At 41.8% G+C, this 143,812-nt stretch overlaps 7 protein-coding genes and 1 long non-coding RNA gene across 13 annotated transcripts in view; 7 read left to right on the top strand and 1 right to left on the bottom strand.

Annotated features, from left to right (window-relative positions):
- LOC132708953 (uncharacterized) overlaps nt 1–4,041 on the top strand; it is a 4,509-nt gene extending 468 nt beyond the window's left edge. The window contains exons 1-2 of one of the 2 annotated variants that reach the window (XM_060693366.2): nt 167–433; nt 935–4,041. In XM_060693366.2, coding sequence (XP_060549349.2) covers nt 1,488–2,531 — 1,044 coding nt within the window. In that variant the 5' untranslated portion in view covers nt 167–433; nt 935–1,487 and the 3' untranslated portion in view covers nt 2,532–4,041. Of the gene's footprint in view, nt 1–166; nt 434–934 lie in introns of those variants that run through there. The other variant, XM_087884102.1, reaches the window with a different exon arrangement.
- Nucleotides 4,042–7,941: 3,900 nt separating this feature from the next.
- On the top strand, nt 7,942–15,816 carry LOC148115727 (uncharacterized). 2 transcript variants are annotated; one of them, XM_087884058.1, is made up of 3 exons: nt 7,988–8,168; nt 8,475–8,583; nt 11,790–15,816. In XM_087884058.1, exon 3 carries the CDS (start codon nt 12,378–12,380, stop codon nt 13,839–13,841), a length of 1,464 nt encoding a protein of 487 aa, XP_087740184.1. In that variant the 5' UTR covers nt 7,988–8,168; nt 8,475–8,583; nt 11,790–12,377; the 3' UTR covers nt 13,842–15,816. The 2 variants fall into 2 exon arrangements, with proteins under 2 accessions (XP_087740185.1, XP_087740184.1); XM_087884059.1 differs by lacking the exon at nt 8,475–8,583 and having other exon boundaries at nt 7,942–8,168.
- A 3,882-nt stretch (nt 15,817–19,698) lies between these two features.
- Nucleotides 19,699–37,050, top strand: LOC132712317 (uncharacterized). Its single transcript, XM_087885230.1, has 4 exons — nt 19,699–20,007; nt 25,373–26,701; nt 33,945–33,963; nt 35,277–37,050. The coding sequence occupies exons 2-4, from the start codon at nt 25,927–25,929 to the stop codon at nt 36,553–36,555; spliced, it is 2,073 nt and encodes a 690-aa protein (XP_087741356.1). The 5' UTR covers nt 19,699–20,007; nt 25,373–25,926; the 3' UTR covers nt 36,556–37,050.
- A 6,087-nt stretch (nt 37,051–43,137) lies between these two features.
- On the top strand, nt 43,138–49,851 carry LOC117667830 (uncharacterized). The gene is made up of 3 exons (XM_034421441.3): nt 43,138–43,298; nt 47,653–47,754; nt 48,260–49,851. The coding sequence occupies exons 1-3, from the start codon at nt 43,265–43,267 to the stop codon at nt 49,117–49,119; spliced, it is 996 nt and encodes a 331-aa protein (XP_034277332.2). The 5' UTR covers nt 43,138–43,264; the 3' UTR covers nt 49,120–49,851.
- A 4,551-nt stretch (nt 49,852–54,402) lies between these two features.
- On the top strand, nt 54,403–62,171 carry LOC117667833 (uncharacterized). Of its 2 annotated transcripts, XM_087884112.1 has the most exons (3): nt 54,403–54,475; nt 56,773–56,856; nt 59,630–62,171. In XM_087884112.1, the coding sequence occupies exons 2-3, from the start codon at nt 56,823–56,825 to the stop codon at nt 60,421–60,423; spliced, it is 828 nt and encodes a 275-aa protein (XP_087740238.1). In that variant the 5' UTR covers nt 54,403–54,475; nt 56,773–56,822; the 3' UTR covers nt 60,424–62,171. The 2 variants fall into 2 exon arrangements, with proteins under 2 accessions (XP_087740238.1, XP_087740237.1); XM_087884111.1 differs by lacking the exon at nt 54,403–54,475 and having other exon boundaries at nt 56,766–56,856.
- Nucleotides 62,172–69,030: 6,859 nt separating this feature from the next.
- LOC148115726 (uncharacterized) lies at nt 69,031–80,054 on the top strand. 3 transcript variants are annotated; one of them, XM_087884107.1, is made up of 3 exons: nt 69,031–69,176; nt 76,604–76,730; nt 78,890–80,054. In XM_087884107.1, exons 2-3 carry the CDS (start codon nt 76,688–76,690, stop codon nt 79,816–79,818), a joined length of 972 nt encoding a protein of 323 aa, XP_087740233.1. In that variant the 5' UTR covers nt 69,031–69,176; nt 76,604–76,687; the 3' UTR covers nt 79,819–80,054. The 3 variants fall into 3 exon arrangements, with proteins under 3 accessions (XP_087740233.1, XP_087740232.1, XP_087740234.1); XM_087884106.1 differs by having other exon boundaries at nt 69,035–69,255; XM_087884108.1 differs by lacking the exons at nt 69,031–69,176; nt 76,604–76,730 and adding an exon at nt 78,415–78,556.
- Nucleotides 80,055–89,900: 9,846 nt separating this feature from the next.
- On the bottom strand, nt 89,901–95,535 carry LOC148115725 (uncharacterized). The gene is made up of 2 exons (XR_015731724.1): nt 95,453–95,535; nt 89,901–91,623 (listed from the first exon to the last, which is right to left on the bottom strand). It is a non-coding gene; the product is annotated as an uncharacterized LOC148115725 (long non-coding RNA).
- On the top strand, nt 94,534–117,142 carry LOC117667836 (zinc finger protein RFP-like). Its single transcript, XM_034421446.3, has 7 exons — nt 94,534–95,423; nt 97,412–97,507; nt 102,438–102,665; nt 108,334–108,356; nt 111,317–111,426; nt 111,989–112,021; nt 114,722–117,142. Exons 1-7 carry the CDS (start codon nt 95,004–95,006, stop codon nt 115,231–115,233), a joined length of 1,422 nt encoding a protein of 473 aa, XP_034277337.2. The 5' UTR covers nt 94,534–95,003; the 3' UTR covers nt 115,234–117,142.
- Nucleotides 117,143–143,812: the final 26,670 nt, after the last annotated feature.

The following is a 143,812-nucleotide window of genomic DNA, read 5'->3' as shown; positions in this document are numbered from 1 at the left end:
CACCTCTAATATACACTACAGAAACATGACAAAGAAAGGAAAGAAAGAGAAAGAAAGAAAAGAAAGAAAGAAAAAGAAAGATAGCTAGCTAGAGAGAAAGAAAGAAAGAAAGAAAGAAAGAAAGAAAGAAAGAAAGAAAGAAAGAAAGAAAGAAAGAAAGAAAGAAAGAAAGAAAGAAAGAAAGAAAGAAAGAAAGAAAGAAAGAAAGATAGATAGATAGATGCAGGTACCCACATATATTATATGACACAGAGAACCAACACAGTTACTGTTAGTTTGGATGCATACATGTCCATGGGGAGAAAAACGAATCCTGCGAGTTTACCACATGGATGGCATAGGGAGCAAAGCTGTTACAGAATCTGGTAGTCCTGCTAGAAATACTTTGAAACCTCATCCTGGAGGGGAGCAACATAAACAGACTGTAAAGTGGGTATGTGCGGTCTCTAACAATGCTTTGAGCTCTAAGCATATAGCGCTTATAAGCAATATCCTGAATAACAGGAAGCGAGCTTCCTATAATCTCTGCTGTCCTTACCACTCTCTGTATGGACTTTCTATCTGAAGCACTGCTGCCACCAAACCAAATGGTGATGCAGTTTGTTAAAACAATCCCAATTGTGCCTCTATAAAAAGTGGCTATGGCAAATCTGTATATTTGAAACTGTTATTTGAAATAACAGTTTGCAATGCTAAAAGTTTGTGATTTACTGAAATCCAGAAGGAAATTTAATGTTTGTGTGGATATTTGAGCTTGGATCTCGCTAATCTTCTATGTGTCAAGTGAACCATACTTAATGTTAGAGGTTAAAGTAGCATTTTGACATGTTCGCTTTTTCATTATAGTGCATGCTTCTCTCTCTCTCTGTTTTCACATGTTGTGCAATGATTTTATAAACAACCATTAAACTGAGGGTTTATGTCCATTTTATAGACAAAGAGGATGCCAGGAAGAGAATTCCAGACAAGTGAAATTCCAAACCATTAAAAAAGAAAGCAAATGAAGCCAACAATTAAAGTCTTTTCAGCCTCCTCCAGAAAACTAAAAAAATTCTTCCTCAGGAAGGTGACAGACAAAAAAGAGAATAACAGGAAGAGAATTTTGAGCTGGAGAAACCTGTCTATGTAAAACTCAAGGAAACACTGCAAAAAAAGGTCAAGGGGGATAATTTGCAAATTCAGAAAAATGGAAATAATCTGGAAATCAATGGGGAGGAAGAGGTCACTTGTACAATCACATCGGACAGGCAGTCATGCAAACCTTGCCCTGTGAAGAAAGCATAGCTTGAATGAAAGCAACATCCAAGAAGGGATCCAAAATCTTTTTGACCTTAAGAATCCAAAAATACCAATTTATGAGAAATGCAGAGATTGCAGATCACCCCTGATTATACACGAGGGGAACTGAAGAAAAACTCACCCTCTGTCCTCTATGTGGCACAAGCTTTAGGAAACATGCTACCCTAGTGATACAAAAAAGGCCTGAAATGGGGGAGAAGTCATTTGTGTGTTCTGATTGTGGGAAAACTTTCAGTCGGAATTCTCACCTGGTGACACACCAGAGGACACACACAGGAGAGAAACCCTTTGAGTGTCCAGATTGTGGGAAAGGCTTCAGTCAAAATTCGCACTTGGTGACACACCAGAGGACTCACACAAGGGAGAAAGTGTATGAGTGTCCAGATTGTGGGAAAGATTTCAGTCACAATTCCAACCTGGTGATTCACCAGAGGACTCACACAGGGGAGAAACCTTATGAGTGTCCATATTGTGGGAAAGCTTTCAGTCATAATTCAAACCTTGTGAAACACCAGAGGACTCATACAGGGGAGAAACCGTATGAGTGCCCAGATTGTGGGAAAGGTTTCAGTCAGAATTCCCATCTTATTAAACACCTTAGGACTCACACACGGGAGAAAAGGTACAAGTGTCCAGATTGTGGGAAATGTTTCTTCTGTAATTCCAACCTGATGATGCACCAGAGGACTCATGCAGGGGAAAAGCCATATGAGTGTCCAGATTGTGGGAAAGGGTTCAGTCAGAATTCCAGTCTTGTTAAACACCTGAGGATTCACACACGGGAGAAACGATACAAGTGTCCAGATTGTGCGAAAAGTTTCAGTCATAATTGTGACTTTGTGAAACACCTGAAGACTCACAGAGGAGAGAAACCCTTTGAATGTCCTGATTGTGGGAAAAGTTTCAGTCATAATTCCAAGCTTGTGAAACACCAGAGGACTCACACAGGAGAGAAGCCGTATAAATGTCTGGACTGTGGCAAATGTTTCAGTTGGTATTCTGGCCTAGTGATACACCAGAGGACTCATACAGGAGAAAAACCCTTTGAATGTCCTGACTGTGGAAAAGGTTTCAGTACCAGAACTAACCTTATAAATCATGTAGGTTTACACACAGGGGAGAAACCTTTCAAGTGCCCAGAGTGCGGACGGTGCTTCACACATTATTCCTCTCTTACTGCACACAAGAAAATCCATACGAAGGAGAAGGTGATGACTGTAGGGAAGGCTTGAATTCTGTTTCTGTGTTGCCTTTAGAAGCATGGCTGGGAAATTAATATTTAATTTCTGGCCTGATTGTGTTTAGCCAAGCACGTCCCAGTATTAGGCATGAGGGAGGAGAGAAAAAAAATGAAATGTTAGTTTGATCAAGGTTAACTGCTTATGTGTGGCTATCAGGAAAAGGCAGTGGATATTCCATTTTGCAAAAATAGCGTAAAGGTAAAGGTTCCCTTGCACATGCGCGCTAGTCGTTTCTGGCTCTAGGGGGCAGTGCTCATCTCCGTTTCAAAGCCGAAGAGCCAGTACTGTCCAAAGACGTCTCTGTGGTCATGTGGCCAGCATGACTAAAGGCTGAAGGCGCACGGAGCGCTGTTGCCTTCCCACCAAAGGTGGTCCCTATTTTTCTATTTCCATTTTTTACAGGCTTTTGAACTGCTAGGTTGGCAGAAGCTGGGAGAAGTAACAGGAGCTCACTCCGTTATGTGGTATTAGGGATTTGAACCTCTTCGGATCGATAGGCTCAGCGTCTTAGCCACTGAACCACCACGTCCCATGTTAAAAATAGCATATTTGCTGCCAAAAGGCTTTTCAGAATGTTTTTTGCATATTGAACAAGTGAGATCATAGAAAAGCAACATACAGATTTTAAGAATCTGCAGATGCTTAAATATATATATTAGAAGATAGGAGCGCACTGATTTACTTAGTGATTGTAGCTTACCAAATATGAGATGATGCAAGCAGAGAGTTCATCTTTTCCTAACATTTTCAGAAATTCAGAGCAAGATGAATCCCTGTTCAGACTGGAGAGTCAAGCAACAACAGTGACCCACAGAATGGAGAATATATGAGGGAATTTTGGGGCAGTGACAAGAGCACAAAAATCTCACATGTAAAGGTTGTTGACCATGGTATGCAAATGCTGTTGAAATATTGTAGAGAAAAATGGAATGTGGTTTTTGCGTGTAGGATCTTCAGGTTTTCTACCAACTTCTGCTGTGATCTCCTTTGCTTGGAGGTGCCTTTTGTTATCCTTTGAATCGGGGTGAAATGTAAAATTTGTTACTACCGCTTCTTTGGGTGTGGCTTGGTGAGGGGGGTAATGGTGGAGGGGCAGACCATCTGCGGCCAGCAACAGCTCTCCATCGCCTGGTGCGTTCCCACAAGGAGGGCCTCGGGGTGCCGTCGGCCAGACAATGTCGGCTGGCGACCCCTAGGGAGCGGGCCTTCTCTGTGGGTGCACCTACCCTGTGGAATCAGCTCCCCCTGGAGCTCCGGGTGGCCCCTAACCTTCGCTCTTTCCGCCGTGACTTTAAAACATGGTTTCACCTGGCTGATTTGGACTGAAGGGGTTTTAAAAGGGATTTTAATGGTCTTTTAATAATTTTATTGGGTATTTTAACATTGATTTTGCTTTTTATTGTTGTGAGCCACCCTGAGTCCCTTCGGAGATAGGGCGGCATACAAATTCAAATAAATAAATAAATAAATAAATAAATAAATAAATAAATAAATAAATAAAGTAAGTGACTGGGTGGGTGTGGGCAACTTTTTTTTTTTTAACTTTTCAAAGCATTTTTTCTGCAAATGCAAAAAAATGCTTTGAAAAGCCTCTGCCGATCAGGCAACACAGCTGGGATCGTCAGAGGTTTTTCAAAGCACTTTTTAAAAAGCTGCTCTGACGATCCCAGCTGAGTTGCCTGATTGTCAGATAGGCTTTTTAAAAAATGCTTTTAAAAGCCTCTCTGACAATCAGGCAACTCAGCTGGGATCGTCAGAGAGGCTTTTAAAGCATTAAAGCATTCAGCGGAAGAGGTTGCAGAAAAAAATGCTTTGAAAAGCCTCTGACGATCCTAGCTGAGCCGCACGATCATCAGAGGCTTTTTTTTACTTTTAAAAGCAGTTTTTCGGCGGAAGAGGTTGTAGAAAAAAATGCTTTTAAAAGTAAAAAAAAAAGCTTCTGATGATCGTGTGGCTCAGCTGGGCATGGTGGCGGGGGGGGGCTGCAGGGATTTTTGCTACCGGTTCTCCGAACCACCCGCCACCATCGCTACCGGATTGGGCGATCCGGTCCGAATCGGGAGGATTTCACCCCTGCTTTGAATGCTGGTGGGTGATAGCAATGGAAGTTGCCAAATTTTTCCCTGAATTTAGAAGACACCAAAGAATTCAAGGGTTCTCCGTGTCAGTAACACAGCTCAGGTTATAATACAATGTGCCTGTGAACCTGAACCCACAGAAAAAAACAAAGCACATGCTTCTCCAGGAGCTTTATTAGACAGACATTAGTATCGGGTTCGTCTCTCTAATACTGCATAAATACTCAGGCTGCACAGGACAATTCTATATTTCCCTGCTGCTTTCAGAGAGTCACTCTGGTACAAAATACAGTGTAATATTGCCAGGTTCTGCAGAGCAGCACTTAAAAATTGGGCAGATGATGGATGACCTGTGCCATAAAGTAGTCTTAAGAATCATCATACTGTGTGCACTGTGGAGTGATAGATTTAATCTGCCACATGCTAAACTTTATGCACTCTACAGGAATTTTATCTCTCCGTGCTCCATTTAAGCCTCTGTTTTTATATATATTCTTTCATTTATGTCTATTGTTTTTTTTGTATAATTACTATTTTTACCCTATGGTTACTTTCTCTACTTTTTAACTGAATATACCTCACATTCATTATGTTAGTCTTTCACTGTAATAAATGTTTTAAACTTTAAAATAATCCAGTTATATTTAATTTTTGTCATATTTAATTCTCTACTGTTATTTTTGGGCACATCTGTTGTCACATTTTTATGGTTCAGGCACTAAAAATGTTTGAAATTGCTCCAAAGCATCTGGCTCTTTGAGAGGACTATTCCATAATATGGACTGTTAGCGGCTACAACATTCTGAGGTCTTTGTAGAACAAAATGGGACATTAGCACAGAGAGAATGGAAGATTGGAAGAGTTTCATGGCTGACTGGCCACTATAAGAATTCATTGCAAAGAGTATGTTTCTTTTTATTCATTCTGCGAAAATAGTCATTGGATGTCATTATGCAAAGATTCCGACTAGACAAACTGAAAGAGATATAAACGGAATTATTGAATTCCAAACAAGTAACACCCATATAGTACAACAAGTAGCTTAATGAAATCCCGGAAAATCTACGAACACTATATATAACCCTAACTCATAAAATCAAGCAAAATTCAGCAACAGCTGTCTGTCATAGCCAGAGTTGCTGGTGCCCTAGGGCCAGGCCAGAAGCCAGCAGTCTACAATCGGATAAAGACTCCCATTAATTCAGAATAAAAGTTTGAAGCTCAGATTTAAAGGCAAGAAAAGATCCATTATCTGGAGAATAATGGGGAGCCAGTTACAACGATTGCAAAGATCCAGTTTGGCTTAGTAGTCAAAGTTCCAGGGTACAGACTGGGAGGTGCTCAGTTCAAGTCCCGCATTAGGCACAGAGCCATCTGGGCATCTTTGGCCATTGCCTCTCTCAGGCCTAGGAAGCAGGAAAGGAAGAAACCACTTCTGAAAATCCTTGCCAAGGAAATTGCAGAGAAAGCAATCCAGCCAGTCCCCAGGTGTCAAGTCTGACTTGACGGCACCTAAAAGAAACATTGGGTGTAAGGGTCAAAGACGGGATTAAAACAGTGGTGAAATTCAAAAAATTTTATTACTGGCTCTGTGGGCATGACTTGGTGGGCATGGTGTGGTGTGGCTTGATGGGCATGGCAGGGGAAGGATACTGCAAAATCTCAATTCCCACCCCACTCTGGGGCCAGCCAGAGGTTATATTTGCTGGTATAAAGACTGCAAAGAAGTTCCAGTTCAGTGTTAAATCAGGCCAGGCATGAAGGTAGCTTCCAGGAGCAGCTGTTATTACAGTAAACATTTCTAAACAACAAAGGCAGGTGTGTCAAATGGAGAATATGGTAACTTTTTATGCAGTTTTGGGTGCACCTATTTTATACCATCCTTTTTGCAACTGAAATGTTTCTTTGGAAGGTTTATCACTTCCTTTAACCAAATATAGACAGTCACCTCTTCCTTCTAAGCCCCATTTTTCTAGGCCCTGTCGTGTATGCAACTCTTTGCTTTGATCTAATGGTGACCCTTTGCAAGGGATTTGATGGAATCACATGGCATTTAGAAGATTTAAAATCTCCTCCTTCAAGATCAAAGCTGGCTTGCAACCCCAGTTAGGATTCCTCCCATGTAGATGTGGTTCAGATGCAATCCTAGCGGATGCTTTCTGGTTTATCCCAGGTTTCGCTATTCTATTACTGGTAATAGGATGAAGCTGGCAATCATTTAGGTCTCAAGAATTTCATGAACCAATAGTAACAGGAACAGAGTTGGAAGGGACCTTGGAGGTCCTCTAGTCCAGGGGTCTCCAACCATGGCAACTTTAAGACTTGTGGACTTCAACTCCCAGAATTCCTCAGTTAGCTGGCTGAGGAATTCTGGGAGTTGAAGTCCACAAGTCTTAAAGTTGCCAAGGTTGGAAATCCCTGGACTAGTCCAACCCCCTGCTCAAGCAAGAGACTTATACTAGGGTCGTGATGGCAAACCTATGGCACGCGTGCCACATATGGCACACGGAGCCATATCTGTGGGCATGCGAGCATTGCCCTAGCTCAGCTCCAGCAAGCACACATGTGCAGGCCAGCTGATTTTCGGCCTTTTGGGCCCACGGGAAGTCAGGAAATGAGCTGTTTCCGGCCTCTGGAGGGCCTCTGGGAGGGTGGGGTAGGCTGTTTTCACCCTCTTGGAGCCTGGGAAGGCCAATAATGGGCCTACCAGGCCCACCGGTAACCTTTTTGCCGTCGCGTGCCAAAAGTGGGAGTGTGGAGGGGTCGCGTGCACATGTGTGGGGCATGGGGGTATTGAATTATGGGTGTGGGCACGCTCGCATGCAACCCTCCTGTGTTCCCCCCACTTTTAGGGTTAGCCATCACTGTACTAGGGATTCGAACCGTTGAACTGCTGACCTTTCTGATCAACTTTGAGGGCCCAGCAACCGGCTTAATCTTGCAAAGCTAAGTAGACTCAACCTTCACTCTTCAAGTTTCCCTCAATTTGCAAAAGCAGGTTTTGAGGAGTTATCCTTGCTTCCTCCAGACGAATAACTGGTTGGAAGAGAATTCACGATCCACAAATGATGTGTAATCGTTGCTGTTGCTATGCACATTGTTTCTCACACCCACCTACCCTTCCCAAAAACAAAGCTGCTGGGTCAGTTATAGTAGCTATGAGTGCATCCCTGAAGAACAGGTTAGCGATCGATCGACCCAAAGTGAAGCTATCTAGGTGCTGAAAACCACTTAGTGGCGCCTACAGTAATCGATCAAGAATCTTGCAAACAACGTGCGATTTTCAGCCTTACGTCGCTAGAGGGCGCTCCATGCAATGAGTAAAACCCGGTGACTAGAAAGCCGTCAATACAGTGGCGGCATCGATGGTTGATGAATACTGACATCCAACGAGAGGGGAAGCGACGGAGCCGAATGGTGTTGAAGCATAGAGTACTGGATTTCTAGAGAGGAGAAGAACAGAGGGATCTCCTTTTCCGGCTGACCCGTGGGAGGACTGAGGCGTGCAGGGCGGCTCTCCTGCTCTTCCCAGGACAGCAGTAGCTGGAAGGTGAATTGAGGACAGGTGGAGGAGAGGCGGGGAGCAACGAGGGTTGTTTGGTTTCCTCCCCATTGTAGAAATAGAGAAGAAACCAGACTGAATCATGTCAGTTGTTGCAGCATGTTCCTTCCCTCCCCAAATTTTGTTCCAGTAGTGCTGGTCGCTTTAAAAGTAGTGCCTGCAATTTTCTGTTGGTTGGGAGATTTTAAAAAGTCTCCTTCGATTTAAGGTTGACTCTTTGTGATTTTTATGATCTTGTTGTTTTCTTGGAAACTGGGAAATTGCATGCACAAAACTGGGGATTATATCTTGCAGATGCTTTGATCACGTTTTTTATTGGTTGAAGCCCCTCATCTATTGAAGCCCTCTCTTCCTCTAAAATGAGACTGAAAATTACACGTGGACTTTTAACATGCTTACATTGGTAGGTGTGCCTATATTTGTCTCTTTGTGCATATCTGCATAGCTAGCCTCTGTATGTCCTGCTATATTTGAAAATAACAGTTTGTAATTCTAAGAATTTGTCATTTGCTGAAGTCCAGAAGAGAATTTAATGCTTATGTGAATATTTAAACTTGAATCTTGCTGGTAAGTATATTTGTTTGTGTGCATAACTGTATGGGGGTGCAGTGGCTGAATGGTTAAAAATGCTGAGCTTTCCAGCTAAACCTGACAGCTGGGATTTGAGAGCAGAGCTCCATGCAACAGAGTGAACTCCCATTACTTGCCCCAGCTTCTAGCAACCTAGTAGTTTGAAAGCATGCAAATACAAATTGATTAATAGGTATCACTCTGATGAGAAGGTAATAGAGTTCTATGTGCCTTTGGTGTAAGGTAAAGGTTCTCCTCGCACATATGTGCTAGTCGTTCCTGATTCTAGGGGGCGGTGCTCATCTCCGTTTCAAAGCTGAAGAGCCAGCACTGTCCGAAGTAGTCTCCGTGGTCATGTGGCTGCAATGACTAAATGCCAAAGGCGCACGGAACGCTGTTACCTTCCCACCACAAGTGGTCACTATTTTTCTACTTGCATTTTATACGTGCTTTCGAACTGCTAGGTTGGCAGAAGCTGGGACAAGTAAAGGGAGCTCACCCCATTACGCGGCACTAGGGATTCGAACCGCTGAACTGCCGACCTTTTGTTCGACAGGCTCAGCGTCTTAGCCACTGAGCCACAGCGTCCCTTATTTTGGTGTAGAGACATTTGGCCTTGGGTGTAGAGACATGCTAACCACGTGACCACTGAAATTGTCTTTGGACAATGCTACCTTCCTGGGCCAAGAAACAAAATAACAGAATAGTAGAGTTGGAAGGAACCTTGAAGGTCTTCTAGTCCAACCCCCTGTTCAAGCAGGAGACCCTATGCCATTCCAGACAAGTGGCTGTCCAGTTTCTTAAAAACCTCTAGTGATGGAGCATTCACAACTTCTGAAGGCAAGCTGTTCCACTGTTTGATTGTTCTCACTGTTAGGAAATTTCTCCTTAGTTCTAGGTTGGTTCTCTCCTTGATTAGTTTCCATCCATTGCTTCCTGTCTTGCCTTCTGGTGCTTTGGAGAATAGGTTGACCCCCTTTTCTTTGTGGCAGCCCCTCAAATACTGGACTACTGCTATTATGTCACCCCTAGTCCTTCTTTTCTCTAGATTACACAAACCCAATTACTACAATCATTCCTCATGCGTTTTAGCCTCCCAATAATCTTCGTTGCTGTTTTCTGCACTCTTTCCAGAGTCTCTACATGGTTTTTCTAATATGGCGACCAAAGCTGGATCCAGTATTTGAAGTGTGGTCTTACTAAGGATTTATAAAGCGGTATTAATACTTTACGTGATCTTGATTCTCTCCTATTCTCTCCTCTGCTAATGCAACCTAGGATTGAATTGGCTTTTTGTCTGTTGCCACGTACTGCTGGCCCATATTTAAGTGATTGTCCACTTCAAGATCCCTGTCATGGTTACTGCTATTGAGTCAGGTTTCATTTTATCTTTACCTGTACTATTGGTTTTTATTGCCTAAGTTTAAAACCTTACTTTTCTCTACATTGAATTTCATTTTGTTATATAGGGCACAGTGTTCAAGTCTGTTGAGATCTATCTGGGGTGTTGGCTATTCCTGTCAGTTTAGTGTCATCTGCAAATTTGATGAGTTCCCCTTCTATTCCCTCATCTAAATCATTTATGAAGATGTTGATGAATACTGGGCCTAAAATGGAAACTTGAGGTACCCCACTTCCTTCCTTCCTTCCATGAAGATGTAGTTTCTTTAAGGACTACACATTGAGTGCAATCTGTCAGCCAGTTACAAATACATCTGGTGGTGATGCTGTCTATCCCACATTTTTTAAGCTTATCAATAAGGGACTGGCTTGGATAAAACTCAGCAGCATTTTACAGCTGTTGATAAAAATAGGATTGCCAATGTCCAATGATGGATATGGCAGAAGAACAAGAAGAAGCTCTGCTTTCTCTCTACTGCCCATTAATTTTTTGCCATCTTCACTCATTAGTGGACCAATTGTTTCCTTGACTTTCTCTTATTTTTTTATATGTTGAAAGAAACTTTTAAAATAATTTTTGTCATTTGCTGCAAGGCTTATTTCATTCTGAGCCTTAGCTTTTCTGACTTCATCTTTGCAAGTTCGGGCTATTTGTTTGCATTCTGCCCTAGTTATATATCCCTCTTTCCATTTTTTGTACTTTTGTTTTTCAATTTATCAGAGAGTTCATTGTGTCACCATGCTGGTTTCTTCTTGGATTTCTTGTTTTTCTTTTTCAGTGGTATTGAGGTGGACTGGGCTTTTATAATCATATTTCTCAGAGTTTCACAAACTTGTTGTTTTCTCCTTTAAGATTTTCATCCATGGAATCCTTCCCAAGCTCTCTACGTTTGTTAAAATCAGCCCCTTTGAAATTTAAGACACTGGTTTGATTATGTTCTATTGTTTGTGTTTGCATTTTATTGAATTCCAATATGACGTGGTCACTCTCCCCCAAAGTTGCGACAACTTCAACTCCCTCTATTATTCTATGTTAGTAGGAATTAAGTCCAGTATAGCTGTCCCTCTAGTTTCCTCCTCTACCTTTTGGATGACAAAGTTGTCAGCCAGATTGGTCAGGAACCTGTTCAATCTCCCACATGATGCAGAGATTGTCACCCAGTTGATGTCAGGCTAGTTGAAGTTCCCCATTATTGCTGTGGTATGTTTCCAACATACATTTGTTAACTGATTAGCAAAAAGTTCATCTATTTCTTTTGGTTGGGTGGCCTGTATTATACACCTAAGACAATGGAGATGAGCAGTGTGCACTAGAGTCAGAAATGACTGACAGGAAAATATTTAGCTATCGCTAATCTGTATAATCTGTCCTCAGCATTTTCTCATATATTTGAAAATAACAGTTTATAATGCTAGGAGTTTGTGATTTACTGAAGTCCAGAAGGGAATTTAATGTTTGTGTGAATATTTGAATTTGGATCTCGCTAGTCTTCTATGGGTCAAATGAATAATACTTAATGTTAGAGGTTAAAGTAGCATTTTGGTATGTTGCTTTTTCATTATAATGCATGCTTTTCACATGTTGTGCAATGATTTTATAAACAACCATTAAACTGAGGGTTTATGTCCATTTTATAGACAAAGAGGATACCAGAAAGAGAATTCCAGACAAGTGAGAATCCAAACCAGCATTAAAAAAGAAAGCAAATGAAGCCAACAATTAAAGTCTTTTCAGCCTCCTCCAGAAATGCACAAAATTCTTCCTCAGGAAGGTGACAGACAAAAAAAAGAATAACAGGAAGAGAATTTTGAGCTGGAAAAAACTTGAGTATGTGGAACTCAAGGAAACATTGCAGAAAAAGATGAAATGGGATAATTTGCAAATTCAGAAAAATGGAAATAATCTGGAAATCAGTGGGGAGGAAGAGGTCACTTGTATAATCACATCGGACAAGCAGTCATGCAAACCTTGCCCTGTGAAGAAAACATAGCTTGAATGAAAGCAACATCCAAGAAGGGATCCAAAATATTTTTGATCTTCACAATCCAAAAATATGATTAGTGGAAAAGCTCCATAGATGTGCATACTGTGGGAAATGCAGAGATTGCAGATCAACCCTGATTGTACATGAGAGGAACCGCACTGAAGAAAAGCCCATCCTCTGTCCTCAATGTGACACAAACTTTAGGAAACATGCTACCCTAGTGATACAAAAAAGGCTTGAAATGGGGGAGAAGTCATTTGCTTGTTCTGATTGTGGGAAAACTTTCAGTCGAAATTCTCAGTTGGTGACACACCAGAGGACACACACAGGAGAGAAACCCTATGAGTGTCCAGATTGTGGGAAAGGCTTCAGTCAGAATTCCCACCTGGTGACACACCAGAGGATTCATACAGGGGAGAAACCATATGAGTGTTGGGATTGTGGGAAATGTTTCAGTCGGAATTTCCACCTGGTGATACACCAGAAGACTCACACAAGGCAGAAAGTGTATGAGTGTTCAGATTGTGGGAAAGGTTTCAGTCACAATTCCAATTTGGTGATACACCAGAGGACTCATACAGGAGAGAAACCATATGAGTGCCCCAATTGTGGGAAAACTTTCGGTCGTAATACCAACCTTGTGAATCACTTGAGGACTCACATAGGGGAGAAAGTTTATGAGTGTCCAGACTGTGGAAAAAGTTTCAGTCATAATTCCATCCTGATAATACACCGGAGGACTCACAGAGGGGAGAAAGTGTATGAATGTCCAGACTGTGGGAAAGGTTTCAGTCATAATTCCATCTTGATAATACATCAGAGGACTCACACAGGAGATAAACCATATGAGTGTCCAGATTGTGGGAAAAGTTTCAGTCAGAATTCCGCCCTTGCAATACACCAGAGGATTCACACAGGAGAAAAACCCTATGAATGTCCAGATTGTGGGAAAGGTTTCAGTCATAATTCCAATCTTGTGAAACACCACAGGACTCACAGAGGGGAGAAACCATATGAGTGTCCAGATTGTGGGAAAGGTTTCAGTCATAATTCCAACCTGATGATACACCAGAGGACTCACACAGGAGAAAAACCGTATGAGTGTTCTGATTGTGGTAAAGGTTTCAGTCAGAATTCCAACCTTGTTAAACACCTGAGGACTCATAATCGGGAGAAACGGTATGAGTGTCCAGATTGTGGGAAATATTTCTTTCGTAATTCCAACCTGATGATACACCAGAGGGATCACACAGGAGAGAAACCTTTTGAATGTCCTGATTGTGGGAAAAGTTTCAGTAATAATTCCAATCTTGTGAAACACCAGAGGACTCACACTGGGGAGAAACCCTATGAATGTCCTGATTGTGGGAAAAGTTTCAATCAGAATTCCAACCTGATGGTACACCAGAGGACTCACACAGGAGAGAAACCGTATGAGTGTCTGGACTGTGGAAAACGTTTCAGTTGGTATTCTGGATTGGTGATACACCAGAGGACTCACACAGGGGAAAAGCCATATGAGTGTCCAGATTGTGGGAAAGGTTTCAGTACTAGGACTAACCTTATAAATCATGTAGGTTTACACACAGGTGAGAAACCTTTCAAGTGCCCAGAGTGTGGAAAGTGCTTCTCACAAACTTCCTCCCTTATTAAACACAAGAAAATCCACATGACCCAGAAGATGATGAATAAAGAGAAGGCTTGAATTTCTTTTCTGATCTGCCTTTGCAAGTTCACCTTAGAAATTATTTAATTTCTGGCCTGATTCTGTTTAGCCAAATATGTCTCAGTATTAGGCATGAGGGAGAAGAGAAAAGAAATGAAAATGGAAAATGTTAGCTTGGTCAAAGTTAACTACTTGTGTGTTGCTATCAGGAAAATGTAGTGGATATTCCCTTTAGCAAAAATAGAATAATTGCTGCCAAAAGGCTTTGGGGAATGTTTTTTGCATGTTGACAACAGAGATAATAGAAAAGCAACACACAATTTTTTAAAGAAATGTGCTTCAGATCCTGAAATAAAATATATTGTAGCTCTTCAAATATGAAGTGACAGGAGAAGAGAAGTAAAGAGGATTCAGTTTATGTTTCCTAACATTTTCAGAAATTCAGGTCAAGAAGAATCCCTGTTCAAATTGTGAACAGTGAAGCACAGAATCGAGAACATTTGACGGAGGGTTGGGGCAGTGAGGAGAGCACAAAAATATTCATATGTAAAGATTGTTGAACTTGACATTGAAATATTGTTTTAATATTATAGAGGAAAAGAGTTATGGCTTTTTGAGTGTAGGCTCTTCAAGTTTATGAACAACTTCTGTGATCTCTTTTGCTTGGACGTGCCTCTTGTTACCTTTTGAAAGCTGATAGCACTGCCAAGATGCTAAACATTTTGCTGAATTTGAAAGATACCAAAGAATTTAAAGTTTCTTCATTTCAGTAATTCAATTCAGGTTATAACACAATATCCCCATGACTCTGGAAACGAGAGCACATGTTTCTCCAGTGGCTGTATTACAGAGACGTTTGTACCAGGCTTGTCTCTCCAGTACTGCATAGATAGTCAGGGCACACAGGACAGTTCTACAGTTCCTTGCTGCTTTCAAATAGTAGCCCTGTTACTACATACTGTTCAGGTAGTCCTCAATTTACGACCACAATCGAGCCCAAAGTTTATGTTGCCAAGTGAGAAATTTGTTAAACGAACAACATTGCCCCATTTTACGAATTTTCTTGCCATATTTGTTACGTGAACACTGCAGTTGTTAAATTAGTGACCCGGTTGTTAAGTGAAACTGGTTTCTCCATTGACTTTGCTTGTCAGAAGGTTGCAGAAGGTGATGATCACATGACCCCAGGACACTGCAACCATCATAAATGTGAGACAAGTTGTCAAGCATCTGAATATAAATTACGTGACCATGTGGACACACTGAAAAACAGCCATAAGTCACTTATGTGGTTGTAACTTTGAATGTTCACTAAGTGTTGTACGCCGAGGATTGCCTGTGTAATGTTGCCACATTTCTGCAGACCATTATTTAGGATTAATCAGATGATGGATGACCTATGCCATAAAGTAGTCTTCAGGAGCCTCCAGCTCATCTCACAATTTGCTCTGTAGAGTGATAGATTCAGTTTGCCACATACTAAACTTCATGCAGCCTCCAGGCATCTTATGCCTTTCTGCCCTCTAAGTTCCTATCGGGACTGCGCAGCAGGTGTCCAAATGAAGTCAGAGATATTGACATGAACTTGTAGTTCTATATATAAACATATTTTACAACTGTATATATGGCAAACTAGATAGTCAAGCAAACAGGAGCATCATGAGGTAAATCACAGAACAGCATACAAAGCCCACTGAAGAAAAAGGCGGGAAAACAAGGAAACTCCCCCTCCACCCCCACAGCAACCAATCACAGCACAGATCGCCTCATGCTGAGCCACCAATCAACCATAACTGTGTTCTGGCTCGCTGTACAACCCCACTCCTTCAGTATTACATTTAAATACTTGTAACAGTTTCATTTAGACTCCTGTTTTTAAATTTACTGTCTTTTATGCCTTTACTTTTTAGTATACCATAATTATATTATTACACTTTGATGTCCGTACTTTTTAGCTGAATACACTCCATGTTAATTATGCTGGTCTTTGTAATAAAGATTTCAAACCTTAAAATAATCAAATTCTATTTAATTCATGTAGGAGTGTATTTAATGCTCACACAGTGAAACTGATAGAAAGAAATAGTGGAATTCCCAACAAATAACTGCTTTTCAGCAGAACAAATAGATTAATTAAACCCCATAAAACCTATAAACACTATCATCTGTCCATCCAACATCTCTCTCTCTCTCTCTCTCTCTCCCTCCCTCCCTCCCTCCCTCTCTCTTTCTCTCTCTACCTACCTACCTACCTACCTATCATAAAACCAAGTAAAAGTTGGCAATAGGCAATCCAAAGGAGCTGGTTCCCAGGGCCAGGCCAGAAGCCACCATTTCATTTGGAGAGACACTCCATTTCCTCAGAATAAAAAATTGAAGCTCAGATTTGAGACAAACAAGGTCCTTTTTCTGGAAAATAATGGGAACTCAATTGCAAAGATGTTGGACTAGATCTTGAAAGGCTGCAGTGCAGCCATCGGAACAGATGAGTGGGTAGATTTTGTGAGGAGTAAAAAGAGCCAGTTTGGTGCATGGTGAAAGCTACAAGTTACAGACTGGGAGGTGCTCATTTCCAGTCTTGCCATACACATGGAACCATTTGGGCATCCCTGGCCAGTCCCTCTCTCTCTCAGCCTATAAAGCAGGAAAGGGGAGGCCAATTGGAAAATCCTTGCCAAGGAAACTGCAGAGAAACCAGTCCAGGCAATTGCCAGGTGTGAAGTCTATCTTGAAGGTGCCTAAAACAAACATTGGGTGTAAGAATTAAGGACAGGAGATTAAGACTGCAAAGCAGTTCCAGTTCAGTGTCATGTCAGGCATGAAGGTAACTTCCAGGAGCTGTGGAATATTGAGATGCCAATTTGAGAGGGAAATAATATGTCTGTGAACAGAGATAGGCGGTAGGAGAGATTAAAATGAACCTCTCTGTCTGCCCAGGATGCTACTGTTAGAAGAAATAACTTTCTGGGTTCAGCTCCAAGCGGGGAAAAAAACACTGGAAGCATGCAGACTGCTTGGAAAGATGGTTTAATGGTGGACAAGATCACATGGTTCGAGTTTCTGAACAGAAAAGGGCCAAGATGCTGAGCATGCCTTGGTTTTATGCCCTCTCTGACTTTGAACTTCCTGGAGCCCAGAAAAAGTATCCTGATTGGTTGTCAGACTCCCAGGGGGTAGGGGTTTTAGCTAGCCTTGCTGGCTGATGTAATCTTCCCAGGTGCCATGTGGTGAGATGGGTCCTATCATGTTGCAGATGATGGTCCATTGACAAAGGGTGGGGGGGCAGGAAGATGGGAGCTGCTTTGTCTTTAAAACATGTTTCTCCATTTCTCAACCAGGGAGATATAATATTCTGCCTTTTTAATATTTCCTAAAATATTTCATTCTTCTAGGAAAGGGGTTGGTGCTAACTTCCTACACTACCTAGGAAGTGCTTACTATGCCACCTTGAGTTCCCAAAAGAAAAAATAATCAAGTCAATATATGTTGTGGTTGTTTTCATTCAGATTCCTCCATGCAACAGAGATTAGAGTAAGGTGACCAGACGTCCCGCTTTTGGCGGGACAGTCCCGATTTTTAGCAATTTGTCCCGCGTCCCGCGGCGTTTCAAAAAAGTCCCGATTTTTCATTCTGCCTCCTGAGTCCCGCTGCCTCTTGAGCTCCAGCTGATGGCTAGAAGAAAAAAAAACTGTTTAAACTCTTGCCCGGGGCTTCAAAGGGCCGCCCTACAGGCAATCAGTGTAAAGAGTTCCTGAAGCAGTTTTTTTCCCCCCTAGCTAAGCTGCAGAAACGAAACCGAAACCAGGATCTTTGGTGCAACGTGACAAAATGAGGCAGAGAGAGATTTATTTTTATTTTTATTTTTCCTCCCCAAAAAAGGTAGGTGAAAAACTGCAAACAATGGGAAATTTAGGAGGAGAGTTCAAGATTTTAAAACACAAAAGAAAAAAAAGCTGTATTTAACTAGGGAATTGTAATAATTGAGATACTATTAATTGTATATTGTATTGAAAGCAGAAATGGTTAAGTTGTGGTTCTGAGGAATATATGGGGGAAATTATTTGGTTTATTATTATTGGTAAATATAATTAATTGATTTGTAAGAAATTGGATTGCATGGAAATAATTGGAATATTCATGTTCATATTGATTAATATACAAAAAAGATAGTTTTATAACTAATTGATTTATATTAAAATGTTGAATTTGTATTAAACAACTGTATTACATAATTAAACAATGTGAGGATGGATATAAAAATAGATGACAATGGGAAGAGGTATAATATAGAATAGAAGGGAAAAATTGAATTTGATTAAGATTAGAGATGAGGATGAAGGGTAATATTGGTTTTTTTAAAAAAATAGATGAGGAATAAATATGGCAAAAAGGAAATATAGAAATTGTAAATTTAATTGAAGTGACTAAACACTGTTTAAATTTGTGAACCGGCCAAATACTCTGTTCAAAGAAAATAAATTGTATGTTTGTATGTGTGTTTCTAATTACTGCTATTTATTCATATTTGTTCTCTTTTATTCTTTAAAGTTTAACCATTCATTCTTTATCTTAATATCTTTATATTTGTTTGGGGTTGGCTTTCTTCCCTTTCATCTTTTTTATTGTACAGCAATCTTTCTCCTCAAACCTACCACCTCTCTTTTTTCTTTCCTTCTTACTTTCTCTTCCCCCCCTCTTCTTCTCCTCCCTACTTCCTCTTCCTTTCTCCTTCTCCTCCTCTCTTCCTCCCACTCTTACCCTCACTCCTACTCTAATTTCCCTTCCCTTCCTTCATCCCTCTCTATTGCTGTATCCTTTTATGCATATGGACTACTCAGAGGGCTGAAAAAGTTATTTTTGACTGGTCCTCACACTTTTGACCAGTCCTCGAATTTACGACTGTCCTCACATTTTACGTTTTTGCCCTATCTTGTCATCATGGTGAAGAGAAGCAGTTGTGAAATGAGTGACATGGTTGTTAAGAATGCTGCACGGGCATAAATATGAGGATGGTCATAAGTGTGAGGACCAGTCAAAAGTGCGAGGACCTGTCAGAAATGACTTTTTTCAGCCCTCTGGTTAGTCCTTTTGTGCATATGGATTACTCAGAGGGCTGAAAAAGTTATTTTTGACTGGTCCTCACACTTTTGACCAGTCCTCGAATTTACGACTGTCCTCACATTTTACGTTTTTGCCCTATCTTGTCACCATGGTGAAGAGAAGCAGTTGTGAAATGAGTGACATGGTTGTTAAGAATACTGCACGGGCATAAATGTGAGGATGGTCATAAGTGTGAGGACCAGTCAAAAGTGTGAGGACCTGTCAGAAATGACTTTTCAGCCCTCTGAGTAGTCCCTATACACATAGCCATGGCCACCCGGTCACATGACCAGCTAGCCACGCCCACCCAGTCACATGGCCTCCAAGCCACGCCCACACAATAAGTCACGCCCACAATGGTGTCCTTCTTACCAATGTTAAAATCTGTTCACCTTACCCTATACACATAGCCATGGCCACCCGGTCACATGACCAGCTAGTCACGCCCACCCAGTCACATGACCAGCTAGCCACGCCCACAAAATAAGCCACGCCCACAATGTCCCTCTTTACCAATGTTAAAATCTGGTCACCTTAGATTAGAGCCAACATCTGAACTGTGATTTTCGGACTCTAGTTGGGCCAGCAACTCCAGGATCGTATACCTCCCTGTCTCTCCCACTCCCGACAAGTAATGCTTTTCCTTGGTTTAGTTCTTGCTTCAGTTGAAGTAGCTATGAGTGCATTGTCGCGTAATCAATCAAAAACCTTGCAAACGACAGGAGCTTTGTAATTCAACTTTATGTCGCTAGGTGGCGAGCGCTCTATTAAACACCCGGCGACTAGAAAGCGGGTTAATACCGTAGAGCGGCATCGATGGTGGCTGAGTACCCACATCCAACGGGAGGGGGAGCGACGGAGCCTAAAGAGGTTGAAACAATAGAGTACTGGATTTCTAGAGAGGAGAAGGACAGAGGAATCTCCTCTTCCGGCTGACCCGTGGGAGGACTGTGGCGTGCAGGACGCCTCTCCTGCTCTTCCCAGGACTTTTAGCAGCTGGAAGGTGAGTCGAGGACAGGTCGGAGGAGAAGCCGGGTGCAAGGAGGGCTGTTTGGTTTCCTCCAGGCTGCAGAAGCAGAGAAGAAACCAGGCTGAAACATGTCAGGTGCTGCTGCATGTTCCTTCCCTCCCCAAATTTTGTTCCAGTGGTGCTGGTCGTTATGAAAGTGGTGCATGCAATTTTCCGCTGGTCGGGAGATTTAAAAAAGTCTCCTTCAGTTTAAGAATGTGTTCTTTTCTTGGAAACGGGGGAGTTTCATGCACAAAAGTGGGGATTATATCTTGCAGATGCTTTGGGTACCATGCATCAATTAAAGCCCCTCATCTGTTGAAGCCATCCCATCTTCTAAAATTAGACCCAAACGTTTGAATGTACCCTCTTCTAGGACATTTTTGAGGCTGAAATACACATGGACTTTTAACAGACATATATTCGTAGGCCAATCTTTATGTCCACATCTGTATAATCTAACCTCAACATTTCTTTTTTTTAAAAAAAAACCAAACGTTTTTTATTAAATTATTAAGCATTATAAAATACAAAATATAAAAGAATAGAGGAACATGAAGGGAGGAAGGGAAAGGGAAAGAAAAGTGGGAAAGGGTAGGAAAAAGAAAAGAAAAAGAAGCATCAACTTCCTACTCTCTCTGTTGCAGTAAAATAAGGCATTAGCTTCAAGTCACAACTTTTTGTTTTTCCATAACAATATGAACAAGTCATTTCTATAAAGATCTATCAATCTAATCTATAAAAGTTAAAGTTACATTTTTTTCCAATCAAGCACTAAATTTGGAAACGGTTTCCATATGGAAACAAAAGTAAAAAAAGGTAAAGGTTCCCCTTGCACATATGTGCTAGTCGTTCCTGACTCTAGGGGGTGGTGCTCATCTCCGTTTCAAAGCCGAAGAGCCAGCACTGTCCGAAGTAGTCTCCGTGGTCATGTGGCCGCAATGACTAAATGCCAAAGGCACATGGAACGTTGTTACCTTCCTACCAAAGGTGGTCCTTATTTTTCTACTTGCATTTTTTACGTGCTTTCAAACTGCTAGGTTGGCAGAAGCTGAGACAAGTAACGGGAGCTCACCCTGTTACGCGGCACTAGTGATTCGAACCACTGAACTGCCGACCTTTCGATTGACAAGCTCAGTGTCTTAGCCACTGAGCCACCCCATCCCTTGTGAGCCACCGCGTCCCTTGGGAAACAAAAGTACTTATGTTCTTTTCTTTAATCAGTGTAGTCAGTTTTGCCATTTCAGCCAATTCCCATCAACTTCTGCAGCCCTTCCTCCGTGGTAGGTGTCAAAGTGTCTTTCCATTTTTGTGCATATAGCAGTCTTGCTTCTGTCAACATGTATAGTAACAAAGTTCCATTTTTTTTCTCCAGTTCTTTTTCCATTAGTCCCAAAAGGAAAAGTTCTGGTTTCATTTCTATCTCCATTTTCAGGATTTTCTGTATTAAGAGTGTGAATCATACTGCAAATTTTTTTTATTTTATCGCATGTCCACCATACATGGTAAAAAGTCCCTTCTTTATTCTTCCATTTCCAACATTCATTTGACATACCTTTATACGTCTTAGATAGCTTATCTGGTGTTAGATACAAGCAATAGAACATCTCTCTTAAATTATAATTTAATGTAAATTTTAAACCTTTCATCCATATACTTTTCCATTGTTCAAGCATCACATTATATCCAAAATTCCTTGCCCACTGAATCATACAATGTTTTATATGTTCATTTTCTAAGTTCAGTTTCAATAACATTTTATAAATCTTAGCAATAATATGTTCATCGTCACCACATAATGAAAGTATCGAGCACCCTCGACAACTTACCGAATAAGAGGGGCACTCCGTGTGGAAAACCAGCTGGCCGAACATATTAATGCCAGAATAATAAACACGGGTGTTGGTAATGGTGGCGAGAATCGGGCGATAGCGGTAGCAATGTTGGTGGTGGGATTAATAGGGTTCAGTACAGCTGTTTGTGGGATATTGGGAGGTAGGAATCCTGTGCCGGAGAGTTGGAACAGCCCGACCTGAAGCTGTAAACACAGACCGATGATGTCATATGCCAGCAACCGGGGAAAGCTCCAGCTTTATTTCTTGTATAGAGAGCCGGCATTTGCTTATCGTCTGTCGAGTAGCTGTCATTAAATGAGTTAAATCATAGTTTGAGTTGTGTGTTTAACTCGGCCAGCACAGGCAGGAAAGAAAAGCCGAGAGAAAGTCATTTTTAACAAAATCAAAACCATAGCATTTTTATCCAATTTAAACATTTCTTTCAGTTGCTGATAAGTAATCCAATGGCAAATATAACCTTCTGATTCAAATTCTTCCCTCGGCTTTAGTACTCGGCTTTAGTACCTCCGCTTTAGCCAAACAATGCCGACTGGCGGCCCCCAGGGGGAGAGCCTTCTCTGTGGGGCACCTACTATCTGGAACGAGCTCCCCCCAGAGATACGGAGGATCCCGGATCTGCGCACCTTCCGCCGCGCTTTAAAGACCTTACTATTTCACCAGGCGGGCCTGGCCTAATTTTCTCCCTCTTTTATAAAAGATTTTTAATTTTTAAATATCTTTTAGTATTTTATACATTCAATTTTAAATTGGTTTTAAAAGTTTGGGGTTTTAAATTTGTCGGGGCCAAAATTATTTAATTTGATTTTATTCTACTTTTAAATTTTGTATGTATGTGTTTTATTGTTTGGCTGTGCACCGCCCTGAGTCCTTTGGGAGTAGGGCGGTATAGAAATCAAATCAAATCAAATAAATAAATAAAATAAAATAAATAAATAGTATTGGGTCACCAGAATTGAAAGATAAAATTTTACCATACATCAACCAATCTGGCTTTGCCACCATTTATTTTCTAAAAAAGGCTTCCTGCGGTGAAACCCAGAGAGGCAACTTCGTAGAGAGCCTTGTTTTATATTTATTCCAAACTCTTAATATGGCACGTCTTAACAAAATGGTTATTAAAATCAACATTAACTTTACTTTTGTCATACCATAAGTAGCCATGCCATCCAAACCTTAATTCATGTCCCTCTAATTCGAGTAACCTCTTGTTTTGTAAACTCACCCATTCTTTTGCCCAGGTCATGCAGCACGCATCAAAATACAATTTCATATCTGGTAGCCCAACCCCCCCTCTTTCCTTAGCATCTTGCAATAGCTTATATCTAAGCTATTTTTGGTTTTTTCCCTTGCCATTGTTTAAATGGGTTATCAGTTGTAAGTATTGGTAATGTCTGAAATAAAAAAAAAATCTTTGGTAAAATATTCATCTTAATTACTGAGATTCTTCCCAGTAATGATAAATGCAATTTATTCCATGTTTGTAAATCTTGTTTAATGTCCCTCCAAAAGGGACATAATTATTTTCAAACAATTTTATATTTGTATTTGTCAACTTAACCCCTAAGTATTTCACCTCTTTCTCAACCCTAAAGCCTGATTTTTAAATGAATACATCATTATCCTGAGACGGCATATTCTTAATCAGCATAGTTTTTCAATTTCCTGTACAGTTAACATAGATAATTGTTGCCATAGCAGTTTAATATGGTGTAACATTTTAGTATCTATGTTTTTTGCAACAGTATTTATTTCTGTCTAATTTCATCCATTATCCTTTGTGGCTTTTACTGGGATTTTTTTCTTCTCTATCCGATTGTACTGTATAAAATAGCCCCTCATGACTGCTTTACTAGCATCCCATACAATCGTTAAGCTTGTCTCTTTTCCCAAATGATTCTCTAAGTATTCCTGCAATTTCTTTTTACATTCTTTTACAATCCTATCCTTATGCAAAATAGCTTCGTTTAGTCTCCATCTGAAACTCGAACTCTTGCCTCTTAAAACCAAAAGCACTGGATTATAGTCTGAGAAAGATTTCGGCAGAATGTCCACTTTCAAAATTTTATTTGCATAGTTTTTAGATATCCATATCATATCAATCCTTGAAAAAAGTTTTATGTCTTTCAGAAAAGAAGGTATATTCTCTGGCATCTCCATTTTTATATCTCCAAGAGTCCACTAAGAGCCTTGGTAGTACAGTGGTCTAAGGCACCCTGTTATTAAGCTGGTTATTAAGACCAGCTGCCTGCAATTACTGCAGGTTCGAATCTCGCCAAGGCTCAAAGTTGATTCAGCCTTCCATCCTTTCTAAGGTAGGTAAATTGAGGACCCAGTTGTGGGGGCAATAAGCTGACTTTGTATAAATATACAAAAGGATGAAGGCTATTGCTGAGCACATTGTAAGCCGCCCTGAGTCTCCGGAGAAGGGCGGCATATAAATCAAATCAAATCAAATCAAATCAAATCAAATCAAATCAAATCAAATCAAATCAAATCAAATCAAATTAAATTAATAATTAAATTAAATTAAATTAAATTAAATTAAATTAAATTAAATTAAATTAAATTAAATTAAATTAAATTAAATTAAATTATTAAATTAAATTAAATTAAATTAAATTAAATTAAATTAAATTAAATTAAATTAAATTAAATTAAATTAAATTAATACTAAGTTGTCCGTCATCTCAAAAAAAGTCTTAGGTAGTTTACCCTGTGAGGGTTTAACCCGGGGGTGAAATCGTCCGCAGATCACCACCGGTTCACTGCCCTCGCATGTGCGGAGTGCACGAAAAGCATCCTGCACGCGTGCATGCACAGCACATACCAAAAGCACACTCCATGCGCATGCACAGTACACACCAAATGAGCACTTCGCTAGGTAATTGAACAGTGAGGGGGTGGGGAACAGCTGTGCCTGATCCCTTGTTATTTTTCTTGCAAAGTGAACTAGAACATCTCTTGGTAGCTTTTTCATGGCAGCAAATCTGGAGTTTATTCTATATGTCTTATCCAGGTCAAGATTCATTTCTCCTTCCCCTTTATTAGTTAACTGAGCCAAGGCCTTTACCATCATTACTCTGATTTCTTCTCCTGGTTGTTCAGGTATTCCACAAAATCTTAATTGAGCTTCCTTTAATCTGAGCTTCCAAGTCTGTAATCTCAACTAGCTCCAGTCATAGCATTAGTTTTCTCCAGTCCATGCTCCACACAGTCTACTCTGGCTTTCACCTCTTTCATATCTCCTTTCAAATCCTTAATTTCTTCCCGGAGTTCCCTTTACAAGTTCATCAAATTTGGATTCCAACTTTGACACACCATTTTGAATCTGTTTGTGCGATTTTAATAATCTAGCCTCAACATTTCCTGATATATTTGAAAATAACAAATTCGTTATTGAAGAATTTTGATTTACCAAAGTCCAGAAGAGAATTTAATGTTTGTGTGGATGTTTGAACTCACTAGTCTTCTATATGTCAAATGAATCATAGTTAATGTTAGATGTTAATTTAGTATTTTAATTTATTGTAATGCATATTTTTTTCTTCTTGCTATTTTCACATCTTCTGCACCCATTTTATCAATCTTTTATGTCAATCTTGTAGACCGAAAAGATGCTAGGAAGAGAATTCTGGACAAGTGAGAATCCCAAGCAGCATTAAAAAGAAACCAAATCCAGCCAGCAATGAAAGTGCACTACAAAAGTCTTCTTCAGGCAAGTGACAGACAAAAGAGAGAATATGAAGAGAGTTTTGAGTTGAAAAAAACTTAATATGTAGAACTCAAACAAACACTCCAAAAAAAGGTCAAGGGGGATTATTTTCAAATTCAGAAAAAGGAGAAGTAATCTGGAATCAGTGCAGGAGGAAGTGGTCATGATAATCATATAAGATAAGCAGGCATTCAAACTTCACCCTGTGAAGCAAGTAAGAGTATTCTGAATGAAAGCACTATCCAAGAAGGGATCCAAAACATTTTTGATCTTGAGAATCCAAAAATATCCTTGGTGGAAAAATTCCACAATATGCATATTGTAGGTAAAACACAGATTGCAGAGCACAGCTGATTATGCACAAGAGGACACACACTGAGGAAAAGCCCACCCACTGCCCTCAATGTGGCAAATAGCTTTAGGAAATGTGATACACAAGAGGATTCAATGGAAGAGAAACCATATGGGTGTCTAGATTGTGGGCAAACTTTCAGTCAGAATTCTCACCTGGTGATACACCAGAGGACTCACACAAGGGAGAAACAATATGAGTGTCCGGATTGTGGAAAAGGTTTCAGTCATAATTCCAACCTGACCATACACCAGAGGACTCACACGGGTGAGAAACCATATAAGTGTCCAGACTGTGGCAAAAGTTTCAGTCAGAATTCCAATCTGGTAATACACCAGAGGATACACACAGGACAGAAACAGTATGAGTGTCCAGATTGTGGGACACGTTTCAGTCATAATTTCACCCTTGCAATGCACCAGAGGATTCACACAGGAGAAAAACCCTATGAATGTCCAGATTGTGGGAAAGGTTTCAGTAATAATTCCAATCTTGTGAAACACCAAAGGACTCACAGAGGAGAGAAACCATATGAGTGTCCAGATTGTGGGAAAGGTTTCAGTCATAATTCCAACCTGATGATACACCAGAGGATTCACACAGGAGAAAAACCCTATGAATGTCCAGATTGTGGGAAAGGTTTCAGTCATAATTCCAATCTTGTGATACACCAGAGGACTCACACAGGGGAGAAGCCATATGAGTGTCCTGATTGTGGGAAAAGTTTCAGTACTAGGACTAACCTTATAAATCATGTAGGTTTGCACACAGGGGAGAAACCTTTCAAGTGTCCAGAGTGTGGAAAGTGCTTTTCACAAACTTCCTCCCTTATTAAACATAAGAAAATCCACATGACCCGGAAGCTGAAGAGTAAAGCTTGACTTCCAGTTTGGCGTCACAGCGATGCAGTCGGGGAAATGGTGGGGCTCTAATGAGCCCTGCCAAAACCCTGACTGGCTAACTGCCGCTGACAGGTCTGCGGACCTACCCTGTCCTGAAGGGACAGGGGAACAGAGAGGGACCCCTTGGGCGGCCCAGAGGAACAGGCAAGTTCCTCGGAGGCCAGAGGCAACCCTCTAAGTCAGCAGCGGGGGACAACAGCCATGGCGGCTGCCTCGAGATTGCGACAAATTGGGACAAGCAATGCGCAGGAGGAAGGAAGGAAGGACAATGTGCTTCAGAGCCGTGTGAGTGACACCAACCCAGGCGAGAAACAACGTGTTAATAAGGTTATTTACAAATAGGACCCCCAACCTTACCTAGCAGCTAATGATCTGAGGGGCTTGAAGTTTTTCTAAAATAAGGAAAGAAGTTAAAGAACCTTTAAGAACTTTACTTCACCACTGATTGATTGGAATGAACTGCTCATTAAGTAAATAGAGCTGGCTATTTGAACTTTCTTGTTAAAACCGAAATGAATTTGAAAAGCGATAATTAAGGATTCACCATCTCTAAAAGCCAGACAAAGAGATCAAACGGATTGCTACATAAATGTTTCAAAATGGCGATTGAAGCTGTGACTAAGTGCAAGTGTTGATTGCGGAAACTTGTTTTTTCCTGAAAAGAACCTATTTGACTTGTTACATATTGTGGATTACTTTGAAAAGAACTATGGTTTGTTGAATTTTGGAGATTCCTATTCTGTTGTTTAATGGCTTTACAAAGAAAGAAGAAATACAATGACTAATAAACTTTTAACTAACTGGCGCAGCAACAAAAGGCTTGGCACAGGAACAGAAGTGGAGAAGCTGATGTTTTACTGGAAACAGACTTTATAATAGAATTAAAAAGGATATGCAGAGTTTTAAGCATGAAGTATTGACTTTGAATTGAAATGCTCATGGACAGATAAGGAAACGAGGAACCAAAATAGATAAATCAGATAGCAATGTTTGAATGTTTAATTGTTTAAATGGTTCAAAGTTTAAGTGAGCTTTAAATAAAAACAAGTCTTTATGGTAAACAAAGATAGAAAGATAATTAAAATAGAAGTGGGAAGTTAAGGTGACTAAAAGTGATGTTTTCATAAAAGCATAACTTGTAACATGTTTTAGTTTTAATTTGATAACAAAGTGGTGGCTGATAATTATGATCAATTGTTAATGATTATAGATGATATACTAAGGTACACAGATGGAAGTCATAATTGTATTGCATTTAACACATGTTGGAAATGATTAATATTAAGAAATAAATGAGGACACACCCTGGAAGAGTATAGTTGGAAACAGTGGATTAATAAGACAACATATTGAAAAAGAAAATTTTAAAATAAGTTAGCAGAATAGTAGTTGGAGTTAATGGAGGAGAATATGCTGAAAACTCAGCCAAAATAATGTAATGCTGGAAATCAGCCAAATAATAGGTGGAATTATGGAGGAGAATGCTGTTAATCAGCCAAAACAAAGTATGTTGGAAATCAGCCAAAACAGTGGAAAATGCTGGTAATCAGCCAAATAACAGGTGGAGTTATGGAGGAAAATATGCTGAAAACTCAGCCAAAATATGTTATGCTGTAAATCAGCCAAATAATAGGTGGAGGGATGGAGGAGAATGAGGAGAATACATTGAAGAATAATTATTAATAAGGGGTGAAAATGTTGGGTGATAATTAAAATGAAATAGTAAATTTTGAGATGTCTGTGTAAAAGTTTAAGAACATGATAGGATGAATTGGGTCTAGAAAATGAGAAAAATAGAAATTTTGATTAATAAATTGAAATAAAAATTGAGTTGTATACATTTGGAAATTAAGATTTGTGGTGATAAAATTGTAAGGTAAATATATAGATTAATAGATTAGATTGTTTTTGTGTTTAAAGATGATGTTAAAAGGAGCAAGAGAAAAAAAAATTAGAGAGGTATTGAATTTTGATTTATAATTGAATATAAAAATGAGCTTTGCTTTAGTAGGAGATTAAGATGTATGATGAGATAATAGAAAGATTTATTAAGATGTTGGAATTTATGTTAAAATTGTTTGTTCTCATTTGTTAAACTAGTATACCCATTTGTGACCGGACCAAGACTTCATTCTAGAAAAAAATTTCTTGTTTATGTTTATGTTGGAAACAATAAAAAATTTCTACAAAAAAAAAAAAGAAAAAAGAGTAAAGCTTGAATTTCTTTTTTGATCTGCCTTTGCAAGTTCACCTGAGAAGTTAAGGATTTAATTATTGACCTGATTCTGTTTAGCCAAACATCTCTCAGTATTAGGCATGAAAGGAGAGAGAAAAGAAATAAAAATGGATAAAGTTAACTACTTGTGTGTTGCTATCAGGAAAATGTAGTGGATATTTCCTTTGGCAAAAATAGAATAATTGCTGCCAAAAGGTTTTTTGGAATGTTTTTTGCACATTGAACAAGAGAGATAATAGAAAAGCAACACCAAGGTTTTTTTTAGAAACCTTCACATCCTGAAAAAAATATATTGGAAGATAGGAACACTATGATTTACTTACCAATTGTAGCTCCACAAATATGAAGTGATGGCAGAAGAGAAATAAAAAGGATTCAGAGTTTCTTTCCTAACTTTCAGAAAATCAGGGCAAGAAGAATCCCTGTTCAAATTGTGAGCTATGAAGCACGGAATGGAGAATGTTTGAGGGAGGTTTGGGGCAATGAGAAGAGCACAAAAAATTCACAGTAAAGGTTGTTGAACTTGATATGCAAATGCTGTTGCAATATTATAGAGAAAGAGGTTGTGGTTTTTGAGCGTAGGATCTTCAAGTTTATGAGCAACTCCTGTGATCCCCTTTGCTTGAACATGCCTCATTATCTTTTGAAGGTTGAAGTTGTGATAGTGCTGTCAAGATGCTAAACATTTTGCTGAGTTTGGAAGACACCAATTTTATTTTTAGATTAGATTAGATTGAGTTGGAAGGGACCTTGTAGGTCATCTAGTCCAACTCACCGCCCAAGCCGGAAACCCTACACCATTTCTGACAAATGGCAATCCAATCTCTTCTTGAAAGCTTCCAGTGATGAAGCTCCCACAACTTCCGAAGGCAAACCAAGTTCCATTGGTTGATTACTCTCACTGTCAGAAAATGTCTCATTTCCAGATTGAATCTCTCCTTGTTCAGTTTCCATCCATTATTCCTTGTCTGGCCTTCAGGAGCTTTGGAAAATAGCTTGATCCCCTCCTCTCTGTGGCAGCCCCTCAAATATTGGAAGACTGCTATCATGTCTCCCCTGGTCCTTCTCTTCACTAGACTAGCCATGCCCAGTTTCTGCAACCGTTCTTCATATGTTTTAGTCTCCGGTCCCCTAATCCTGGTTGCTCTCCTCTGCACTTTGAGTTTCAACATCTTTTTTATAGTGTGATGACCGAAACTGGATGCAGTATTCTAGGTGTGTTCATTTCAGTAATTCAATTCAGGTTATAACACAATGTCCCCATGGCTCTGGACACAGAAATAACAGAGCACATGTTTCTCCAGTGGCTGTATTACAGAGACGTTTGTACAAGGCTTATTTTTCCAGTACTACATAGATACTCAGGGCACACAGGACAGTTCTACAGTTCCCTACTACTTTCAGATAGTAACCCTGTTATTACATACTATGCAGGTAGTCCTCAACTTACGACCACAATTGAGCCCAAAATTTATGTTACTAAGTGAGAAACTTGTTAAGTGAGTTCTGCACCATTTTATGACTTTTCTTGCCACATTTGTTAAGTGAATCACTGCATCTCAGGAATGCCGTGCGAGACGCAATCAAAACACAGCTACAGCCTTATTCAGCTCTTTTGGCACGCTGGTTTATTCGCATCCGCATCCGGCTACACACTGTGATTCATAAACACGATTGAAATCGGCGCTACATTACACCAAGAATGGGGCGTTTATATAGCCCATCTTTCCATTAACCCATTAGGACCGCGCCCTTGTTTGTTACCACGCCCCTCTTTTAGTGGCGTAGATCGCGCCCTTGTTTATTACCACGCCCCTCTTCTAGGGGCGTAATTGGTCTTCAGCATGTTCTGGAAGGTGCTGCCGCTGTGTCCTCCGGAATGGCCCTAATCCCGTCGCACCCGATACCACCACCCCACACCCCGCATACGGCCGCCTTCACCCAGTGCCACCACCACCAAGTATGTATATGTCCCTCGATGCTTTCAGCACGCGTTAGCGATGTCGAGCAGGTTGCTAGGCTCGACACTGCACTTGTTAAATTAGTGACCCAGTTGTTAAATGAATCTGGTTTCTCCATTGACTTTGGTTGTCAGAAATTTGCAAAAGAAATTTGACCCCAGGACACTGCAACTGTCATAAATGTGAGATGGTTGTCAAGCATCTAATGTAAATCACATGACCATGGGGATGCTGCAATGGTCATAACTGTGAAAAATGGTCATAAGTCACTTTTTACAGTGTTTACTGTTGTAACTTTGAATGGTCATATATACGGCAAACTAGATTGTCAAGCAAGCAGGAGCATCATGAGGTAAATCACAAAACAGCACACAAAGCCCACAGAAGAAAGAGGCGGGAAAACAGGGAAACTCCCCCTCCACACTCAGAGCAACCAATCACAGAGCAGATTGCCTCACACAGGATCCACCAATCAACCACAACTGTGTGTTCTGGCTCACTGCACAGCCCCACTCCTCCAGCTACTACATTTAAATACTCCTGTTTTTATATGTGCTCGTCTTTCATGTCTTTGGTTTTATAGTATAATTACTATTATTATTAGACTTTGATGTCTGTACCTTTTAGCTAAATACACCCCACGTTCATTATGCTGGTCTTTGACTGTAATGAAGATTTTAAATCTTAAAATAATCAAATTCTATTTAATTCATGTCAGAGTGTATTTAATTCTCTCTCTTTTTAGTAACACTATTGGACAGATCTGTTGTCACATTTTATCATGCTGAGGCTCTGAAAGTACCTGAAATAGCTCAAAAGCCTCTGGATATTTGAGAGGATGACTCCATGATACAAACTCTACAATATTCTGATGTCTTTGGGAAACAAAATGGGACATGAGCACAGAGGCAATGGAGGTGAAAAAGTTGGAAGACTTTGTGGCTTAATGGCTACTGCATGAATTCCTTGTGAAGAGTGTTGTTTGTTTCGATTCTGTAAAGGATCCAATTTCTTTTTCTTTTGCGACGTATCTTATACAGACAACCAAAATACCAGGTGGCAAGAAAGAGAAGCAATGGGTATGAGCGTAGGGAGAGGAATAACAATTTATGCCATGCTTAAGAATTAAGTGTAGAGAAAGAAGAAGAAGAAGAAAAGAACAGTAATTGAATCCCATTAGACAAACATTCAATAGAGACACCATGAAACTGATACATGGGAAATAGTGGAAATCCCTACAAATAACTCCTTTACAGCAGAACAAATAGATTACTTAAACCCCATAAAACCTACAAACACTGTATATCTTCTGTCCATCCCTAATCTATCTATCTATCTATCTATCTATCTATCTATCTATCTATCTATCTATCTATCTATCTATCTATCTATCTATCTATCTATCCGTCCATCCATTCATCTATCCATCTCATCTATCTACCATAAAATGAAATAAAATGCAGCAATGGGCAATCCAGAGAAGCTGGTTCCCAGGCCCAGACTTGAAACCACCACTCCATTTGGAGAAACACTCCATTTCCTCAGAAGAAAAGTTTGAAGCTCAGATTTAAGGCAAAAAAGGTCCATTTTCTGAAGAATAATGGGAACTTAACTGCAAAGATGTTGGACTAGATCTTGAAAGGTTGGAGCCACCGGAACAGATGAGAGGGTTATAAAATGTGGGGAATAAGAAGAGCCAGTTTGGTGCAGTGGTGAAAGCTACAAGTTGCAGACAGGGAGGTGCTCAGTTCCAGTCCTGCCATAGGCATAAAACCAACTGGGCACACCTGGCCAGTCCCTCTCTCAGGTCTAGGAAACGGGAAATGAGGAGACCACTTAGAAACTCCTTGCCACGGAAACTGCAGAGAAATCAGTCCAGGCAATTGCCAGGCGTGAAGTCTATCTTGAAGGCACCTAAAGTAAATATTGGGTGTAAGAATTAAGAACAGGAGATTAAAACTGCAAAGAAGTTCCAGGTCAGTTTTAGGTCAGGCGTGAAGGTAGCTTCCAGGAGCTATGGAATACTGGGATGCCAATTAAGAGGCCAAAATTATGTCCCTGAAGGAAGATAGGTGGGTAGGGGAGATTTAAATGAAACTACTTCTTGGTCCAGGATGTGACCTAAGAAGTGCTTTATGCTATTTATTTATTTATTTATTTATTAATCAAATGCTACCTTGAGTTCCCAAAGGGAAAAATCAAGATAAATTGGGGTTGTTTCATTCATATTCCTGCATGAAATAGAGATTAGAGCAGGGGTGAAATCCAGCAGGTTCTGACAGGTTCTGGAGAACCGGTAGCGGAAATTTTGAGCAGTTCGGAGAACCAGTAGCGGAAATTTTGAGTAGTTCGGAGAACCAGCAAATACCACCTCTGGCTGGCCCCAGAGTGGGGTGGGAATGGAGATTTTGCAATAACCTTCCCCTGGAGTGGGGTGGGAATGGGGATTTTGCAGTGGGGTGGGAATGGAGATTTTGCAGTATCCTTCTCCTGCCACACCCACCAAGCCACGCACACCAAGCCACACCCACAGAACCGGTAGTAAAAAAAAATGGATTTCACCGCTGGATTCGAGCCAAAAGTTTAACTGGCGTTTTCTGAATCTAGTTAGGCCAGCAACTCCATCGTCTCCCCCTCCCCCATCGCTCCCAAGAATGCTTTCCCTTGGTTTAGTTCTTGCTAAAGGAGTAGGTAGGACTGCATCGATGTTGCGCATAGTAATCAAACAAAAAACCTTGCAAACGACAGAAGCCTGTAATTCAGCTTTATGTCGCTAGATGGCGGGCGCTCTATTAAATGAGTAACACCCGGCGACTAGAAAGCATCAATACATTAGAGCGGCATCGATGGTGGCTGAGTACCCACATCCAACGGGAGGGGGAGCGACGGAGCCTAAAGGGGTTGAAACAATAGAGTACTGGATTTCTAGAGAGGAGAAGAACAGAGGAATCTCCTCTTCCGGCTGACCCGTGGGAGGACTGTGGCGTGCAGGACGCCTCTCCTGCTCTTCCCAGGACTTTTAACAGCTGGAAGGTGAGTCGAGGACAGGTCGGAGGAGAAGCCGGGTGCAAGGAGGGCTGTTTGGTTTCCTCCACGCTGCAGAAACAGAGAAGAAACCAGGCTGAAACATGTCAGGTGCTGCTGCATGTTCCTTCCTTCCCCAAATTTTGTTCCAGTAGTGCTGGTCGTTATGAAAGTGGTGCATGCAATTTTCTGCTGGTGGTGCATGCAATTTTTAAAGCTGAGACTTTAAAAAAGTCTCCTTCAGTTTAAGAATGTGTTCTTTTCTTGGAAACTGGGGAGTTTCATGCACAAAAGGGGGGATTATATCTTGCAGATGCTTTGGGTACCATGCATCAATTGAAGCCATTCATCTGTTGAAGCTGTCCCATCCTCTAAAATTAGACCCAAACGTTTAAGTGTACCCACCTCTTGGGCATTTTTGAGACTGAAATACACATGGATTTTTAACAGACATATATTCATAGGGGTATCTCTATTTGTATCTATGTACGTATCTGTATAATCTAGCCTCGACATTTCCTGGTATATTTGAAAATAACCAATTTGTTATTGAAGAATTTTGATTTAACTGAAGTCCAGAAGATAATTTAATGTTTGTGTGGAGATTTGAACTTGGCTCTTGCTAATCTTTTACGGTATATGTCAAATGAATCACAATTAAGGTTAGAAGTTAATTTAGCATTTTGGCATATATATTTTTTCCATTATAATGCATGTTTTTACTTTCTTGTTGTTTTCACATCTCCTGCTGCCATTTTATAAATCTTATATGTCAATCTAACCTTTTAAACTAACCTCTTACGTTAATCTTGTAGACCGAAAAGATGCTAGGAAGAGAAATCCGGACAAATGAGAATCCCAAGCAGCATTAAAAGGAAACCAAATCCAGCCAGCAATGAAAGTGTTTTTCGTTGCCTCCAGAAAACTACAAAAGACTTCTACTTCTCCAAGCAGATAATGGACAAAAGAGATGAAGAGAGTTTTGAGTTGGAAAAAAATGAATATGTAGAACTCAAGGAAACACTCCAAAAAAAGATCAAGGGGGATTATTTTCCAATTCAGAAAAAGCAGACATAATGTGGAAATCAGTGCAGGAGGAAGTGGTCATTTAATAGTCACGTAGGATAGGCATTCAAGCTTCACCCTGTGAAGCAAGTAAGAATAGCTTGAACGAAAGCACTATCTAAGAAGGGATCCAAAATATTTTTGATCTTGAGAATCCAAAAATATCCTTGGTGGAAAAATCCCACAATATGCATATTGTAGGTAAAACACAGATTGCAGAGCACAGCCGATAATGCATGAGAGGACACACATTGAAGCAAAGCCCACCCACTGCCCTCAATGTGGCAAATAGCTTTAGGAAATGTGATACACAAGAGGATTCACATGGGGGAGAAACCATATGGGTGTCTAGATTGTGGGAAAACTTTCAGTCGGAATTCTCATCTGGTGATACACCAGAGGACTCACACAGGGGAGAAACCTTATAAGTGTCCAGATTGTGGAAAAGGTTTTAGTCGGAATACCAACCTAACGATACACCAGAGGACTCACACAGGAGAGAAACCATACAAGTGTCCAGACTGTGGTAAATGTTTCAGTCAGAATTCCAATCTGGTGATACACCAGAGGATGCACACAGGACAGAAACCGTATGAGTGTCCGGATTGTGGGAAAAGTTTCAGTCAGAATTCTGACCTGGTAATACATCAGAGAACACACACGGGAGAAAGACCATATGAATGTCCAGATTGTGGAAAAAGTTTCATTCAGAATTCTGACCTAGTGATACATAAGAGGACTCACACAGGGGAGAAGCCGTATGAGTGTCCTGATTGTGGGAAAGGTTTCAGTCGGAATTATGCGCTGGTATTACACCAGAGGACTCATACTGGGGAGAAACCATATGAGTGTCCAGGTTGTGGGAAATGTTTCAGTCGGAATTCTGACCTCATGACACACCAAAGGACTCATACTGGGGAGAAACCTTATGATTGTCTGGATTGTGGGAAAAGTTTCAGTCGGAATTCCCACCTTGTCCTACACCAGAGGAGTCACACAGGAGAGAAACCATATGAGTGTCCTGATTGTGGAAAAAGTTTCAGTCGGAATTCTGGGCTGGTGATACACCAGAGAACTCACACTGGGGAAAAACCTTATGAGTGTCCAGATTGTGGAAAAAATTTCAATCGTAGTTCCCACCTGGTGATCCACCAGAGGACTCACACAGGAGAAAAACCGTTTGAGTGTCCCGAATGTGGGAAAACTTTCAGTCGAAATTGTGAGCTGGTGATACATCAGAGGACTCACACAGGGGAGAAACCGTATGAGTGTCCTGATTGTGGGAAATGTTTCAGTCAGAATTCCCACCTGGTAGTACACCATAGGACTCACACAGGAGAAAAACCATATGAGTGCCCAGAATGTGGGAAAGGTTTCAGTACTAGATCTAAACTTATAAATCATTTAGGTTTACATACAGGGGAGAAACCTTTCAGATGCCCAGAGTGTGGACGGTGTTTCACACATTATTCCTCCCTTAAGGCACACAAGAAAATCCACATGAGGCAGACAGTGCTGAGTGTAGAAAAGCCCTGATTTTCATTTCTGATTTCCCATTGGTAATGCAAATTAACAATTTAATTTTTATTCTCTTTAGTGAATCATGTCTCAGTATTGGACATAAGGGAGGAGAGAAAAATGAGCAGCAGTGGCACAGTGGTTAGAGTGCAGTACTGCAGGCTACTTCGGCTGACTGCCAGCTGACTGCAATTTGGCAGTTTGAATCTCACCAGGCTCAAGGTTGACTCAGCCTTCCATCCTTCCAAGGTCGGTAAAATGAGGACCCAGATTTTTGGGGCCAAGAGGCTGACTCTGTAAAACCGCTTAGAGAAGGCTGTAAAGCACTATATAAGACTAAGCGCTATTGCTATTTAAACTTCTGTTTTTATATATACTTCCTTTTTTATATCTTTTAGCTGTTTATAATAATCATTATTCTTATTCCTCAATTGTTTTCTTCTTTAAAAAAACAAAATGTATCCCATGAACTTTGTGCTGGTCTTTCACCATAATAAAGATTTGATAATGTTATATATATATATCAGTTCTTTTCCTAGTAGTTCATATTTCATATGATACCTTTGCAGAACAACATCCAACAACCAGGAACAGGCCAGGTGTGCAGAGGAACCAAGAGGTTCGTTTGTCCTGAGCCTCAAGCACTAGGTGGCTTCAAATTTAAACATGTGGAGTTTTAAAACTTTAATCAAATTATATTTAATTCTCCTTTTCTTTTTTTTCTTTTTTTTTATAATTCTCCTTTTCTTTCTTTTCTTTTCTTTCTCTTTTTCTGGTGCCACTTTTTGGTTGCACCCATTATGAAGTCACATATTATTCTTAGGAGCTGAAAATGCTTGAAATAGTTCAACAGCTTCTGGATTTTTGAAAAGATCCATTTCATTAATTAGACTCTTAATGGCTACGGTATTCTGCTGTCTTTGGGAAATAAAATAGGATTTTGGTGCAGAAGGAATAGAAGAAGTTGGAAGTGTTCGTGACTGGCTGACTACTGCCAAGAAATTATTGCACAAAGAGTGTTTATTGTGATTATTGTGAAGGTTACAGATGTAACCTTCCGTTAAGGTTTTTGTTTGTTTGTTTCTGTAGATGGTTCATACATAACAACCAAAATGCCAGAAGACAAGGAAGAAGGGCAACTGGTATGAATAGACCAATAAGAAGCCCAAAGCCATTGGCTAAAATGGACGGCCATAGAAACCAAATAAGTAAATAAAAGAACAATAATTTATGTTTAAGAATTAACTGCAGAGCGCAAAAAGGAATAGAGATTGAATTCCCTTCTGCAAAGATTCAGAGTAAGACACATTGAACCTGACATGAAGGGAATAATGGCAAACACAGCATGTAGCCCCTATACCAGTGAAGGCTAACCTTTTACGTCACCGCTTGCTGGCCTGCGTCCGGAAATGGTACACGAAACCATCCGCCTGGATGGCACGGGAGTGCCGATACCCAGAAGAGCGGCGGTCCATCTCGAGGCTGCGCATTCCTCATGGGATGGTTCTACATGCCGCTTCCGGCACGCATTCGCCAACACGGCAATACAATAAAAAAAGTAGATTAATTAGACCCCACAAAACCTACTAACCATATATAACAATAAAATCAAACAAATTAAGCAAGGCATTTTGGGGGAATAAAAGCAGTCCTGAAGACTCTTTGAGTCATCGTTGGATCTCAACTTGGTGTCTTCTGTGCCACTGGCCAGTGCCTGTCAGCCTTCTTGAAAAGGAGGTGGTTAAGTGTGTGTGAGAAAGAGAGAGAGAGAGGAGGGAGGGGGGAAATAGAGAAAGGGAGAGAAGAGCAAAACCACTATGTTACTAATAACATTTTGCTGTTCCTTTAAATCCATTGGGTTTCCATCTCTTCTAAAGAACTGGTTGTGTCTCATTGTTTGATTGAGAATGATTTGAGAGAGTGGACTGTTGATCAGGGCTGTGAGTATGTGAATGAGTTAACTATAAGCCAAAAACCTGGGAGCACATGTAACTTTTTATAGTGGGATACATGGATGTGACCCTTTCAATTTATTATTTGAGTGATTAGGTAAGCCCTTGTGGAAACCTGGAAACGCCTGGCCAAATGGTGCTTTGTCATTGCCTCCTTCCGAGCAACAGCTTCACCGGAGATTCCTGAGGAGAACGAGGAAATGGATTTGGTACATTGTGAAATGGCGGAAAAACTTGATATCAAGTTGAAATTGCTTAGTGGAGACTTGTAGGAGCAGATGAAGTCAACGTATTCAGGGAGGGATGTTAAGAGTTTGGGAAGCTTCATTAAGAGGAGGAAAGAAACGGAAAGATGCACCTGGAATATTGACAATAGTATTTGGAATTTGGAAGAATAGAAATACAAGTAGTCCTCAACTTACAACAGTTCATTTAGTGACCATTCAAAGTTACATTCAAAGGAGTGTGAAGTAAAACATTTTATGAAAGTACCTTAACAAAGTGTATGAATATTGGAATTATATAATTTGGATAATTGTTGATATGTGGTGTAAGATAAAAAATATTTTTGAATATACGCTAGGAATGTAGCAATGTAATGAATATAAGAAATGAAGGACTGGAGACAATATTATATACATTAAAAATGTGATTATTAACAAAGTTAGAGAAAGAGTATGATTGATATATTGGAATATTGAATATTGAATAATGGAAAAAGGAAATATCACATCTTTGATTATTAGAATGATAGGGGAAGGGGGGAAAAAGAGGGCTAAAATGAAAGTAGAAATATGAGGGGAAAAATAGTAAAAAACATATCAAGATGATACTAAGTATGATAGAATTATGAGAAGGTTTAGAGTTGAAAGATGACAGTAGAAACTATATGTTAGTAAATTCAAAAATGAAAATGGATTGCAATTATTAAGAATAATATTGTTATGATTATTTATGTTGGAATGTATGAAACCGGATAATCAAACTATTCACGAAATGAGATGTATAAAAATAAAAAATACTAATAAAAAATTATTCAAAGTTACAACCACATTGAAAAAAGTGACACGACCGCTTTTCACACTTACAGCATTTCCATCATCCCCATGATCAGGTGATCAAAATTCAGATGCTTGGCAACGGATTCATATTTATGACAGTTAGAGTATCCCGGGGTCATGTGATCATCTTTTGTGACTTTCTGACAAGCAAAGTCAGTGGGGAATCCAGATTCATTTTACAACTGTGTTACTAACTTAACAACTGCGCTGATTCACTTAACAAACGCAGCAAGAAAGGTCATAAAATGGGGCAGTGGTGGAATTCAAATTTTTTTTTACTACCGTTCTGTGGCTTGGTGGGTGTGGTGTGGCTTGGTGGGTGTGGCTTGGTGGGCATGGGAGGGGAAGGATACTGCAAAATATGATCTGGAACGAGCTCCCCCCGGAGATACGGAGGATCCCGGATCTGCGCACCTTCCGTCGCGCACTTAAGACTTTCCTATTCCATCAAGCTGGCCTGGCCTAAATCTCCCCTTTTTAAATGTAAATTTTTAAATGTAAATTTTAATTTGTTTTAAATTATGGGGTATTTTAAATTCAGCCAAATTATTTAATTCGTTTTTAATTCATTTTAAATTTTTTGTATTTATGTGTTTTATCTCGTGGCTGTTCACCGCCCTGAGTCCTTCGGGAGAAGGGCGGTATAAAAATTTAATAAAATAAATAAATAAATAAATAAAATCCCCATTCCCACCCCACTCCTGGGGGAAGGATATTGCAAAATCTCCATTCCCACCTCACTCTGGGGCCAGCCAGAGGTGGTATTTGCCGGTTCTCTGAACTACTCAAAATTTCCGCTACTGGTTCTCCAGAACCTGTCAGAACCTGCTGGATTTCACCCCTGAAATGGGGCAAAATTCACTTAATGAATGTCTCACTTAGCAACATGACTTTTGAGCTCAAGTATGATCATAAATCAAGGATTACCTATAGTTAGGTTGAAATAGATCAGCATTTGCATTTGAACTCAGCTTCCCTTACAATTTGTGTGACCAAGAGATTTGGCCGGGTCATTTTATACAATTAAAACAAACTGACATAAGAAAGAATGTGGGAATGCCAAAATGGCCACAGCCACACTGTGGTTAAAACCCCTCCCCATTTCTATGCACCACAGTACATAAAAAGAGTGACATCTGGATCGCACAGGTGTGGCTGCTCTCTTGATTGGTTTTTTTTTAACCCCTTCCCTGCAAACAGCGATGGAAAGCAACCTGCTTCCCATATTGCAAGCCTTCTCTTCACAGACCCTGAAGAAGCTATGAGCACTCAGCCAAATCCTTCCATTTTTAATTAAAATAAATTCTAAAGAAAATGTCAGGAGAGGTAAGAAATTTGGTGGGGGAAGCCTTGGCAGCTGCATCAGCAACCCTGTGCATAATTTATTCTATTTTTGCTTTTTTAAAAATGACATTTTGTTAGGTTTTAAAAAGTTTTAATGCTGGAAGCCACTCAGAATGTTTGCTATGAGATGGGTGGTAAATATATATATTTTTAAAATAGGATTGGTAAATGTTATCGTGGTGAGCTAAATTTAGAGGCTGGAATCGCTTACCCTGGTTTATTTACATCTTTCACAGGATGTAAAGGGGAAGGGGTGCCGAGGAATCCAAACAAATGGGCATATTAATTAGAAAGCCTGTTCCTAAATGGAGCAAACTGATAAGTGAAATGGACTAGAATCATCTTTTTTTCGGGATAATTTAGATGTAAAAGAATTGCCTAGCTGGTCTTTAAACTGGAAGAATTTCTCAAGTTCAGACAGGCATTTGATACCCTTTTCAGTGACTGTATCCTCATGCTTTTGAGGGGGGAAAAAAAACCTTTTAATATTATTCTTTAAGGGATTTCAGATTTTATTCCTCCATGTCTTAATTTCTATGGATTGAATGATCACTTGTTCAGCAACCAAAGTTATAACAGCCCCGAATCATGAGAGGGATTTACGATGGCTCCTCGTAATTGTGGCCATCGTAGTTTCCCCATGGTAACGTGATCACGATTCAGGTATTTGGCAACCAGTACACAATTACTGGGTCCCACACAATGGTGAAATCCACATTTTTTTACTACAGGTTCTGTGGGCGTGGCTTGGTGGGCGTGGCAGGGGAAGGATACAGCAAAATCTCCATTTCCACCCAACTCCAGGGGAAGGATATTGCAGCAAGAAAGGTCATAAAATGGGGCAGTGGTGGAATTCAAATTTTTTTACTACCATTCTGTGGATTTGTGGGCGTGGTGTGGCTTGGTAGGTGTGGCTTGGTGGGCATGGCAGAAAAAGGATACTGCAAAAGCCCCATTCCCTCCCCACTCCTGGGGGAAGGATATTGCAAAATCTCCATTCCCACCACACTCTGGGGCCAGCCAGAGGTGGTATTTGCCAGTTCTCCAAACTACTCAAAATTTCCGCTACCAGTTCTCCAAACGGCTCAAAGTTTTCGCTACCGGTTCTCCAGAACCTGTCAGAACCTGCTGGATTTCACCCCTGGTCCCACAGTCACATAAACACCATTTGTAACTTTCACTGCTGGTTTGCAAAAAGCAAAGTCAATGGGGAAGCCAGCAGGAAGTAACAAGGGAGATCATGTGACACCCCCCCCCCCCGATGCTGCATCGCACAGGGTTTGCCTAACAACAGCAACTGAGACAGCAGCAGCTGCTATTGTAAGTTGGCTCAGTCTTCTAACGTTGTGCTTTATGACCGTGTCGTTTAGTGACAGACTTGCCAGTCCCAATTATCATTATTAGGTGAGGGCTACATGTGTTTGTTTTATTCCCATAAGAAGCAGTGGGTTACATACAGGTAGTCAGCAACAGTAACAGAGTTGGAAGGGACTTTGGAGGTCATCTAGTCCAACCCCCTGCTCATGCAGGAGACCTGTATTAGGGATTCGAACCGCCAAACTGCCAACCTTTCTGATCGACCAGCTCAGTGTCTTAGCCACTGAGCCACCTGCTCAAGGAACAGTCTTTGACTTACGACCACAATTCAGCCTCAAATTTCTGTTATTAAGCAAGACAGTTGTTAAATGAACTTAGCCCCACTTTATGACTTTTCTTGCCACAGTTGTTAAGTAAAATTGTTAAGTTAGTAACACAGTTGTTAAGTGAATCTATCTTCCCTACTGACTTTGCTTGTCAGAAGGTCATAAATACATAAGAGCCATGGTGGCGCAGTGGTTAGAATGCAGTAGTGCAGGCTACTTCTGCTGATTCCCGGCTGCCTGCAATTTGGCAGTTCGAATCTCACCAAGCTCAAGGTTGACTCAGCTTCCCATCTTTCTGAGATTGGTAAAATGAGGACCCAGATAGTTGGGGGAAATAGGCTGACTCTGTAAACTGCTTAGAGAGGGCTGTAAAGTATTGTGAAGCGGTAGATAAGTCTAAATGCTATTGCTATTGCTACATGCCAATTGCCAAAGGTCTGATTTTTGATCACGTGTCCATGAAGGACGCTGGTGGTAAGTGTGAAAAATGGTCATAAGTCACTTTTTTTCCATTGCTGTTGAAACTCTGAATGGTCACTAAATGAATGGTTGTCAGTCAAGGACTACCTGTAGTGGAAAATTTTAAAAGGTCAAAAGTCGGAATGATAAAACATAAGATGCAATTTGCTTCCTTATTCAGGTGAGCTTTGAGGAGGTAGCTGTCCATTTCACAAAAACAGAATGGACTCTGTTAGGCCCGAAAGAAAGAGAGCTGTACAGGGACGTCATGTTGAAGACCTACGAGAATATAGCGTTCGTGGGTAAGTACCACTTTCTCTGTTTCTCCCTCAAGTGCTAGAAAGGGCTTAACCACTGAGATTAATCCAAGGAGATTCTGGATTGGTAAAAGGAAATATTGCTTAAAGTGATACAGGATATACCAGGGGTGAGTTCCAAAACCAGTCGCTACCGGTTTGGTCATGGGCGCTTGCACGCTTGTCTGACATTTCTGCACATGTGCAGAAGTGTCCGGGCAGGTGGGCGGAGCTTCCTGCTGCTGCCGCTACCCATTTGCCCAATCCAGGGTGAACTGGTAGCAACTCACCACTAGCAGGAGTGAAATCTAAAAATTTTTGCTACCGGTTCTGTGGGCGTGGCTTAATTAGTGGGCATGGCTTGGTGGTAAGGTGACTGGGTGGGCGTGGCTTGTTGGTCAGGTGGGAGTGGCCAGGTCGATGTCACTTCTTTGCCCTTTTTTAACCTACTAAACACAACACAACGCAACTGGCTCACCCACAATGTAAAAGCAGCTGTGCTAGATCCAAAATGGCTCCTGGAACAAGCAGGAACCTCTCACAGCCCCAAAAAGCCCCAAAAATCAACTTTCACACTTTACACACACACAACACAACACAAGACAACTGGCTCACACAATGTAAAAGCAGCTGTGCTAGACCCAAAATGGTCCCTGCAACAAGCAGGAACCTCACACAGCCACAAAAAGCCCCAAAAACCAATGTTCACGCTTTACACACACACAACACACAACACAACACAACTGGCTCACCCACAATGTAAAAGCAGCTGTGCTAGACTCAAAATGCCCCCTGCAACAAGCAGGAACTTCACACAGTCACAAAAAGTCCAAAAAACCAACTTTCACACTTTACACACACAAAATTCCACATACAGCTTTGTGAGATTTTGTATGTTTGTGTAGTTAGGGTGAAACCCTACAGAAACACACAAAATCTCAGAAACCTGCACAAATATTATTTTATTTTATTTTTATATAAAAGCAGCTAAATTTAAAACTTCCTAAACTAGGTCTAAAAAAAGAACAACTAAAAAAACCCCAATTAACCATTTTTTTTAAAGCCCCTTTTTTTAAAGGGGAAAAAAACTTACTGGGACAAGGCAAGCAGGCAGGCAGGCAGATAGAGCTGCTCACCGATGAGCTTGATTGCAGGCAGGAAGATTCAGTTGCTTGCTGATGCAATGGATTGCAGGGATTACAGCAAGTGAAGCAAAGCAGGCGTTGCGACCAGCAGCTAAGGTAAGCAAGCTGGAGGCTGGGGGGGGGGGAAGGAATTTTTGCTACCGGTTCTCCGAACTGCCCGCCGCTATCACTACCTACTCGCTCGAGCTGGTCCAAACCGGGAGCATTTCACCCCTGACCACTAGTATATACAATACTTCCATCAAATGTGTTAATGGTGGCCAATTGATATTATTTCCTATTGGTGAGAACAATCAGTGGAACGGCTTGCCTTCAGAAGGTGTGGGTGCTCCAACAATGGAAGTTTTTAAGAAGAGATTGGATAGCCATTTGTATCGAGCGGTATAGGGTCTCCTATGTCAGGATTCCAAGTAAGAAACCTATTGCAAGCAAAACTCCAAGGCAGGTAGATTCCTCAAAGAATAGCTTTATTGGATATATCATATTAGCACAGATCTGGTGAAAACCGACTCTGAAGGTTCCTGCGGTTTTCACCTAACGAAAAGTAAACGTTTGTCACTTTCTCAAAACAATGTCACATGGTCCAATCATGGCGCTGTCTGGTGGTTGCCTGGTGACATCACTCCGCCTTCCTCTGCCCAGGTGTGAGAATGTCCTTGGTTCCCAAGAGAAAGTATTTTGTTTTTGCTACAAAATCCCAGCTATCTAAAATCCCCCCTCCCTATCTCAGCTCCAGTGTGGCAACACTTAAGCGTCCAAGATGCCCTCCGTCAGGTCAGCTTCAGAGTTGACATCAGGGGTGAAATCCAGCAGGTTTTCGAGAACTGGTAGCAGAAATTTTGAGCAGTTTGGAGAACTGGTAGCGGAAATTTTGAGTAGTTTGGAGAACTGGCAAATACCACCTCTGGCTGGCCCTAAAATGGGGTGGGAATGGAGATTTTGCAATATCCTTCCCCCAGGAGTGGGGAGGGAATGGGGATTTGGCAATATCCTTCCACTGGAGTGAGGTGGGAATGGAGATTTTGCGGTATTGTTCCCCTGCCACGCCCACCAAGCCACGCCCACCAAGCCAAACCATGCCCACAGAACCGGTAGTAAAACAAATTGGATTTCACCACTGGTTCCGCAGCATCCCATCCTGGACTCAACCCACTGTAGGTTGAGAAGAGAGACCTTGGGGTCTTTTTCCTAGTCAGGAAATTAGAGTTCTGATTGGTTGAGTCCAGCTTCCCAGGACTTGGGATCTGTGCTTTGCAGCTGGGATGGGACCAGTGGTGGGATTCAAATTTTTTTACTACCGGTTCTGTGGGCGTGGCTTGGTGGGCGTGGCATGGCATGGCATGGCTTGGTGGGCATGGCAGGGGAAGGATACTGTAAAATCTCCCTTCCCACCCCACTCCAGGGGAAGGATACTGCAAAATTCCCATTTCCTCCCGATCAGTTGGGGCTCGGGAGGCAGACAATAGATGGGTATAGGGCCAGTCAGAGGTGGTATTTACCAGTTCTCTGAACTACTCAAAATTTCCGCTACCGGTTCTCCAGAACTGGTCAGAACCTGCTAAAACCCACCTCTGGATGGGACCTCCCCATTCCCCTCCACCCCACACAGAAAACAAGATCTGACTTGTACAATTTTGAGAAGAATGACAGATCTCTGCAGTGCTGTGCCTTAGGGATGTGGAAGAAGGCCTCTAACTGAGCGGACTGGAACTTTCTATATTGTACTCTTTGTAAAATGGATTACGTATATGCTGAGCTATAAGGCACGAGAATTATGGTGGGGCATGCAGAAGATCTGGTTGTTACCCTAACACGGTGGTTGGAATTAATAATCTAGATGAAAGATATTACAGAAGAAATTATATGGAATATAAATATAAAGTCACTCGGGTGGTTTTTTATATACGACAACATTTATTACTGATGGGGGCAGATATCGAAGATACTGAATATACTGTTGGAAACAGAACTTGTTGTTACCCTAATATGGGCGATGGATTTAACAATCTAGCTGAAAGACATTACAGAAGATAATATATGGATTACAAACTTAAAGTCATCTGAGGATTCTGTTTATATATGGAAATATTTTTTAGTGGTGTGGTGTGGGCAGAAGAACGAAGATTAAAATATCATGTATGGTAGACCTGTAGCAAATTGGGTGGAGATAGGTCAGGTTACTGATTGTTTAGCTTAGTAAAAGGGATGTTATGTTTAGATATAAATATATGTCAAAGATTTGAATTAAGAGATATATGTATGGGGGTGGAGGAAATGGGTAGATTATGAGGTGAATAAATGCCAAATTAGGAATTATTATAAAATTTTATAGTTGAAGATTGCTTTGAAATGTACAACATAAGGGGGATATAATAATAATGTTAGAAAGAAATGGTTAGTATGTGGGGGTGGTGTAAAAGGATGGTAAAGTATTATTTAACTTGATATTAATTATTTTGTTTTGAAGAAGCCATGGGAGGAGGGGAGGGGGAGGGGGGGTTAGGGAGGAGGGGGAGGAGGGGGGGGAAAGGGGGAAAAACTTGTATTTGAAAAAACTTTTTCAATAAAAAAAAAAAGAAAACAAGATCTGCTTTTCACAGTTGCATTAATATTACAGATAGTCCTTCTCTGCACTCTTTCTAGAGTCTCAACATCTTTTTTATATCGTGCCAACCAAAACTGGAGGCAGTATTCCCAGTCTGGTCTTGGCAAGGCATTACAGGCAGTTCTCGACTTACAACAGTTCATTTAGTGACTGTTCAAAGTTACAACAGCACTGAAAAGAGTTGACCTATGACCATTTTTCACACGTATGACCGTTGCAGCATCCAAATGATTATTTGATTTACATTCAGATGCTTGACAACTGACTCACATTTATGACGGTTGCAGTGTCCCGGAGTCATTGTGGTCCCCTTTGTTGACCTTCTGATAAAGCAAAATCAATGGGGAAGCCAGATTCACTTAACAACCATGTGACTAATGTAAGAACTGTAGCGAGTCACTTAACAAATGTGGTGAGAAAAGTTGTAAAAATGGGGCAAAGCTCACTTAACAGATTTCTCACTTAGCAACATAAATTTTGGGCTCAATTGTGGTCGTAAGTTGAACACTACTTGTACCATGTTTTTCTTGTGAAGGAAACAGGAGGAGAAGCATGTTTCTTCTCATCCTCTTTCCTTCCTTCTTCTGAACTTCCCTCCTTTTTCACACAGGACTTTCTTCTTCAAAGCCAGATCTAATCTCCTGTTTACAGCAAGGGAAAATCTTATTGGAATCCGATCAACAAAGAGAGTTCCCTTTTCCATCCTGCACAGGTGAGACAATTTGATCCAATAGTTTGACAGGTTTTTTTTTTTTTCACAACTGATACATTCTTTGGCTTTTAGTGAAGAGCGACAATCTGATGAACACATAAACACTTTTGCAAAGCCTCTTTGCGATAAAATTATCAAGTTATAATTTATTTTTTCATAAGAGGTGGGTTTCAGCAGGTTCTGACCAGTTCTGGAGAACCAGTAGCGGAAATTTTGATTAGTTCAGAAAACCGGTAGTAAAAATTCTGACTGGCCCCGCTCCCATCTATTCTCTGCCTCCCAAGTCCCAGCTGATCGGGAGGAAATGGGGATTTTGCAGTAACCTTCCCCTGCTACACCCACCAAGCCACGTTTACCAAGCCATGCCATGCCCACCAAGCCACATCCACAGAACCGGTAGTAAAAAATCTGAAACCCACCACTGGCCTGCATGCTGCAAATCTTTATTAAATGTGACGAAATGGAGGTTATGCTGTTGTATCTTATTTCTGTTTTATTTCATTAGGACCTGAGCAAGTGAGTGAGAATGAAGAGACATCCATGCAGTCCATTCAGTTTTGGCCAGGAGACAGGAGGCAGCAAAGAAAACATAGGAGGAAGCAAAAGGAAGAAAAGTCAATTCCGAGCAAGAAAAGTCAAATCCAAGGGAATAAGAGTCTGAAGGACTCTTCTGCTTCCAACGTGTCTAACAAGAGATCCGACAAATGTTCAATCTGTGACAAAACCTTCTCCACTAATGCTTATCTTCCCATTCATATGCGCTGCCATACAGGAGAGAGGCCTTACAGATGCTCAGAGTGCGGGAAGAGTTTTGCTTGCTCTTCAAACCTATTTTCTCATAGGAAAAGCCACACTCAAGAGAAACCCTATACATGCTCAGTGTGTGGGAAATGTTTTATACGGAACTCAAACCTTCAAACGCACCAACGCACCCACACCGGGGAGAAACCCTATGCGTGTACTTACTGTGGGAAGAAGTTCAAGACCAGAAGACAAGTGAACAGACATGAAAGAATCCACCGAGATGAGAGACCCTTCACTTGCTCAGAATGTGGAAGCAGTTTTCGTACTGAAGGAAATCATCAGAGACACAAGAAAACTCATGGGGGAGAGAAATTACATCGATGTTCAGATTGTGGAAAAAATTTCCGCAGTGATTCATATCTGAAGCTGCACCAAAGGATCCATACTGGCGAGAGACCTTATCACTGTTCATTCTGCAGTAAAAAATTTACCTTCAGTTCAGTTCTTGTGATGCATAAGAAAATCCACACCGGAGAAAAACGTTATAAATGTCGAGAATGTGGCAAAGCTTTCAGGAGAAAATTCTCCCTTGATAAACATATGGAACGATATAAACATTAATGCTCAGATGGTGGGAAAAATGTTTGGCCAACTTGCACACCTACAGCTGCATAAAAGGAAAACATACTGGTGAAAAACCATTCGAATGCTTGCATTGTTTAAAAAGTTTTGATTGTAGATCTTTGCTAATGATTCACCAGAGAATTCATACAGGAGAAAGACCATATGCATGCTTTGTGTATGGGAAAAGCTTCATGAAAAATCCAAAATGGAAGATCATGAGGAAATCCACACGAGAGAGAAACCATTTTAATGTTGTGCTTGTGGGAAAAGTTTTCCCAACAGCAGTGCTCTTACATCACACAGAAAAGTTCACAAGCGAGAGAAACCATTCCCTTAAACACAAGAGGACCCACAAAGAAGGAAAACCGTTTAAATGTGTGGACTGTGAGAAGACCTTCATTCAAAAAAACACAGCTAGCTATAAACACTGCAAAACTCGCACAAGCAAGGCTGTCTAAGAGAAATGGCAATACTATACAGGAGCTTTTCCAGTTCTTCGGAAGCAAGTGGGTCTAACTAAACAAAAGGAAATTATTTGCATGTGGGGCCTGGTTGTTGTATTTATGCAGTTAATTTCACCTGGTAAACCCACTTTTATCATCTTCCTTTTCTGCTAAAGTGATGCTCAGCTGTTTCTGGAAGAGAACAAGTCTCCCCCCCTCATCCCCATACTGCTTTTCAGGAGAATGGAAATAAGCAATATATAATAAAGTTTTTTCTGTTTTAAAATATATGCAATAAAATAATTGCTGTTTATACAGCTTTGAAGTGTGTGACTAGAAGTAATAAGCTCTTCTTCCTTTGCAGAAGAAAAGTGCTAAAACCAAGTGCTACCTTGCAAAAGATAAAAAAAAAATATTAACCACTGTACATTTCAGCCATTTAATGCTGATGTCAGGGTTCCAAGTAATAGATCCATATCAGGCCATACTCCAAGGCAACTAGCTTCCTCAAAGAACAGCTTTATACAGGTATATATAAAAGTATGAAGGCTATTGCTTAACGCATTGTAAGCCGCCCTGAGTCTCCAGAAAAGGGCGGCATATAAATCAAACCAATAAATAAATAAATAAATAAATAAATATCATATTGGCACATATCTAGTGAAAACCGACTCAGTTTTTCACCTAATTAAAAGTAAAAGTTTTTCTCTCAACCCCAAACTATCAGTCACATGGTCCAATCAGGTGCTGTCTTTTTTTTAAATTAAAAAAAAATTAAATAAAATAATACAAGCAATACAACATAGTACATATACATCTAAATACAAAAAAGGGGAAAAAATTACAAATATTACAGTGCACCCCCACCCCCGGAGACCATTCCCCCCCCCTTATATTTTTTCTCCTAAAACAACTAAAAGATATACAATATATTTTAATTGTGCCCTTATCCCCTTCAAAACAACATATATACTTGAGAAGGTTTATTCCCTTTGCCTTCCACCAACACTGATGTTATAAAATCCCCCCATATTTCATTATAATTGTTTGCTTTGACAATCCCTTTTTAAAATTTAATTTCTGTTGTTAATTTATCATTTGTTGCCATACTCCAAATTTCATTATACCACTACTTTCTTTGAATATCCCAATTTTGTCCCCATTATTTAACCATCATTGATCTAGCTGCCATTATCAAATTTACAATCAATTCCTTTTTTGTTTCATGTATATTCCGTTTTTCCACCAGCAACAGTAATGCAATTTTATTTGTTCAACTTGTATGCCGCCTTTCTCCGAAGACTCAAGGCGGCTATTCTTGGTGACATATCTAAATTTACATTCAAAAGTGCTCTAATTTCTCTAAACACCACATCCCATATTGTTTGCAATCAGGCCCTGTCTAGTGGCTTGGTGATATTACTCCTCCTTCATCCGACTGGGTGTGAGAACGTCCTTTGTTCCCAAGAGAAAGTTTTTTATTTTGAGTACACAACCCGAGCTATCTCCAGTCCCCACTCCCTATCCCTCAGCTCTAGTGTGGGAGCACTGAAGCTCCAATACGGCTTCGGCCTGGCCAGCTTCAGGGTTGACAGCTGAGTCTGTGGAGAGATGCTCCTTCCCACTGGATTGTCACCCTCAATCCAGCAGCATCTCTTCCATGTTTAGAAAACTCAGCTAAGAACATTTTGACAAGATCTATTAATTGTTTTATTAAAGCTAGAAAATAACAGCGAGTCTCTGGTTTCCTATTGTTAAGAATGAAAAATGCCAGAGCATGTTTAATCAAATTGTGTGGTTGTGGGGTGAAGAGACTGACACGTGTACATCTGATATTTGACAAAAGATGTTTTTTCCAATGGATAAAGGGTGCACAGAAATTTCAGGTTACCTATTGCAGCGAGAGAACATTTTGTAATTCAACTTCCTTAGCTTTTGAAAAGCGTAAAAGAGAGAGAGAGAGAGAGACCTCCAAGGTACTTTCTGACTCCATTATTCTGTTTCCCTATTGCCTGCCATTTATCTTATAGGTTGGCGGCTTTACTTCACATTCTATTGTAATCTCTATATGGCAAGGTTGTTACGTATAAACTGGGTTAACAAAATCACAAATGAGGAGATGATAAGCCGCCTGGGAAAGCCAAGGGAAATAATCAAAACCAATAAAAAGCATTTAAATTAGAATATTTTGGACATGTGATGCGACATCTAGAAAAATACAGCATCCTTCACTTAATCCTCCAGGTAAAGCTTGAAGGCAAATGAGGTCCAGGCAGAAGAAGAACATTATGGCTTCAAAACAGTAGTGAAATCCAATTTTTTTTACTACCGGTTCTGTGGGCGTGGCTTGGTGGGCATGGCAGGGGAAGGATACTGCAAAAGCCCCATTCCCACCCAACTCCAGGGGAAGGATATTGCAAAATCCCTACTTCTGGGAGAAGGATGCTGCAAAATCTCCATTCCCACCCCATTCCAGGGGAAGGATACTGCAAAATCCCCACTTCTGGGGAAAGGATATTGCAAAAATCTCCATTCCCACCCCACTCTGGGGCCAGCCAGAAGTGGCATTTGCCGGTTCTCCGAACTGCTCAAAATTTCTGCTACCATTTCTCCAGAACCTGTCAGAACCTGCTGGATTTCACCACTGCTTCAAAACCTAAGGGACTGGTTTGGACAAAACTCAGCAGCACTTTTTCATGCGGCTGTTGACAAAAATAGGATTGCCAACAGGATCGCCAACGTCTGATGACGGATATGACACAAGAAGAAGAAGATATGGCAAGGATGAAAAGAAACCATGAAAAGAAATAGTTGAGATGAACAAGTACTGATAGAAAGCTTTAGTGATTTTTAGGCTTGATAAGAGATAAAAGAAAGCCTACCATCAGGAAACCACTTCAAAGCTTTGTGTGAAAAGCTTCAGGCCACAATCGAATGTTTCTTCACCCAGGAACTCAGATGAGTGTGTGCAGAAACAACTTCAGCTACAGTACATTCACTGCTAAAACTTTACGGTATAATCTTGGGGGAAAATTGAAGGAAGAATGTGTTGAATTATTAGCTCCTCAAGGCCATATTTGGTACATTTTGCCTGTCACAAATCAGGTAATATTATACATGTTCTTCCTGCATCAACTCAGAAAGCTCAGATTGCCCAAGGATCAGTAGTGGGTTTCAAATCCCGGTACTACCAGTTCGCTATTGGGAGCACGCGGGTGCTCTCGCTCGCTTGCTTTGTGAGTGTGCGGTGCTTCTCCACATGCACAGAAGGTTCTGCACATGTGCAGAGCATTTTTGATGACATCTGGGCGGGTGGGCGAAGCCTCCCCCGCCGTCGTACCGGTTCACCTGAACCGGGGTGAATCGGTAGCAACCAACCACTGCCAAGGCTCTGCTGTTACACTTCTACATAGGAATTATTGAGTCTATCATTTGTAGCTCTATAACTGTCTGGTTTGACGCAGCAAGCAAAAAGGACGGGTAGGGACTTCAACAGATAGTTAGGACTCCAGAAAAAACAATTGCAACCAGCTTGCCTTCCATTGAGGACCTGTATACTTCACAAACCACTGTACAGGTAGTCTTCAACTTACGACCACAATTGAGCCCAAATTTATGTTGTTAAGCAGGACATTTGTTAAGTGAATTTTGCCCCCATTTTACGACCTTTCTTGTCACAGTTGTTAAGTGAATCACAACAGTTGTTAAATTAGTAACCAAGTTGTTAAGTAAATCTGGCTTCCACATTGAATGTGCTTGTTGAAAGGTCACAAAAGGTGTTTACATGCTATTGCAACCATCATAAATATGAAGCAGTTGCCAAGTGTCTGTATTTTGATCGTGGCCATTGGGATGCTGCAACTGTCGTTGAGTGTGAAAAATGGTCGTAAGTCACTTTTTTCGGTGCTGTGGTAACTTTGAACAGTCATTAAATGAACTGTTTGTAAGTCGAGGACTACCTCTACTAATGGTACAGGTAAGTCCTTGAGTTACGACTGCAATTGAGCCCAAAATTATGTTGCTAAGTGAAACATTTGCTCAATGAGTTTGCCCCATTTTATGACTTTTCCTGCCACCGTTGTTAAGTGAAATTGCATTTGTTAAGTTAGTAACACAATTGTTAAGTGAATCTGGCTTCCCCATAGACTTTGCTTGTCAGAAGGTCGCAAAAGGTGATGATCACATGACTCTGGGATACTGCAACCGTCATAATTACGAGTCAGTCTCCAAGCAGCTGAAATTTGATCATGTGACCATGGGGATGCTGCAACGGTCACTAAATGAACTGTTGTAAGCTGAGGACTACCTGTAGTCGGTACAGTATTCTTTGGCTGCTGTTAAATATGCAGGCTTGAATATCCTGCAGTGGCGCAGTGCTTAGAGTGCGGTACTGCAGGCTACTTCTGCAGGATCACCGGCTGCCAGCAGTTTGGCAGATCGAATCTCACCAGGCTCAAGGTTGACTCAGCCTTCCATCCTTCCGAGGTGGGTAAAATGAGGACCCAGATTGTTGGAGTCAATAGGCTGACTCTGTAAACCGCTTAGAGAGGGCTGTAAAGCAGGGGTGGGCAAATATGGCCCCTTTATGACCTGTGGACTTCAATTCCCAGAATTCCTGAGCCAGCTTGGCTGTCTCAGGAATTCTGGGAGTTGAAGTCCACAGGTTATAAAAGGGCCACAGTTGCCCACCCCTGCGTAAAGCACTGTGAAGCGGTATATAAATCTAAGTGCTACTGCTATTGCTATCCCAGGCTCCCTACCCTTCATTCATCCATCCGCTCCAACAGCTGATTAGTTGGGTCTGCCCTTGCCAGTCTCCTGGCAGGGCTTCGGTCACATGATAGGAAGCGGAAAGCAAAGGAAAAGCCGCCTTTAAAACACAGAAAGGAGAAGGAGAGATTTCTTCCCAGGTCTGTTTGAATCGGCGTGTGCGTTGCATGCCTTAATCCGGATTAGCGGCCCCTTAAAAGTGCTTTCTCCCATCTGCGTGCTCCCAGCCTTTTTAGAATTCACCTCTCTTCTTCTTTGATGATGGATAGTCCTTTTTAGGGATTGCCCTGATGCAGCTGGTGTGGGATGGGTGGAAGTTAACCCATTTATAAAAGTTTGTTTTCTCCCCAAAAGTGGTTGGGGTGTTGAAAAAGAGAGGGGGGGGGAAAAAAAAACCACATTCGACTGGGGAAAGAGAAGAAACGCCCGACGAGTGGGATTGCTCAAGAGGCAAAACAGATGGGGAGAGAGAAGGAAGAGTGCAGCATCCAGAATTTAGAATAGAATAGCAGAGTTGGAAGGGACCTTGGAGGTCTTCTAGTCCAACCCCCTGCTTAGGCAGGAAACCCTACACCACTTCAGTCAAATGGTTATCCAACATCTTCTTAAAAACTTCCAGTGTTGGAGCATTCACAACTTCTGCAGGCAAGTTGTTCCACTTATTAATTGTTCTAACTGTCAGGAAATTTATCCTTAATTCCAAATTGCTTCTCTCCTTGATTAGTTACCACCCATTGCTTCTTTGTCCTACCCTCAGGTGCTTTGGAGAATAGCTTGGCTCCCTCTTCTTTGTGGCAGCCCTTGAGATATCAGTACACTGCTACCATGTCACCCCTAGTAATTTCCTGCTGGATTAGAGGCAGAGTCTTCACTAAACCTATCCATAACCCCATTGCCGCTCTGTTTCCTCCTCTGTCTCCCCTCCTTGAACTTAACCTTTAAATTCTGCCTCCTCTCTTTTTATAGTGTTATTTCGAAACCACATCTGCACAGAATTAATTGCATTAGTACTGGGCAGCTACTGACGGGTTGCATATCAACAAATCATGTGTCTGGGTGGAAATCCTCTTAATCTGAGCAAGGGTAACTTTTGAGTAAATACGGCTGCATCCAGATAACGTGGGGCTCTCTTGTGTAAAAGGACAGGGGACGATTCAGTATAGACCGAGCCATCGTATTTAAAAGCGTTTCGGTTTGCTTTTAATTGCACTGAAGTCGAAATACATTTTAAATTTTCACCATTTTTATCCTGCCCGCTTATTGTTTAAAGTTTGGTCCCAACAGGCCAATCAGAGGCCAGAAGTAATGCAGAACCTTATTAGATATGAGATCAACTCTGAGGGTTCTTTTGACTTTTCAGAGAGATCAGATCAAAAGCAGACCTGCTTTTTTTAAAAAGGAGAACGAGGAGTTAGAGATGTTTCTAAAATGTGTGTATTTCAGCCATCCTGGCTTGGGGTGCTGGGAGAGATTGGCTTAGGTCTGAAAATATCAGAGCCCAAAAGGACCTTCCAGATCAGTGTTTCTCAGCCTTGGCAATTTTAAGTGTTTTTCAACTTTGGCAATTTTAAATATTGCCATCTAGCATGACTTAGGCAGCACACCTTCTCACTAGTGGTATCTACACTTTGGAACAATCTTCTTGAAATCCAGCAATTTTCTCAACCTTGGCAATTTGAAGCTGTATGGACTTCAACTCCCAGAATTCCCCAGACAGCCAACAGTTATAAGGGATCACTTATAACTCTTCCAAATTTGAAAACCCATTTAAAAATTGGCAAGTACTGAGGGTTGAACTCTGCTTGATAATGTGTGGTCTAAAAAGCCAGCTTGTCCATTTCCATTCCTTATTTCTATTATCTATCCATTCATACCATTTCTGCCATACCGCATAATATTCTGAGTCATCCTTTCCCTTTAGCTCTAATGTGAGTTTATCCATTTCCGCGCAATCAAATATTTTTGAATTACTAATCCCTCTGGCAATAAACTATCTTTCTTCCAATACTGCACAAAAGCAATCCTTGCCACCGTTAATATATGTAATATCAAATATTTTATCTTTCTATTATATTTCTCCCTAAATATCTCCAGGAGAAATAATTCCGGATTGAATTCTATTTGACATTTAATGTACATAAAGGAATAGAACATTTAGAAATAGAATGTATATAATATTGAATATTGATTCTAGTTGTATGAATAATGTCACAGATCTGTTAAATAAGTAATAGAGATATGTAAAGAGGAAAAAATGCAATATATATATATATATATAAATAAAAAATAAAAAGCCAGCTTGTACAATTTTAACCTTGGAGAATAGAAGTAGGCAGGAAAAAATACTTGGTTGCTCAAATCACAACAGACTCTTTTCCCCAAGTTAACATCTTAAAAATGTTATTATTTTGACTCTTCTTTCGTTCCCCCATGACAGGAGCAAGTGGTTTTCTGGTGCTAAACTCAAATGTTGGATTTGGAGTTGCTATGGAAGAAGATTCTGGCAGCATCATTATTCTAGGTGAGGGCTCTTTCTCCTCAAGAGTTGTGAATCAATGCAAAGCGAATCAGGTTCTTCCCTGACTTCCAGGAGGACTTGATTTGGAAATATTTCACAGGCGTTTCTCCAGCCTCACTTGGAGGTTAACATAGATTGTGTGAAAATGAACCCAGGCAGCCACTTCTAGGGACAAGTTGCCTGCAGGTATCTTGATGCTTTAAAGAAAGAGATGGAGCAGCAGCACACAATCCATGACCAATGTGCTTTGCTAGCTGAGGAACGTCATTGCTGTCTTGCTTCCCTTCAACTCCATGTGCTACTTGGTGGCACAATGAAGACAAGGCAGCCTTTAGGCACAACCATTGGCCCTGTGTTTCCAGAAAGATCAATCTCTCCCTCAGGTTTTTCCTAGTGACTGCTTTGCTAGCTAAATTTGGGAGTGGGGGGAAGAGGAAATGAGGTTTGCTGTGGGTGGTTTCAGATACTGAAAATGGACGATCGTGGTAAATCGGTATATAGATAGTTCTCAACTTATGGCCGATTGCTTAGCGACTGTTTGAAGTTATGGTGGTCCTACATTAGGGATACTTACAACCTACATTCGAAGTTACGATGGTCAAATGAGTAAACTACTGGACAACAGGCCCACATTTACGATCTGTTTGCAGCGTCCCAAGGTCACGTGACTGTGTATTGTGTGACTTTTGCCTCAAACTGGCACTTCTGATTTTCAGCAAGCACATTGGTTTGCTTAACGATTGCAGATTCATTTAATGACCGTGATGATTTGCTTTTAACAGCCGCCACATATTCATAAAACCAAGTCAGTCACATGACCAATAAGTTTTTACAACTATCATGGCTTACGTTTGTGATGGGCATATGCTGCATTAGGGTTGTAACTTGAGGACTACCTGTGCCTTTAGGTTTTTTTTTTTTTTTGAGGGATGGGGTTGGCTTTAAAGCTGTTTTCTGAGATGTAGAATTGTACAAGTAGTCCTCGACTTGCGACTGCAGTTGAACCCAAAATTTCTATTTACTAAGTGAAAAATTTGTTGAGTTCTGCCCCATTTTACGATCGTTCTTGCCACATTTGTTAAGTTGAATCACTGCGGTTATTAAATTAGTAACAGCATTGTTAAGTGATTCTGGCTTCCCATTGACTTCACTTGTCGGAAAGTCGCAAAAGGGGATCACATGACCCCAGGATCGGGGTGAAATGCTCCCGGTTCGGACTGGATTGGCCGATCCAGTAGCGATGGAGGCGGGTGGTTTGGAGAACTGACAGCAAAAATCCCTGCCCCCCCCGCCCGCCCAGCTGAGCCGCACAATCATCAGAGGCTTTTTAAAAAAAAATTTAAAAGCATTTTTTCTACAACCTCTTTGGCCGAAAAAATGCTTTTAAAAGTAAAAAAAAAAGCCTCTGATGATCGCGCGGCTCAGCTGGGATCGTCAGAGGCTTTTAAAAGCATTTTTTCTACAACCTCTTCAGAGGTTGTAGAAAAAATGGTTTTAAAAGCTTCTGACGATCCCAGCTGAGTTGCCTGGCCGTCAGAGGCATTCAGGCAACTCAGCTGGGATCATCGGAGGCTTCTAAAAGCACTTTTTTCTGCAACCTCTTCGGCCGAAGAGGTTGTAGAAAAAATGGTTTTAAAAGTAAAAAAAAAAAAAAAGGCCACGCCCACCCAGTCACATTACCCCACCACCACCAAGCCACACCCACAGAACCGGTAGTAACAAATTTTAGATTTCACCACTGCCTAGAATGCTGCAATGGTCATAAATATGATTCAGTTGTCAAGCATTCGAATCTTGATCACATGACCATGGGGATGCTTGCAACGGTCATAAGTGTGAAAAATGGTCATAAATCACTTTTTTCGGTGCCATTGTAAACTTTGAACAGTCACGAAATGAACTGTTGTAAGTCGAGTGTTGAACTCTACCTGTATTCTTCAACTCTTTTGAAGTTTGGTCATGTCATAAACTTTTTGGCAATTTTTAAAAAGTTGACTATATCGGCCAAAGTCACAGGCCGTTTTAAAAAGTGATAGTTTTCCTTACATCCGTCATGTCCTTCTTTAACAACTTTGAATTTACTGTTGTTAAAAAGAAAAGTTTCATTTTAGGGAAGGCAGCTTATATTGGTATAGGTAGTCCTTGATTTACGACCACAATCAAGCCCAAAATTTCTGTTGCTAAGCGAGACTGTTGTTAAGTGAGTTTTGCCTCATTTTATGACCTTTCTTGCCAGAGCTGAATCCCTGTAGTTGTTAAGTTAGTAACATGTTTGTTCAGTGAATCTGGTTTCCCCCGTTGACTTTGCTTGTCAGAAGGTCGCAAAAAAGGATCTCATGACCCCGGGACCCTGCAACTGTCATAAATATGAATCAGTTGATCAGTGTCCGAATTTTGATCACGTTACCGTGGGGAGACTGCAACACTCATAAGTATGAAAAACAGTCAACCAGTCACTTTTTAAAGTGCCGTTGTAACTTTAGATGATCACTAAACGAATGGTTGTAAGTTGAGGACTACCTGTATTAACCCCAGGCCAGTAGTGGGTTGCCCCCGGTTTGCACCGGTTCTATAGAACCGGTAGTAAAACCGGTGGGAGGCTCCGCCCACCGACCCCGATGTCATCAGAACGCTTTTGTGCATGTGCAGAAGAGCGTACGCACGAGCGAAGCGAGCGCGCACACGCGGCCCCGTTGCGAACCGGTAGTAAAGGTAAGTAGAACCCACCCTTGCCCCAGGGCTACATAAAGACTGATACCCCAATTCTCTCTTCCAGAAGGTGATGAGGATGAAAGAATCTACACGGGTGAGGATCCCCATTACTCTCCGATGTACGGCAAAGGTTTTGGTGATCCGTCAGGCCTCATGGATCACGAGAGACCCAAGGCAACCGAGAAATGGTACAAGTGTGCTGACTGCGGGAAAGGCTTCAAGAAACGATCGGCCCTCCTTACCCACGACCGGACTCACACTGGAGAAAAGCCTTACAAATGCTCAGAATGTGGGAACAGCTTCAGTAACAAATCCAGCCTGACCAGACACAAGAGGAAACACACTGGAGAAAAGCCGTTCGGTTGCTTAAACTGCGGGAAGCGTTTCAGCCAGAGCTCGAGCTTAATCAGGCATATGAGGAATCACACCGGCCTGAGGCCTTACATATGCTCAGATTGCGGCAAAAGCTTCAAGCAGAGCTCCAGTCTTCTGGTCCACGGGAGAACTCATACGGGAGAGACGCCATATAGTTGTTCCATCTGCGGGAAATGCTTTTCCCAGAGCTCAAACCTCGTGAAACACGAAAGGATCCACACTGGGGAAAAGCCATACCGATGCTCAGACTGCGGGAACACCTTTAGTAACAAGTCCAGCCTTACCAGACATAAGAGAAAGCACACGGGGCAGAAACCCTACAAATGTTCCCAGTGTGGGAAAAAATTCAAGCAAAATTCAGGCCGCCTTAAGCACGAGAGAATCCATACACGGCCTGGCTTCTTGAGTTATTCTCATCCTATCTTGGAGCCGGATTCCAAGCTGTCTGTACGTGAGACAGACCATGTTGGAGAGACTGTATAAATTGCTTGCATTCTATTAGCCAAGTTTTATTGGGCGTCAGTAACAAATAACAGAAATACAGAATAGAGCTGTATTTGAACAGTGGCAAGAAAGTATTGGTTGATAGCAGTGGTGGGTTCCTCCCAGTTCGGTCCGGTTCAGCCGAGCTGGTAGCGGTGACGATATGACGTCACCGAACCGGTTCTCCCCCCCCGCCCTCCCACCCCCACGTTATTCTTACCTTTTATTTGGTCCCACCCCCAATCTATTGCTGCCTCCTGAGTCCCAGCTGATGACTAGAGGGAAAAAACCTGTTTAAACTCTTGCCGCGGGGCTTCAAAGGGCCGTCCTACAGCTGATCAGTGTTAAAAGCAAACAAATGAGTCGGGTCGTAGGTGCAAGGACTGGTTGTAAGTGCGAGGACCTTCCAGAAATGACTCTGACCAGCTAGCCACACCCACCTAATCACATGACCTCCAAGCCACACCCACAAAATAAGCCACGCCCACAGAACCGGTAGTAAAAAAATTTAGAACCCACCCCTGGTTGATAGATAAACAAACGGTGCAGAGTTTGTGACTATGGTCTCAGCTATACGGCCAAACCCTCTTTTCCTGCTGCTTTGCAAACAGAACCCAAAGGGGGGAAGATGTTTGATATGTGGTGATGGGAGTTTTCAGAGTTTGACCGTTTTTATCCATGAAATAATTTCCATGGGGAAAGAGACATCTTGAAGAGACAGTTTAGTTGATTATTAATCAAAATGCCACATTGTATAGGGAAGGAAAAGATTAAAATCTGTCTCGAAGCCTGCCCTACCCTTAAGTGAAATGACAAACTCAGGTTGGATCTTGTCAGCCTTCCTAGGTAGATCAGACCAAGAAACAGACACTATGTAGACATAACACTACTTAGTGGTGTAATAGTAGCTGTAATAACATCTATTATGTTATGTATGAATGTACTTCCCCATCTCCTCTGTCTTCTTGAGAATTTGTGGGGGTTGCCTGTCTGAGACATTTTTGTAAACTTCTCTCTTTGGGCTTAAGCCACGTTTTATCTGTTTACAGGTAGTCCTCGACTTACGACCATCATTGAGCCCAACATTTCTGTTGTTAAGTGAGACATTTGTTAAATGAATTTTGCTCCCCCCCTTTTTTTACGATCTTTCTTGCCACAATCTTTCAGTGAATCACTGCAGTTGTTAAAGTTAGTAACATGGTTAAGTCAATCTGGCTCCCCCATTGACTTTGCTTGTCAGAAGGTTACAACATGATCCCAGGACAGTGTGACCGTCATAAATATGAACCAATTGCCAAGTGTCTGGATGTTAATCACGTGACCATGATGTTCGTAAGTGGTCGTAAGTGTGAAAAATGGTCGTCACTTTTTTTCAGTGCCATTGTGACTTTGAACTGTCACTAAATGAACTGTTGTAAGTCGAGGACTACCTGTATTGCCTTGGTAATAGATCTTTCCTTTCTCCATCAAGACCATGCTCTACAGCAGGGGTGGGCAACTGTGGGCCTTTTACAACCTGTGGACTTCAACTCCCAGAATTCCTGAGACAGCTTGGCCTTATTACCATGTGCTCAAAAGCCTCATTGGGCTTATTATCAGGGGATGTCTTATTTTTGGGGAAACAGGGTACTGTACTGACTTTTGGAGAACTAAGATGTAGTTTGACATGTACAAGCTATCCTGTATCTCCTGAATTAGCCTCCTGTGGGGTGAAATATGTTACTCCATTAAAGGTGCTAGAATTTAAATCCAGTTGCCCAGCCAAGTTGCTTCCGATTCTGAAATTTTGATTCTGAAATTTGCCAGACGTAGGGAGGGATGGAGGGGTGCTGGAGGGGAGAAATTAATATTTTTCTATCATTTATCTCTGGTCAGCTTTGCCTTTTCTAAGGGAAGATTCTCTGTCCTGAATATTTCCTTTTTCCATTTTAGGATTAATTTGAGCAGATTTCTCATACACAGAATAACAGAGTTGGAAGGCACCTTGAGGTCTTCTAGTCTAACCCCCTGTTCAGGCAGGAATCCCTAAACCATTTCAGACAAATGGTGGTCCAGTCTCTTAAAAACCTCCAGTGATGGGAGCACCCACAACTTCTGAAAGCAAGGCAAGTCGTTCCACTGATTAATGGTTCTAACTGTCAAGAAATTCCTCCTTAGTTCTAGATTGGATCAATGCGATTAGGACAAATACTAAACCTGATGGAACTAGGATTTCCATTCCAGCCACACAGAAGAGAAGCTTCTCCTTCAAACATGAGCTTAGAAATAACAGCATCTGATTTATTGCTGTAGCAAAGCAGCTGTGCCATCCTTCTTCGGTTACCGAGTTTTGCTGCCTGTTGCAGTTCCGCGTTGATGACAGAGAATGCATTTCCTCCATGGCTAGCATGAAAACTGACAAAGGGAGGATGGGGTGATCCATCTTTCCTCAGTCATCCCACTTGTTTTCCTGGAAGGAATTCCTGATCCTTCTGGGTGAGCAGGTTAATTTTTAAGTGAAAAGCTACAGCAGGGAGAGTTATGTCCTTACTCATTTTAGCTGCCTTGATCAAGAACACTAGTGGTCATTTCCTATGAGATTCATTGGTTAAAATTTGCTTTACAGTAGTATAAGCCACTGGAAACGAAGGCTCAAGGCTGGATCTTTCTTTTGTATTTCTTTAAATATATATTTAGGGACGTGGTGGCTCAGTGGCTAAGACACTGAGCTTGTCGATTGAAAGGTCGGCAGTTCAGCGGTTCAAATCCCTAGTGCTGCGTAACAGGGTGAGCTCCGGTTACTTGTCCCAGCTTCTGCCAACCTAGCGCGTCCCTTTCGCTCTCGACGCGCTGCTGGAATGAGAGAGAGAGAGGTTGCCACGCAGTTCTGGCGGTGGGGAAGGCGGTGGCTTCGGGAGATAGGCGCTTCTAGCCTTGCCGGCTGCTCTATCCCTGCCTCCTCGGAGCCTCCTCTTCCTTGCCCTGCTTTCCGGGCCTGTCCCACCTTCCCCCGTTCACCTTTCCGGCGGCACAAAACCTTTTCCGCGGCATCTTGCACGGCCGCGCCACCTTTCCACTTTCACTATCGCGGTCTGCACGGGGAAGGTAGAGTTGTCCTCTTGTGCTCTCCACCAGTGGGAAGTTCGTTCTCTGTCTGTCTGTCTGTCTCCCTCTCTCTGACACACACACACAGAGACACGCAGAGACATACACACTCACACGCACACACACACTCTCCCTCTTTCTCTTTCTCTCTCACACACTCCCTCGTTCTTTCTCTCTCTCTCTTTCACATGCACGCACACACTCCCTCGTTCTCTCTCTCTCTCACTCACACACACACACAGAATCTCTCTCTCTCTCTGACACACACACACAGAGGCACGCAGAGACATACACACTCTCATACACACTCCCTTTTTCTCTTTCACTCACACACACTCCCTCGTTCTTTCTCTCTCTCTCACACTCCCTCGTTCTCTCTCTCTCTCTCTCTCTCTCTCTCTCTCTCTCTCTCTCTCTCTCTCTCACACACACACACACACACACACACAGAATCTCTCTCTCTCAGGGAGATGGCAGGATTGAGAAGAAAGATTGCTGTACAACAAAAAAGATGAAATGGAAGAAAGGCAACCCCGAACATATATAAATCTACTAAGATAAAGAATGAATGGCTAAAAAATAAAAGAGAATAAATATGAATAAGCAGGAAAATTAGAATTTGAGGGCGAATGAAGATGTTTATATAAGTAAGTGAAGAAATATTGAGATATGATTAAAAAAAGGGGGGAAAAGAAAATTGTGGCAAAAATTGTCATTGAGTAAAATGTATTTGAATTTGATAAATTGTTTAAGATAAGATATGGCCAATACTCTGTTCAAAAAAGATCAGAAAAGATGTGGGTGAATGTGGGGGGAGACCAATAAAACTTGATTTAAAAAATCTCTCTCTCTCTCTCTCTCTCTCTCTCACACACACACACACTCATTCTCTTTCCCATGCTCTCACTCTCATCTGTGATGTTTTGGGGAGATAGCTGCGAGTAATGGATAGAGATCACAAGTTGCTAGAAAGAGAGAGATGAGTGTAAGGTGTGCTGTGGGAAAGCGCCTGTTGGATTTCCCAGACTCTGAGCACCTGTAGAGTGGAGGAGTACAATAATGGGGATAACAGGGAGTCCTTGACTTACATCCGTCATTTAGTGACCATTCAAAGTTACAATGGTGCTGAAAAAAGTGACGCATCATGACGGATTTGCACACTTATGCCAAGGGTGAGAAAGATTTATGTATTAAATTTATATGCTGCTCATCTCACTGTCAAGCGACTACTGACAAAAATTGATCTGTGGTCCCTAAGGAATTGAAAGTGACTGGATGCACATCATCAGTGATGACTTGAAGGGGCAGCACGTCTGTGGCACAAGGGTCCTCCTAGACCAGTGTTTTTCCACCTTGGCTTTAAGTTGTGTAGAATTCAACTCCCAGAATTCCACAGTCAGCCATGCTGGCTGAAGAACCTTGGGAGTTGAAGTCCACTCATTTCCAAGGTTGAGACTTTAAGCAGCTGTACGACTCTAGGTGGATAGATACCAAGGCTAAAGAAGATTTGTACTCGATTGCAGCCCTACTTGGAGCAGAGGACCTTCGCCATAGTAATTCCTGCTCTTACGCAGAGGTGGGTTTCAGCAGGTAGCGGAAATTTTGAGTGGTTTGGAGAACCGGTAGTAAAAATTCTGACTGGCTCCGCCCCTGTCTATTCTCTGCCTCCTAAATCCCAGCTGATCAGGAGGAAATGGGGATTTTGCAGTAAAATCCCCAGTCCTTCCCCTGGATTGGGGAGGGAATGGAGATTTTACAGTATCCTTCCCCTGCCACGCCCACCAAGCCATGCCCACAGAACCGGTAGTAAAAAATTTTGAAACCCACCACTGCTCTTACGTATACCGTTTGGTTTATTATTGCAATACCCTCCATCTGGGGCTGCTTCTGAAGACCCCTCAGAAGTGCAATTGCTGCAAAGTGTAGAGGTGGCCCACCCAACCAGTCCAGTATGCATCTTCCGTAATCTTTTAATTATACCCATATGGTGGAGATGAAAGAGATTGAGGCTGCAGGCAATTTATTTAATAGAAGATAATATCTGTAGCTCAGGGTTGAACTCTAAAGTGCTAGGTGTTCTCAGAGCTTGATTGTTTGCTGGCAGATTCTTTGTTACCCAACTAGGTAACACCAGTGTGGGTGAACTCTCACCTGGATGATGTTTGCCTAGTTCGGCAATGAAACATCTGCAAGCAAACAACCAAGCTTTGAGGGTACCTTGAGCACCGCAATATAGGTAATCCTTAATTTACAACCATTTTAGCAAACCATTCACAGTTACAGTTGCACTTAAAAAAAGTGGCTCATGACCAATCATCATATTTATGATTGTCCCAGCAACCAGAGTCACGTGATCATAATTTGCAACCTTCCCAGCTAGCTTCTGGCAAGCAAAGTTATTGGGGGAAGCCAAATTCGCTTAACAACCGTGTGATTTACTTAACAACTGCAGTGAATTTATTTTATTATTTATGTATTTATTTTATTTTTATTATTTGTCAAACACGTAAGATAACAGATATAAGTATAAACATGATTATGAATACAGGATAAGGAAACGAATAAATGGGGACGGTAGGACAGGGACGGTAGGCAGGTTGGTGTGCTTATGCACGCCCCTTACAGACCTCTTAGGAATGGGGTGAGGTCAACCGTGGACAGTCTAAGGTTAAAGTTTTGGGGGTTTGGGGAAGAAACCACAGGTAGTGCATTCCAGGCATTGACCACTCTGTTGCTGAAGTCGTATTTTCTGCAATCGAGTTTGGAGCGGTTTACCTTAAGTTTGTATCTATTGTGTGCTCATGTATTATTGCGGTTGAAGCTGAAGTAGTCATTGATAGGTAGAACAATGTAGCAGATAATTTTTTGTACTACGCTTAAGTCAGACCGAAGGCGGAGTAGTTTAATTTAAAACTTAAATTAAAATTAAATTTAAATTAACACAACTGTTAATTTATTAATTAAGTTATTTCTTAACAATTGTGGCAAAAAGGATTGCAAAATCAGGCGTGACTCACTTAATAAATGCCTTGATTAGCATGGAAATTCTGGTCTCCAATTGTGATCATAAGTAGTGAAGGACTTGCTATATGTCTCTCTTGAATTTTGCAAGGGGATGGAGATCTTCCTCCCGATGATTGGATTGGCATTCTTATAATCCACAATTTCCTGATGATTGGATTGGCATTCTTACAATTTTTAGAAATATAGTGTGGCAACGAAGAAAACTTCAAGGTTCCGTGATACACTTAGTGCATTGTTTTTAGGGTTGTTTGGTTTTTTTTTTTTTTACTGATAGCTATGTTTTTATTCTGTGTTTATGTTTCTATGTTGTAATTTACTGGGAACTGTTTTTGTTGAATTCCAGTGGTATATAAACACAAGCAAAGAAAAAAGATCTGACAAGTTAAGGCAGTTCCACCCAGGGAAAACCCCTCTACCTCACCCCATCTGTAGATTAGAAACATTTTCCTGCCAGAATTGGCAGGAAAGGATATCCCCACATTGGGACAGTAATACCTGTGGAATGTTGGCATGACTTTCAGCTATTTCAAAAACGGTAATTATCTCAGATGTATTTAGACAATTAATCAGTGGAATGACTTGCCTCCAGAAGTTGTGAATGCTCCAACACTGGATGTTTTTTTTAAATTAGATTTTTATTTATACTTTTTTCTTTAACATCCATAGGTGCTTGGTGAACAGTGTATTGTCCGGGTCAATTTATACATAATAATAATACTAATAATATTATTAGTATTATTATTATGTATAAATTGACCCGGACAATACACTGTATTGAATACATAGTAATCATCTTTCAACTTCTAATATTTACCTATACATAGTAATAATAATGTATTGTATTATGTAGCAGTATACATATTTTCCCAATTTCTAATTTCTACTTCTATTTTCTAACCATTAATAAGACAAATCCCATATTAAGAAATATTCTGTTATCTATCCATCATCTCTTGCCCTTTTTAGTATTTCAACTCTTATTGACTTTTTAACAAATCTCACATGCTCCTCCCCTTAATCTAAGTATTTCATCTGCCTCAATGTCTATACCTTTCGCTTTCCGGTCTCAAGGACACCCACCAATAATTCTTTAATCTCCTCTGGCAGCTCTTTCTCACTGGAAGTTTTTAAGATGATGTTGAATAACCATTGGTCTGAAATAGTATAGGGTTTCCTGCCTAAGCAGGGGTTGGACTAGAAAACCTCCAAGGTCCCTTCCAACTATTCTATTCTATTCTATTCTATTCTATTCTATTCTATTCTATTCTATTCTATTCTATTCTATTCTATTCTATTCCATTCCATTCCATTCCATTCCATTCCATTCCATTCCATTCCATTCCATTCCATTCCATTCCATTCCACTCCACTCCACTCCACTCTCTTTGCTTCTTTGTAAACTCTTGTGATCAAACTGTCAGCGGGTGTCTTTCTGTCAGGTAGCTTTTCTTTGTAAGACCACAGACATTTCCTGTTCTTCTTTATTCTTTCTTCTTATTCTAAGCCATATTATTTTTCTAAGTGCGTGTTCTTAAAAATGTTAAATTAGGTCTGGTGCAAAAACAGCACTTTGTTATTTTCCACATTCCTATCCCTATCCCTATCCTACAAAATCTATGCACTGAATGTGTCAATTTCCATCTGTCAGTTACCACCTATCAGTTACCATCCATCAGCCGTGGTGGCGCAGTGGTTAGAATGCAGTACCGCAGGATACTTCTGCTGACTGCCAGGTGCCTGCAATTTGACAGTTCAAATCTCACAAGGCTCAAAATTGACTCAGCCTTCCATCTTTCCAAGGTGGGTAAAATGAGGACCCAGATTGTTGGGGGCAATATGCTGACCTGTAAACTGCTTAGAGAGGGCTGTAAAGCAGTATATAAGTCTAAGTGCTATTGCTATTACTATCAGTTACCATTTGCCAATTGCAAACGTCCACACTGCTTGCACACCCTATCCTGATATCCTAGGGGTTTTTTTTGTGGGGGGGGAATATGATGTGTATGAAAGCCAACACTAGCAGCATAAATAACTGGCAGCAAACAACTGTGTATATAACAATAATATACACCTGCATATGATACCCCTGCGCCATAGGAGGTGCAGAGGACATTCCCTAAATTTTAAGGCAAAGATTGGGGATGTTGATTCAGCGGCCACAGATTTGCGAGCCCATCCATCTCTGCTTATCAGACACTTTCCTAACGGTGCTTTAAGGAAGTTACACTCTCCACCTCCAAGCCCGTCACAAACTTTCTCATTTGCTGGGCTTCCATCCGCATCCCTGCAAAAATCAATCGTTCAGATCCATACCCATTACCGCCTATTTCCCCCCCCCACACCCCCACCAACTTTCCATTCCTGATTGCCCCCGGGGGCGCTCTATCCTCCGCTTCCTCCCCATCCTTGTCTCTCCCCCGGCTGAAAATGGTTAAAGCAGCGGATCTGCCATTCCTAGAGAGGAGGGAACAGGAAATGCCGGTCAAGGGCCCCTTTATAGATAGGGGAGGGGGCGCGGGCTCTTCCTGTCCCGCCCCCTTTTTTCCATTCTCCCAGCGGACAGCACAGTCCGCGGCTGGCGGCGATTGCAGGTGGACGGTCCTTTCTCGCTCGCCCGCCCGCCCTACCGGGAGCGGCGAGGGAAGGTCAGCGCTGGGACAATCGAGAGGAAAACCCAGCGGGCGGGTGGACCAGAGACCGGAGCCCGCGGCGGGAGCGGGGAAGGTCAGCGTCTCTGGACCGGTTTTGCAAAGCGGAGAGGCGAGGCAGGGCTCCGGGGAAGCGGGGTGGGGTGGGGTGGGGGAGACGGACTCCGTGGACCCGCGTCCATGTTGTTTTCGGGTTGCTTCTTCCCGTTTTCCCCCCCTCCCCGATTCCTCCTGGGAGCTCCGGGTCTTGCTCTGGAGGAAAAAGCGGGGTCCACCTTTCCCAGGGGAGAGGGGAGGGGGGCTTCAAGGAGTCGTCCTTGTTGTTCCCTAAATTCCCAGATTTTCGACCAGTTTGGATTTACTGGTGGTCTCCCATCCCAGGACTGGACTGATTGAGTTTGGCTTGGCCGATCAGCCAGGATTGAGGGGGGGGTGGTCTTTGTTGCTTTCTGAGCTTGCTCGTTTTCTTGCAGACGTTTCATGACCCAAACTAGGTAACATCCTCAATTGCTAGTAAGGAATGGAGGTTGCTGTCACTTTATGTTCTAGTGGGCCTGGGTGGCGCAGTGGACTAAGTGCTGTTAAAGTAGTACTTAGCTGCCTGCAATTACTGCAAGTTCAAATCTCACCAGGCTCAAGGTTGACTCAGCCTTCCATCCTTCCGAGGTAGGTAAAATGAGGACCCGGATTGTGGGGGCAATAAGCTGACTTTGTATAAAAAAGAACACCGCTTAGGGGCCCCCCGAAAGCCCTACTAAGCAGGTATATACAAAAGTGTGAAGGCTATTGCTTAATGCACTGTAAGCCGCCCTGAGTCTCCGGAGAAGGGCGGCATATAAATCGAACCAATAAATAAATAAATAAATAGTGGCTTGCCCTGTCAGTGTTGGTGGGGGTGGTCTTAGTCTTAGAGGTTCTTTGGTTGGGCTGTTTGGCACCCTGACATGTCAGCCATCATTAGACACTTTGACATTAACAGCATTTATAGACTATGCAAAATAGAATAGAATACTTTATTGGCCAAGTGTGATTGGACACACAAGGAATTTGTCTTTGGTGCATATGGTCTCAGTGTACATAAAAAGACAAGATACATTCGTCAAGAATCATAAGGTACAACACTTGATGATAGTCATAGGGTACAAATAAGCAATCAGGAAATAATATCAATATAAATCGTAAGGATACAAGCAACAAAGTTACAGTCATGCCATATAAGTGGGAGGAGATGGGTGATAGGAACGGTGAGAAGACTAATAGTAATAGTAATGCAGCCTTAGTGAATAGTTTTGACAGTTTGAGGGAATTATTTGTTTAGCAGAGTGATGGCATTAGGGAAAAAAACTATTCTTGTGTCTAGTTGTCTTGGTGTGCGGTGTTCTATAGCATCATTTTGAGGATAGGAGTTGAAACAATTTATGTACAGGATGCAAGGGATCTGTAAATATTTTCACAGCCCTCTTTTTGACTTGTGCAGTATACAGGTTCTCAGTGGAAGGCAGGCTGGTAGCAATTGTTTTTTCTGCAGTTCTAATTATCCTCTGAAGTCTGTGTCTGTCTTGTTGGGTTTTAGAACCGAACCAGACAGTTATAGAGGTGCAGATGACAGACTCAATAATTCCTCCGTAGAACTGGATCAGCAGCTCCTTGGGCAGTTTGAGCTTCCTGAGTTGGCGCAGAAAGAACAGAGACAAACAACCAGCCCACAAGAGAATAAAAAGTTCCAAGCACCTCTCCACCAGCAAGCAGCACCCAGATCAGCATAGATTAACTCCAAGGTTAACATCAGAACAACAATCAATAAACAATACCCCAGTCAAGAAATTGCCAAAGAGCCAACAGTAAGAGCCCAACCAAAGAAACTCTAAGACACCCCCCCCCCCCATCAACACTGACAGGGCAAGCCACCAGAGTATAAACTGACAGCAAACTACACTCCTTACTAGCACTGATAATGTTACTCCCTAACCATACTCCCTTCTCTTCCATACTCCCTAAGAGCCTGGTGGCGCAGTGGACTAAACTACTGTTAAAGTAGTATTTAGCTGCCAGCTGCCTGCAATTACTGCAAGTTCAAATCTCATCAGGCTCAAGGTTGACTCAGCCTTCCATCCTTCCGAGGTAGGTAAAATGAGGACCCGGATTGTGGGGGCAATAGGCTGACTTTGTATAAAATAGAACACCGCTTTGGGGGGGGGGGGCAAAAAGCCCTACTAAGCAGGTATATACAAAAGTATGAAGGCTATTGCTTAACCCATTGTAAGCCGCCCTGAGTCTCCGGAGAAGGGTGGCATATAAATCAAACTAATAAATAATAATAATAAATAAATACCTAGTTTGGGTCATGAAACGTCTGCAAGAAAACAAGCAAGCCCGGAGAGCAACAAAAACGCCTCATGTCAACCTTGAGTTACAAATATTCTCCTTGATTGACAGCCAGGATTGGCTCACAGTCACATCAGGATGCCTGGCTTCCTATTAAAAGGATCGGAAAGGGAAAGGGGGGGAATGTCGATCAATAATGGCTGCATGTGGGTCATAAGTTGAGGACTGTGGCTTAAATCAATCCTGCACAGGAGCGACATTTGGAATCTTGGTCCTGGGAAGTGATTCCAGGGGGAATGTATCAATTCAGATACTGCATTGGATGCAAGCAGAGGATTTGCTGGTCTGGATAATTGGAACTGCTGCTCTGCCCATAACACTATCAGGATAACAGAATAACTGAGTTGGAAGGGACCTTGGAGGGCTTCTAGTCTAACCCCCTGCTCAAGCAGGAAACCCTATACAATTTCAGACAAATGGTTGCCCAATCTCTTCTTGAAAACTTCCCAGCGGATTGAGCACCCACAACTTCTGGAATCAAGTCATTCCACTGATTAATTGTCCTCACTGACAAAAAAAATTCTCCTTAGTTCCAGGTTGCTTCTCTCCTTGATTAGTTTCCATCCATTGTTCCTTGTCCTGCCTTGTGGTGCTTTGGAGAATAGGTTGACCTGCCTCTTTGTGGCAGCCCCTTAGATATCGCAACACTGCTATCACGTCACGTTAAGTCCTTCTTTTCATTAAACTAGACCAGGAGTGTCAAACTCGATTTCATTGGGGGCCGCATCAGGGTTGTGTTTGACCTCGGGGATGGGCATGGCCAATTTGACATAATTTGTGTCGGGGGCATTTCTGGTGCCCCGGGCTGGCTTGGGGGCTCCATTGTCTCCAGCTGAGAAGGCGAGACCAGGGAGAGCGCCAAACCCTTGTCCTCCAGAGGAGTGTTGCCATCTGCTGGTGGCCAAGTGCTAAGGCAAGACCTTCCTTCCTTCCTTTTCTTCTTCCTCCCCTCTTTCCTTCTTTTTTCTTCCTTGCTCTCTTCCCATCTTCCCTTCTTTTTCTTTGTCTTTCCGCTTTCCCTTTCTCCTTTCCTGTCCTTTCTTGGATGCTCAAATGCAAAAGGAGAAACATTTCTCTTTTTGTTTTGTTTTGCCCTAAACTAGACTGTAGGGGTAGTTTAAACTAGTGGCTAGTAACCCTGATATTTGCAAACAAATTGCTACATTAGTTTCTGAAGAAAACAAGACTGAAAGTGTTTTTCTGCTTAGCCAATTTTCTTCGAAGTATATCTGGTTAGCCAACAGGAATGCTGGTCTGGATTGGCCTTCGATCTGTACTCTTCTTGGACCTACTCCCTTCAATGCTGTGTTGAGAACAGAATAGAATTCTTTTTTTAAAAAAAATATTTTTTCTTAATAGAATTCTTTATTGGCCAAATGTGATTGGACACACAAGGAATTTATCTCCGGTGTAAAAGCTCACAGCATACATACAAGCAACAACTGATAAATCATGATCATAATCATCATAAAATACATTCATCAGAAATCATAAAACACAATACTTTGTGATAGTCATAGGATACTAAATAAGCAATCAACGCAAGTCATACTAGGATACTAAAAACAATTCATATAAAGCGTAAGATACAAGCAACAAAGTTACAGTCATAAGAAGATAAGGAAATAGGTAATAGGGAAAATGAGAATACAGCATTACTAGGTAGTTTGACTGTTGTGGGAATTAGTTGTTTATCAGAGTGATGGCATGGGGGAAGACGTATCCTTGTGTCTAGTTGTTTTGCCTTCTTGAGGGAAGAAGTTGACACAGTTTATGTCCAGGATGTGAAGGGTCTTGTAGGCATTTTCACAGATTTATTTCAGATTCCCAGTCACTTCAAGTTGGTTGTCAAATCAATCCTTGCAATTTGCACAGCGTATTGATCAAGAATGCACATCTGCTTAGAAACAGCTTCTAAGTATTGCGATTGTGTGATTTCTTATTGCATTTTGATTTCTTATCTTTGGACTGGGAGCAAGGAATTCTAATTTCTCTTCTACATGAATTCAAGATGTCTTACGGTCACAGTGACAAGACTTAGTCTAACATAGAGGTAAAGAGCTGAATTCTGTATTCTGAATACAGAAGCCACAAACACTATCCCGAAGTTTCTTGAGAGATATAAAAACTATATAAAAATAAATCTGGCTGTCTGTATGCACTATTGTATAAAGCAGGGGTCTCCAACCTTGGCAACTTTAAGATTTGTACAAAGCTGGCTGGCTGAAGCAAAGCAAAGCTGGCTGAGGAACTCTGGGAGTTGAAGTCCACAAGTCTTAAAGTTGCCAAGGTTGGAGACTCCTGGTATAAAAATACTAGCAGCAGCCTATTATGATAATGAATAGGTTCTCTTTTCTATATTAGAAATATACAGCACTATTTAAATAGAAAGAAAGAGTGCAGAGAAGAGGAACAAAGATGATTAGGGGACTGGAGGCTAAAATATATGAAGAACGGTTGCAGGAACTGGGTATGTCTAGTTTAATAAAGAGAAGGATTAGGGGAGACATGATAGCAGTTGTTCCAATATCTCAGGGGTTGCCACAAAGAAGAGGGAATCAAACTATTCTCCAAAGCACCTTAACATAGGATAAGAAGCAATGAGTGGAAACTAATCAAGGAGAGAAGCAACTTAGAACTAAGGAGAAATTTCCTGACAGTTAGAACAATTAATAAGTGGAACAATTTGCCTTCAGAAGTTGTGAATGCTCCAACACTGGAAATTTTTAAGAAGATGTTGGATAACCATTTGTCTGAAGTGGTGTAGGGTTTCCTGCCTCGGCAGGGGGTTGGACTAGAAGACCTCCAAGGTCCCTTCCAACTATGTTATTCTATCCTATCCTATCCTATCCTATCCTATCCTATCCTATCCTATCCTATCCTATCCTATCCTATCCTATCCTATCCTATCCTATCCTATCCTATCCTTCTCTTCTCTTCTCTTCTCTTCTCTTCTCTTCTCTTCTCTTCTCTTCTCTTCTCTTCTCTTCTCTTCTATAAATAACTCCATTTAATAGATAGCAATAAAAGGATAGCAAACCCCAATTAATGGATAGCAATTAGTGGATTAATGGATAATGGATTTATGAATAGCAATTAATGTAATGATAGCAAATGGTGAATACGTGTCCCCAGGGCACTGCAACTAAATAAAGATGCTAACAGCAGCGTATTATGATAATGAAAATGTTGTCTTTTCTATATTAGAAATATACAAGTACTATTGAAATGGAAATAACTCCGTTTCATAGATAGCAATAAATGGATAGCAAACCCCAATTAATGGATGTCATTTGATTAGTGTCTGATGCTTGTTGACTGATTCATATTTATGACAGTTGCTGTGTCCCGGGGTCACCTTTTGTGACCTTCTGAAAACCAAGGTCAATGGGGAAGCCAGATTCACTTAACAACTCCATTAGCAGCTGCAGGGATTCACTTAACAACGGTGGCAAGACAGATCGTAAAACCAGGCCAAAACTTCACTTAACAAATGTCTTGCTTTAGCAGCATAAATTTTGGGCTCAATTGTGGACGTAAGTCATGGACTACCTGTATAGGAAGGGGGAAGCGCGCATCCAAACGGCAAGATGGCAAGCATGGCATTAGCAATCCGAGCCCCGCCCCTTTTTTGTACTGTGCATCCAATGGCAATGCTCGTACAAAGGAGGCAGGGCTTGCATCATAATGCTGCACCTGCCGTTTTGACCTGTCTCTTTGAATGCCATAGCAGGGCCAATTGCTAACTGGGAAATGTAGGAAAAGGAGACCCTGTTGAATTGGAAGGATAGTTCAAGTGTTGTGGATAGTTCTAGGGTGGTGAAGAAAAGCAGAAGATAAATTGCTGAATGCTGATGATCTTTTGAAACTTAAGTTAATGTTTATATACAAGTGTTGCCTGTCAGCCAAAGGTCTTCTGTGTTTGCAATCATGGTAATACTTTAAACCGGTCCTTTTCAACCTTGGCAACTTTACGATGTGTGGACTCCCAGAATTCCCCCCACCGGAAGTTGAAGCAGGGGTGAAATCCAGGAGGGTCTGACAGGTTCTGGAGAACTGGTAGCGGAAATTTTGAGTAGTTCGGAGAACTGGCAAATACCACCTCTGGCTGGCCCCAGAGTGGGGTGGGAATGGGGATTTTGCAGTATCCTTCCCCCAAGAGTAGGGAGGAAATGGGGATTTGGTAGTATCCTTCCCCTGGAGTGGGGTGGGAATGGAGATTTTGCAGTATCCTTCCCCTGCCACACCCATCAAGCCACACCACACCCACCAAGCCACGCCCACAGAACCGGTAGCAAAAAAAATTAGATTTCACCACTGAGTTGAAGTCCACACATCTTAAAGTCACCAAGGTTGAAAAGCACTGGTTTAAACAATATATAAATAATAGCACCAGTGCATCTTAGGCATTGCTATGTTCTTAAGGATCTTTGGGTGGATTAAATGCCTTCAAATTTGATTTTGGAATGGAAAAGCAGACGCAGTAGAAATATGGGTAGTCCTCAACTTACAACAGTTCATTTAGTGACTGTTCGAAGTTACAACAGCACTGAAAAAAGTTCATTTTTCATACTTATGACCATTGCAACATCCCCATGGTCATGGGATTGACATTCGGATGCTGGACAACTGGTTCATATTTATGACGGTTGTAGCGTTCAGGGGTCGTGTTGCGACCTTCTGACAAGCAAAGTCAATGGGGAAACCAGATTCACTTAACAACCATGTTACTAATTTAACAACTGTAGTGATTCGTGTAACCAATGTGGCAAGAAAAGTCGTAAAACGGAGCAAAACTCACTTAACAAATTTCTAACATAGCAAGATAAATTCCAGGCTCAGTTGTGGTCGTATGTCGAGGACTACCTGTAAAAGGAGAAACTGAAAAGAAAAAAAAAAGATCTGCAAAATATTAAGGATAGAAAATTTGCTTCCGGTTCCTGCCATGTGATCATGGTGAAGCTGTTTTGAGTTCCATCAAGCAGGATTGGGCAGAAAGAGATTTGTTTCACCTCATGGCGTTCTCATTTTTCTTCTAGGCGTCGGGCAGTGGAGAAAGAGAGAGTTGCTTCTGCTAAGACGGACGAAATTCTCTCTCTGAGTCTGTGAAGGTCCAACTCCCCATGGAGGCCATCCCGGAAGAGGATGAAAATGCGAGCTTGCTGGGTAAGAGAATTTGGGCATCTGGACCAAGACTCTTCGCTCCCTGAAACAAATAATAAGAGGGAATTTCTTGCTCATTCCATGTCCAGGCCACCTCTGGGACTGGGAAGTAGATCTTACTTCCATACGGCTAGTTTTTCACTTACAACATTTAGTGACTGTTTGAAATTACAACGGCACTGAAAAAAGTGACTTACATCCGTTTTCCACACGTACAACCATTGGAGCACCCGTGTGGTCAGGTGATTAAAATTCAGACACTTGGCAGCTGGCTCATGTTTATGACGGTCCCAGGGTCACGTGATTCCCTTTTGCGACCTTCTGACAAGCAAAGTCAACGGGGAAGCCCGATTCACTTAACAACCATGTCACTAACTTAACAACTGCAGTGATTCACTTAACAACTGTGGCAAGAAAAGTCATAAAATGTGGCAAATCTCACTTAACAAATGTCTCACTTAGCAACAGAAACTTTGGGCTCAATAATGGTCGTAAGTCAAGGACTAACTCCAGCGGTGATGGGAAAGTACCCTGAGCCGCATTCAAGCAAGCAGGCTTAATTCAGAGGCCAAGCCGGGTACCTGGTTTTGTCCTTTAAGAACGCTGTCAGAAAATGTCTGAAGATCAGTTTCCTGCAAATAGTGCTTTCCTTTGCTTAATTGGCAGGGCCAATCCTGCAATTCGGAAACAGCCAGTTTTTTGCCTTGATTCCTGGTGTAAGTTCAGAGCAAGGAAGATTAAATATTAAAAGGAATATTAGCAACAAGATTATTGAGGATGTGTTTGTGTGCGTGGGTATATTAAAAAAAAGTTAAAGGTAACTGTGACTGCACAACTGAAGCCCTGTCCCCTTTTGTTATAAAAGGTAAAGGTAAAGATTCCCCTCGCATATATGTGCCAGTCGTTCCCGACTCTAGGGGGCGGTGCTCATCTCCATTTCAAAGCCGAAGAGCCAGCGCTGTCCGAAAATATCTCCGTGGTCATGTGGCTGGCATGAATAAATGCCGAAGAAACACAGAACGCTGTTACCTTCCCACCAAAGGTGGTCCCTATTTTTCTACTTGATTTTTTACATGCTTTCGAACTGCTAGGTTGGTAGAAGCTGAGACAAGTAACGGGAGCTCACCCTGTTACTCAGCACTAAGGATTTGAACTGCTGAACTGCCGATCTTTCGATTGACAAGTTCAGCGTCTTAGCCACTGAGCCACTGCATCCTTTTGTTATACATGCGTTTTAAAAAAAGGTAGCAGGGCTATGACCTTGGCAGACTTTATTATTTTTAAAAATTCCGTGTGGATGCTTGTGGTGATCAGGAAAATAAGTCCAATGTAGAAAAGATGTAGGTGGTGGGAAACTCCCAGGATGGATTCACGCAACAAATATACAGTTAGCCCTCAATACATGACCACAATTGAGCCCAAAATTTCGATTATTAAACAAGACAGTTGTTAAGTGAGCTTTGCCCCATTTTACGACTTTTCTTGTCACAGTCATTAAGTGAATCACCACAGTTCTAATAAGTTAAGTCTAAGTCAATGTTTCTCAACCTTGGAAGCTTGAAGATGGGTGGACTTCAACTCAGCGCTGGCTGGGGGATTCTGGGAGTTGAAGTCTACCCATCTTCAAGCTACCAAGGTTGAGAAACACTGGTCTAAGACACAATTGTTAAGTGAATCTGACTCCCTCATTGACTTTGCTTGTCAGAAGGCCACAAAAGGGGATCACAGGACACTTCAACCGTCATAAACATGAACCGGTTGCCAAGCATCTGAATTTTAATCACGTGACCATGGGAAATGCTGCAATGGTTGTGAGTGTGAAAACGGTCGTAAGTCACTTTTTTCCATAACTTTGAATGGTCACTAAACAAATGGTTGCAAGTCAAGGACTACCCCATTGAGTCACTAACCCTTTCAAGGGTGTCTTACGTTTGGATTGGGCAGCCTTTGGTCATGGTGGCTGGGGAATTCTGGGAGTTGAAGTCCACCTAAAAGTTGCTAATATTGAGAACTGCTGCTCCAATTCTCCCTGGATCCTTCACTGACTCAGTGAAGGGTGTTGCGTGTGGGAAATAGCCACTGAGCAGACAAACCAACAGCATATGACACCTTTCATATTCCTGTCACCCATTGGCTGCTTTTTTTTATTATTATTCCTGCAGGTAACGGGGAAGTGACAGAGCCCGAAGTGGCAACCTGTTGGATGGTGAGGCCTGACTATATGGAATTCAACGGGGATTTGCTGGAGGAAAACATGTATGAGTTTCCTGGGATATCTATGGTTGAGGAGGGGAGCCATTCAGAAGCTGCAGTAGAAGCGGCTTCCTTTTGTGCAAAAGGCCCAGGCTGTACCAGCACCATCCCAGACTCCTTTAACGACCAGAAATCCACAGTTAGAGAGAAACCCTACAAGTGCTCATTCTGTGGGGAAAGTTTCAAGCAGCGTTCGTACCTGGTCAAACACGAGAGAACCCACACGGGAGAAAAACCCTACAAATGTTCGGTGTGTGGGAAAAGCTTCAGCCAGAGCTCCCACATCATTACGCACGAGAGGACTCACACGGGAGAGAAACCCTACCAGTGCTCGGATTGCGGGAAGAGCTTCAACCGCAAAGCCAACCTCCTGGCGCACGAGAGGACCCACACGGGGGAGAAACCTTACGCCTGTTCGGATTGCGGCAAGTGCTTCAGCCAGAGCTCGTGGCTGATGGCTCATAAAATCATCCACACCGGGGAGAAACCGTTTAAGTGTTTGGTCTGCGGGAAGCGCTTCAATAACCGCTCGAGTCTCATTAAACACAAGAGGTCCCACTCGGAAGAGAAACCCTACATTTGCTCAGACTGCGGGAAGTCCTTCAAGGAGAGCTCTAAGCTTATTAAACACCAAAGGATTCACACGGGCGAGAAGCCGTACCGGTGCCCATTGTGTGGCAAAGGTTTCTGCTTCAAGTCCAGCCTGAGCCAACATGAGCGAACGCACACGGGAGAGAAGCCCTACGCGTGCTGCGTTTGCGGGAAAACCTTCCGGCAGAAGTCGCATCTCATCAGGCACGAGAAGATGCACATGGGAGACAAATCCTACCCCTGTTGAGACTGCCAAAAAGCCATCGGCTGGGGGCTCCAGGTAGCACAGGATAATATGTGTTCTCCCTGCAGGGAGAGATACGGCTGAAGTTCTGCCAGCAGCCCCTGTGGTCTTAGAAGGAAGGACGAAAAAACAAATGAATTGGAAGGACAGTGATCTGGGACTTGAAACAAATTCATTTTAGCCTGCTTTGTAAATCTTTTTGCAATTTTCTTTTTTTCTAATAAAAGGAAACCAAAGTAGATCTCCGAACTTAGTCTGTCCGTCCTTGTTTCAAGCTTCTCAATCTGCCCAGAGTTATGCTTTGAGGTAAGATGGCTGACCTGTAAATCTATATATATAAAAGCGAAAAGCACTCATGCATTAATCACAAAATATCCAGAACCGTAAAGCCTACAAACTTGAAATTTGCCACGTATGTTCCTCTTGGCTTCTAGGTGCTCACTAAGAAAGGATGTTTTGAAATGACCACTAGGGCATTAGTATTTCCTATATTATTATTAACACGCTCTGATGCTAAGAAGTTCTACTCACCCTCCCTACCTGAAAAGAAATCTGTTCCACACTCTGATGCTAAGGACTTCTACTCCCCCTCCCCACCTGGAAAGAAATTTGTTCCAAATGCAAAACACAAGCAGAGGAGAGGAGTTTCACTTTCATTTTTACTTTCACAGCAGCAAGCAGCTTTACTACAGAACAGTTCAGCTAAGCCATGCCCAGCCTCCTTGCTCACACAGGAAATACTGTTTTGAGTTTCCAAACACCCCTCAACTCTCTCACACACTGACAGGATGCTAGCCAGATGAATACCGATGGATGCTGTGGGCTGGGATATTCTGCTTCCACTCCCCCTCTGTTCCAACTGCCAGTTGCATTATATTAACACACTGATGCTATGGAGTTACACATTCTACATTAAGTTTCAGGCTGTAAGTGTCAATTTATCAAGCCTGAGCACATAGTTCTGTAGCGAAGCACAGGTAGCCAGTTAGTTTGATATATAAGTAAATAAAATATAGAGTCGATCTCCTTAGCAGTCCTGATTAGCAGGGGGCTGCTTCCTCCTTCCAAGGAGGGCCTCTTGCAGAAATTGAGGAGGGGGGGAGAAAGAGGCTGACCCAATGAAGGGAAAACGGGTAAAGGGGAAGTGATGTCCTAAATAACAATTACACTGCAGTGTGTTTTGTGACTGTGGGACTGCGTTGGAGGTAGTTCTTATACAGAGGTAGGATTCCCTTCCCTTCCCTATCGGTTTGCAAATGTGAGCCTTTCGTGCATGTGCACGGCCTCCAAAACGTGGCTAAATAGGACAGCATTACGTACTGGTGAGTGGGTGTGGCCTACCGCAGTCGCCGTTTGCCCAAACCGGACAGAACCCGCTGAATCCCATCAGTTTTTATATCACCTCTTATCAGTGGTGGGTTGTCCCAGTTCGGTCTGGTTCTATCGAACCGGTAGTAAAACCGCCAGGAGGCTCCGCCCACCCACCACGACGTCGTCATGGGTAATCTGCACATGCGCGCGCGGTCCCATTGCAAACCGGTAGTAAAGGTAAGTAGAACCCACCCCTGCTTCTTATCATATTGAAGGTGATTCGCATTAGTCATTAAAACACGAGGGTTTTTTAAGTAATTGTACTATAAAGCCCCCTGCTATAACTTAAGAAAGGCCACAGAGAGGATCAAAAATATTTCCCAATAGAATCATATATAATTCTTGCACTATTAACATACACAATCCCAGTTTAATATATTAGTAAGCAATACAAATTTTGGTTAAGTTTTAATAAAAGTATATCAGGGTGAAGTGGAATTGAAACTTTCAACATTTCTTTCATGCCACGCTAAATTATTTTCCTATTATTGTTCAGCTTTGCAGCACATAAGGAAGGAGTCAATTTATTTAATGCATTTGCAGCATTTGATAGAAAATGAGATACTCATCTTGGCAACCAAGAATGAAGTAAGATACTAGTAATAAAGTGTCTTACACCAAGTTACCCCAAGTAGATTTTTTAAAGTTTGAAGTACAGGTAGTCCTCAACTTAAAACCACAAATTTCTTTTGCGAAGTGAAACATTTGTTAAGTGAGTTTTGCCCCATTTTACGACTTTTCTTGCCACAGTCATTAACTGAATCACTGCAGTTGGTAAATTAGTAACACTAATTTAAGTGAAACTGGTTTCCCCATTGACTGCTTGGCAGGAGGCTGCAAAAGGAGATCACATTACCAAGCATCTGAATTTTGATCACCTGACCGTGGGGATGCTGCAACGGTCATAAGTGTGAAAAATGGTCATAAGTCACTTGTTTCAGTGGTGATGTAACTTTGAACGGTTGCTAAATGAACTGTTGTACTACCTGTACATTCAAACTTCCATTTTCCATTGGAATTCCCACTGCTCCACCTCTAAAACTATATTAAAATTTTGCATTCGTTTAATCATAGTTTTTTTTAACCTCTTCAGAACTGTAATCCACTAATAAATTCAAATCGAGAAGTGCTAAATTGTGAAAAAGGAAACATTGGAGACATCAGTAGCCTTTCTCCAACAGATGACACTTGTTGTCTCTTAAAAGGAACAACATTTAAAAGAGGTACAACTGTTGTGGTCTGCCAGCAGCCAGTGGAGCTGGCAGCGGAGTCGGACAGCGATGAGGCTGAGGAAGAACATGGGCCAGTCCTGGAGGCTGGGGAAGGCCCAGATGAAGGCTCTGCATCGGAGGCAGAGATGAGGCCAGGGCCATCGGGGAGTGAGGTGTGGACTACAGAGCCTCCAGAGGCTGACAGCAGAGAGGCAGAGGAACAGAAGGACCCTGTTCCTAGTGCACGTATGAGAAGTGCTGCCAGAAGGCAGGAGCAGCTAAAGCAGAGAGGACAACTTGGGAGTAGGGCCAAGAGATGATTGGCCCCTCCCATAAGGCTTAAAACAGACCAGCAATGGCATTTGGGCTTTGCCGGAAAACAACGTTGGTAGCTTTGTCTTCTTCATCGTCTACGGCTTGTATTTATTTTTGTATCTGTGACTTCTGAACGTTTGCCAAGAAAGGCCTTTGGCAGTTTGCCTAATTGGACAAGGTTTGAGATAGGACTGAAGAATTTGTGTTGGGAGGAATTTGCTTTTAGAACATCATTTAAAAGAGGTACAACCTCTTACAACTCGACTTACAACCCTTCATTTAGTGATTCTTCGAAGTTAAAACGGCAGTGAAAAAGGTGACTTATGACCGTTTTTCATGCTTATGGTCCCCATAGTCACATGATCAAAATGTCAGGTTTTTTCTGACAGGAAGGAAAATATGAAAGGGGAGAAGACCGCCAGTGCCATCAAAATTCAAATTTTTCAAACATGACTTCTGCAGTTTATCCATCGGGTAAAAGGTCTAGTTCATGGGTGTCAAACTCAAGGCCCGTGGGCCAGATTCGGCCTGTGGGGTGCTTAAATCTGGCCCTCGGGCCCACCCTGAAAACAGCAAAGGACCAGCCTGCGGTGCCTCCGCCAGTGCAAATGGAGCCCAGGCGGGTCACACACAGCCTCCCCGAGCTCTGTTTTTGCTGGCAGAGGGCTGCAGGAGGCCATTGCGGCTGAAAACGGAGCCTCGGTGAGTGACGTGGAGCTGGGCATGCCTACCCTGGCTACACCCCCAGCCCCCCAAGGCCAAACACAACCCTGATGTGGCCCTCAATGAAATTGAGTTTGACACCTCTAATCTAGTTCATGAAATTGGAATGTCAAAATGGCTTTTTGAGAATCAGTTGCAGGCTTCTTTACAACTTCCCAGGATTCCTGTGGACCATCATGCTTTCTCTACAACCAAGGTATTTTTTGCAACAAAAAATGCTCACCTGTTCTTCTTTTGCAGCAACACACAACTGCCTAGTAACCTTATTCTTCCATCCTCCATTTCAAGAACAGTCTGATCGGCAGGCGGTTCTTCCTTCAGCCTTGTAGGTTGCAGGACGGGAATGGGGAACTGACTCCAAATACAGGTAGTCCTCAATTTATACAGTTCATTTAGTGACTAAAGTTACAATGGGACTGAAAAAAAGTGACTTATGACCGTTTTCCAGAGTTACGATCTTTGTAGCATCCCCAAGATCATGTGATCAAAATTCAGATCCTTGGCAACTGGTTCATATTTATGACCATTGCTGCATCTCAAAATCGTGTGATCACCTTTTCTGACCTTCTGATAAGCAAAGTCAATGGAGGGGGAGTATGATTCACTTAACAACCGTGTTACTAACGTAACAACTGCAGTGATTCACTTAACAATTGTAGCAAGAAAGTTTTAAAATGGGGTAACCTAATCAATCAATTTTAATGTTTTAAGGCAGGGGTGGACAAATGTGGCCTACAACCTGTGGACTTCAAATCCCAGAATTCCTGAGACAGCTTGGCTGTCTCAGGAATTCTGGAAGTTGAAGTCCACAGGTTGTAAAAGGGCCACATTTGCCCACCCCTATTTTAAGGGATTCATGCACTGGTCAGTCAAGGGACAATAGTTTTGAAAAATAAGTTCCAATCTGGGGGCAGCAATTTTTGAAAGGGACCTCCATCTGCTTCAGAACAACCCAGAGGCATCTGTGGGAAAAGCTGGGCTGAAGGTGCTTAGTCTGACCTGTGAGGACTGTTCTCATGTTCATTGTTGGACCTTAAAGCAGCAGTCGCTGACATTCAATAAGCTGAGGAAAAAATTTCTAGCAAATGCTGTGCTCATCAGGGGAAAATAAGCATGTGATTCAATCACAGAACTCTTTATTGTTCCAATAAAGGTAATCCTCAACTTACAACAGTTCACTTAGTGACCATTCGAAGTTACAACGGCACTGAAAAAGTGACTTAATGACCGTTTTTCACACTTAACGACCATTGCAGCATCCCCATGGTCACATGATCAAAATTCAGAGGCTTGGCAACTGACTCGTACTTATGATGGTTGCAGTGTCAAGTGGTCACCTTTTGCAACCTTCTGACAAGCAAAGTCAACAGGGAAAAACAGATTCACTTAACAACCTTGTTACTAATTTAACAACTGCAGAGATTCACTTAAGAACTGTGGCACAAAAGATTGTAAAAAGGGGCAAAATTCACTGAACAAATGTCTCACTTAACAACAGAAATTTCAGGCTCAATCATGGTCGTAAGCCAAGGACTACCTCTACAGTAGCAGTGCCTTTCTCAGATAACGGTTTTGGGTCTAAGTCTTGGGAATCTAAGTAGGAAAGGAGGTCAGGATGCTACTGCAATTCAATTTTGACTGCTGAGCTTGGTGATTTTCTTGCAGATATTTTGGTCAGGTCTGCCTCTGTTCAAAACCCAAGAAAGAAAATCCGCAACTCCATTGAGATAGAGAAGAGGTACTTTTACAGAGTTTGAAATGATAGCAGCGAAAGCAAGGCAAGATCTGATTCAAAACATGCAGTTCTCCAGAGTTTCTCTCTTTCCAGCAATCCTTTCTCCTTTGCTTCTTCTATTCCATTCTGTCCTTGTTTTTTTTTCTATTGTTGTTCCTCTAGTCAGTTTCACTAGGTCAAAAAAACCCAAAACAAGACAAGTCCATCTTTTTCCTGTTGCACCAATGAACCTGAAACATCCTGTCGCTGTGAGCTTTCGCATTGGCAATGTTATTAATGCCACATGGAGAGCATGACCACGGAATCTCTTTCTCCTTTCCCCTTCTTTCCATCTCGACTTATTGTCCTGGCCTTTGATGTCAGCTTTGAAATTTCCTACTGTGATGTGCTGCAGTGTGTGTGTGTGTGTGTGTGTGTGTGTGTGTGTGTGTCTTTCTGGTCATAATATTGCTTCAGCCTTCCGCTCAACACTTTGCGGGATAATTGTCCCTGACAAGAGGGTGAATCACAGTGGAGAGTTGATAAACTGATGACAGAAGTCAAGACATATAGGATTACTGCTGTGAATATAATAAAAAGGAGACTAAACATGTTGGCAGTTTAAAGATTACAGATTGAAAGTTTCCCCAAATCCTTCCTCCCCCACCCTCCAGGATCCAGCCCTGAGGGTCCAATCAACATCCAGTATGATGTGGTGTGAAGCTCATCTTCAGGTATTTTGCCCAACTGGAGTCCTAGGATGACAACTCCACTCCGCAGCACAATAATTCTTGAGAATAAACCTCCCTTTCAGTTCACATGGGACTTCACCTCACCAGCTCACTTCTCCAACCCAAATGCCATGCCCCCCTCTCTCCGTTACTATGGCAGCCGATAGCAAGCAGAACCCCAAGCTGGAGATCCAGTTTCATGACAGTTTCATTCCACATAGCATGGCTATAGTATTATTTTTGTTATCTTTTTTTTTACTCCTCCCCCCTTACTGATATTATTATGATTATCATTATTCAGTTGCTTTGCATACACTGAGAGCTTCTGCACTGGAAACAAATTTCTCAGGCTTGGGCAAAGTATTCAATTCAATTCAATTCTCCAAACTAGGTAATACCTTAAGTTATTGCTGCCACCTAGTGACCAATTGTAGAATTGCAGCGTTCCAATATCTCAGGGGTTGCCACAAAGAGGGAGTCAGGCTATTTCTCCAAAGCACCTGAGGGAAGGACAAGAAGCAATGGGTGGAAACTAATCAAGGAGAGAAGCAAGCTAGAATTAGGAAGAAATTTATTGACAGTGAGAACCATTAGCCAGTGGAATGGCTTGCCTCCAGAAGTTGTAAGAGCTCCAGCAGTGAAGGTTCTTAAGAAGAGATTGGATATTTGTCTGAAATGGTGTAGGATTTTCTGGGGTGTTGTGGAGGGAGGCAGGGAGACAGAAAGGGTTAGGGCTTGTTTTAATGTTTGGGGCTCTGTTTGTTACCAACTTGCCTTCCATTGAGGACCGGTATACTGCACGAGTCAAAAAGAGGGCTGTAAAAGTATCTACAGACCCCTCACATCCTGGACATAAATTGTTTCAACTTCTACCCTCAAAACACTATAGGGCACTGCACACCAGAACAACTAGACACAAGTTTTTTTCCATAATGCCGTCACTCTGCTTAACAACTAATTCCCACAACACTGTCAAATAATTTACTAAGACCGTATTACTATTATTCTTCTTCTCTTCCTTCCTAGTATCTATCTCTTCCCACTTATTACTATAACCATGTTGCTTGTATCTTTCAATTTATATTGTTTTTGTTTCCTAGTACGATTTGATAGCTTATTAGTAACCTTGAGTTATCACTAAGAGTTGTATCTTTTTATTCTCCATGAATGTATTTTATTCTCCTTAAGTACACTGAGAGCATATACACCAGGGGTGAAATGTAAAATGTGTTACTACCGGTTCTGTGAGTGTGGCTTGGTGGGGGGGATAATGTGACTGGGTGGGCGTGGCCAACTCTTTTTTTTTTAACTTTTCAAAGCATTTTTCCTAATGCTTTGAAAAGCCTCTGGTGATCAGGCAACTCAGCTGGGATCGTCAGAGACTTTTCAAAGCATTTTTTTTACCACCTCTTCGGCCAAGAGGTTGCAGAAAAAAATGCTTTGAAAAGCCTCTGAGGATCCCAGCTGAGCCGCGTGATCATCAGAGGCTTTTTTTTTTTTTTACTTTTAAAAGCATTTTTTTGTCGGAAGAGGTTGTAGAAAAAATGCTTTTAAAAGTAAAAAAAAAAAGTCTCTGATGATCGTGCGACTCAGCTGAGCATGGGGGGGGGGCAGGGATTTTTGCTACCGGTTCTCCGAACCACCCACCGCCATCACTACCGGATTGGGTGATCCGGTCTGAACCGGGAGCATTTCACCCCTGATATACACCACAGGCAAATTTCTTGTGTGTCCAGTCACACTTGGCCAATAAAGAATTCTATTCTACTCAATGCATATATAAAGGTCTGTAGTCCAGTTTTTAGCCAAGATCCGTCGGTTAGGAAATCATGCCTTCCAAATTCAGTAATTATGGTCAAACTTACAGAAAGATGGACCTGAAATCCAGTTGTTACAGGCAGCCTTCCCTCATGTGTCTCTAAGGGTTTCCTTATAGATAGTAAAACTGAATTAGAAATATTTTTCTTTCCTACCGTAATCAATGACAATCAATCCACTAACTTCGTCAACCAGTAATAGTATCCTAGAAGCATCTTTTCTTCTTGTTCATTTCTCAAACTCAGCAACTGTTGGATTTAAACTTTCCCAAAACACAGTGGCTGGGGAATACTTGGAGTTAAAGTCCACGCAGCTAAAAGTTGCCAAGTTGAAAAACACTGGCTCAGAATATTGTGTAAACAGCTGAGCTCACATACCCACCGATATGACTCCACATGCCACCTGTGGCACACATGCTATAGGTTCACCATCACGGACTTAGAGCATTGATAAGCACTGTTCAACTCAAGCAATGTAACTCGGGATGGTATGCAGGAAGTCCTCGATTTACGATTTCAATAGGGGCCAGAATTTTTTTCGTAAGTCATTGAGTTGATACTAAGTGATCCTTAGAATCTATAATGATCCTAAATTGATTCACTATATGACTGGGTGCAATGTTATGACCATTTTTATGATGGTTTAAAATGAGTCACCAAGGTCAATAAGCAAATCACATGGCCATTAAACGAACCCAGCTTCCCTGATGGGGTCTTTTGCCTAAAACTGGCAAAAAAAAACCCCATTACAAATTATGACCATGGAGTGCTTCAACCAGTTGTAAGTTGCAAGCTGGTTGTCAACTACCCATATAGTGATCCCATACCTCGGGGGCGGTATATGTGTGTGTCTTGATCAACTTTAACCCTGATTTTAATTTAATCTTGCCTTTTTAAATTTTATATAACATTTTTATGTTTTAATATTTCATTTCTACATTGCCCAGAGTTCCCCCGTGAGGAAGATTACAGGTTTTAAATTTTAATTAATAAATACACAGGTAGTCTGATATCCCTTTCTCTACAGGTAGTCCTGAACATAGAACAGTTCATTTAGTGACCATTCAAAGTTACAACAGCACTGAATGTGACTTATGACCGTTTTTCACACTTATGACTGTTGCAGAATTCCCCAGGATAACGTGATCAAAATTCAGATGCTTGGCAACTGACTCGTATTTATGACGGTTGCAATGTCCTGGGATCGTATTTTGCAACTTCTGAACAAGCGAAGTCAATGGGAAAGCCAAATTCAGTTAACCATGTTACTTAAAAATTCACTTGGCAAGGTAGGTGGTAAAATGGAGCAAAACTCACGAACAACTGTCTTGTTTAGCAACCAAAATTTTGGGCTTAATTGTGGTTGCAAGTTGAAGACTACCTGTACATTAAAAAAAAAAAACCTGCAAGAAAATATAGTTGGTGACTAGGTTAATTTAATTACGGGTTGCCTAACTTTGCACATTGCATTAACCCAGTCACTAAAATTTGCATAATGACTTTTAGAGGCTAATGGAGAAATCATAATTAAATGATGGTTTTAGGGTTTTTAAAATGCCTTCTTTCCAAACTGCAGTTTTGAAGGGAGGATGTGTGGTGCAGTTTGCAATTTTAAAAAAGATACATTCAATTTCTGAAAACTTCAAGGGTCTAAGACAGTGATGGCTAACCTTTCTGCCATTGTGTGCCAGGAAGGGGTGGGTGGGGGAGGTTCGCGAGCGAGCATGCCCACACCCATAATTCTATGCGCCCCACCCTGCACACGCGACCCCCCTTCCCCCCGCTCCTGGCACGTGATGTCCTGGTAGGCCTGTTTTTCTGTCTCACCTGGCTCCAGATCCTCTCTATGCACCTGGGGAGGGCAAAAACAGCCTTCCCCATCCCACCCACAGGCCCTCCGGAGGCAGGAAACAGCCTGTTTCCCTACTTCTGGTGGGCCCAGAAAGCCCAAAAATTAGCTGGCCAGTGCGTGCATGTGCACCCTAGCTGAGCTGGCGTGCCAGGTGACATGGCTCCGTGTGCCACCTGTGGCACACGTGCCATAGGTTCGCCATCACGGGTCTAAGAAGTCACCAAAGCTGCAAGAATGGAGTGTTTGATATTTGCAGGTTACTTTTCCCAAGTCTTTTACTTAGATGATAAGACAACTGGTTGGAGATACCATTTAATGAATCATGGGGAAAACATCCATACAAGAGAGAAATTCTATATATGCTTATTTATTTGTTTATTTATTAATTAATTCAATTTATATGCCGCCTTTCTCCGGAGACTCAGGGCGGCTTACAATGCATTTAAAAAAAAAACCATTATAAAAACATTTGAAAATTAAAACATTAAAATCCATTCACACCATTCATGGCCGGATTTCACAAGATCGCAACAGCGAGATCAACGGCCCCAGGCCTGCCGGAAAAGCCAGGTCTTCACCGCATTTTGGAAGGCCAATAGGGTGGGGGTGGTCCGGACCTCAGGAGGCTTAATTTGTGGGGAGTGAAAAATCTTTCAAAAATCACATCTCATTAAACATAAAACCAGCATAGAGGTAGGAAACCATATACATTTTCAACCTGCGAAAAATGTTCTAGTCAAAGATTCCATCTTATTAACCATGACAGGAAGAGGGGGGGGGGGAGAGGGGGAAATCCATTTGCTTGTTCAGGGTAAAAAAAAACCTGAGTCGTAAAACATCCCTTATCAGTCCACGAAAGAATACATACAGGAGAAAAACCATATCAATGCTCCATGTGCTTTTCTCAGAGTGCTGGCCTTTACTTCACAGGAAGATCCCTCACAGAGGAGTGAAGCCATATTTGTGGTCCATGTGCACACAGTGCTTTAGTAACCAAACATGTATGCTTAGATACGAGCAAATTCATCTGGGAAAGATACCTTTGTCCCACCTGTGGCAAGAGCTTTTACCTTGTCCTCGGGTTTTCTCTAGCACAGAATAATTGATACAGTGGAAATGCCCTATAAATCAATCCTCGATTTACGGAAAAGGCTTCCGTCATAAAAACTTCTGAGACATAAGAGAAATCATACAGGAGAAAAACCATATATGTGCTCGGTCCATGGGAACGGCTTTAGCTGGAAAAGCTACCTGGCTGTCCACGGGAAAGGCCATAAGGAAGAAAAACTGCACACACGTATGGGAAATGCTTGAACCAAAGATTCAATCTTCTTAAGTCACAAACAGTCTCGTATCCAAGGGAAAACTTACAGGAGAAACACCCTTATAAATGCTCCGTGTGTGGAAATGGGAGGAGTGAGAAAACTAACTTGATTTCACAGGAAAGCACTCCCACGCAAGAAAAATGTATTAACTGTGTGCATTCTGTGGGAAAAGCTTCAAGCAAAGATTCCACCTCACCAACCATGAAAGAGACCAGGCTGGAAAACCGCCGCATACATGCTCAAGTCTGTGGGAGAAGCTGCAGCGGTAAAACCAACCTTCTCAGACGTACAGTATGAGAAACCCACATGGGGGCGATGTCATATTCGTGCTCCGTCTGCAGGAGGAGGTTTGGCAATGAATCCCGCGAAAGAATTCACGCTGGAGAAAAATGCTACATCTGTTCAGTCTTTGGGAAGAACTTTAAGCACAGAACAAGTTACACTGAAAAATCCGCACCCGGGAAAAGCTGTAAATGTGCTTTGTCTGCGTAGGAAGTTCAGCCGTAAATAACTTCTGGAAGAATCCACATAAGGGAGAAACTGTATTCATATGGGGATTGCAGGAAAAGGTTCAAGCAAAAATCAAATCTTACGTCCCATGGTGGCCTCCCTCCTTCACGGGAGAGAAATCACATATGCTCCATCTATGAGAAACGTTATCAAACCTCATGAATCACGAGAGAATCCACATGGAAGAAAACCCACAGAGGTGTCCGGCTTGTGGGAAAAGTTTCTGGACCAAAGCATACCTGAGGATAAATGGAAAAAAAAAAAAATTCAGGTGAGATGAGTCTCTATGTTAACGACAAAGTTAAACTCAAAGTTACAAGGGCCCTGAAAAAAGTGACTTTCACACAACTATTGCAACATCCTTATGGTCACATGATCAAAATTCATACACTTGGCCACTGACCGTTGCTGTGCTTCAGGGTCATATGATCCTCTTTTGTGACCTTCTGACAAGCAAAGTCAATGGGGAAGCCAGATTCACTTAACCACCGTGTTACTATTTTAACAACTGCAGTGATTCACTTAACAAATGTGGCAAGAACGGTCGTAAAACCGGACAAAATTCACTTTAACAAATGGCTCACTTAGCAACAGTAGTACTGTTGTGGGCCGCCAGCGGCCTGCACGGATTGTTGCTGACTGCACTACACCATTTCAGATAAGTGGCAGTCCAAGTCTCTTCTTAAAAGCCCCCTGTGATGGAGCACCCACAACTTCTGAAGGCAAATGGTTCCCATTTTCCAGATCAGAGCCATAAGAAGGACAAGGAGTGACTCTTAAGAAAATATTTGAAACCCTCCCAGCACCACTAACCAGCTCCCAACATCCAAAAAGCCTTAAGGGTAGCTGGGAGAGGGGTTCTAAAAGTTCCTTCCGCTACTTGTAAATTGAGATAGGGGAGGGGCTGGGAATTGCGCCTTAAAATCCATCTCAATGGATTAATCCCAATGTGGAGGTGCATCTCAGCTGGAATTTTCTCTATTTAGTATTTGTAATGTTAGCTCTATTTGCATTTTACATTCCTATTTTATTGCAATGTAAGCCACCCAGCATCGCTTTTGATGGCGAGATGGGTGGCATAGGAATTTTATAACTAAAAATAAATTTCCTATACTGAGTTAAGAGGGAGTGGATATGACCTCTAAACTTGCTTTTCTTTTTCTGGCATTTAAAAAAATTTTTTTTACATTTTTTTTTATTTTTTATTTTAATTTGATTTATATGCCGCCCTTCTCCGGAGACTCAGGGCGGCTTACAATGCGTTAAGCAATAGCCTTCATACTTTTGTATATTTTTTACAAAGTCAGCTTATTGCCCCCACAAACTGGGTCCTCAATTTACCTACCTTAGAAAGGATGGAAGGCTGAGTCAACCTTGAGCCTGGCAAGATTCGAATTTACCAATTTTCTCTAGATTGATTAAATGTGCTCATCCATACTTCCATTTACCTGGCTATTCTTTCCTTCCACCTTCCCCAGATCAGAGCCCAAAATAAGACAACGGACTCTTTTAAGAAAATATTTGAAACCCCTCCCCCAGCACTATTAACCAGGCTTCCAACAACATCCCAAAAGCCTTTAAGGATAGCTTGGCGTTTGTAAAAGTTCCTTACAACTATTTGTAAAATGGAGACAACGGGGCTGGAAATTGCCACCGCAACGGATTAACCCCAATGCGGCAGTTGCACTCAGCTGGAGTTTCCTCTACTGTTTGCAATTTTAGCTCTCTCTATATTTGGATTTTACACTCCTAGTTTATTGCATCGAAAGCCGCCCAGAGCAAATAACTCAAAATAAATCAACTTCCTATACTGAGTAAACAGGGAGCGGTGATTATCTGTAAACTTGCTTTTAGTTTTCTGGCATTTCCTCCAGAATGATGCACGTTTAATCTATTTTTTTTTAATTTGATTTATATGCCGCCCTTCTCCGAAGACTCAGGGCGGCTTACAATGTGCTCAGCAATAGCCTTCATCCTTTTGTATATTTATACAAAGTCAGCTTATTGCCCCCACAACTGGGTCCTCATTGCAATATTTGCAATGTTAGCGCGCTCTCTCTCTCTCTTTGTATTTCATATTGATAAAGTAGAATATTTATAGCTCAGGGTTGAACTAAGGGGTCCTTGGTGCTCTCTAAACTTGCTTATTTTCTTGCAGATGTTTCATGACCCAAAGTAGATTAACATCACCACTGCTACTGTAGTAGTCCTGCTATCTCCCACCACGGTAACGAACACTGATGCTATTACCCCATTTTGGGTCATGAAAACGTCTGCAAGAAAACAAGCAAACGCAGAGAGAGCACCAAGGACCCCCGTGTTTCATATTCCTCTTAAATTACACCCTAAACCGCCCAACTTTCGATGGAAAGTTGCGTGGAAATTTAATAACCAAAACAGCACTAGCAACAGCACTTTATATACCGCTTCAAGGTGCTTTACAGCCCCCCTCTAAGCGGTTTATAGAGTCTGTTGCAGAATAATAAAGAAATGAATTTTGAGATCAGAAAAAGCTTTTATTTTGGCCAGAAGGTTCAGACATGCATTCTATTTACATTCTGGACAAAGACCTTCCTTTAAGACACGCATCTTTATAGTTAACAAAAACAGGAAGTATCTGAGAACTGCCTCTTTAGCTAGCCCCCTCCTTTATAGCAGGAAGCTGGTTAATGCTTATCCAAGTGGAGTAACTCTGCAACTGTCTCGAATAATTACTAGTTAAAGGGGCCCTTCAGAGATCATTCAGGCTGACCCCGTATTATTTCACTCTTATATTCAATTTTACTTTACGTCCTACTTTTAAGTAGGACGTATTTATTAACACAGCTGCCTGCAATTACTGCAGGTTCGAATCCTACCAGGCTCAAGGTTGACTCAGCCTTCCATCCTTTCTAAGGTAGGTTAAATGAGGACCCAGTTTGTGGGGGCAATAAGGTGACTTTGTATAAATATACAAAAGTATGAAGGCTATTGCTTAACGCAGTGTAAGCCGCCCTGAGTCTCCGGAGAAGGGCGGCATATAAATCAAATTTAAAAATAAATAAATAAATAAATAAATAAATAAATAAAAAGTCAGCATATTGCCCCCCCTCCTCCCCCCAGCAATCTGGGCCCTCATTTTACCCACTTCGGAAGGACGGAAGGCCTTGTTGTTATAAAAACGGCTAGTTTATATTATGATGGAAAAGTTAAAAAAAAGTCTAGAGCTTCGGTTTTAATGCTCCATTCTACTGCAACAGAGGGAGTGGAAAGTCAAGTTGGTTCCCCCCCTCTTTTCTCTCTCCCCCTCCTCACTTTTCTTTCTTTCCCCTTTCTCCTCCCCACTTCGTCCTATTATTTGCTTCTGTATAATTTAATTCTATAGTTTAATACAACGGTTGCAAAAAAAGAAAGGACGAGTCAACGTTGAGCCCGTGGAAAAAAAACAATAAATTTCCTATACTGAGTAAGCAGGGAATGGCGACGACTTCTAAAGTCGCTGTTTCTTTTTCTGAGCAAGCTACGCAAACGACCCCACCTTATTTGCTCCGTTTATGTTTCCCAAGCGGACTTTCCCCGAAGGATCGAATTCGAAAAGGAAAGGAACTTTTTAAAACTTTCAAGCCGGGGAGAGACGGCCATGGCGGCTGCTGCTACTGCAGCCGGGAACCCCCTGCGGGATCTCTGCGACGAAGTCACTTGTCCCATCTGCCTGAATGGTTTCAAGGACCCGGTGACCATAACTACGTGCGGGCACAATTTCTGCAGCACCTGCCTGAGCAGCTACTGCCAAGGACCCGAGAAAAGCGGCACCACCTGCCCCCAGTGCAGAAAAACCTTCGACCAGGGACAAAACATCATCCCCAACCGGTCGCTGGCCAACGTGGTGGAGATCGTGAAGAAGTTCCGACGGGCCAAACAAAAGTCAGGCAAAGGCAACTTGTGTGAAAAGTACCACCGACCCGTGCAAGTCCTCCACTGTGACATCTGCGGCACCACCAATCCGCACAGCAGCAACCATGGGAGCCCAACCGTGCAAAAAGCCAACGATGCAAATAAGGTGAGCAATAAAAAAAATAAAAATCTTACTCGTTTGGATCCGGATTGCTTTTTTTCCTCCTTTACCAAAACTCGGACTCGCGCGCAATCCCGGTCTCTGGGAATGATTTGGGGGGGGGGGGAGGAATTGGGAGGAAGGTCGTCAATGCGCATGCTCAGTAACAAAGAGAGCCATCAATTTCCAATTAAGTGATCCGACGCCGGCTGGCTGCAGTTTGTTTTGTTGGCCGGCGAGGCGTTTAAAGCGCGATTTGTCGGTGATTTATTTTGCAGCTTTCTTCTTCTTTTTTTTTTAAATCGCAATTAGAAGCTGGTTAGAGGATGCCTTTAGGGCTGCGGGGCAGAATTGCTTTACCTTAAAAAAAAAAAAAAAGGTTGCAAATTGCGATCATTGGCATCTATAATTTCCGAAACCAATTGACACCATTGGGCTAAAAGATCCGTGTGATCTTTGCTATTCGGGGCGGGTCTTTCCCCAGTAATAATCCCGATGTGCGTGCAAATGAATCTTCTTGGAGAAAATACTCTGCCCTGGTGCTTTCCAAAGAAGGAAAGGAAGACACTGCTGGGAAATAGATGAGAAATGACCGAGTTTATTAAAAGCACCATTCCCCCCCCCCCATCTCGTGGAGAGAAAAGGCGGGTCTTTTTTAATGGGTATAACAGCATAAAGAGCAAGGAAGCAGCTTGAATAAGCAAAAGGAAGTTTTCCTTTCTTTGCAACACATGATTAAAGCTAGGAGCACGCTTGATCACTGAGTACTTACTCTGTGGTTAAAAAAAAAAGCAAATGGCGCCAACGCAAAAGATTTGGATTTAAACCTACAATTCTGCCTGTGTGCCTTTTTGTTTTCCTGTAAGCCTGATATAAGAAATCTTAGCATCTTGCAAGCAATATTTGGATTTGAACCAGTTGAATCAGAGAGTGAAATGAAATGGATCTCATCCACCAAGATAGGTGATAGTATAAGAGGATATAATGCTTGATAGGAATTCTTCAAATACAATGTTGACTTGACTCAGCCCAAAAGATGAGAGCTCAGCCAGTAAGCTAGTTTCTTTTTAAAATATAATTTTGACCATAGAAAGGTTTAAAAAAGCGGAAACAATTCAAATATTGGAAAAAAAAGAGTAAAGGAATGTAAGAAGAAATATCTGAATTCTGGGTTCAGCTCCAAGTGAGGAAAAAGACACTGGAAACATAAAGACTGCTTGGAAAGATGGTTTAATGGTGGACAGGATCACATGGTTTGAGTTCCTGAACAGAAAAGGGCCTAGACGCAATGAGTCCCTGGCTTTTATGCCCTCTCAGCTTTGAACTTCCTGGGGTCCAGAAAGAGTATCCTGATTGCTTGTCAGACTCCCAGGGGGTGGGGGTCTTAGCTAGCCTTGCTGGCTGATGCAATCTTCTCAGGTGCCATGTGGTGAGTTTCTGTTGCTAGATGGATCCTATTGTGTTGCAGATGATGGCCCATTGAGTGAGCTTGGCTGAGGCCTTAATTGCCCATTAACAAAGTGTTGAGTCCTCGTTCTTACGACGAGGTCCTCTCCTCGTTTGACTTTACCTGGTCTCGCCTCAGTTACTGACCCCCGGGTTGCCCTACAGAGCACAAAGGTGTGTGTGTGTGTGGGGAGGAGGGGGGAAAGGCAGGAAGCTGCTTTGTCTTTAGAAGGTGCTTCTCCATTTCTCATCCAGGGAAACATAATATTCTGCCTTTTTAATATTTCCCAAAATATTTCATTCTTCTAGGAAAAGGGTGGGTGCTAACTTCCTAAAGGAAAGTAACAAGGAAGTGTATAAAGAAATGGTTTCTGGTCTTTACAGCAATTTTGAGTACTGTACTGTACATTGATATTTTACTTCCTCTCTCTCAAATTACCACATAATTTCCTTCTTTCCTTAATCTACCCTTTCTAATAATCAAACCTTCACACCAATAAGATGACTTCCAAAGATATATTAAATCTTGTTTGTCATTTTCTCCCTAGGAATTCATTGACAATTTTCTGGAGATGCTGAAGGAGGGAAAACAAAATATTTTGGCACGTCAGTCAGGCGGAGAGAAGGAAAGCAAGGACTTGCTGGTAAGTTGTTTTCCTTGCCAAGTGAACCAAAAAAAAAAGACTTAAAGCCACATTGTGATTAGAAATACAGATAGTCCTCAACCTACAACCAAAATTGAGCCCGAAATTTATGTTGCTCAGTGAGAAATTTATTGAGTTTTTATTAAATGCCCCATTTTATGACTTCTTGCCACATTTGTTAACGTGAATCACTGCAGTTCTTAAATTAGTAAAATGGTTGTTAAGTGAATCTGGCTTCCCCATTGACTTTATTTGTCAGAAGGTCGTGAAAGGGGATGACGTGATCCTGGGACATTGCAACTGTCATAAATATGAGTCAGTTGCCAAGTGTCTGAATTTTGATCACATGATCATGGGGATGCCGCAATGGTCATAAGTGTAAAAAATGGTACAAGTTACTTTTTTCAATGCTGTTGTAACTTTGAATGGTCACTAAGCGAACTGTTGTAAGTTGAGGACTATCTGTAGTAATAGGCAAATATGTATGATTATTATGATTGGTTTCACAGTCAGCTATATGTTTATACTGAATTTAACATTTTTGTCTACCTATCGAGCCCTTCCTAAGGACCTGAAATAGACAGGTGTTATTTGATGCTTCAAAGGGATCGTCACAGAATATAAGATGTTCCAAGTAAAGCTGTCTTTTGCAATGGATGATGGTGAATTTTGTCAATGGCCGATGATGTTAAGTGCTCCAGATATGTTGGGATTGCGTCTAAGGTACCTATGACTATTGGTACTGTTGGAAGAAATATCCATCTGGCTCAGTTCCAAGATGGGAGAAAGGCAGTGGAGACAAAATGGAGGCTGGAGGCTGATTGGAAAGAGGGTTCATTTATTAATGAACAGGACCACATTTGTGGTTCTGGTGCAGCTGACTCCACATGGAGTGGAGAGTGGGTTTTTTTTAAATATCTTCTTTGGACTTTGCATTTGAACTTCCTGTTCCTGTGCAAAAACATGTATTCTATTGGCTGTTGTAGGGGTCATAGTTGGCTCTATAGGTTGTCTGAGCTACGTTTGGTTGATGTTTGAAGGGTGATGCAATGTCCTTAGGCGATTGTGCAATGTAGTGAGCTCTGCTGCTGGATGGTAGTGGGTTAATCCTATTATGTCTTGAAGGCTTAGTAGTACAGTGGTCTAAGGCACCCTGTTATTAAGCTGGTTATTAAGACCAGCTGCCTGCAATTACTGCAGGTTCGAATCTCGCCAAGGCTCAAGGTTGACTCAGCCTTCCATCCTTTCTAAGGTAGGTAAATTGAGGACCCAGTTGTGGGGGCAATAAGCTGACTTTGTATAAATATACAAAAGGATGAAGGCTATTGCTGAGCACATTGTAAGCCACCCTGAGTCTCCGGAGAAGGGCGGCATATAAATCAAATTTTTTTTAAAAAAAGCTCATATCTTCATCCCATCATCCTGGAGCTGAAGGTCTTTTATTTTGTAGATAGGATGGCCTAGCCCCGTGATGGCGAACCTATAGCACGGGTGCCACAGGTGGCACACATAGGCCTCTCTGCTGGCATGTGAGCTCTCACCCCAGCTGAGCTCTGTGTGCGCGCCTCCCACCAGCCGCCTGATTTTCGGGTCTCTGCAGTGCTGTTGTTTAATCAAAATGCAGTTAAAACACTATACAAGCCATCGAGAATATATATATATATATATATATATATATATATATATATATATATATATGTGTGTGTGTGTGTGTGTGTGTGTGTGTGTGTGTGTGTGTGTATGTAAGTTTTCACGGGTATGTATGTGTGTATAGTTAATATTTCGGGTTTCTTCCCGTGTAATTGTGGATATATCCCTAAAAGGGTAGAAGCGACGTTTCGGCAGAATCCCATCTGCCATCATCAGGCTTATGCCAGTAGTCATTTTGCACTAACTGACGTTGGAATTTCAAATCTGGTGCTGGTATTCTGGGATGGCTCCACCATTATGGCTCAGATACGTTGATGACACCTTTGTGATCTGGCCACATGGAAGAGATAAATTGGAAAACTTCTTAGTACATTTGAACAGCCTCCATCCCAAAATAAAGTTCACCATGGAGATAGAATCAGAAAACCAGTTACCTTTCCTCGATGTATTAATTTATAAAAAATCTGATGGCACCTTAGGACATACCATCTATCAAAAGAAGACACATACGAACCGCTATCTCAATGCCAAATCACGCCACCATCCAGCACAAATAAACTCTGTTGCCAAAACATTAACCACAAGAACTAAACGTCTGGCTGATGAAGCACATTTACAAACTGAATTATATACACTAACTAATGTACTGACATCAAATGGGTTCTGTAGAAATAAAGTCATCAATATGATCAAACATACAACACCAAGACAGAATAAAAAACAACAAGAGGAACAAAACAATGGGAAAGCCATCTTGCCCTATATAAGGGGAACAACAGATAAAATTAGCAAAGTACTACAAAAACACAACATCAAAACCATATTTTGCACAGATAGAAAGATATCGTCCATTCTGAGAAACCCCAAAGACAAAATAGAATTAGAAGATCAAGGCATATATGAAATCCCATGTGCTTCCTGCCCATCAACATACATTGGACAGACCAACAGAAGAATGAGTGTGTGCATCGAGGAACACAAAAACTCAATACAAAAGCAAGAACACACATCATCATTAGTTCAACATATAAATACAACAGGACACAACATTAATTTTAATAAAACAAAAACAGTTGCAAAAATAGAACATCTCAATGGCAGGATAATCAGAGAAGCAATAGAAATGGAAAAAAGACCATATTGCATGAATAAACGGGATGACACTTCACGTCTGCCTACTATTTGGAAACCTGCTCTCATAGATAGACGAATCTTGACACCATATGTGGAACATGGACCAAACATTGCACAAAAAAATCCCAACCAAATCATATTCAAACCAGCCACAAAGATAAAGCCCTGCCACCTAGTGGAGAAAAACCGACCATACACCCGAAGCCAAGCCAATAAACACATACTGGGACTCCCAACCAATCAGAATGAAAAGGTGGAGCCATCCCAGAATACCAGCACCAGATTTGAAATTCCAACGTCAGTTAGTGCAAAATGACTACTGGCATAAGCCTGATGATGGCAGATGGGATTCTGCCGAAACGTCGCTTCTACCCTTTTAGGGATATATCCACAATTACACGGGAAGAAACCCGAAATATTAACTATACATACATACATACATACATACATACATACATACATACATACATATATATATATATATATATATATATATATATATATCCAACAGGAACAGGAAGTGCCTCACAGGAGCAGATAAAGGTAAATCCTAAAGAGGCAGGAAATGCATCACTGAACAATGGAGATGAATACTAGAGAGGAATAAAGCCGCATACAAGGCAGACATAACACCTGTAACAGTGTAGGCATGCAGGGGTGGGGGTGGGGGAGAGTGCAGCGCACGCATGCATGGAGGGGTGTAGTGCACGCATTGTATTATGGGTGTGGGCACACGCACATGCGCTGTTGTGCATGTGCGTGCGCTTTCGGCACAGAAAGACAAAAAAGTTAGCCATCACTGGCCTAGCCTTTCTTAATGGGCACAAAATAACTGCTGGGGGGGGGAGGGAGCTGGGGCTCTGAGTTTCTGTCTCCCTTAAGATTTTTATTTCTCTTTTAAGGAGATATAATCTTCTGCCCTTTTTAAATATTCCCCAAATTATTTCATTTTTCTAGGAGAGGGGTGGACGCTAACGTTCTACAGTACTATCTTAGTTTTCTTTTGCCACAGTCATTTATTATTTTGATTGGTCATGCAATCAGCCAGATAGGTAGACCTAGATTTGACATTTTTATCCACCCGTTGAGTCTGTGGAGATTCTGAGTCATCCGGATCGTGGTTATGCCAAATGTGCTTTTTCAAAAGGCAACTGGACTTCGTTTTTCCTTGGAGACGCTTCGCTTTTCATCAAAGAAGCTTCTTCAGTTTGGAATGAATGGTGGAGGATGGAAGGATTAATATTCTTTGCAATCATCTGGACACCCATTTGCACTATTTTGGGTGTGGACACCCATTTATATTCCTTCCAGATATCTGGTCATTAGCTGTCTTTCTGGGAGCCATTGAGGCCACTTGGAGGCTTATCTGTGCCCTCAGGGTCACCTGAATAGTGCAAAAGGATGTGGAAATGGGTGTCACACCCATTTGCTCTATTCAGATGACTGTGAGGGCACAGATAAACCTCCAAGTGGCCTCAATGACTCCCAGAAAGACAGCTAATGACCAGATATCTGGAAGGAATATAAATTTATTTATTTATTTATTTATTTTATTCAGCTTATATGCCGCCCTATCTCACAATGGACTCAGGGCGGCTCACAACAATAAAACACAAGCCACAATAAAAATAAAGACTAAAATCTAAAAAATTTAAAATTAACCCATTAAAACCCTTAAAACCCCATCATCAGACCAGGTCAAGGGATTTGAAAAGCCAAGTTTTTAATTCCTGGCGGAAGGTGCGAAGGTCAGGAGCTAGTCGGAGCTCCAAGGGGAGTTGATTCCAGAGGGTGGGCGCCCCAACCGAGAAGGCTCTACTCCTGGGGGCCGCCAGCCGCCACTGTCTAGCTGACGGCACCCTGAGTAGGCCCTCTCTATGGGCGCGAACCTTTCATTCTCTACCATTCAGTCAGAACTGATGAACCTTCTCGCATGAGAAGTGAAACGTCTTCAAGGAAAAACGAAAGTAAGTCCAGTTGCCTTTTGAAAAAGCTGTTATTATTAATTTATAATTGAAAGGGAGAAGAGTTAGAATCACGACAAGGGATTTATGCTCTTGCTATCTCTGAATCCCCAATTTTAGCTCTACCCACTCCATACTTGCAGCCCTTTTTTGTCTATTTATCTGTTTATCTATTTCTGCAGAGACACATAAAAGTGGAGCGAGAAAAGGCGACATCTCTGTTCAAAGGTCTTCACCACTTCCTGGAAGACCAAGAAAAACAATTCCTGGCCGAGATGGTAGAAGTAGAGGAGGAGATAATCAGAAAAAGAGATTCCTTCACGGCTTTCTATTCTCAGGAATTTTCACTCTATGAAAGGATCATCCAGAAGATAAAAAATTCTCAGCAGCCCAACGATGAACTCTTTACGGTAGGAACAGAGTTCTTTGGTGTATTTGCTTGTTGCCATTTCAAGGAAAGGTTTAAATGATAAGGTTGCTTTCCTTCTACATTGCTGTGCAGCAGTGATTGGTTTCAATTTTTTTTACTACCGGTTCGGTGGGTGTGGCTTGGTGGGTGTGGCTTGGTGGGCATGGCAGGGGAAGGATACTGTAAAATCTCCATTCCCACCCCACTCCAGGGGAAGGATACTGCAAAATCCCCATTTCCTCCTGATCACCTGGGACTTGGGAGGCAGAGAATAGATGGGGGCGGGGCCAGTCAGAATTTTTACTACCGGTTCTCCGAACTACTCAAAATTTCCGCTACCGGTTCTCCAGAACTGGTCAGAACCTGCTGAAACCCACCTCTGCTGTGCAGGTAGGCCTTGACATACGGCCGTAACGGAGCCTGCCCATTATGTTCAGAAGTCACAACCGTTGTAAAATAAATTCAACCTGGGTTTATGACCTTTTTTGTGGTGGTGGTTTAGCAAATCACCATGGTTGTTAAGTAAATCCACATCATGAGTTGAATTAACGGTTTGCTATGGTCTTGGTTTTGCCAAAATCTGGAAGTTAAATATCGGTTTTGGCAAAACTGTAGTACAGGTAGTCCTCAACTTACAATGACAATTGAGCACAAAATTGACGTTGCTAAGTGAGACATTTGTTAAATGAGCTTTGCCCCATTTGACGATCTTTCTGGCCACAGTTGTTAAGTGAATCACTGCAGTTGTTGAATTAGTAACGTGGCTGTTAGGTGAACCTGGTTTCCCCATTGATTTTGCTTGCCAGAAGGTTGCAAAAGGGGATCACGTGACTCAGAGACACTGCAGTGGTTGTAAATAGGAACCAGTTGCCAAACATCTTAATTTTGATCACATGATCATGGGGATACTACAAAAGTCCTAAGTGTGAAAAATGGTCACAAGTCAATTTTTTCAGTGCTTTTGTAACTTCGAACGGTCATTAAATGAACTGTTATAACTGGAGGACCGCCTGTAAAACGTCCATCAATGTGGCCATGTTGTCAAGTTCCTGAAATTCAGACCCCTGACTGCAGAGGGGGCTCAATCATCAGAACTTTGAATGCAGGTCCTAAGTCCCCTTTTTCAGGTCAGTTGTAACTGAACGGTACTAAGTAACTGGTTGTAAGTTGAGGATTACCTTGTACGTCGAATTGCAGCGGTAACAACCTTACATTAATATTTTCAGTGGGAAAGAGAATAGTTTGCATGTATAGCAATAGCACTTAGACTTATATGTCGCTTCATAGTGCTTTACAGCAGAGTTTCCCAACTTTTCTGGGTTGGCGGCCTGGCACAGGGGGGAGGGGGGAAAGAGAGGATGGTTTTGTGGGAGGGGCAGGTGTGAGCACTTGTTGCTCAGGCAAGTGGGGCCGCAAATACCTGTGATGTTCACTTGAGTGGGGCTCCAACCAGTCACTCACACTGCCTAGTTGCAAATAGGCTGCGGCCCAGTAGTGAGCCATTGCCCACAGGTTGGGAACCTCTGCTTTGCAGCCCTCTCTAAGTGGTTTACAGAGTCCGCATAGTGCCCCCAGCCATCTGGGTCCTCAGTTAACTGACCTTGGAAGGATGGAAGGCTGAGTCAACCTTAAACCGGTGAGAATTAAACTGTCGAACTGCTGGCAGCCGGCAGTCAGCAAAGTAGCCTGCAATACTGCATTCTAACCACTGCGCCACCAAGGCTCACGTATGGCAAGAACATTAACTCTTTTTTCTGGAAAAATGTATATTTGGGTGATTAGCCACTGGAACTGCTTTACAATATTCTTTTTTAAAAAAATTTTATGAATTTTTTATTAATAAAATTAACATACATAAATCATAATATATAATATAAAACAATATACACAATACAAACAGTCAACAAGTGCTCCTCCACCCCTCGGGATCATTCCTGCTTCCAAAATCTTAAAGCTTCTTCTGGTGGTGGTATCCCCCTTCCTCCAGAAAACACATATATTAGGAACTGTTTCCAAATTCCATTGAATTCATTCACTTTCATTGTGCCCCTCCTTACTTTAATATTACATGTCAGTTTATCATTTATGGCAATATCCCATACTTCCTTATACCATTCTTCCAAACAATAATCACCTCGTATCTTCCAGTTCCTAGAAATCATTAACCTTGCTGCGGTCAACAAATTTGTTATCAACTCTTTAGTTTCTTTTTTACACTTTATGTCTTCCAATAGTGAGAGTAATGCTACCTTTGGTGCCTCTTCTACCTTTATTCCTACAATTTCTTCAATCTCCTTATACACCATCTTCCACAATTTTTGCACAAATTTACAATCCCACCACATATGTAAATTTGTTCCTTTTTCCCCACAACCTCTCCAACAGTTATCTGAGTAGTGCTGATTCATATTGTTTAATCTAACCGGAGTTAAGTACCATCTCCATACCATTTTATAATAATTCTCTTTTATTCTTACTGACATATTTCTCAACACTCTTTGTTGCCAAATTCCTTCCCAACTCTGTTGCCCTATTTGTATCTTCAAATCGGTTTCCCATACCATCTTTCCTAAATTTTCCCTCTCCTCTTCCTCCAACAATATTTTATAAATTCCACTCATTAAGCCTTTTATCCCTTTATTTTCTTCCTTTACAGTTTCGTTTTTTTCAATTAATTCCTCGAACCTCGTTAACTCTCTACACTCTCCATTTTCTCTTATCCAGTTTTTAGTCCAATGTTCCACTTGGCTGTAATTTAACCAAGACAACCGTTTTCCTCCTAAAACCTCTTCCAATTCCCCACGTGTCCTCATTCCTCCTAACCATTCCCTTAGTTTCATTTTATTTTTCTCTTTTAAAATTTTATTCACTTTATTCTTCAAATTCCCTGGGAAATTTTCCAAGATTACTACCGGTGATAATGGAGAGTTCTTCAGAAGCAGCCTCCCTTTATATTTACTCCAAATTTGCCAATGAAGCTTCAGGAGAGGATCGCTTATACTTTCAACCCATTTCTTTCCACCTTCTATAAAAATATATATTTTCCAGCTTCCATTCTAATTTGGTTTTAATTTTAGATTTATCTTCCAACCATTCCAATTCTCCTATTCCTAAAATTGCCTCTATAACATGTCTAAGCCTATTAGCGACATAATATAATTTAATATTTGGGAGTCCTAAACCCCCTTTTTTTGGCTTAGATACCACCTATTTTTATTTATCCTCGCTTTCTTATTCCCATTACAATAGTTATTCAATATATTCTGCCAACTCTTTAACTCTAATTCTGATATTCTTATTGGTAGCAACCTAAAAACAAAATTAATCTTTGGTAAACTCTTCATTTTTACTAAAGCAATTCTTCCAAACCATGATAAATTCAACCTTTTATATTTATTCAAACTTTCCAAAATCTCCTTCTTTAAGCTGCCTAGATTTTCCTTTTCTAACTTCTCCAGATTTTTTGTAATTCTAATTCCCAGGTATTTAATGTGTTCTTTAATTCTCATTTCGCTTTGCTTCCCTTCCCTTCCCAATCCTTCTCTTCCCTTTTAGTATAATTAAACAGCATCAACTCAGATTTTGACCAATTTATTCTTAATCCAGTTATTTCTTCAAAATCTTTTAGATCCCATCCAATTCTTTCCATTTTATCTACTATATTCTTAACTGTTAACAGTGTTATCATCAGCAAACATATTTAGTTTTATCTTACCTATCCCTTCTATCTCTCCGTCATCTCTTAATGCGTTAGCCAATAGTTCCATATCCAATACAAATAGGACAGGCGAGAGTGGGCACCCTTGCCTTGTTCCTCTGGCTAGTCGTATTTTGTCTGTAACACCATCATTCACCACCACTAAGGCAGAATTCCGAGAATATAATTGATCTATTACAGCTTTAAATTTGTTTCCAAACCCCATTCTATCTATTACCATCTTTAATGCTTGCCAGTTCACACAATCGAAGGCCTTAAAAATATCTAAGGCTAGTATCCCCGCTTTAAGCTTTAAATTTTTAATCTCCTGAATTATATTTAATACTCTACCAACCAAATTATGCATTTGTTGGCCCATTACAAATCCACATTGATCTTCCCTTATATAATTACCTATAAAATTATTCATTCTTCTTGCTAAAATAGTTGAAAAAATTTTTGCATCTTGATTTATTAATGATATAGGTCTGTATGAGTCAGAGAGCATCAGATCCTTGTCTGGTTTAGATATTAATATTATTAACGACTGCTCCCATGATTCTGGAATCTTTTCCCCTTCTAATATTGCATTATACAGCTTTAATAATTTCGGTACCAATAATATTTTGAATATTTTATAAAATTCTGTTCCTAATCCATCTACCCCGGGTGATTTACCCACCTTTAAACCCCTCCAATCCATACATGAAGCAGACTGACACCCACCATGAAGAGATGGCACGGCCACGAACACAAAGCCAAACAACAGCAACACAGCTCACCAGCTCAAATCCCCCTGCTACTCAGACTAACCCGAGCACAACCAAGCCCCCACCTAAACAGAACACACACCCAGTCAATCAGAGCACAGCCAACCCCCCATCCAATCAGAGCACAGCCAAACCCCCAACCAATCAGAACACACCTCCGCCCAATCAGAACACAGCCAAGCTCCCACCCAATCAGTTCACACCCCCACTGGCAGTTAAAAGGAAGAAACAGCTGCGATCACACACATTGCTCCTAGAAGCATGAAGCCGAGAACACCAGCCTGAAGATGACGAATGAGACTTCGTCGAAACGTCGCCAACACTTCCAATTTTACGCGGGAGAAAACCCGAATAACCAAAGACCTACATACATACATACATACATACATACATACATACATACATACATATATATATATATATATATAAACACACACACACACATACATACATACAGTATATTTAGTCCTTAAACTTGTATTTAAGACTTCTTTTACTAAGGATTGAAGGAGACTCACCTGATATTGTCAGACTTGTTGATCCAAAGATTTCTAACAGCTGAAAAAGCAATTAACGAGTAATTTCTGAAAGTGATTAGAAAGAAACCCAGTTTCCTTTCAAAGGGTACCAACCATGAGTTGAGCAACATAGCTATTTGAACATCTCCCAGTCCTTTTAAATTCACTGGAGGCCACTATTTTGCTGTCTTCTAACTGTCTGAAGTACTCATGGGCAATCTCAAGTCCTCTCCTTGTCCTAGGAGGAATTATGAAGAGTTGGTTTACTTGCTGGCTCTTCATTCTACTGTATTTGGATGAATTTCACCATCTTCAGCCTATCATTTCTCAATCTCCCTCTTGGACTTTAGAAGGTGGTGAAGACCTGGCTTTCCCCCAAGCACTGAGGGCAGGGTGTGAATGAAACTCTAGGGGGGTTATGTGTGATCTGTGAGTGTTGAGATTCTACCTGGGGCCTCGAGTTTGTCTCTTCTTCTTTTTCCAAAGTGACTTTGATTGTGTTATATCCTTGTTTACTCCGCAGAGTTCCTTTTGCTAGCTAGATGGCCCTTTAAATTTCATGCATGAATAAATAAGCGAATGAATGAAGAGTTTAATTGCCAACAAAATTCAGCAAAAACTCTGGCAGAATTCTTTCAGTTCCTACTCGTGGCATTACTTATTTTCTTTCTCTTCTCCCTCCAGGAAATCTTAAACAGCTTGCAGACGTAAGTGGATCCCATCTTTCCGTTCCCCATTTATTATTATTGTATTATTTATTTTATTTTATTTATTATTATTTATTATTACAGGTAGTCCTCACCTTACGACCTCAACTGAGCCCAAAATTTCTGTTGCTAAGTGAGACATTTGTTAAGTGAATTTGGCCCTATTTTACGACCTTTCTTGCCACAGTTCTTAAGTGAATCTCTGCAGTTGTTAAATTAGTAACACCGTTGTTAAGCGAGTCTGTTTTTCCCCATTGACTTCACTTGTCAGAAGGTTGCAAAAGGGGGACCACCTGATATTGAGACACTGAAACTGTCGTGAATATGAGTCAGTTGCCAAGCGTCTGAATTCTGGTCACATGACCATGGGGATGCAGCAATAATTGTGAGTGTAAAAAATGGTCCCAAGTCACATTTTCAGTGCCGTTGTAACTTTGAATGGTCACTAAACGAACTGCTGTAACTCAAGGACTACCTGTAGTCAGTTTTTAAGAGTGGCATAGAGCAGGGAAGAAGGCTCTGGGTGTGTGAAAAGCTCTTGTGGCTTTTAGCATGATGCTGCACCATACAGGTAGTCCTCGACTTACGACCACAACTGAGCCCAAAATTTCTGTTGTTAAGTGAAACATTTGTTAAGTGAGTTTTGCCCCATTTTATGACCTTTGGTGCCACAATTGTTAAGCGAATCACTGCAGTTGTTAAGTTAGTAACATGGTTGTTAAGTGAATCTGGCTTCCCCATTGACTTCGCTTGTATGAAGGTCACAAAAGAGGATCACATTTATTTATTTATTTATTTATTTATTTATTTATTTATTTATTTATTTATTTATTTATTTATTTATTTATTTATTTATTTATTTATTTATTTATTTATTTATTTATTTATTTATTTATATGACCCCAGGACCCTGCAACCATCACAAATATGAGTCATAAGTGTGAAATACGGTCATAAGTCACTTTTTTTCAGTGCTGTTGTAACTTTGAACGGACACTAAATGAACTGTTGTAAGTCGAGGACTACCTGTAGAGAGAGGGATATCGGTGCACCTGTCGTTGGTCCTCCACGTTCATTCTAAGCAAGGAGACCCTTAGTGGCTTATTTTGTGGGGCATCGAACTCCTATTTCATTGCAACAGCGGAGCAGAGCAAAACCAGCAATGTCTATTCATGATGATGGGCACATGTGGCCCCTGAAAACCTTGGATGTTGCTTCAGTTTTGGAGATCTCCAAAAATAATCTATTGTATCTTTAAATGAGACAGGGAAAATGGTCAAATCCATAGCCAGATAATAATGGGATGACCTGCCTTGAATTCAAATCAAACATGAAAGCAATTAAATCAACATTCGTTTTTGTCCCAGCTTCATGATTACAGTTGTCCTGGTCAGAAACTGAATATGGCCCTTGGCTTGGAAAAAGTCATACATCATGAATGAAGGCAGATGTATACGTGTCTCAGGATAATGTTGCAGGTTCCAATCTGGGTCGGTCACTGTGGCCAAAGGTTTAGTCTTCCAAGCTTTTGAACTCGTGCTGGAGCCCATCTTCAGGGAATTTCTCTCTGCACATGTTGTGATGACCGGAGACAAGTCACGAAGGTCACACAGCCAGCTGAGAGTTCAAACTCCCCTTCAATGCTCAAAATGTCTCCTCAAATGCTACCATCTTTTGGCAAGTCCCAGAGCAAGGTGTGTGCTCACACACATGGCAGCCTTTGGCTGCGCCCAATCCAGCAAAACAAAGGAACAGGGAAATGAATCCATGGAACAAGGAACAAACAATGAGTCCACAAACCAAGGAACAAACAATGAGTCCACAAAGTCAGGAAGAAGGCACTGAGTCCACAAAGTCAGGAAGAAGGCACTGAGTCCACAAGTAAGGAAGAAGCAAGCAGTCCTGCAAACTCCAAATGTCTGTACTGGCACACTAAACTCTACCAATTCGGCGTTTGTTCCTGACAAATGCCCCTCCCCACAGCGTCTCCTTAAAACTCAGGCTCAGGTGTACCTTGTGAAGGGGGGCGGGGCGGGGCGCTCTCCTCCCGAGTCGTCGGGTCAGCCTGTGCTGTTCCTGTCTTCTCTCTACTCTCCATGCTCGGGGATCAGGAGGGAGAGGTCCTTGCTCATCGCCTGAGCTCCATCACTCTTCAGGTCCAGTGCTTTTCCCTCTCTCGGTCATCCTGCCCCCATTCCTCCCTGCTAACAAGCCGTCCCAATCCTGAGGGGCCCTGGGCTGCCTCAGCCTGCTCCTCCCCACATTCCTCTGAAACCAATGAAGCTGCCTCCTCGATTTCCATTGGCTGTAGCTCCGGCTCATCCTTCTCCTCAGATTCAGGCTCCAACGTGGGCATGACACATCTACACATTCTGGTAAGAGAGAAGTTCCCTCAGGATGGGCTCCAGCATGAGTCCAAAAGCTTGGAAGAATAAAACTTTGGCTTCAGTGACCGACCCAGATTGCATCCTGCAAAGTTGCACACCGTTCATCTGGAGAAAAAAAGTGGGTGAGATGAGGATTGCAACCTCAAGTTGCAATCGATAACCATTACTAGGACAACATAGGCAAGAATAGTAATAGCAATAGCACTTAGACTTATATACTGTTTCACAGTGCTTTATAGCTCTCGTTAAATGGTTTATAGAGTCAGCATATTGCCCCCAACAGTCTGGGTCCTCATTTTACCCACCTCAGATGGATGGAGGTGGGTAAACCTTGAAAAAGCTCTGTTGATGATAGTCATTATTTAAAATGTCTTCTGCATTTAGGAAGAGAGGAAGGAAAGTGAAATTTGTTTATTTCTGGAAAATGTTGTGCTCATCAGGAATCTTCTCTCCAAAACATCTTCTACTCTGCGTCTTCTGCTATACCTTTAAGATTCTGTCGTTTGTTTCCAACCTATGCAAGGGAATTTTTGACGGGGTGGACTGAAGGCTAACATTGTTTCATTTCTCTAGTGAGGAAAATATTGCGAGCTATTCATCTTTTCAACCTGCCCTAAAGTGGAGAATTTGGGACGTCTATGATACCAATCACATCCTGGAAGAAATCATGAAACACTTTAAAGGTAATATGTGAAGATTTTGTGCTAACTCCTACAGTCACCCAGTTGACGCATGTCAAGATTTTAGTTGAGGGCAGCAGTGAATTTTCTAAGAAATTCTGAGAGTTCAAGCCAATTTAAACATTTGATCTGCTTATACATAGTCGAACGAGCGGTGCGGTGGCCTAGAGGTGGAGCTCTCACCTCACAATCAGGAGGCTGTGAGTTTGATCCTAAGTAGAGGCAGATATTTCTCTCTCTGGGCGCAATGAAAATATAACTCTGCATTGGCGACAGGAAGGGCATCCGGCCAGTAAATACTCAGCTCCATTCAGTTGCCCAGAGTCCACCCCCCAAGGGATTATGGGGTCATTAAAAGAAGATGATGATGATATGTGACCAAATGTTACCGTTTCTTCCTCCATGGAAAACTAATTTCAGCATTAAAAGATTCAATTGCATGATAAGATGCACACAAATAAATATCTGTAAAATTTAACTGAAGAGTATGTTTCATGTTATTTTTGTAAGATCTGTGTTGTACATGAGAGAGCAATGTTTACTTCTTTTCCTATTGTCTTTTCAGATACTTTGCTATCTGGTCTTCAGCTTCAGAAAGGTAACCCTGGGGGAGGGGAATTGGTGAAAGCAAAGTGGGCTGATTTTCTCTTGGCCAGATCATTTAGTGAAAATGGAGACCTAGACTCCTTTGGAGCGCCCATAAAGAGGGTTTCTGTTTGTTACCAGCAACCAGAATTTATCTAGCTAAAAAGCCCCCAATCATTTAAGATAACTCTCTGAACTTCCCTAAGAGTCAGGAAGGAAGTGCTCATTGAAATTTTTTCTCTCCCTCCCGTATTTTGTCAGTTAGTGATAGAAAAGATATAATGTATGTTATATATAAATTTATATATAAATAAAAATAAATGTATTTATAAATCAAGATCAATTTTATACCCTGTTTCCCCCAAAATAAAACATTCCCTGATAATAAGCCCAATTGGGCTTTTGAGCGCATGGCAATAAGGCTAAGTGCTTATTTCAGGGTTCAAAAAAATATAAGACAGGGTCTTATTTTCAGGGAAACACGGTATATAAATAGAGTTTCTATTTATATAGTATATTTAGCAAATATACTATGTACATTTATTGTGTGTGTGTGTGTGTATATATGTATATCCTGTCTGTCTATCCGTCTGTCTGTATGCCCCCCCCCTCCTCTCTCCTATTTATGTAACCCATCTATGCAGTAAGAGAACTCTGGCCTCTCTCTGTATGCCCCCTTCCCCTATCCTGCATTAACAGGATCTTCTCCCCTTTTTAAATGTTCTTCTCCCCTTTTTAAATGTAAATTTTAATTTGTTTTTAAATTTTGGGGTATTTTAAATTTGTTTAGCCAAATTATTTAATTCGTTTTTAATTTATTTTAAATTTTTGTACTTATGTGTTTTATCTTGCGGCTGTTCACCGCCCTGAGTCCTTCAGGAGAAGGGCGGTATAGAAATTTAATAAAATAAAAATAAAATAAATAAAACAGAGGGATAGAGTCATGATAACGTGAAATGTTAGTATCACTTTATAAAGCCTTGGTATTATTACACAAGAGCAACAAAGATAATTAGGGGACTGGAAGCTAAAACATAGGAAGCATAATTGCAGGAATTGGGTTTGGCTAGTCGAGAGAAAAGAAGGACTAGATAGAGGTGATATGATACCATAGTGTTCCAATATTTGAGGGGCTGCCACAAAGAAGAGGGGGGTGGTGGTTGTCAAACTATTTTCCAGAGCACCAGAAGGCAGGACAAGAAGCAATGAATGGAAACTAATCAAGAAGAGAAGCAACTTGGAATTAAGGTGAAATTCCTGTGAGAACAATAAACCAGTGGCAAGACTTGCCTCCAGACCTTGTGGGTTCTCCATCACTGCAGTTTTTAAACAAAAGACTGGATAGCCACTTGTCTGAAATGGTATAGGATCTTCTGCTTGAGCAGAGTTTGACTATAAGGCCTCCAAGGTTGCTTCCAACTCTGTTAAATTTTGTCACGGTTCCAAGTAACACGCCCAACGAAATCAAACTCCGAGGCTTGAAATTCCTCCAAGCTAACTTTTATTAGAGATGTCGTATTGGCACACTTGGGAAAACCCGAATCTGAGAGCTTCCGGGTTTTTCCTCACCCAAAAGAAAGTTCAAGTCCTTGCCCATCACCCACATGTCCATCATACCCATCAATCAGGTACCTTCCGGATCAGAAGATACCTCCTCATTCTTCTCAGCACAGCTGCAGGGCACATTGGCCTTGACTTTCTAAAAGAATTCTATTTTGACTACATATCTTCTTCACTCCATACAATTCCCCCCTCCCATTTTTCCACTGTAGAATTTGTGGCAGGCCTGAAGGCTCAAAGGTAAAAGATGACTTCCAGGTCTGACATTGTTATTCTGTTAAAATAAAAGATAAAAAAGATATAACTAATAGTGAATGATAATGATCAACAATATTGGGGCAAATAACATAGTTGAAGGGAAGACTCATCTCTGGCATCCTACATAACGGCATTGCTGGGCCAGACTGTAAAGTCTTCAGAGGCACAGTAATGTTAAAGCCCCCGGAGATATGGAGGATCCCTGACCTACGCACCTTTCGCCGTGCCCTCAAGACGCTATTATTCCAACAAGCTGGGCTGGCCTAGACATGATTTTTAACTGGGGTTTATTTTTAAGGATTAAGGCCAATTGTTTAATATGTTTTTAAAATGTTTTTAAATTTTGTATTTGGATTTGTTTTACTGTTGGCTGTGCACCGCCCTGAGTCCTTCGGGAGAAGGACGGTATAGAAATTAATTAATTAATTAATTAATTAATTAATTAATAATAATAATAATAATAATAATAATAATAATAATAATAATAATAATAATAATAATAATAATAATAATAATAATAAAGGAAAGCTTGTCCTTCAGAAAAATTCTTGTTGCCTGTTGCATCTGCCCCTTCCATATGCCCCAATGTGAAGGGGAGCTGCCGGATCCCCTCACTGAAACAAGGCCATGTACCACGTTTCCCCGAAAATAAGACCCAACTGGAAAATAAGCCCTAGGGTGATTTTTCAGGATGCTTGTAATATAAGCCCTACCCCAAAAATAAGCCCCAGTTAAGATCTGGATTAAGGAAAGAGTTCTCGTTCAAGATGAGATCTCTTTTAACTGAGGGAGAATTTGATTCGTGTGATTTTTGTTTTTAGGGTTGGGTATTTCTATTTCAGATTAAAGCTACTTTGCTTCCCTTTCTTGATCTTCTTCCTCTCTCCATGAACAGCAAACATAACCCTGGATCCAAACACAGCTCATCCCCAACTCACCCTGTTCCTGGATGGTAAAACAGCGGAACTACACGAATATTGTCAAGAATTGCCCAAGAATCCTGAAAGATTTGACTTACTGGCTGTGGTGTTGGGACGTGAAGAATTCAAGGAGGGCTGGCATTTCTGGGAAGTCAACATAGAGAGTCAGAAAGAATGGGCAGTGGGGATTTCTCGTAAGAGTGTGAAAAGGAAGGATTTGTTCTCCTTCAATACAGAAGAAGGGATCAGTATGCTGGGAAGATGGGGTGATAATTACAGATACTCCCTCCCACCTAATCCTCTTCCTCACATCCCGGACAAGAAATTAAAAAGAATCCGGGTGTGTCTCAACTCTGCTGCGGGGAAGATTTCATTTTTTGATGCTGAGACTGGAACTCTGCTCTATTCAACAACTTCGTTTCCAGGGGAGATCGTTCTTCCATTCTTTTGGTTGGGGTCATGCGCCCAGCTCAGTATTTGCCAATGAGACCTTCCAGTGGGGCCCCTGTAAGAATTCCAGATGTTTCTAACATTGATAGGCTCAGGGTGTCTTTGTTCTGTCCTCAACCACACGCACACACACCAACAAATGTTCAAGAGTTAAAGACCAAACCAGCCGGCAAAATCCTTTTCCTTATGATAACGGAACTTGGCAAAAACCTAGTGGCTGCCTGCCAAGAGTTTATTATTTATGAAGAGGAGAGATAACTTCTCCCCACTCCTGGTACATCAAAAGAAACAGCTCAGTAATTACGGAGTCAATCAAGTCCAGAGATAATCCAGCAAAGTCTATAGCAAAAAGTCCGGCAATGCAGAATGGCGTGGAAGCTTTCAGCTTTGTTCGTCACAAGGTTTGACTGGCCACCACGCTCCCTTTTATATCCTGTGGGGTGTGGTCCAGTGACTCAGCCTAATCTCGGGCATGCCTTTTCTTTTGTTGCGCGCGCTTATCTCTGCAATGCTGGCGTGGATCCAGCCAAGACTCATTACCCTCATCACTGTCCATCTGTGGCTGTGTGGACGTGCTTGGCCCCGGCCCTATCTCTTGCCCTTCGGCGGACACCGAAGGCATTGCCAGAGAGGAGGGTCCTGGAGAGGGAGGGCTTGCCAACTCCTCTTCCTCACTCTCAGAGTCTGCATCTGTCGATAGCCCAGGCTCAGGCAACGGAGCCACAACAGTCTTGTAGTTCTTTATAAATTTCTACTGGTAGCGCATCTGGTCCTGGAGTTTTATTGGTTTTTTTGTTTTTTTGTTTTGCTTTTTGATTGCTTCTGTTAGTTCTGCCATTGATATTCTTTCTTCCAGTCTACTGTATTTTTCGGAGTATAAGACGCACTGGAGTATAAGACGCACCTTAGTTTTTGGGGAGGAAAATAAGAATAAAGCTGATAGGTGGGTGGATCGGCCTCCTGGAATACCCCCAATCAGCTGTTCCCAGAGGTGAATTTTAGCAACAGGTTCCTTGGTTGTGAGCTGTTTCAGAAAAAACTTTTTTTTTCTGCCTCTAAAAGCCTCAGAAACAGAGCTTCAGAAAAAAAGCCTCTAAAGGTCTATTTGGGGGCTTCTTTTCTGAAACTCTGTTTGGTGTCTTCTTTTCTGAAGATCTGTTGGGGGGCTTTTTTTCTGAAGCTCTGGGGGCTTTTCTGAAGCTCTGAAGCTTCATTTCTGATGCTTTTTTCAGCCTCTGAAACCTCCGTTTGAGAAGCTGGGCGGGGCTACATTTGGAGTATAAGACGCACCCAGATTTTCCCCCTCTTTTTGGGGGGAAAAAGGTGTGTCCTATACTCTGAAAAATATGGTATTCTTTACCGTTTCTGAAATTTTAGGTAAATTAGCTTTATCCAAATACTGTATTATTCTTTTCTCTGGTATTGTGTCATGTTCATATAACCTCTCATAAAAGTCATGTGTTATGTCTTTTTTCTTTTCATATTGACAGTGTAATGTGCCTTCCTTATCCTGTAGTTTTATTATCCAATTCTTTTTAGACATAAAAAGGCAGAAAACTCACTTAACAGATTTCTCGCTTAGCAACATAAATTCTGGGCTCAATTGTGGTCATAAGTCGAGGAGTATCTGTAGACAGTTCTAAGACATTCCTTTTAATATGTATCACTCATTGTGTGCTTGCTTAGTCTCTTGTAATTTTTTCCTTTCCTGTGAGTGTAAATATAAGTATTAATTTCTTCTTGCTACAATAGTTAGTTCAGATGGGATTCCGTAGGGTGGCAGAATAAGGAAAAGGGCTATGAAATTTATTCCCCTTTCCCAACTTCCTTTGTAAATCAAGTTCCAGAAAATGAACTTCCTCATCCTTAGGGCTTTGTGGCCTTATATTTCTGATGCTGTAAGTATGCTAAGGGTTGATTTCCTAATAAACCTTTTTCAAGATTTATTACCATCCTGCGTCTCCCTTCATGTTCTATGTGCTTTGGTGTCTGTCCTGCAAATTCTAAATTAAGCCTTGATGCACAGATTTTCTGCATATATATCAGTGGTGGGTTCCTCCCGTTTCGGCCCGTTTCGGCCGAGCCGGTAGCGGTGATGATATGATGTCATCGAACCGGTTCTCTTTGTTCGGGAGCTAAGTCCTCCCGCCTCCCCCACATTATTCTTACCTTTTATTTGGCCCCACCCCCAATCTATTCGCTGCCTCCCGAGTCCCAGCTGATTGGCTAGAAGGAAAAAAACTTTAAACTCTTGCCGCGGGGCTTCAAAGGGTCGCCCTACAGCTGATCAGTGTTAAAAGGCAGTGTGGTGGTAGACCGGTGCCTCCAAAAACAAATGAGTAGACCGGTGCCTCCAAAAACAAATGAGTAGACCGGTGCCTCCAAAAACAAATGGGTAGACCGGCGCCTCCAAGAACAAATGGGTAGACCGGTACAGCTCTGCAAGCAGTTAAAAACCTGGTAGACCAGTACCTCTGCTAAATCCTAAAGAATTGTCACATGACCATCAAACCATGCCCACAAAATAAGCCATGCCCACAGAACCGGAAGTAAAATTTTTTAGAACCCACTCCTGATATATATCTTATACAATGGAGCGAGAAATGCTCAACAGGCGCTCTCTGGATGCTAGATCTGGTGGATGGATTCATTTTTCCTGATGGGAAGTGTTAATACCACTTTATAATACTTTGGTAAAACCAGACTTGGAATACTGCATCCAGTTTTGGTCGCCCCAATGTAAAAAAGGTGTTGAGACTCTAGAACAGGGGTGTCAAACTCGTCATGGCGGCATCACGTGTCGTATTGTGATTTCCTGTTCGCTAAACTAGGTGTGGGTGTGGCCAGCATATGATTCATCTGGCCCGTGGGCCGTGAGTTTGGCAGCCCTGCTCTAAAAAGAGTGCGAAAAGGAGCAACAAAGATGATTAGGGGACTTTCCTAAAACATATAAAGAACGGTTGCTGGAACTGGGTTTGTCTAGTTTAATGAAAAAGAAGGACTAGGGGTGACATGATAGCAATGTTCCAATATCTCAGGAGCTGCCACAAAGAAGTGGGAGTCAAGCTATTCTCCAAAGCACCTGAGGGCAGGACAAGAAGCAATGGATGGAAACTAATCAAGGAGAGAAGCAACTTAGAGCTAAGGAGACATTTCCTGACAGTTAGAACAATTAATCAATGGAACAACTTGCCTCCAGAAGTTGTGAATGCTCCAAACACTGGAGGTTTTTAAAAAGAGATTGGACAACCATTTGTCTGAAATGGTATAGGGTTTCCTGCCTGAGCAGGGGGTTGGATTAGAAGACCTCCAATGTCCTATTCCATTCCATTCCATTCCATTCCACCCAGGGGTGAAATGCTCCCGGTTCGGACTGGATCGCCCGATCCGGTAGCAATGGCGGCGGGTGGTTCGAAGAACCGGTAGCAAAAATCCCTGCCCCCCCCACCATGCCCAGCTGAGCTGCACGATCATCAGAGGCGCGGTTTTTTTTTTTACTTTTAAAAGCATTTTTTCTACAACTTCTTCCACCGAAAAAATGCTTTTAAAAGTAAAAAAAAAAAAAAAAAGCCTCTGATGATCATGCGGCTCAGCTGGGATCTCAAAGACTTTTCAAAGCATTTTTTTAACCACCTCTTCCCTGGAAGAGGTTTTGGGGTTTTTTTATTATTTTTTTAAAATTTTGATTTATATGCCGCCCTTCTCTGGAGACTCAGGGCGGCTTACAAGGTGTTAAGCAATAGCCTTCATACATTTGTATATTTTATACAAAGTCAGCTTATTGCCCCCACAAACCGGGTCCTCATTTTACCTACTTTAGAAAGGATGGAAGGCTGAGTCAACCTTGAACCTGGTGAGAATTGAACTCGCAGTAATTGCAGGCAGCTGGAAGCTAAATACTACCTTTAACAGTAGCATTAGTCTACTGCGCCACTCAGGCTCTTAGTTGCTGAAGAGGTTGCAGAAAACAATGCTTTAAAAGTCTCTCTGACGATCCCAGCTGAGTTGCCTGATGGTCAGAGAGACTTTTCAAAGCATTTTTTAAAACGATCAGGCAACTCTGGGATCATCAGAGAGACTTTTAAAGCATTGTTTTCTGCAACCTCTTCGGTGGAAGAGGTGGTTAAAAAATGCTTTGAAAAGGCTCTGATGATCCCAGTTGTGTTCCTGATCAGCAGAGGCTTTTCAAAGCAGTTTTTTGCATTTGCAGAAAAAATACTTTGAAAAGTTAAAATAAAAAAAAAAAGTTGGCCACGCCCACCCAGTCACATTACACCCCCCCCAACCAAGCCAGGCCCACAGAACCGGTAGTAACAAATTTCACATTTCACCCCTGATTCCACCCCATGCCCATGCCCATGCCCACTGTTTCCTATTCCTATTCCTATTATGATGTGATGCCTGAAGCACAATATATTTTGGGTTCAGTTAAGCCTTTGACAGTGCAGAGTGAGCATCTAACCCAGTATTTCAGTAATTTTCAGCCGGCTGTGGAATTCTGGGAGTTGAAATCCACACATATGAAAGTTGCCAAGGTTGAGGAACACTGATCTACCCATTAGTAAGTAGACACGTAATGTCCTGTGAGAATTGCAAGTGGAGCAAAGATGCCAAAGAGTAGAAGCAGCAGAAATAACTTCAATTACATCACTGGATAAAAAGCAATAAGGAAATTTCAATCTCTGCTTATGTCACTAGTGGTGTCATCTGAGCTGCATTTTGAGACTATAGTCAGTCCTATCCAAGTATAGCGAATAAGTGAAGGGTTAGGGTTAGGGTTTGTCAGGGTGGCAATTAATCCCATTCTGCTTTTGGGTAATTGCACCTTGATTAGAGAATGGATCGTGACTATTTCCTTGAAGTATACTTTAAGAAAATAAACCCGAAGTTATATTTTCTAAGAAAAACTCATTTATTTGTTATAAAGAAAATAAAACATCTTACTAGCTAATTAATTACATCTTGGCAAAGCTTTCCCGGACACCTCTCTTGGCCGGAGAACAAAGAAAAAGATAGAAGAAAGTGAAGGAATGTGGACATGCGCAGTTAGCTTACTGATAAGAATTTGGCAAGCTACGGTAAGTCTGAAAGTTCAAAAATAAGAGCTCATCTGGTAAATACAAAAACGCAGTGACAGGGTTAGAGTTAGGTGAAGGGTTGATTTAGTGCATTTTGAAGTAAAGAAGGCATAAAGTCTTTATGTCCAGGGTTTAACATGATCAAACTTTAGCGTAGTACTTAAAACTTAAGCCAAAATCTCAACAAGCCAGGAGTTAATTACGTTTGTTGTCTCTTCCAACCCAGTGAGGGAAATTAACTTCATGTCACCCTCGCATCGGCTGTCTACGCTGTTCTCTCAATGATGATCTTTGGGAAAATCCCTGAGGATTTGGCAGACAGAAAGATGAAGTGTTCTCTATGGTTTTCATAATTGTAGGTGAGAAACACGGGGTGGACTGCAGCTGCCGTGAGGTGGACCACCAGGATTAAAAGTGTAAACAAAACTTAGTGAAGCAGCTGGTCGAGTTGAGTCACCTGGAAATAGTCAATGAGGGAGCAATTTGGCACTGGCTAATGGAAAAATACCAGAGAGATACTGAATTAAACCCCCAGAAGGAATAATGGGTAAACATCAAGCTGTGTTGGTTAACAATGCCTGCACATCGTACAGATCTGAATATTCTCAGTTGAATCAGCCTCATGCAAGTCTAGCCATACAGCCAATGTCAGGCTAAAATCCTAAATCATTCCCCTTCCCTAAGTCCTTTTTTTAGTTCCATGGGCACACCTGAAATCCCGAAAGCGTTACGTGCACCAACCACAAAATATCCTCAAAGTCTCTAATAGCCCAAAGCAAAATATCAGATCTGTTTAATAAAAAAAAGCTTGTTCTAAATCAACAAACTATGACCCCCCCCCCTTCATTAAGCTTGAAATTTATCATTGGTCCTCAAACATTTGTTACATGAGAATAATTTAATAAATACTATCTTAATAGTATTATGAATATTAATAATGATAGTACTATGAATAAAAATAATGATAAACCCCACTTGAATGTAGCATGAATTGATTACAAGGAGGCATTTGAATCCCTGCCACATGATAGGAGGGGATTAAGTGCCTAGAAATAACAGGAGTCAGTAGAAACATCAGAGGTTTTGTGCAAAGACGGATGGCACAATGGAAGACATGGTTAATAGTCAATGGTGATTGGGAGAGATTAATATCAAGAGAGGAATCTTCCAAGGAGATTCAATTTATAATAATAACAGTAACAGAGTTGGAAGGGACCTTGGAGGTCATCTAGTCCAACCCCCTGCTCACGCAGGAGACCTGTACTAGGGATTCGAACTGCCGAACTGCCGACCTTCACTGAATCCTTTTGTCAATGATACTAAATAACTCAGGCCATTGTTATAAAAAAAAAATAATTTAAAAAAATCTGCCAGACTATCTCACCTCCTTTATATGGATGATCTAAAACATGGGTGCTCAAACTACGCCCCCTGGGCCGGATACGGCCCACTAAAGCAATTTATCTGGCCCCTGCGCAGTGGTAGGATTCAGCCCTGCCCCTTGCCCCTCTCCTCCCAGCCACTCCTCACGTGGCTGGCTTTTGCTTAGGTTTGTCTGGCTGATGGAGGCCTGGAGAGGAGGCGCCTCGTCAACCACAAGGCTGCGCCACCCGCATTGCCCCTCCTCCAGCAGTCAGCCTTACCTTCCAGCCCACGGAGCTTGCAAAGCTCTGTTCACTGCGGCTGCCCACAAAGGTAAGGCCGATGACGGGGGAGGGAGACATGCTTCAGGCCCACTGCACTTGGCCAAAGGGGGCGGCCTGGCAGGTGGGCAGATGGGTGGGGGAAGGCCAGTTGGCAGAGGGGCGAGGCGAGGCCCAGCAGCTGTGGAGAATCCAGGTGGGAGGACAAAATGCCGGCACCTGCCACTCCCTTTGGATGCAAAAGGAGCGGCATCTGCCAAGGCAGCTGGAGCAGTGGGTGAGAAGATGCAGGGATGCCACCAGCAACGAGGATGCTCAGACTTACATCCATCCTGGCGAGCTTCGCTTGTTTCAGCCTTGGATCCATCTTTGGATGGATTTCACAGGGCTGCCACAACGGGGGATGAGCACACTGTGGGAACGGGAGAATAGAGAAGGGAGTATAGTCACAACATTCTTTCACATGAGCTCAAGTTCGAGCTGCTGGCGCCTGCAGGGGAGTGATTTTAGTTTGGCGGGAGAGAGGAAAGAGTGTGATTGGGCCATGTGATGTGAATGTTGCTAAATAGGGCAGGGTGTGAGTTTTAGTGTGGGAGGGGGAAAATGCGAAGTTTCAGATTCGTGTTTTCCCCAAATGTGCCAACATGGCTTCTCTAATAAATTCTTACTTTGATGGACTTTGTTTTCGAGTTCTGAATTGTACTGGGGATTTAATTGGAATGCTGACATTAACCTGAGTCTCATAGAAAAGAAAACCCCAGTGGCTTTTTGTGAAGCAGTACTGCTGTCTGGGGTCCTGAGCCTTGGCCGCAACCCAGTCTATCAGGAAGCGCAAGACTCAGGGAAGATGGAGCAGAAAACGGCGACCACTGAGGAAGCCTTGGGATCTGTTTTGGAGGGGATTTGCAGGACCATCCCTCAGCTGCAGTGGTTGCTGAAGCTGAAGTGGCACAGGCAGAAACCCAAAGGGGCGCCCGGCCTAAGGAGCCAGCGCTGTGGCAGCCTCAGCCAACTGGCCCAGCCCTGATGAGTGAGGGACCTGAACTGATAGTGCAATTGGGACTGGAGGATGCAGTGATAGCCCCCCTACTGATGGGAATGCCAGAGCAGCCTGAGCATGGAGCAGCATTCGAATAGAATGTGACGAAATGGGGTTGAGGGGTACCCCGGACCGTGAACCAGCTCATGAGTAAACACACTGAGACTGAAATGATTCTGACAGAGGCGTCTTGTGTAAAAATATAATTTACTTTAAAACATTTAAAAAGCACTATGTCTTTAAGAAAATACATTAAAAACAAAGTCTTATCTGGGTATGTGAAACAAGGCTATCTCCCTAGATCCCTCTCCACAATACCGAAACAGTTCACAAAAGAATAAAGCTAGCATGAAGGTAAGCAGCTTCGGCGTCGATACATCATCAAGGCAATCATAATGGGAGCAGCACGAGCTTCACAGCTGAAAGTCACCTGAAGTAAAAACAGTTCAAAAAGCAAACATTGCTTGAAGCTTGTGGGAGGAAGAAGATCCAGCAACAGCAGTCCCGATGATAGCTTGCGTGCTACAAAACAGCAAAAGGCAAGCATCCGTGGGAGTCTCTCTGTAGCAGCGTCTGGAGTCCTTATCTGCATTCTTCTCCCATCTGCGGCGTTGCAACAAGCTTCCTGCAGGAGCTGTGCATTTAGGCCTAGAAGACTAGGCCCAAGTAGCAAGCAAAAGGTCCTTGCTTATATAGGGAGTCAACCTGCAATTAACTAGGGCGGGGAAGGCTTGCAGGTAATTGCCAACAGCAGATGGCTTGATTAAAACCATACTGTTTGTGAGTAGGCAGATAGCCACAGCAATCCTGGAAACACTCGTGACAATCCCCTTCTCTGCGGCTATTTGACTGGTTAACAAACATACATTCTACATTGGGTACATATATACATCAATGGTAAGTACATTCACATAGCCATCGACATTTTTCCCAGAAGATAGAGGTGTTGGTCACGGGGCAGCGGTTTGGTAAACACGTCCGCTACCTGTTCCTTGGTTTCACAATACACAGTCTTAATGAAACCTGTTTTCACCAATTGCCTCACATGTTTGTTTTGTATATCAATATGGCGCGATCTCTGGCCTACAGCATCGGCTTCCGATATGTTAATGGCAGCCATGTTATCCTCATAGACTTTTATAGGTTGCATGGGCTGCCTCCATAAGCTTACCAGAAGATCGTCAAACCAAACTAGGTTTTTGGAAGCTTTGGACAAACTTACATACTCAGCTTCCGCTGTGGAAGTTGCAATTAACTTCTGCTTCCCAGAGTACCAATACACGGGGCTACTATTTAGGTATACAATGTACCCCGAGGTACTTTTTCTAGATCTAACATCCCCTGTCCAATCGGCATCCGAAAAACAACTCAATCTTAATTCTCTAGTTGCTTCTGGTTCCAATAACAATGAATAGTTCACAGTACCTTTTAAATATCTCAGGAGTCGTTTGATTCCGCTCCAATGGTACTGTGTGGGATGTTCAGAATGTCTAGATAACACATTTACACTTAGACTGATGTCCGGTCTAGTCCAATTTGCAATGTACAACAACGACCCAATCACGGACTTGTAAAGGGTCTTATCCTCAAACTCCGTGCTCTCAGTGTACATATTTTTAAGGAAGTCTGTTGCCATAGGGGTATCGCATGGCTTCGCCTCTACCATGCTACACTTTTTAAGCAATTCCTGAATCTTATCTTCCTGAGAGAGCCGAAACCCCTTCTCGGTTTTTACGAATTGCACCCCTAAAAATTTGCTAATGTGACCTAATGGTTTTAGGGCGAAACTCTTACTTAGGTCCTCAGAGAACTTCTTAAGCCTGTTCTCTGATCTACAAATATATAGTATGTCATCGACGTACAACAGTACTGTTTCCCTAATGCCCTGATCTTCCTTGACAAAAACACACTCGTCAGCCGATGATGGTAAAAAGCCCATCTCTCTCAGGCTTTTTGTGAGACACTCGTACCATCGCTTACCAGATTGTTTTAAGCCATATAGGCTCTTGTTCAACAACCACACATCGTCTTCCTGATGGCTTACTCCCTGAGGAATCCTCACGTACAGCTCTTTGTCTAACTGGGCGTGCAGGTACGCGGTCTGAATATCGAACTGATATACATGTTCGCCTCGTATGGTAGCGATGGTGAGAGCTGTTCTCACGCTCTCAGGGCGCACCGTGGGCGAGAAGGTGTCCTCATAATCGTCAGGGAATCTCTGCGAAAATCCCTGCGCCACTAGTCTCGCCTTATAGATAAAGCCCCCACCTTCAATGGGCTTTTGCTTGAAAAGCCACCTGGTGCCGATCACCCTCTTGTCCTTGGGCAATCTTGTTGGCATGAATACATCGAGCCTTCTCAGGCTGTCTAATTCTGTATCCATGGCGGCCAGCCACTTCTGTCGTTCATGGTCAGGTAAGGCCAACACATCCTCATATCTCTGAGGGGTGGCCAAAACCTGGTCGACTGAGGTAACAAAGTCGTCGTACCTCTTAGGCTTATTGCCCCTGGTAACCCTAACTGGTCTGCCTTTAGGGGAGTCACTTACATCAGAGTCGTCCGATGAGTCATCTACCTCGTGACTATCACTATGCGTCTCAGAAGCTGGGCGCCTATCCTTCCTGGCTACCCCCATCTTGCGCTTCAATACCCCTTTCAAGGGTGCCTGGGATGCACGCTTCCCAGAACCAGATGTATCCCTATCCTCGGGTAGGTTTTCCGATACATCCTCCGACTGCCTATGACGACTACGGGAAGGGTTCCGAGTAAGAATCTCATTGGCATGGATCTTACTCCAGTTGGCCCCTTCGTGAAAAGTGGCAGACCTTGATATCATTAATTTCCCGTTAGGGTAGGCAAACCTAAATGCCTTGGAGCCCTGCTCATAACCAACAAATCTCAGTTTAACAGAGATTGGGTCTCCCTTTCTCCTGAGCTCCTTCGGGACATGAACATCGGCCATCACCCCGAAAATGTGGAGGTGTGCCAAGCTAGGCTTATGGCCGTATAGCACCTCATATGGGGTCTTCTGCACTACACTAGACCACACTCGGTTCAAGGTGTAATTCGCGTATCTAACGGCTTCTACCCAGTACGCGAAGTCTAGTCCGGAATCCTCTAGGGCGCACTGCATCATAGTTTGTAATACATCGCTGCGCTGTTCTGCAACGCCATTTTGAAACTTAGAGTAAGGCGCGGTGCGTAAGTGGACTATGCCCTTACTCCTCGACCAGCTGGAGAACTGCCTGGAATTAAATTCAGTCCCCCTGTCAGTTAAGATCTTCTTAACTCTGACCTGGTGCTGGTTCTGGACTAAGTTACAAAATTCCTTAAACTTAGTCAACGTTTCACTCTTGGACATTAGGGGAAAAACGAATCCAAATCTGCTATGGTCGTCTACTATGGTAAGAAAGTACCGTCTCTTACCCACGGAAGGTGCAAATGGACCCACCAAATCCATGTGGACGAGCTGAAACGGGTGTTCAGAGTACCTCTGAGACTTCTTGGGCGCAGATTTAACCTTCAACTTTGCACTCCTACAAATTGAACAGTCTAGGAATGTGTTACAGTCATTGATCTTGGTTCCCCTTGAGTGTTCGGTTACCTTCTTCACTATAGGAAAACTCACATGACCTAATCTACGATGCATCAAGTGAGCACATTCATTGTGCAACGGCTCACCTGTAGCAATTGCATTAGCATTTTCAGGTTTCCTACTATCTGACTCTAAGTTAAAATTTAAAAACTTTTTATTAACTTTACATTTGTCTTTACAAGGCTTCCTCTGGTGAAAGTCTTGATCCTCATCACCTAGTTCTAACTGTAATTCATTGTTACTACCAAATGAGATAACATAATTGCTATCACTGCAGGACTCAGCATTCGTATTGGGGGAATAATAAGGCAAGCCACCTATCTTCAAAACCTCCCCAATCACACATTTGTTGTTTTTGATCACAGCTGTTCCTCCTGAGAACAGAATCTCCACTCTAGGGTCCTCACATATCCTCATCAGGCTTAGCAGATTATGATCTATCTCTGGTACATACAATGCTCCGTGAATCTCCCCTATCCCAGGGATATAAACATCTCCAATGCCAACAACATTCACCTTTTTACCGTTTGCAACTTTGACCATGGATTGATGCCTTCTCATATTAGCAAACAACCTTCGGTCACTGACAACATGGTTACTGGCTCCACTGTCCATTAACCATAGTTGCTCTCGCTGTTCCCTTGTAAGCTCTGACTCAGTAGTTTCCACTATACCTACAGAGCTATCATTAAACCTGGGATTGTTCCCTTTGTTGCCTCCATTTGGCTTTTTACCCCTTCTGTGGTTAGGAACATCTATACTTGGCTTTCTACCAGGAGGCAATGGCCTCCTTTTACATTTATTATCAGAAGGTGCCTTTGAACATGCCCTAGCATTCACATTCTGTGGGCAATCCCTTCTATAATGTTCTCTTGAACCACAATTGAAGCATTCTCCGATAGTATATGCTCTATCTGAACTATCGGGCCTTCTTAAAGGTTTTTCCTTTTTGTGAAAAGCCGCCCTGCATTTTCGCAAGTTATCTTCAGCAATCAGTCTGCCAGATAACACTTCTAAAGATAAGTTATTACAACTAACATTATCCAGTTGCGATATAAAATTATCCCAGCTAGGGTCAAGGGAATTGAGTATAACAGTAATGAGGGTTTGTTCAGACACTGTTTCCCCCCTCAACATCAATTCCTGCCTTAACCTGTTTAACTCACATAAGTGTTCATTAATATCTACTCCCGCCTTCAACCTTGCGGAATAGAACTCCCTATAAACTCTGTTTGTAACATGGGAGCTTTTTGAACAAAATAGCTTATGTAGTTTCACCCAAACTTCTGTTACGGTCAGGTTACTAGGTATACTGGGATATAGTGCAGGGTTAATGGACATCAATAAAATACAAAAGGCCTTATGGTGTAAAATATCAACTTCTAAGGACCATGGTCTAGGTGGGGGTTTTAACAGCAACGATAAAACATTTTCTTTCATTAAAATTACTTGAATACTTTTAACCCATTCCTTAAAATTTCCTCCACCCACACTTAAACTTTTAAAATTAGGAGGAAGGACCTGTACATTATTAAACATGGAAATAGACATTAATTGATGTTCAAAATGTGGTCCGTCCTGGAACGGGCAATAAGGCATTGGAATGGAAGCACACAGCACAGTGTCTTCCATCTGGCATTCTGACGATCGTTCCTCCCCAATGGGAGGGATTAAAACTTCACGTTGTGCGGATGTAAAACTCATCCTGGCTTGATCACAAAAACTCGAGGGTCCTCTCTGGTGCACATCTCTAGGAATTTTTGGACGCGCTCCCAAATTCCTATCTTCAGTTGAGGTAGCCTCCGGAACCGTCCTGGATGTCGATGTCGTCACGGATGGATATATCCCACTCGTGGCGTGCGCTGAATTAGTTGCAGACATCAGGGGGGCTTTGGGATGCGCAGCTCCTATTTGTTGAGCCGATGGTGCCTGCAAACCATCGCCTAAAATGGTTGCCAAAGTCTCTATCACACTTGCAACCTTACGCTCAACATGAGAGTCTCTTAAATTTTTAGCAGAAGTCACTGATGTCATCAAGGGAGCTAAAGTCTTTATAGCCTGATCTATGATGGCTTCAACAGCAGGTGGCGCAATGTCAACTTGGCCATGCTGGTTTAACAAAGAAGCAGGAACATTTGAATCAGGCAGTCTGTTATCCCCCATTACCCACTTATGGTCTGAGGTGGGGGTTTTAGGAAAAGATTGAAAGTCTCTTACCGATCCGGTGTTTTGTAGGACTTCGATCTTCTTTCCTTTCACGACTGAATTCTTTAATAATTCACTAGAATCAGCAGTCGGGTTCTGACTTACTGTGGGCAAACCTAAAAACTGAAGGATTGCCTTCCTAAACTCATCATCCACCTCTGTATTTGTTTTCAAGACCTGAAGTGGCGTTCTTCCAGTCTCTACCTCTTTTGGTGATGATGGTTTATTCACTATCTTAGGCCCTTCAGGAGTTGAGGCCTCTGCTCCAAAACTTATAGCTCCACTATTCTCTAAGTCAATTAGAGTTTGGGGTTTTTCAGCCAAAACATTTTTGGCCTGAGCCCCAGACAGTCCAGTTTGTGACTTCATACTTTGTGCTGCTGCTGCTGCCCTAGTCAACATCTATTCAACTGCAGACATTCAGTCTAGCGCGTTACCACATGAGCGTGAGTTCGTTAAACCATCCTCTGCTACCAACTGTGACGAAATGGGGTTGAGGGGTACCCCGGACCGTGAACCAGCTCATGAGTAAACACACTGAGACTGAAATGATTCTGACAGAGGCGTCTTGTGTAAAAATATAATTTACTTTAAAACATTTAAAAAGCACTATGTCTTTAAGAAAATACATTAAAAACAAAGTCTTATCTGGGTATGTGAAACAAGGCTATCTCCCTAGATCCCTCTCCACAATACCGAAACAGTTCACAAAAGAATAAAGCTAGCATGAAGGTAAGCAGCTTCGGCGTCGATACATCATCAAGGCAATCATAATGGGAGCAGCACGAGCTTCACAGCTGAAAGTCACCTGAAGTAAAAACAGTTCAAAAAGCAAACATTGCTTGAAGCTTGTGGGAGGAAGAAGATCCAGCAACAGCAGTCCCAATGATAGCTTGCGTGCTACAAAACAGCAAAAGGCAAGCATCCGTGGGAGTCTCTCTGTAGCGGCGTCTGGAGTCCTTATCTGCATTCTTCTCCCATCTGCGGCGTTGCAACAAGCTTCCTGCAGGAGCTGTGCATTTAGGCCTAGAACACTAGGCCCGAGTAGCAAGCAAAAGGTCCTTGCTTATATAGGGAGTCAACCTGCAATTAACTAGGGCGGGGAAGGCTTGCAGGTAATTGCCAACAGCAGATGGCTTGATTAAAACCATACTGTTTGTGAGTAGGCAGATAGCCACAGCAATCCTGTAAACACTCGTGACATAGAAGATGACAAATCCCCTGGAGCTTAGCGAGTCCAGGGAATGGGAGTTCCCACCATCATTGCGAAGCCAGTTGCTGGCTGGGCTGCCCGAGAGATTCGACCAGCTGATCATGGAACCGACAGCCCAAGCAGCCCCATACTCGAGCTAGCCAGGTTGGAGCCTGGCCCAGCCCACATTCAACTTTCCAGGCCAGGGGATCATGGACCAAGGTCCAAAGTGGGACCTTGGTTTTGTTCCACTCAGCCCTGAGCAGACCAAGACTTAGCTTCCCTCCTTGAATCCAATCCGTTAGGGTGATGGCCCAGCAGAGTGCAGCAGCTGGATAACCACTCGGACCCATGGGTCACTCAAGCCCAGGCATCCATGGGAGGGTGACAGGATTGCCTAGACTTGCTCATCCTCTCCCCCCAGCGAACCTTGGATTACAGCCGGACAAGCTGACCCCTCCCAGATGGGCTTTTTACCTGGGCCAGGGATGGGTTCAGTACCAATGGATGCTGGCTCCAGTTTCTCAACCGGCCTCACAGGTTGCTGCAGTGCCACCCGCAGCTGCCCCCCCCCCCATGATTCTTAGCAACCTTTGACGGAACCCCAGGAAAGCTGGCGTATTTCCTAAACTGCATCTGGGCCCATATTGATTGCTATGGGGCTCAGTATCACTCAGATCAGGAGATGATTTCGGTCATTGCGGACAATATGAGAGAGGGTGAAGCAGCAGAATGGATCGCTCAGCTCCACGACGAAGGAGCCCCCGAGCTTGAAGATGAAGATGAGTTTGTGCAGTCCCTAAGGGCCCAATTCAAGGGCACAGCTAACCGAGAGGAACCTGAAGCAGAGATAAAAGGCTTGAAGCAGTGTGGCTGACCCCCCAAAGAATATGTGTGGGAGTTCAGGAGAGTAGCAGGCAAGCTGTGAGACCAGTGGTGGGATTCAAGTAATTTAACAACCGGTTCTCTGCCCTAATGTTTTCTTCCAACAACCAGTTTGCCAAACTGCTCAGAAAGTTAACAACTGGTTCTCCTGAAGTGGTGCGAACTGGCTGAATCCCGCCACTGTGTGAGACTGGCTGGAGCGTCTCTTCATTCACTATTTCAAAGAAGGCTTGAATTCGGACCTTAGGCAAGTGTGTGCCTTCTGGGATGTCCCAAACTACATACAAGAATGGTACTAGATGGTGATGGCTATGAACTTAGAGTTTTACCCCCCCCCCCCGCCAAGGTGATGCACCAGAGAGAGCCCCTAAACAGCCGTTGGGAACTCAAGTGTCAGGGAGGCAGTATCAGGTACTGGGGAGCTTCCACCCCTCCCCTTCCTTCTCCTCACAAGCGCCTGAGGCAGTTTGGCTGCAGCACTTCCCCCAAAGCCCCTCAGCCCCTGTATTGATCACGCCATGGCTTCTGGCTGCCAGCATTGGCAGTCAGCCGATTGGCTGGCGATGAACTGTCCCATGCGCCCAAAAGCCCGGGACGAACTGTATTTCGCCAAATGGGCAGTGCCGAAGGGCGTGGGACGAAGAGGCCAAGGCTCATTGGCCAGGGTGAAAGAATGCATGCGGGGAGCCAAGGAGAAAATCTGGAGGTTAATGTGTAGAGGTGAAACCCTGGAGGAGAAGCAGGCGTGGCCAACGGTAGGAGCCTAAAAGTCCTAGACCCCCTGAGCTAGTACGCCTTTTATAAGCCATTGGTAAAAGAAAGGTCACCTTATTGTTGCATAACTAAAAATATTCTCTGGATCTTGATTATAAAATGGATCGATGAAAAAGTTGGTGGTTGTAAGAATTGCATCAGCAACTTCTCCTGCTGTGTCTTTTCCCTGTGATCAACCAAAGTTTTGGATATTGCAGAGGTGATGTTGCTTATTATAATTAATCACCTCTTGGATGTCTTCTTCCTGATTCTCCAGACCTTTTCCCCAATGACTGCCTTCAGTGTAAACAACAGGTTTAGGAACAATATAACATGTCCCAGAAAGCCTGGATGATTTAATGCCTTCTTAGCCATATACTATTCAGTAGGTTGAGAATTGATTTTCATATTTAAATATAAAACCTTGGCTGAACTCTTGAATAAGGAAAAATACAAAACAAAATTTGATTGATTATTCTTAGACGTATTTGATAAGAACAAGTGACTCTACCCAACATACCAACTATGGTCTTGCAAATTATTTTTCTGCTCTTGCCGCACCTAATTTACGGGGTGCTGAAGCTGAAATGTCCTTTGAATTTGAAACCAGATAAAATACAGCCACTGAATTTCTACAGACCAGGAGACATTCTCATCAGCGGGATTTCTTCTTCCCAGAATATTTATGACGGTTTGTTCCCGTTTGACTCGGCTCCCATTGCTAATGTTTTTTTGTACGTTCCTATGTCTTACAGAGGTACAGCCTCTCTATTTCTTGTGTGTGAGAGATTGTGCAGCAAGGTTGTCATGGAAGGAAGATCAGACACTAACCAAGTTATATGAGGGGAGTCCATTGGTAGCTCATCTCGTAAAGGGTAACTTAGCACACGTGGCAAAAAACCTGGGAAGAAACTACACAAAATGTTCCATGTGTCTCCACCTTAATTAATTCATGGTTATTAAAGGATGGTTGGAAATCCTTTTTGTACTTCCCAAGGTTCTGTATTCACCCTTCATGCAAGTACTAAAAACCTTTTACTGAATGTTTTCACAATGCAGTTATTGTGTTGCTTCCTTGATGTTGGGGAAGAATATCACATTCCTAAAATTAAAATGCTACCTATCTCCCTTAACTGGGGACTCAGTCCTCTTATCAGATTCCCTTTGTCTCTCCAGAAGTCCAGGCCAGAAAAGTAGATTTCAGCTAAATGAAAGGATTTACTGTACTTCCTCCCAGTCAGAAGAAAACTAGGCACCTTATCCTGAGTGCCTTCCACAGATTTATCATATTGCGTATGTAGATTCTGTACTGAAGGTGGTACTGCACTAAATGATTGATTTATCATCATTTAGATAGAAGGGAGGAGGGACAGATAACTGCCTTCCATTCTTGTTGCCTCTAATCTGCTCTTCCACTAAAATGTTTCAGAGATTGGGTTACTCCAAAATGAACTAGAAGAAATTTTACTTGTAAAATTCAACATGGTGTGGAATACTCCTAAGTTTGGACAGAAACACAAATACAAGTTAGGAGAGAAATGAAAGCAGGGGTAGATGTAAGTGTCTCTTCTGAGGGGCAAGACTGTTTTAATAGACTTCCTAGGTTTTTAGCAAATTTACTATTGGGCAAGGAAGGGATTAGATGAGCCACTTTACTGCTGGAAAAAGGTGAGGAGAAGAATGACTTTGAGGATCCTTCTTCTTGGTGGCCAGACTCCAAATTTCTTAGGACCAAGTTTCCTGAAACACTGACTGCTCCTAGGTAGGTCTTCCCTTTTGGTGAAAGTATGATGTTGCCTGGATACAATTGGATATACTTGTAAGGAGAGAAAATGATATTTGTAAAGCAACACCTTGAAAACAAGACCCAGACATTTTTGATAAGTATTTATTATTATTCTTACAATCAAAGGAGCATCTTTTAAATATGTTGTTCTGCAGAATGAAACTGTGATGTAACTATATTTCCAGAATAGACAACCCAGAGAATTGGAAAGCCCTGTCCTTCCTTTTTGCCATTGTGGAGATTAACCAGAACACCCAAATCTTACCCAATGTCACTCTGGGTTACACTATTCATGAAAGCTGTTCCAACAGAAAAGGGACTGCAAGGGCTTTGCTGGACCTGCTTTCAAAGGGAGAGGCAGATGTTCCAAATTACAACTGTGGAAAGAGGAGAAACATACTGGTGGTCCTTGAAGGAGCTGATGCAGACACATCCATTGATATCTCAAATTTGTTAAATCTCTACAAGATCCCACAAGTAGGTATATAGGCAATGGACGTTTAACTAAATTTAAGCAAGAATATTTCCTATACGTACCTAATGTGATGCAGCAGGAATCTGTATATCACCATCGACAGTTTGATTTTTCAGGGGGCATAAACATTTACAGAAATGGCAAATTTGCAGATGTGTAAAATGAGAGAATTCAGAAACCCCACAGATTCTCAGTGTTTTGCCTGTTTTATTATTTTTTTTGCTCCTATTATAATTTCATTATTTACTATATCAAAATTGCTAACTCTGCTTTGTTTGTCTTTTATTAACAAGGACAAAACATATACATCCCCTTTTAATATTCATATCTTGTACACTCACATACACAAATAGATATGCATATACTGTATATCACAAAACAACATGATAAAAGTCATTCATTCATTTATTCATTTCTTAATTCTTTTTTTAAAAAATATTTTTATTAAACATTTTTTTAAAAACCCGAGATATTAACACTTTCTTCTTTTCAACAGTTTCGCGTCGGTAATCCATATTTATACATTTTCTCTCTCTTATCTTAGTATATCTTTTATACATATATTTCTAATATATCATATATATACCATTATAATGTATTAAATTATTCTACTTGTTTTATTTACATTTAACATAAATGTGTACCCAATTTCCTTTCCACAATTTTTTATTTGTTCCCATTTGTTCCCATATTTCTCCTCCTAATTCAACCATTATTTAATCCTCCCTTGTCCTTTTTTCCCTTTTCCTCTAACCATTTATACCATTACAATAGCAAGTACTTTATCTGAAGACCGAAAGTATTATTGCAAAACAAATACTAATGTATGCTGTTCCTTCAGTTTTTAATTTTATGATGACTTCTTATCAAATGATGAAATGATCATAGTGCTTGTAACATTGACATTTAGAACAGTGATTAGATTGATACAATATCTATTTTTTTCTTCTCTCTTATTCCTCTCTTATTCATATTTAATACTGTAGGGTATTTGCATAGAACGTAGTCTTACTGCATAAATAGAACTGTATAGAGAATACAAATTATACTACCACTGAGAAGACAGAGCAATAAATGGGCTAGCTGGCTAGATTTAATCATATGTTAATGGTTGACCTAGTTTTACACCAACATTTATGGATATATTATGAACCCTAATATATTTTATTAGCACCACAATATTGTTAAGTGTATTTTTTCATATATTTTGATGGTTATACTTACACATACACATACACACGTGTATATCCACATATATCCACACACATACTAGAAATATAGTCATAAACAAACAAACAAACAAAAAATAAATACTAAGTAGTTTTATCAAGAATCTTGACAACCAATATTTTGGTTCTTATCTGAGAGAAAATGTTAACATTTCCCTTCATTTCAGGTCCGTTACAATTTCCCCTCCCTGGTTTTGACAGACAGAAAACAATTCCCTTTTTTTTACTCAACGTTTCCCACAGAAACAAACGAGTATCTAGCGATCATCAAAATCCTCCAATATTTCAAGTGGACATTGATTGGACTCATTGCTGCAGATACAGAAAATGGAGAGAAATTTCTAAGGCTCTTCACACTCATACTTGACCAGAATGGTATTTGTGTTGTTTTCACAGAAACTGTTTCAGATAATTTCATGTTCTATCATAAGGATAAAGAAGTTGGTCTTTTCGACAAATGGAATCAAGTCAACATCTTAATTTATCATGCAGAGGTTACAAGTTTTGTGGAAGGATTTTCAGGTGTATTAAATTTCCTGATGAGCAAGGGGGGATATGTTGAAGATAAAGTTTGGATCATAACATCTATCTGGGACCTCACCTTCCGGATGTCACTGATTCCAAAGTTCAAGAACAAAAGCTATAGGATCTTTTCTTTACTTAGTCAGACAAATAAAAAAATAAATTGTGATCATCTTGAACAAGTTGAGTCTTTTACTGAGAGATTTGTAGAGCGAGTATATTCGTGTTCCTATTCAAAGCATGCCCTGTCTGTGAAAGGCTGGACAAGGTGCACAGAGAAAGGAAAATGGAGGCCAATGTCTCAAGAGTTGAGGGAAAAAATTCTGTCCCTGAATGGCTACCACATTTACCACACCGTCTGGACTGTTGCACATGCTTTATATGCAGCCTATTCTCTCCGGTCCCAGAGAAGGGCCACAAAGAACGGAAACAGACCAGGAGTTCAAACAGTGCAACCATGGCAGGTACTTTCCTTTTCCATCACCAAGATTTCTGCTCTTATCCTGTCTCTTATGTCTTAATTATGGAGATTTCCCTTAAACAAATTGTTACGTTTTTACCAGAGTTCATGAATAGGAGATTTCTATGTTCATAATCATGTTCACCTGGCAGAACTTCTATAGCTAGCAAATAAATAAATGCAAGAATTTGTGTGGTATCTGACTAATGTAAATACAAATATAATGATATAAATATAAATGAAATGAGGTAAAATCATATCCTTTAATGAACCCCATTTGGATAAATCTTCCTTTTTTTGTGCCCTATCTTAGAAAAATGCAGCCTAGTGGTTCAAATAATCATTTTATCACCTAACTTGTTGCCAGGTATTTGAATAGATCATTTGGAAATTTTGACAGATTTTGATTTGAATATAGCTGTTTCTTTTAATTTCCCTTTTTAATACCTTGAATTATAATGATCTTTCTGTACATAAAATTAAAGCTACATCACTTTGAGCCGAGAGGGTGGGACTGGTTCAGTCATTTAGGGAGTTTCCATCACTGATAGTGGAACAAGTAGCCAGTCTCCCATTTCTTAGTCCAACAGTTCCTCCACTAGTTCTGAATTTGCAGCTAAGCTACCACAGGAATATGATTTAATAATGGTTTTTTTGGCCTGTTCCCATAATATTCTTTTCATTCAGTCCATGAGTGGGAAAGTTTTAAGCCATGTTCAGCTTATTGGTGCTAAAATAGCCTTGCCACCTTCATTCTGAAACCATCTGTTGGCAGCTTCCACTTGTCTCAAATTTATTAGGCTGGGTCATCCATGACTTGCCTGAAGGGAAGTCAAGTTACTGAGAAATGACCGAGAGGAGAGACAAATGCCAAACTAGCATTGTTTTGTTCCAAATCAAGGATGGATAGGAAGATCTTCAGCTCAGCTCTGGAGAATTGTCCCTGCCCTTAGCCCCATGATTGAATTCCTGAATTACAGGAAGGTCATCTGTAGATTTGGGAGAATTTAGAATCTTGTTCCTGTTTTCTCCCATTAACTCATTTCAGTTTGCTGTTTTAGCTTCACCCTTTCTTGAATATCTCTCAGTATTACAACAATTCCATAGAGGGAGTCTATTTGGACGAGAAAGGGAATCTGGGAGCTGACTTTGATGTCACGTACTGGGTGAGGTTTCCCAATTGGTCTATTTACAAAATGAACGTCGGGATTCTGGAAAGAGTGGGATGCTCAGAAGACAAATTCAAATTCAGAATGGATCAGGAGGCAATCAAAAGGGCCGTGCAGGTCGATGAGGTGGGGAAGATAATTTCTTTCAGTTCCCCATATTGATTGTCTTGTTTAAAATCTCTGGCACTTTCCCAACCGAACCTCCCAACTGTGTGTCACAAGGACACCTTCAGGCATAGAATTCAGGGATCCATTTGGGCTTATATTTGTTGTAGGAAATGGCAGATCCAGAGACATTCACCATGGCTCTTTGCAGGCTCTTGAGACATTCCTACCCCCAAAGAGTTTATCATGTGCCATGGAGTTTCACTACATCCTTTGTCAGATGCCCACAAGACAGTCACAGAAATTAAAAATGTTTTTGACTCTTTTCTTTTTTTAAAAAAAGTTTTTTTATTAATAATACAATTAAATATATTGGATATAGTTTGACATTTCTGTCACATTTTATCTACAACTAATACAATTCCTTTATGTTATACAAATGTATACCTTGTTTCACAATTCAAACACGAAAATTCTTAATGTCTATAGAACTTACATTCATAACAATTTCATTCCTATCTCTTTCAAGAAACTAACATATATATAGATTTCTAAACTTTCAACTCATCAGTAATCCTTTATCCCGGCAATCTTCCTCCTCTCCAACCAATAGCATAATTTATTCCAAATTTCTGTTTCACTCTTACCTTTGAGTTCCAATGTCAACCTGTCCATTTCAGCACAAGTTAGTATCTTAGGTACTACTACTTCTGAGGGGGTTTCTTTATTTTTCCAGTTTTGTGCATAGGCCAGTCTTGCTGCCATTAGAATATGTAACATTAAGTATATTGTTTCCTTATTGTATTTATCTATTGTAATACCTAGTAAGAAAACTTCTGGCTTTAATTCTATATTTTGCATTAGCATTTCCTCCGGCCATTGCTTTATCTGGTGCCAAAAGCCTCTGGCTTTCGGGCATTCCCACCAGATATGATAAAAAGTCCCTAGCACCGCCTCACATTTCCAACGATGAATAATTTTTGCTCCTTTTGGCTAGTCTTGTAGGTGGGAGATGCCACCTATAGAACATCTTGTATAGATTTTCTTTATACGTAGTAGCTAAAGTAGGTTTTCTGTTCCTTTCCCATAGATCCTGCCAATTATTTAAGTCAATGCTATAGCCAAAATTATTGCTCCATTTTAACATGGTTTCCTTCACTTGTTCTTCAAACATAGCCTGCTCCAGTAGATATTGATATATTTTTCTAATTACCTTTTCCTCTGAACCTAATAAAATTCGGTCAAATTCCGTTGATTCTGTGTTTATGCCCCGTCCTTTTTTGTCTTTCTCTTGTGTCTCATTCAGTTCCGCAGGTTTAGATTCAGCAAATTAGACTTGGGCCAGCAGTTTGCTTGCGTCCTTCCATTTTAGGTCTCCTTTTCTAGGGACATCGGCTCCACCTATTTCACTGAATGCTCCTTTTCTTTATCTTCAGCCCCTGCCAAGTTCTCGGTGTGTGGATAGTTGCCAGCCTGGATTTGTCAGACTGCTGGACCCCTTGAAGCCAGCTTGTTGTTACAGTTGTGTTCCTTGTGCAGAAGGGACCATCTCCACTGAAGAAGGTAGGTGACTCCAGAGACAAATGTCCATGTCTTCTTATTTTTTAAATATCCATAATTATTTCTATCAGTTTAATTAGTTCTTAGATTATCTCACATTTTTATTTTTCCACAATTAGAAAGCAAGGGAGTACAATCCAAATTCATGTAAAAACAATCCATTTAATCATGTTTTAAAAACTTTCACCGCCCCTTCTCTTTGCAATATTGCTTTAATTAATCTCCTTTGGAAAGTAGTAACCTTGTTTTTCAATATTAGTGTCAGCCCCTGGGTCACCAGCCGCGCCGGGGCTGTCATTTGGACGGGGAACGGGAGCCGCCAGCTGGGACGCATGTCAACACCTGCCAAAACCCTCGCCGGAAGCCACGCCGACCAAAATGCTGCCAACAGCCTGCAAGCTGCACTGCTGTGCCATGCAGTGGGCATACACGCTGCCAAGCCCCTGCCAAATTGTGGTGAGGGCAGGCACTAGCCCTGATGAGTTTGCCGCAGCTACGGAGCCTGCAGAAAGCCAGCTGGGCTGTGGGCTTTGTAAAGAGCTGATGCGCTGTGGCCCAGATAGGCAGCAGAGCGCACGCAGGTGCAGGGAGCCTGACATGCCAGAAGCAAGCATGGCGTTTCAGATGAAACGCCCTGCAGCTGCAAGGACGCTGACAAAATGGTGGCGCGTGAGGGATGGGGATTATAGGGGGCGGGCTCCAGGGGGTGGAACCATGAGGGTGGGATAAAGGCTATTTAAAGGGTGGAGGGTTAAACCACAATAGCACTTACTTTGTTTTCCTTACTGTTTGGCACTCTGTGCCGGGTTTCCAGCTTGCTAGATAAAAAGTGCTCAGTTAACTTTCTTGTCTGAATTTCTTGTCTGCTGAACACCGGAACGTGACGATTAGGTTAATTGTTTTATGATCTGAATTTTTTTTTGTCTAGAATGCCTCAGAGACATTTGCATATCAAATATTAAACAGGAGATGAATATTTCAATTTAAAGAGCAGAAATCTCAATAGACACGGAAACTAATCAAGGAGAGAAGCAACCTAAAAGCTTGAGCAGGGGGTTGGTCTAGAAGTCCTCCAACTCTGTTATTCTGTTACTCTGATGTAGTATTTTGTGAAATCTGAGTCAATGGTAAATAGATTTCATCAGTTTTTACTTGGTGGGGAAAACTGCCTTTTCTCTATGAATGATACAGGTCATAGATCCAAGTATCTGAAATAAAAATAGCTTTCCAATATATCCAAATAATTCTCTTAAATATTCCCCACAATGTAACCTGAGTTTCTCAAAACAGTACAATTCCACATTTTCTGAATGTAATTCAAGATAAAGTTAACCTCTTTAACACTGAAAGATTTCCATACTAGTGAAGAAGGTGGATGTTGTATTTGTTCTTTGCAGATGCCAAACACTGTGTCAGATGCCCTGAGGACCAGCACCCCAACAATGATCATGACCAGTGTGTTCCTAAGATGATAGTCTTCCTATCCTACAAAGAAGATCTGGGGATCATCCTTACTTCTTTCACCCTACTTTTCTCTTTGATCACCTGCTTTGTTTTAAGCACCTTTGTTAAGTATCTGGAAACTCCAGTAGTCAAAGCCAACAACCGGGACCTGTCCTACCTGCTCCTTATTTCCCTCCTGCTTTCCTTCTTGTCTTCCTTCCTCTTCATTGGCCAGCCAAGGAGAGCCACCTGCCTCTTGAGACAATCAGCCTTCGGCATCATTTTCTCAGTGGCTGTCTCTTCTCTCTTGGCCAAAACCATTATGGTTGTGTTGGCTTTCCTAGCCACCAAGCCAGGAAATAGTGTGAGGAAATGGCTGGGGAAGCCTTTGGGCAATTCCATTGTTTTTTCTTGCTCTGTTGTTCAAGTTACGATCTGTGCCATCTGGCTGAGCACCTCTCCTCCATTTCCTGATTTGGATATGCATTCCCAGGCAGGAGAGATTGTCCTGCAGTGCAATGAAGGCTTAGTTGCCATGTTTTATACTGTGCTTTGCTATATGGGTTTCCTGGCAGCTGTTTGTCTGGTGGTGGCATTCCTGGCCCGGAGGCTGCCTGGGGCCTTCAATGAAGCCAAGCTGATCACCTTCAGCATGCTGGTCTTCTGCAGTGTTTGGATCTCCTTTGTGCCCGCCTACCTCAGCACCAAGGGCAAGTACATGATAGCTGTGCAGGTCTTCTCCATCTTGGCCTCCAGTGCTGGACTGCTGGGTTGCATCTTTTTCCCCAAGTGCTACATTATTCTTTTTCGACCTGATTTGAATAGAAAGGAGCAGCTCATTCTCAAAAGCTAAACAGAAATGTGGTTTTAAGTGTGTACAAATTAGAAGCACAAATGGACCCATTTTAGTTCCCCCAACCATTTGTAGACCGAATATGATAATTTTTTTTCGAGAAGCTCATTGTGTCTGTTTTCCACTTCGATTCTAAAGATCATCCAATTTCTTTAAAAAAAAAACCTGTTCTTTTCAAGTTATTGTAGAATCAGAACTTTACATTTTTCCAAAAACAAAAAGATGTCAAAAGATGAAGGAAGAAGTAAAGAAATAACAATAAAGACCACTGTAGAAACCAGTCTCTCAGTGTTTTGTAAGAAATTGACTGTTGTTATCTGACTGTGTGTAGATCTGTGAGATACCTGAAACTTTTTATGCTGTCACATCAGATCTTTTGCATTCATTCTGCACATGATACCTTGAGCAGTCCCCCTCTCTCTCAGCCCTAGGAAGAAGAAGGCAATGGCAAACCAGTTCTGAAAAATCTTGCTAAGAAAACAGCACAAACTTGTTCAGTCAGTCTCTGAGAATCAGCCATAAATGAAATGGCGAACCTCTCCCTCAACAATTATTCATGGTTACATGGTAGGCTTGAGTTCTAAATCCAAAGTCTCCTTTTCCATGAATTATGTTGCTGAATTTGATGTATTCTTCCTTCAGGAAACCTGCTTGTTTATATGTGGATATAAGTCTTTCTCTCCAGAAAAAAAGTCTGCTAAATTTGGCTTAAATCTTAATGCTAAATTATTCCCCAATTGGGCCTTAGTCTCAAGTACTGAAATAAAGAAGTTTATAACCTTAAAGAGAATCTATAAAATGTTGTATAAAGGTAAAGGTAAAGGTTCCCCTTGCAAATATGTACTAGTCCAGTGGTGGATTTCAACCGGTGTTACCACTGTTTCGCTTCGCGCATGCACTTTATTCGCACACATGCCAGCCTTCCATTTCAGAACAGCTGAAGTGCAGAAATCCCGCTCTGCCGCACCTATCAGCTGGGCTAAAAATGAGCAAATATAGGTAGATATAGCACAGAGGTGGGCAGGAGGGCCCAGCTGATAGTTGGAGCGAACTGGTTCGCTCTCACCATCACCGCTACCGGCTTGCCCGAACCGGGGAGAACTGGTATCAACCCACCACTGTGCTAGTCGTTCCCAACTCTAGGGGGCAGTGCTCATCTCCGCTTCAAAGCCAAAGAGCCAGGGCTGTCTGAAGATGTCTCCGTGGTCATGTGGCCAGCATGACTAAATGCCAAAGGCGCACGGAACGGAACGCTGTTACCTTCCCACCAAAGGTGGTCCCTATTTTTCTACTTGCATTTTTTACATGCTTTCGAACTTCTAGGTTGGTAGAAGCTGGGAGAAGTAACGGGAGCTCACCCCGTTATGCAGCACTAAGGATTCAAACTGCTGAACTGCCGACTCTTTGATCGACAAGCTCAGCATCTTAGCCACTGAGCCACCACATCCCTAAAATGTATAAAGGGATATATAAATATGCAGGAAATGTAAAAAATCAAAAGGAACATTTTATTATCTTTGATGAACTTGTGAAAAAGCTAAGCAATACTAGACAGGAATACATATATTAATTAAAAAAATTGAGACTACTGAATCTAATTTAAACCAGGGATTTTCTTGTTAGGGTTGATGGAGAAAATGTTGGGAAAAATGCATGGTGTACGTTATTTTTAAACATGATAACAGCCAGCAAATCTGCTATTTGTTCAATGTTGGAAAGACAATGTGGGAAAGACGATCCTTAGTATGAAAGAATGGTTAGTAAAAGTGATGGAACTTGCCGGGATGGAAAATTGATAGCTCTCATTAGAAAAAAGACACTCACAAAATTTAATATTATTCAGAAGTTTTTTGTTTTTCTCTGTTTTTGCACAAAACAGAGAAAAACAAAAACAGAACACATGGATTGGATGATAAGTAGAATTTATGGATAGGTACTGATGGAAGCTCTAGTGCAGTGATGGCTAACCTTTTCCAGACCCGAGTTCCCAATGTGCGTGCGTGAATGTGTGTGCCTGAACCCCCCAAATGCAATGCGTGCACGGCCTCCGCACATGTGCATGCAGCCCCCCACATGCCCCACCACCCCTGCACATGTGCGTGCCTCCCACGCACCTTGCCTCCCGCACATGACCTGCCCCCACGCATGCGCAGCAGAGACCCGAAGACCAGCTGGCTGATGGGAGGCACATGCACATATGTGGCGGACCTGAACTGGTGTGACGGCTTGCGTGCCATCAGAGAGGGTGCTGTGTGCCACCTCTGGCACGCGTGCCATAGGTTCATCATCACGGTTCTAGTGTAATATTAAAGTAAGGAGTGAACTAAAGTGTTAACTATCTTATATAGAAGGAGAAGAAGTTGAGAGCCACTTTTTTGTATATTTGTATATTTTTTTATATCTTTTACTATTTTTGCACTTCTGTCACCTATAGCTTTCCCCTCTCTTTTTTATGTATTTCTCTCTCTGATTGATGGCAAATGGAGGGGGCTTTTAAATAATAGTTTCAGTAACTAGGAATGTGTTTTATTAATGTTTCTAGTTCTTTGAAGTTTCCATGAGAAATGTGGATTCTGATAAGAACCGGTTCAACCTGCTAAAGGCAAGGATTGTACAAAATCTCA

Source organism: Pantherophis guttatus, chromosome 2, assembly GCF_059756535.1.
Source record: "Pantherophis guttatus breed Tessera chromosome 2, ASM5975653v1, whole genome shotgun sequence".
Classification (NCBI taxonomy): domain Eukaryota; kingdom Metazoa; phylum Chordata; class Lepidosauria; order Squamata; family Colubridae; genus Pantherophis; species Pantherophis guttatus.
This window is presented reverse-complemented; position numbering and strand designations above follow the sequence as displayed.

Coding starts and splice junctions, on each gene's coding strand:
- LOC117667836 (XM_034421446.3), top strand. CDS start 95,004: ATGGCGGCTGCTGCTACTGCAGCCGGGAACCCCCTGCGGGATCTCTGC. Junction 95,424..97,411: donor AAGCCAACGATGCAAATAAG/GTGAGCAATAAA, acceptor TTTTCTCCCTAG/GAATTCATTGACAATTTTCT. Junction 108,357..111,316: donor ATCTTAAACAGCTTGCAGAC/GTAAGTGGATCC, acceptor TCATTTCTCTAG/TGAGGAAAATATTGCGAGCT.
- LOC132712317 (XM_087885230.1), top strand. CDS start 25,927: ATGGAAGAGAAACCATATGGGTGTCTAGATTGTGGGCAAACTTTCAGT.
- LOC117667833 (XM_087884111.1), top strand. CDS start 56,766: ATGACAGGAGCAAGTGGTTTTCTGGTGCTAAACTCAAATGTTGGATTT. Junction 56,857..59,629: donor TGGCAGCATCATTATTCTAG/GTGAGGGCTCTT, acceptor TCTCTCTTCCAG/AAGGTGATGAGGATGAAAGA.
- LOC117667830 (XM_034421441.3), top strand. CDS start 43,265: ATGTTGAAGACCTACGAGAATATAGCGTTCGTGG. Junction 43,299..47,652: donor CGAGAATATAGCGTTCGTGG/GTAAGTACCACT, acceptor TTTTTCACACAG/GACTTTCTTCTTCAAAGCCA. Junction 47,755..48,259: donor CCCTTTTCCATCCTGCACAG/GTGAGACAATTT, acceptor TTATTTCATTAG/GACCTGAGCAAGTGAGTGAG.
- LOC148115726 (XM_087884107.1), top strand. CDS start 76,688: ATGGAGGCCATCCCGGAAGAGGATGAAAATGCGAGCTTGCTGG. Junction 76,731..78,889: donor TGAAAATGCGAGCTTGCTGG/GTAAGAGAATTT, acceptor TTATTCCTGCAG/GTAACGGGGAAGTGACAGAG.
- LOC148115727 (XM_087884059.1), top strand. CDS start 12,378: ATGGGGGAGAAGTCATTTGCTTGTTCTGATTGTGGGAAAACTTTCAGT.